Below are 121,896 nucleotides of genomic sequence, written 5' to 3'. Positions count from 1 at the left end.
TTCCTCTAGTAAAGTTAAGTATATTTGAAGTATGTAAGACACTGAGTATAAATAATCATCGTGACTAGATCATTAACTAATATTGATTTGCACGTTATGAAGTCTAGATGGATCCTTAGGTTAGATCCAGCCTTCAATAATGAAGAATAAAATCCCATAAACGGTTTTTTAATTTTTTTTTTTTTATATCTTTAATATTGACACTAAGAAAAGCATTGACCGTAACAAAAAAAAAAACTTAATATATTGAATGTTTAAACAGTTTTAGCATTTAATAAAACTATCATTGTTATAAAATAAAAAATTATAAGAAGCCACTTTAATTATCTTGCACCCTCCTTCGTCCTAAAAAACAAGGAGGAAACTAAAAAATTATGTTTTTTTTGTACAAACTAAAAAATCATGTTATTGAATCTTACTGCGTATTTTTTTTATTAGCTTAGTCACCAACAAATATTCAAATAAACACACACATAAGCGAGGTGAAATGTGGTGACCTAGATTTGAACTTATGATTCTTTTACACAAAATATTCTTGCATTCTTTTCCTTCTAAATTGCCCAAATGCTTGCAAACCATACTAAATGCATAAAAGAGCATCTGGAATTAGCAAAACCAGAAGAAATACAAAACTGAAGATAATGATCCGAGGTGGTTAATGGGTTTATTGAAGAAACACCTAACCAATGACGAACAAGTTGTCAAACCTGACCAAACACATCGCAATGCAAAAATAGGTGATCCGCCGATTCAAACATCCCACATCCAGAAGCACACAACTGAGCATATTCCTATATAATCCTCCTTTAAAATAAATTATCATTCGTAGACAATCTATTACGAAAAAGTCGTCAAGCAAATACCGATATCTTAAACGGGACATCTTTCCTCCAAATAAATTGGATACCTTAAGGAATTGATTTGTATGCACTATTAGTGTTGAAATTGTTTGTATGCACTATTTGTATGCAAATAAATTGGATACCTTAAGGAATTGATTTATAAAGAATGTATTATTATATTATTATTATTATTATTATATTGAGAGCACATTCATAGCCTATGTATCATCATCGTCATCATCATAAACTGTTTATAAAGTCAACAAATTGCCAAGCCTCACTTCCTCATCAATTTCTTCCCTCCCTTATGGCACAATCTCACAAAGTTCATCAAGTTTTTTCAATATCACCAAAAAATGAAACCTCCCCAACTACTTTTCCCTTCACTTTCTTTGACACACTTTGGGTAAGATTTCCACCGGTTGAACGTTTGTTCTTCTATGAACACACCAATTTATCTACCAATTTTTTCTTTGATTCCATTCTTCCAAATCTCAAACATTCCCTTGAGCTCACACTCAACCACTTCCTCCTTCTTGTTGGTAACATCACATGGCCACAAGATTCACCACACCCTATCATCAACTATGTCCCTAGTGATTCCATTCTATTGATTGTAGCTGAATCAAATGAAAATTTCAACCTTTTATGTTCAAATCTTTGTGAAGTTGAAAAAAAACAACACTTGATCCCAAGTTTGGAAATTTCACATGAAAAAGCATCAATTATTTCACTACAAGTCACTTTTTTTCCTAACCATGGATTTTGTATTGGTATAACCACACACCATGCAGCTGTTGATGGAAAATCTTCAACTTTGTTTATGAAAGCTTGGTCTTATTTTTGTTCCAACCTTGAAAAAAACACACCCTCTTTGTCATTACCTCAAGATCTAACACCTTTCTTTGATAGGTCCATTATAAGAGACCCTATAGGGATAAATGAGATTTATTCAAAAGGGTGGTTGAATTTTGGTGGAGAAACAAATAATCGAAGCTTGAAGGTTTGGGAAACAATTAATACAATAAAGGGTGAAGCAACCAAAGGTATTTTTCAATTGTCACCTTTGGATATTCAAAAGCTTAAGAAACATGCACAATCCAAGATTGAAAAAAATAACAAGGTTATTAAGCTTTCAACTTTTTCAGTTACTTGTGCTTATTTGTTGGCATGTACGATAAAAGTTGACCAACCAAAATCCAACAAGGTACCTTTTATTTTTAGTGTGGATTGTAGGCCACGTTTGGATCCACCAATTAATGCAAATTATTTTGGAAATTGTGTTGTGTCAAAATTAGTTTTGGGTGAAACCGAGGAATTTTTAAAAGATGATGGATTTATTAGTGCTCTTGAAGGGATAAGTGATGTGTTGAAGGGTTTGGAAAATGGTGTGTTGAAGGGTTTGGAGAATTGGATGTCAATAATGCAATCTACAATGAGTGAGACAGATAGGATGTTTTCTATTGCCGGGTCACCTAGGTTTGATGTTTATAGTTTTGATTTTGGATGGGGTAAACCTAAGAAAGTTGATGTTACTTCTATTGATAAAACAGGAGCTTTTTCTCTTTCGGAGAATAGGAATAATGATGGTGGAATTGAGATTGGTTTGGCTTTGAACAAACAACAAATGGAGGTTTTTGCTCAACTTTTTGTTCAAGGACTTGAATCATTGTAATTGTATCAAGAAAATGGATTGTCTATCATATATTACTTTGCCTTTTAAAAAAACACAATCGTACTGTTGTAGATTTTAATCTCTCGATTTAGATCAGACGATTCACATCTTGGATTTATATTTTGAATTGTTTTTATAAGTTTGGAAATTGAAATTGTTGAGGACCTTTTGCTTTAAACTCGCTCAATGTCTTCTAGCTCATCACCCCAAGTAGGACAAGATAAATTCTTAAAATACATTTTTTTTTTGTCAAATTAAAATACTTATGTTAATATGTACTCCCTCCGTCCCAAATTGTAAGTCATTTTAGAAAGAAAAAAAATTGTCGCAAATTATATGTCGCTTTACAATACTAATAAAATATTAATGTTACTTTTTCTATTATGTCTTTAACTATTTATTACTCTCTTTTCTTTCAATTCATTCATTTATCTTTCTCATATAATTTATTAAGGACAATTTTGTAAAACAACTCATAATATCTCTTTCTCACACAATATTAATTACATTTCTTAATATGTGTGAAATGTCCAAAACGTTATACAATTTGAAACGGAGAGAGTATTTTATTATGAATTTGGTCTCAGACATAAACAATTTGTTTAAAGATTTATTATATAATTAATGTTTTTGGTTTACAATATAAACTAAATACATCAGTTATTAAATAAATCTGGAGAAAAAACAAATTGTAAAAGAGAAAAAAGAAAAATATTCACAATTTTTTTTTAAGGATATTTGTTAGATTGAAATGAATTAATGAATGGTAAGCTTTGCCTCCTCAAATCTGGATGTTTTAGCTTCATATACTTGTTTTATCTCAAACTCAAGGCGCCTTCAATGTTTGTCTCCTTGAATCTCTCCACAGTGTAAACTTTCAAACATGTTGTAGTCATAGTTTTTTTGTCGTCTTATATATTTTCTTAGCATAATGTCAAGATGCCAGTAATATAGTATGTGATTTTTTTAAGGAATAATATAGTATGTGATTGTGATGTGATAAGCAAGTAATTGAAATAATGCATTATGCAGTCCACGTATTCTTTTCTATGAATATTTTTGTTTAGGATTGATTAAGAAACTCTTATGTAAACACAATCAAAAATGATAAATATTTGAACACATTTACATCAAATAGAAAAAATTAAAATAAAAATAAATAAACCACATCAATCAATGTTATTTAGTTTTATTTTTTATTAATTTTTGTATTTGATGTGAATGTAAATATTTATTATTTATGATTGTGTCGGTAGAATAATTTCACCAAATTAAGGTGGTGTACTGGTGTTTTACTTCTAGATGCAACAATGCATAGCCACGTCATTATTGTAACATTTATGTCGAGGTCAGTCAAGGTACATATTCATATTCATTTTTGTGTACCATTTTAGATCGATGGTGGCTCTTTAAGCATCATTAGTAAAAATATGTGTATTCAGATAGATCGCGTAATATTGTGGTAATTATATAAAAAATAATTACATTGTAAATATTGTAAAATGTATAAATGTATTAGATGAAAATTATCGGCATTAATGTAATGTTTATGTTAAATATGTTTTAAGAGGTTTATTAATTAAATATTTTTTTTTAGTATGCAAAAATCTGTTAAATATTTGCATCGCTTCCGTTGCAGATTTTATTTACTTATAGATATAGAAGTAAAAAAAATTGACAAATGTATAGAAGTAAACTTTTATGTACTATACGAGAAAGTCGATATGATAATATTTTGAAAACTCGTGACTATTTTCAAAATATCGACATTAATGTATTTTTTTATTAAATATTTTTTATTTTATATACAAAACACGTTAAATATTTGGCCCACGCTTGTTGTAGATTTTAAAAATTTAAAATTACATAAGTAAATTTTTAAATACAATATAAGAAAGTTGATATGGTAAAATTTTAAAAACTCGTTAGTATTTTATATATCAACGTTAAACACAAAGAGGTGTTCGTGAATTTAATTTAGTTGGTATAGACAATGCATTATATATGCAAGTTTCGAAGTTCAAACACAAATAAAAAAAAAAAGCACGGAGATCATCCAAAGAATGGTCACCCTTTATTTGCAAACTTGCCTTTTCGACACGTATGACTTGAAACCAATATGTTCAACATCTTTGCCGACATCCTACATCAAAAATTTCCTAAAGTAAAAAACAAAACAATAAGGTGAAAAGGAGCTTACATAGACAAATTCTACGGTACACCCAACATATTTGAGTGTATCGGTACACCAAACCTTTAATTTTATTGGTAAATGAGTTATTTTATGAAGAAAAATATTATTATTTTTTATTTATAATTATAATGATTAAATCTTATTCATCACAAGCGTAAACGAAATAAAATTGATTTTTTTGAATTTTTATCGCTTATAATAGAGAACTTTGATTATTTTATACGATAATATCTAAAAAAAATACTATGATTCTTATAAACAATGAATGACATATGAAATAGTATTTTCTAAAATATAAATACCGATAAATAACTATTTATTTCATAAAATTGATCATTAATTTATAAATTTATGAAATAAAAATACCAGTACACCTTAATTTACAGTGTACCGTAGAAGTTCCCCTTAGATAAATACTTCAAATCCTCACCAATTCGAACCATGTGACGTGTGATTCCTAGATATGTCCTTGTCATATATTGAAAGCATATTCATAGCCTATGTATCATCATCATCATCATCATAAAATGCTTATTAAGTCTACAAATTGCCAAGCCTCATTTCCTCATCAATTTCTCATGGCAATATCTCTCAAAGTTCATAAAAATTTTTCAATAGCACCTCAAAATGAAACCTCCCCAACTACTTTTCCCTTCACTTTCTTTGACTCACTATGGCTAAGACTCCCACCAGTTGAACGTCTCTTCTTTTATGAACACCCAAATTTATCAACCACTTCTTTTTTTGATTCCATTCTTCCAAATCTCAAACACTCTCTTCCTTCTTGTTGGTAACATCACATGGCCACAAGATTCATCACATCCCATCATCAACTATGTCCCTAGTGATTCCATTCCATTGATTGTAGCTGAATCAAATGAAAATTTCAACCTTTTATGTTCAAATTTTTGTGAAGTTGAAAAAAAACAACACTTAATCCCAAGTTTGGAGATTTCAAATGAAAAAGCATCAATTATTTCACTACAAGTCACTTTTTTTCCTAACCATGGATTTTGTATTGGTATAACCACACACCATGCAGCTGTTGATGGAAAATCTTCAACCTTGTTTATGAAAGCATGGTCTTACTTTTGTTCCAACCTTGAAAAAAACACACCCTCTTTGTCATTACCTCAACATCTAACACCTTTTTTTGATAGGTCCATTATAAGAGACCCTGTAGGGATAAATGAGATTTATTCAAAAGGGTGGTTGAATTTTGGTGGAGAAACAAATAATCGAAGCTTGAAGGTTTGGGAAATAATTAGTGCAACAAAAGGTGAAACAATCAAAGGTTTGTTTGAATTTTCACTTTTAGATATTCAAAAGCTTAAGAAATATGCACAATCCAAAGTTGAAAATAAAAAGGTTTCAACTTTTGCGGTTACTTGTGCTTATTTGTTGGCATTAGCGGTTAAAGTTGACAAACCAAAATCTAATAAGACAGCTTTTGTTTTTACTATCGATAGTAGGTCACGTTTGGATCCACCAATTAATGGAAATTATTTTGGGAATTGTCTTGTGTCACGGTTGGTTGTGAGTGAAACCGAGGCATTATATTGTTGAAAGATGATGGATTTATATGTGCTCTTGAAGGAATAATTGATGTGTTGAATGGTTTGGAAAATGGTGTGTTGAATGAGGCAGAGATTTGGATGTCAAAAATACAATCTATAATGAGTGAGACTCATGGGTTTTTTTCTATTGCAGGATCACCTAGATTTGAGGTTTATAGTTTTGATTTTGGATGGGGTAAACCTAAGAAAGTTGATGTTACTTCTATTGATAAAACAGGAGCTTTTTCTCTTTCGGAGAATAGAAATAATGATGGTGGAGTTTGAGATTGGTTTGACTTTGAACAAGCAACAGATGGAGGTTTTTGCTCAACTTTTTGTTCAAGGACTTGAATCCTTGTAACAGTATCAAGAAAGTCAAGAAAAGGGACAATAATTTTTGGATGAACACAAGAATTTGGATCCTCTATTTGATCACATATATAAAAAGGTACATGTTATAATCATTTAAAAATGAATGATTATTAATTGTTATTTGTTCTACTTTTTCCTTTTTATATGTCTGACCAAATAGAACGTGTAAATTCTTGTGCCCATCAAAGAGTTGCTCAAAAAGAGATCATCTATCATATATTACTTTTGCCTTTAAAAAAAAACACAATTGTGCGGTTGCTGATTTGAATCATTCCGAACTATATTAGACCATTCACATTTTGGATTCATGTGTTTGAATCACTTTTGTAAGCTTGAAATTGAAATCGTTTGGGACCTTTTGATTTGGTGTGTTTGGTAAAAAAAAAGCTATAAGCTAGCTTATAGCTGATAGCTTATAGCTGAAAAGTTAGCTGATTAAAATTAAAAGTGTTTGGTAAAATTAACTGTTGAAGTGACTATAAATATAAAATGACATAAAAGGACATGCTTGTTTATTTTTTTTTAATATCATATATATAATTTTTATTACTTAACACATTTATTTTTAAATATTTAAATATATTTCAAATTATTTTCATCTCCAAAATAATAAATGTATTTATGAATTCAATCGAATTTTTTTATTTAACAATTTTTATTTTATGTTTATGAATTTTATTTAACTAAACTTGCTTCACTATTATAAATTTTATATAAAATTATATATTATATGAATTATGAGCAAAGTAAAAAAAAAAAACAAGAAAGTGGACAAGAAAATTTAAAAAATCATACATGGTAAACATGGTTAGTTGAAGAAGATAGTGGGTAGTTTTTTTTTATTATAATAAAATAAAATAAAATTAAGAAAAGGTTAAAATGGGAAGAAAGTATAAAAAGCTACAAGCTAAAAAGCTACTTGGATTAGCTTCTTAAAAAACGCTATAAGCTAGTGAGAAAAGCTTTTTACCAAACACGTCTCATTTTATCAAAACAAGCTTATAAGCTAGTCCAACAGGCTATAAGCTAGTTTTTTTGTGTTACCAAACACAGCCTTAAACTCGTTCAATGTATTTGAGTTCATAAATCTTGGGTCAAAAATATTGATTGAAATATTTATTCTTATATGCATTTTATAATGAATCTAGTCTCGAATATAAGCAAATTTTATTTTTCAGATTCATCATATAATTAATTATTTGATTTACAATATTGACTAGATACATCAATTATTTAATAAACCTAAAAAAAATATTGTAAAAGAGAAAGAAGACAAATATTCACAATCTTTGTTCAAGTAATTTTTGTTAGATTGAATGAATTAATGAATGCCAATTTGCCTCGTCGAATATGAATGTTTTGGCTTCGTCTACCCCATCCATCCCAAATTATATGTCATTATAATTAAATTTGGTTGACCTAACTTATAAGTGATTTTACAATATCAATGAATCTTTAATGTTTATTTTTCTATTATACCTTTTTATGATTTATTACTTTATTTTTTCTAACTCTTTTAATTTATGTTTTACATACCGTTAATGAATGACATTTTTGAAATACATAACTCACAACAATTACTCGTTTCTATACAACATTAACTATTTCTTAATTTATGTAAAATTGTTAATGTGAGATACAATTTGAGACGGATGAAATACTTTTATACTTGTTTTATCTTGATGTGTGTCTACTCCCTGACGTGTTTGAAATACTCTCTACGACCAGAAATATATGGTTTTTGGTCGTATTATATACTCTATCCGATCACATTTATAAACAAATTTTAATTTTTTAAGTTCATTAAACAACTAATGTATCTGAAATATATTATAGTTTAAATAGATTATTTATTTAATAAATATGAAAAAGTGAAAATTATTTATAAATGTAATCGGAAGAAGTATTTATCTTAAAATAATGTCAAGATGACAATAATATATGGGATGTTCCCTAAAAAAAAATGCATCAATTACTTCTAGATGCAACAATGCAGTCCACATATTTCTGAATTCTGATTAGAATGGACTGCAAGTGGTGTACCGATGATGCAAGGTGTACTGATGCAGTAATGCACTTTTTACTCTCTGATATGTGATGTGATCATGTGATGCAATAATTGTCGGTGGTGTACTATTATTACTTATGGTTATAGGTAGATGCAATAATTGTCGGTGGTGTACTATTATTACTTATAGTTACTATAGTCGTAAATTTTATATCGAGGCCAGACAAGGTACTACACCTTGATGTTATGGGGTCAAATTTAGGTCAACGGTGGATCTATGTGTTACTCAAAATAAACAAAATAATCTATCAGAAGATAGTTTTTGATAGGCTGTTTTTAAAAAGAAGAAAAAATATAAAACACATTATTAGAAGATAGTTTCTGATAGAAATTAAGGGTTTCCTAGAACAACACTAAGGATTTGTAGAGCACTTATTTTTCATCTCTTGAGGATGTTTTCTTTGCTTCTTTTTGGCGTCATTATTTCATGGATAGGGTGGAAATAATGACAAAAAGCGGTAATGTATGGTCTGGTTTATTTATGAGCAAGTTATGAGCCAGTTAGGTTAGGTGATAGCTCGGACTATTTTACATGTAAATTGCTCTTCTTCCCAAAAAAAGCGCTCCCTTCCAACTAAACTGTCCAAAATACCTATGCGTAACTTAAGTCACGTTCGATCACATTCCGAACACTAACGTGAGTTAACTCACGCTGATATTTGGAACGTGGTCGACGTGACTTAAGCCACGTAGGTTGTATTCCAACGTGATTTAAATCACGCTGAGTTATACTCATGCGTGAGTTAACTAACACGGGAGATATTTTGGTCAGTTTGTATGGAAGTGAGCGTTTTTTGTTAAGAGAAGAGCAATTTTCATTTTACATAAATAAGGTGAATATTTTTTAAAATTCGATTTAGTTAAAGAGAGAGTACTCACTACTCGTTAAAGAGATGAGACTTCAAGCCAAAAAAAAGGTCTTTATGTTTATTATGTCGGTCTATATTATGTGTTTAAAATTAAATATTTGTTAAGTTAAACATATTAGTTGATTTCGGTGTGGGAGGAAGGGAGAGTTCGGTGTGGTGGTGGATGATTTCTAGGGTCCGTGGAGGTGTAGGGATGGGGGTAGGAAGATGGTTTGATGACAATGTCCGTAAGGTGGTAGGTGGAGGAAGAATTACTTTTTGTTGGTCGGACAATTGGGTGGGTGGTGTGCCATTGCGAGATAGATTCCCTATACTTTTTTCTTTAGCTGAAGATAGGTGGGTTACAGTGGCGGAGATGGAGGGTGGATGGTTGGAGGTGGTGGGTGTGAGTGGAGGCGGCGCCTCTTTGCATGGGAGGAAGAGAGTGTGGTGGAGTGTGCTGCTATTTTGCAGGATAACATTTATGACTGGTGGTGTTGGCTTCTTGATCCTATTCATGGCTATACAGTCAAAGGTATCTATCATTTTCTCACGACGATGGAGGCACCTGATGATAGGAGTTTGTAGGTCGATGTATGGCATAAACGAGCTCCATTAAAGGTTTCTCTATTCGTGTGGTGGCTATTCCGTAATAGACTTCCGACTAAAGATAACTTGGTGCGGCGACATGTTCTTGATATTGATGACTGTAACACCCCGTTTTCCCAACATAAAAATTTCGCATAAATAATCAGAGTTTTTCAACATAAACGGAATGTCACATTCTTTTCTTAAAATCATAAACTGAATAAATAACTATTTATCCTTGAAAATTCAAATACAAGATCTTTAATACTTCGCAGCGGAATTTATTCAATTACTAAAACAGTCTTTGGCACGAAGGCCTCTTCATAAATGTCTCATAAAAATCCAATCTAAAAACATAGTCATAAATCTTCTAAAACAATACGTAAGGAATAGAAAAGCAATAACAAAGTTCCCATCCCGTTACGTATCAGAGCATCTAGGACACACGAGAGAGAAAGCTCACACGACATCAACTATTCTTGGTTACCTGTAAGTTACTCATACGAAGAGCAACATTTCCAAGCAGAAGGGGTGAGATTTCACAAAACAATAATATCAAGCATATAATTCATTAATTATATTTAACAACATAAATAACTTCATCTATTAGTAATAATAATTCTTCATGTAATAATTCTTAATAGTTCAACCAACTTCTAATCATCATTTCATAATAACATAACAACACAACTTAATCATCAGTTAATAATAATAATCATATACAGCATGACATAATCATCACTTAATGATAATAATCATATAAACAAACAACATATTCATCTTAATCATAATCATGTAAACAAACAACATATTCATCATCTTATATTGATATAACAACAACATAAACAACAATGATTAATAAATATAAATACTTCACTTAGTTCTTTATTAACAACTCATTGACAAATGACAACTCAACGACAACGACAACGCAACTTCTACAACTTATCAACTCGACAACTTGGCAATCTTGACAACTCGACAACTTGACTATGCAACTTAATCTTCTAATCATGCATGTGGTACCAATCTTTGAGCGTAAATAGGCTCCCAGGGCATCAAGCCCTCAACTTTATTTGAGCGTAAAGAGGCTCCCAGGGCATCAAGCCCTCAACAATGAAATGCTAATGCATGGACTCGACCTCTTAATATCTTAAAAAATCGACAACCTCTTGTATAATCCAATAATTTGGAACTTCATCATCTTAATCAACTTAGACCGACTCATGCAGCTTAGTTAAATAACAACAGCAACACAATAGTATACAAAAACAACATGACATAATAATATCAAATGCAAGTCAACAACGTCTCAATTATTCACATATACATTCATATGCTAATTCATCAAATAATAATCAACATCTTAAAACATCATATATAACAACATCAAATAATAATCAACATCTTAAAACATCATATATACATATAACACTTTATCAATCATGGACAATATCGTATTCACAACATATACATTCATATACTAATTCATCAATCATATTCAATTATTCACTGTGACCTACGTGCAGTAATTTGACTATAACTCAAGTTCTATAAATTCTTTTGAAGTCAAACCAACGACATTAGAAAGCTAACATTTATACCTACAACTTTCATGTTTACACCTAAGACCAATTCTGTACCAATCAATATCAGTTTTCATTTCAAATTCGGACAAAGTTGTGCTGAAATTCATTAAAATTCACTAAGACCTCCTTGGAGTATTTTCATCATAACTCCTAAACCAAACATCATTTTTACGCCAAACCAAAGCCATTGGAAAGCTAACAAAATTATCTACAACTTTCATTTTTACACCAAAACCCAGTTCAAAACGGAAACGTGTGAAAAAGACGCAAGAACATGAAACAGAAGATGCTGTCATCGTGCAGCTCTCGGGAAAAACCAATTTTTCACCCAAAAATCCCAATTTTGACTTCCCAATGCCCAAATTTGATTCCAAAATTTGTCTAAACATTTATATAGATCAAAAGAGACTCAAAACCATATAAAACTTGACCAAAAACATTATTTTAGAAAATCATCAATTAACCACTTTTAACCCTAATTCCCAAATTCTCAAAAACGAAAACCTACAACATGTTAAATCCAATTTTTAGAATCAATGACTTAAGATTATTGAATGTTTGTCTCACCCTTACCTTATAACTCAAAATCGCCGCTTTCTAGGTCTTTCTCCCTTCTCTTGGCTTTTTATCCCTTTTCTCCAAAATTGATCGTACGTTATATTTTTTTCTAAACTAGGTTTCTCCTATTTATAACCATTTATTCTATTTTATCTTATTTCTCTTTCTCCCCAAAACTCTCTCAAATCTCATAACAACCCTTAAACTCAATATTATTTTATTTTCAAATTTTATTCTATTAAATAATATAATAAGCTACCTAATAAACCATATAATCATATAATATATTTTAAACTCTTCTTAATAAATTCTAGACTCAATTAAACAATTAAATAAAACAAATAATTCAAAGAGGGCGTTACAATGACAACGTGTGTGTAGGTGGTTGTGGGTCACAAGAGACCGCCAAACACTTACTCTTTCGGTTGTCGCACTTTTTGCAGCATCTGGTTCTTGGTTTTTCAGTGGCTTGGCATTTCTTTTGTTGCTCCATTCACAGCTCGAGATCATTTTTATCAGTTTGGGCACCTTGCGGGGTTACCGCGTTCTTTACATTCGTTTTTTTAACTAACTTGGTTAGCTTGTGTCTAGGCTATTTGGAAAGAGCGGAATAACAGAGTTTTTCAACAGAAGATTATGGACTCGCAGAGCATAGCAGACAAGGTCAAAAGGCTCTCTTTCCTTTGGTGACGGCATCATTTACCTTGTATGTGTGTTGTACTGTAATCTCCTTGTTATTATTTTGTTTTTTGTTTCATCGTGGTGTTGTTTTTACCACTGAAGACTTGACTTTGTAATTGTTTGGGCATTTCTCTTTTACAGGTCTTGTGCGAGATGAAACACTTTTGATATCTATAATATTCCATTTTGTCTTGTTAAAAAAAAGTTGACATGAATTTTTGGTGTATTCAAACATATTATTTAAAAATATAATGGAAATTAGATGTTGATGGATATTTCTCTTAAAAAAAAAAACCTGATGGATATTTTGGTGTTCTTTTTCCAGGGTGTTACACTCTTTGTGATGATATTTATGATTGCAACTGTCTTGGATTTCAAATTCTTGATCTATACAGCAGTTTTTAAATATGTATCAGTCACACAACAACCAAAAGATAGGAGTATTTTTATACGGAAGCAATTACTTATTGTTGGTTCCATTAAAACTTTATCAATTTAGCTTTCCTCCAAAACAACTATTACGTCTAATTAAATTGATCTAGTTAAAACTACCATAATCTAAAACCTTATTATTTCTAGTAATCCAGTATTCCTCGTATCAACACAAGTGAACCCTAACATTCATGTACTCCTTTCATTCACTACAAGAAACATTACCTTTTGTCAGGGGTAAAATCCCTGTCAAAAAGACACAATCCCTAGTAAACGCGACATTTGTGAGGAAAAATATCAGGGCAGAAGCAACCGCAAAAGCACTCATCGCAAACATTTTGCCAGGGGCTACACCCCTGAGAGAAAAACGAGGGGCTGAACCCCTGGTATATCGCCAGACTTTCTCCCTGGCATATTCCCTCACTTTCGTCTGCAACTTTCCTGCACCTCTGACTAGGACTGACTGCATCTCTGACTGACGGAAAGCAAGTCAGAATATCAAAAAATCAGGGACATGTGAGGGGTTTAACCCCTGGCAAAGGTCCATATATATATATTTTTTTAAATATTATATTTATCAAAACGAATTTTTTATTAATTAATAAAATATATTTAAATTAATTTAAAAATCGATTTTTTTTAAAAAATTGTTTTTGAAATACAATTAAATGGTTAAAAAATCAATTTAATTAAAAAAATATATTTAAAAAAAATAAAAATATTTTTTAAAACATAATTAAATGCATATAAATAAAGTTTAGTCACACAAACACTACTAAGTCTAATTAATAGGCATGAAATAGAAAGTGTACTTAATAATATTACAAACCGTGCAGGAAAATAAATATTGTGCCGGGAAATCTAATTTTTATTTTCCTACGCTTTGATTAGTTTTAATTTATAAAAATAATAATTATAACATAATTATAATTTAAATATAAAAACAGATTTTAATTTATTAAAACACAGCATTAGGTTTAAAAATCTGTTTTTATATTTAAATTATAATTATGCTATAATTTAAAAACTGGTTTTAATATGGCATTAACACTAAACTAAAATATATTTATAAAAACTAGTTATTAAAAAAAAATTAAATTTTTTTTTAATAACAGATTTAGTTTAACAAACAATTTTACTTTTAAAACAATATTCCCTAATTTTTTTTATTTTAAAACAGTACCGAAATGTAAACTTGCCTGAAATTAATTAAACTAGTCCTATTTTCTTTCCTATTTTTCTTTAAAACAATTAAAGTTTATTATTAAAAAAAAAAAACAGAATATAAGCAATTATTGTTTGACCATATTTTTTTTAACATTCTACTACAACATGCATATATTTCATTTTATCCCAAAAAAAAAAAAAAACAGCATGCAAATATTTCATTTCATCACAATAAATTAAAACAACATGCATATATATTTCATTTGATCACAAAAAAAAAAAACATGCATATAATTCATTTTATCACAACAAAAACATGCATTTCATTTTATCACAAAAAAAAAAATGGATATATTTTGCAAATTCGAATAAAAAATTACCAACAATATTCATGCATAATAATATGAAGAAAAAAAAATTATCATGATTATATTTAATTTATTTACATTTTAGAAGAAAAAAAATTACCCAATAATCAGCATATATTTTTATAACATATCATCAACATGAATATTATAGTGTTATGAGGGAAAAAAATCACTAACTTGTTGAAGCTTTACAATAAAAGATCTGCAATGCAATCCGAAAACAATAAGAGTTGGGGCAATAGTTGACCACAGGAGACAGGTAAATAACACAACTGCAAATAATATATAAAATAAATAACATTAGTAAGTAGTAAAAATTAATATCATGATAAAAACTGATAAGAAATGAAGAATTTTTTACCAAATAAATGAAGTTCGATGAAGGTTTTGTGTTTTAAGTGAAGAAAATTTTGTGAAGAAAATTTTAAGTGTTGCTGCCTCAAAACACCGGTGCATCTCTTATATAGGGAGGGAATAAAAGCCAGGGCTTCTACGAGGGGCATTTCCCTGGCACATCTGATCAAATCCTACTATAGGTTAGGCGCAGAATAGGCACAAAACGGCTTGCAAAAAGCCAGGGAATACTGCAATATGCGAGGGGTTTAGCCCCTGGTAGACCTGCAACGGACCAGCTTTCCCAGGCCCTTGTCAAGTCAACAGGAAAATGGCTGACAATCTTTGAATTTTGCACATCCGAGGGGCACATCCCTGGCATAAGCCGTCGGTTTTCTCTGACACAGCAGAGATTCCTTCAGCTTTTGAATTTTTAAACTGGCGCCTAAACTAAAACCAGGGCATTTTACAAAAAACGAGGGGCAAAATCCATGTCTTTTATGTCAGCGGTTCTCCTTGGCATTTTCCCTGGCAAATTTGCGAGGGGTTTCAAACCCTTGACAAAATCCCTGGCAAAAGGTCATTATTCTTGTAGTGATTGCAGCTACACTGCATAGTGATTTATTTTTGGATATCGTTAGAGTACTTCATATTTCTGAGGACGACCAAGTGCTGCTAAAATGTACGAAGTCGATAAAACTTGAGTTGGTTGTTTACAATCCCATAAATAGTACTATATATGAAGATTCAAGATATTGAAAACTACAATGATTTGAGGCACCCCGAAATCTACATTGAAAGTTAGATATCACCTTGTCCTTGATGTTAGTATGTATGTGCTATACCATTTTTATGCATTATATTCAACTGGCAGTTCATGTTATTTATTTTATGTTTTTTCTTTATCAATGGTATCTTAATAAATCATTGTTAATTACTGCAACATGAAAAACTGTTGTTTGTTTCATTTATCTGCTTGTTAGAGTTGTTGGTTACTTCATTGTGCATTACATTTTATACAACCCATAATAATCATACTTTGCATTAGGTGGTTAGTGGATTGGTTTTCTAAGATTGGAATAAGTATTCAGATGTATACCCAGTCAATAGTATGTTTGTTAGCATATCTGCTACCTGCTGCGCAAATCTTGTTGTGGTAGAAATAATAAGAAATTTAAACCTTCTTTGTCGGTAGAACTCAGTTGAAACCAACAAGGGTAACCTCACTTCATATGTTCAGAACACTGTAAACATATAAACCAACAAGGGTTAAAACTGAGCTACTGCCGCATAACTGTTGAAGAGTTCGTTTCATCAACATGGTTGCACAAATAAAAGACACAAATATGTACTATAATATGTTACTACAAAAGAGTGTAGTTTGGGTACTGGGCTGGTTCGGCAGTGTTGCTGCTGTCAGCAGTTGTTGCTGGTTGCCGCGGTTGCTGATTGTGTGTGTTCTGTTGTGCCAGTTTGGGTAGTGGATGTGTGTAGTTTGGGATTAGGATAGCTGCTGGAGCGCTAGGGCCTTCCTGTCATGCGTTTCTTATGCTTTTGCTGGTTGTTTTTTGGTTCAGTTTTATGCTCTTGTAATATTCCCATGCCCTTTTAGGTATTTCTTGTGTCGGGGTTTGTTATAAATATAAGCTGTTTTAAAAAAATATGTTACTACAAAATTGAAAGTTAATATAAATCATATGACACCCATCGAAGAGCATGCATTAGATAGCAGAAAACCATGACCTGAGCCAATGTAATGAAAGATGTAGTTCAAACTTGAGGAGTACTTGTTTCATTGGCTTTAGGAATTTTATGTACATTAGACAATTTAAGGAACTAAGCAAACTCGGACACTTTCTGTAGCTTAGGTCTTTTTAGAGTTTAAATAAGTTTTTTTACCAAAAATATCATTCATAAAATTGATGTCTTGAATAAGAAATACTCTTGATTTTTTTTCTTGAGTTACATATGAGTTTCTTTTAATTGCAGGTTGTGAAGGAGCCATTTGTTGCAACTTTTGGCAATACTGCAGATGATCATTGTGCCTATAGACATTGAGGAATGCTTCTTTATTTCCTTTCTTTCATTCGTTTATTTTACTTTGAACCTTGGAGGCTAGAACTTATTTCCAATTCTGCTTTATGTTATGTTTGAATATTGGATTAGTTGTGCTATTTTGAATCTTGGAGGCTAGAACTTGTTTCCTATTTTGCTTTATGCTATGTTTGAATATTAGATGTGTCATTTTGAGCCTTGGAGCCTAGAACTTGATTATATTATGTTGGAAATTTCATGATTAACAATGAATGTGTTTAATTTTGTGCATTCTTCTATGTTTTAGTTTTCATGTGTTGTGCTTGTGTTGTTTCCTTAGACTTCGATGTAGTGGACACACCCGCTACCCTCTACACCATTATAGTGTTTTGGGGTCGGCCACCACGCTACGCTATCTGCCAATCACTACATGAGTTTAATTTTTATATGTTGGGGGCTTAAATTGGAACAGTGTGACTGTCAATTACTCAAATTTTAAAAACAATTTTCCATTGTCTTTGTCATGCTTGAAGATGGTGGCGTATAAGAAACAAGAATTATGCACAACAATGTTAAAACTAAATGTTACTACAAAAAAAATTTGGTTTGATATTGTTTAGTGTAAATAAAATTTTGTGATCTATAATTTGCATCTCATGGGTACTAGGGCTCTAACACTGAAAGTTCATTTATAAGTCCTTTGAAGTTCTAGAGGATTCACCAACACTTTGGTATGCCTACACAATGACATTAGAATAAGATTCAATTCAGCAAGTGGAGCATGGTGCTGAATATATGTATGCATTTCAAATTCAACTTACAACGTTAGTCATAACTCATAAGTAAACCTTGATCAAATCCCTTCCACCAAAAAGTTATTCTAACTTCACCAAATTTGTGCCTATCTATCAATGAACTAATAACCTTAAACACAAGCTAAGTAGCTACTCACGCCACACGACTAAGAAGAAAATAGTTTTTTATTTTTTCTTTCTTTTTGAGCTGATTTTTTCTCCTTTTAAAATTACCCTCAACTTTCAATACAAATAGCACATATAACAAATAGATAAAACTAAACTTAAATATTAAAATAGAATGTAATAAATTGTATATGTTCAGTTTTTTCCTTATCATTTTAAAAAAGATAATGGATGTGAGTGAATTTAAATATTAAAAAATGTAACAAATACAACTTTTTTGAAGGAAAATACTTTTTGTTTACCACACAAAATATATCGGGTAACAAACACGATATGAGTATATGTTCAGTTTTTTTTATTTTATTTTTTATGTTTAAAAAAGTGTAACAGACTAAATCAAATATATGTCACTATAAATATAATCAATAAGAAAATGATTGTAATTTTATTTTTTATACAAGCAAACCAAAATATGTTGAGTTGATAAATAATTTTGTTATATACTTTGACAATAATTTGTAGATAAATCGATGCACGAATAATTTCCATTAATATTTAAAAAATTTAAAAATGTAATCAAAATTATACAAACAAACATAATAAAATATACACACGTTAGCTCTGTAAAAAGAGCATATAGATAGACATGGTAGTGTCTGTCTTTCCGCCATTATATAATATTGAAAATATTGTTCTTATTGTAGTGAGATATTTCCTATTTTAATGAGATTTATTTTTTTTAATTAAAATTTAAAATAATATTATTAAATGATGAAATAGCAAATAAAATAGTTTAAATGAAGGGTAAAATATGTAATGAAAAACCAGCCCAAACTCATGTATTTTAAGCATGTTTTCTTTATATGAAAAACCAGCTAAAACTCATGTATATATATAGGAGGGATCAAATTACACCGCTTAAAAGTTATACCAATGTTATACCGCTTAATATCGTTTGACTCGATGCATAATTTCAAATTTGACCGTTAGATTGTAAGTTTATATCATATAGACCGCTTAATATCGTATAATTTCAAATTTGACCGTTAGATTGTAAGTTTATATCATATAGATCATTCACGTGAATTTTTACGGAAATCTAAACCCATTGCATATTTTATTGAGATACATCAAGATTAACGGTTTATGCACTTTTATATAACACCGTTAAACTTGTTGTATCTCAATAACATATCAGATGATTTTTCAGTATAAAAGACTTTTTATTTCTTCTTTTTGTTATGGTAATAATTTTTATTTCAATCTTATTCTTGTCATTATCGAAAAGTAAATCAAATAAAAATGAAGTGTATAATCTCTTAAACAAAACTAAAATATGACTAGAATTCGAGGTCGATTTTGAAGTAAAATAATTATTGATTAAACTATCCCTATATCAAACTCCATATCAACTCATCTACATCATAATCGAACCGTTAACTCGAAAAAAAACTAAATATGGTTCATCAAACAAGAAAAAGAATAGTCAAATAAAAATTCAAAGGGATAATATTCATTTTAGTCTAGAGTGTGTAATTAGTAGCCACACTAGTCCTTCAATGTATTAAAATTTTAAAATAGTCAATAATTATGCACTTTATTAGTCAAAATAGTTTTTGATATTAAAATGCTTCATTAATATTATCATACCAGTCATGCAATATACCTACTAATGTCATTTCAGTCTCTATATAGAAAGAATTACTTTGAGTATTGAGGGATTATTTTAGCATCATAAACTATTTTGATTAAAAAAAAACAATATTTTACTTCTTAAAAAAAAAAAAACAATATTTTTCTTTAAAAAAAAAAAATACAATATTTTAAAATTTTAATACAAGGACTGTTGAACTATTGCGGATACTATAGACCAAATGACGATTATCCAAAATATTCATAATTATATTTTTTTTCTTCATTGGGGTACAAAATATTGATAAGTGCTTTATATACACACTCTTCAAAGTTCAAAAAAACTAAACCAACGATTAATTGCGGTGATTTCAAAATCGAGTGTTTGATATCTTTTCCGGAAAAACCCTAAATCGAGTGTTTGATTGATATCTTGAATTCATCTTTTCCGGCGAAACTCCGTTCAATCACCGGCCCAATGTTCACGCCGCAAAGAAAATCACGACCTATCGGTACACCAGCACCATTCACACCGCATCGAATCGGTGTCACACCTAAGTCTGCGCTCGCAAAGGGAAAAGCTGTTGTCTTCGCCGATGAACCTCTGCCACCGCCGCCGTTGGGTTCTTTGACTGATACCGGCGGTGATGTGGTGGTGGCTTCTAGTTATGCTGAAGATTGGAAGAAATTTAGAGAAGTTGGACTGCTCGATGAAGCGGTGATGAAAAGGAAAGACGATGAAGCGATGATGGAGAAGATTTCTAGGCTGGAGAAAGAGGTTTGTTAGTTTGGTTTTGATTTGTGCAAACTTTGATATTTGTTGTTTGTTTTGAATTGTTTTTCTAGGGTTTGTTTCAATCATTGTGTATACTTAATTTATGGTTTATAGATGGTTTTTCTAGGGATTGGTCCCCGATGAGTTGGTTCTTGGACCTGACACCGAGTTTTGTAGCATATTGATGTAGTAGATATTACTGTAACTTTGAGGAATGAACTCTTTTGATATATGTAGAATCTTTAGTTTAGAGGCTATAAACATGTCTAGTGTCCGATGTGTAGCAGAGTCGTATACGGACCCAACATGTCACAAAATATTAATTACATTTGAGATAAATTAGGTTTTTTGTGAATTAGATAATGGGTCGATTTATGTACGCAAGTTGCATTAAATTTCAACCATTTGTCAATAGTTTTGCGAGTAAACGTACACAGGAGCTATAAGTAGAGAGAGATGGTATGAAAAGAGTGAGCCAGGGAATTGGGGGGAGAGACCATACCTTTTGAGGACCTCGGTTATTTCCTTGAATTTTGTTTAAACCATGTAATTCAAATTCTGTTAGTAAAAGTCACTTGTTCACAAAATATTGTCATGATATTGCGATGAAATCTTACCAAGGATTACCACTGTAGAATAATGACAAGTTAAAAGAAATGCCAATATATGGTGGATAATCGAGAGAACTCTTTGGTTGCCTTTAAATTATAATCTGTAATAATTTCATGGTTGCATCTCAATGTTGTGTTTTTCAAATGTTATTGTAACATGTTATTTTGGGAACCACATGTTACTCTGTCGATGATTAACAATTGATTAACTTTTGGTTCTTTACATTTTTTCCGCAGCTTTATGATTATCAATACAACATGGGTCTTCTTCTTATTGAGAAGCAAGAGTGGAGTTCCAAGTTCAATCGGCTGAGGCAAGAACTAGCCGAAACTCAGGAGGTTTTAAAACGAGATCAATCATTGCATTTGATTGCATTGTCTGAAGTCCAAAAACGAGAGGAAAATTCGAGGAAAGCTTTGAGTTTAGAAAAGCAGTGTGGAGCTGATGTATGTTCGTTTTTATTTTATTTTATCAAGTCTATAATTGCGTTGAATTGGTTGTGCTTGCTTACATGCTCATTTTATTTTGACTTTGTTTGTTTTTCTTTTTACATTGGTTAGTATTGGATAAGTTGATCATAGGCTTTGAACTGGGCTATAATTTTTGCTTCTCTAGCTTACTTTGTTTTCCCCTTTTCCTTTAACTTCACTATGAACTATATATGCATAATTAGTTGACTTGTAGCTGTTTTATGCAACCGAGTACTACTCAGCTCCTTTGGGTTTTGTCTTATTATGTTACATTTATTACTTTTTAAATACAAGATAAAATTATCATGATGCAAAAGTTTATTTTCAGTTCATTAATAATATGTAAAAACATCGTATATGTTGGAAGTATGGAACTCATCCCTACATTTTTGTTCTTGACATCATCAGGATTGTTAATCTTGTATAAAAAATGTGGAAATGTAATGGCTTTGAATTTCAAATAATTTAGATTTTATTTCCAACAAAAACACATGTTTGGAGGATACCGTACAAAGGGCATTATACTTGGTTTACAAAAAATTTGAAACTTGTGCACCGGTTAGAATGCATAATTGAATTTTAAATATTGGATATCCAGTCATACTTGATACTTTAGTCAAATTACTTCCTAGGAAATTGCTATGATTAGATAGATATAAGTATGTATCTTTACTGTGCCTGTTATATACTGCAATGATACTTTAGTCAAACTACTTCCTAGGAAACTGCCATTAATTGGTTGTCTTTTCATTATGTTTGCTATTTTAGGTGTTCATCTTGAATGAATATAGCAAAATTATTTTCTTTCCTTTAGACTTTTATTACAGAGTTTGGAGGAATGACTTTCATTTGATTTTAAGGTTGTCGTACATTGTCTATTGCGCTATTTCACTTTATACTGTTTATGGTGAAATTGATAAATTGCAGCTTGAGAGAGCTTTGCATGCAATGCAAGAAGAGCTTGCCGAAGTCCAGTCTTCTTCCCATACAAAGCTAGATAAAGCAAATGAATTGGTGGATGGAATTGAAGAGAAGGCTTCAACAGTTAACAAGAAACTGCATGATGCAGAAGCCAGGCTTGCTGAGGTAAACCGGAAAAATACAGAGCTAGATATGAAGTTGCGAGAGCTGGAGGTTCGTGAAAGTTTGCTTCAAAAGGAGCGGTTGTCAGTTGCTACCGAGTATGGACCTTGTTTTAAATTTTATGAATATTTCTAGCCATCATATTTAGTCTTGCGCTTTGTGAATCATTTAATTAAAGTTGTTACTATAACCCTATTTCAGTCGAGAATCGTTTGAATCAGTATTCTACAAACAAAGGGAAGATTTGAAGGAGTGGGAGAGGAAGCTACGACAAAGAGAGGATATGCTAAGTGATGGTAGGCAAAATCTTGGTGAGAAAGAACAGAATGTGACTGAAACAGAAAAAAAGCTGAAGCAGAAAGAGAGAGATCTAGAAGTGTCGGAGAAGAATATTGACTCATCTAATTCTTTATTAAAAGAAAAGGAAGCTGAGATGAGTAGAAGAGTAGCAGATGTAGATGCAGAAGAGAAGGTGTGCTTTTAAATTTCTTATTGTGTCTTTCTCTTGCTTTTTGTAAACATGTAATTTGCTTTGGTTTTGGTATTTCCATCATTTATGGTGTGGTTATGATTGCAGAAAGTGGATTCTGCAAAGAAAATGCTGGAGATTAAAGAGAAAGAATTACAAGAGCTGGAACTAAAGCTTAGTGCCAGAGAAAGTGTGAGTACATGCACTTGGTAACTTTACAATATAAATCTTTTTTAATCTGATGATCCAATCCAAGTCCATTGTTATGGTTTGGAGTTGCTGATTTTTTTTAAGACAACCAAACAAATCAGTCCAAATAATATAATTTTATTCTATCCCAAACTCAAACCAAATCAACTCGTTAACACCCCTGCATAGTACCTTTGAGGTCAATATGGTGATTACTTTTTTGAAATTTACTTGGAGACCGATAGTTTAAAAGTAATAACTGATAACTTTTAAAAATAATCACCACTTATATGGAAAGAAATTGAATACTATAGATTACTATATCGACCCATATTCCTGTGATATAATGTGTATTCTAAAAGAATTTTCATAACTTGCATTTCTTGAGTAATTCACATGATTTTGTTGCATTCTGACTCTTGTACATATATTTCTGACAGGAAGGGATCCAGAAACTTCTTGATGAGCAAAAGAAGACTCTGGATTTAAAGTTGCAGCAGTTTGAGCTTGAAATGGAACAAAAGCGGAAATCCCTAGCTGAGGAGTTTAGCAGCAAGGAGGAAGCCTTGGAGTATAGGGAAATCGAAGTCAACCATAGGGAAACGAAGGTTGGAAAAGAAGAGCAAGCTTTGAGTACGAAGTCTGAGAGAATAAAGGAGCATGATAAGGAACTTTTAACAAAGATGAAATCATTGAAGGAGGAAGAAAAGACTATGAAAATAAAAGAGAGAGAGCTGGAGAAGGAAAAGGAGAAATTGCTTGCTGATCGGAGGAGTTTGGAGAATTTAAATGATGAACTTGAGAAGATTAAAGCTGAGATTTCTCAGCAGAAGCTGCAAATAAGCCAAGAGACTGAGAATTTGAAGCTTATTCAAGATGAGAGGTCAGAGCATTCTCGTTTGCAATTGGAACTAAAGCAGGAGATAGAGCATACGAGAATGCAGAAGGATTTAATTATGAAGGAAGCTGAAAACTTAAGGGAGGAGAGGCTTAGGTTTGAGAAAGAATGGGAAGAACTGGATAAGAAAAGAGCTGAAATTAATGGAGAACAACAGGAAGTTGAGAAGGAGAAGGAAAAGTTAAGAAAACTGAAGAACAGTGAAGAAGAAAGGTTGAAAAGAGAGAAGCAAGATATGGAAGATAATTTAAAGAAGGAGCTTGAAAAGCTTGAATTGGATAAGAAATCATTTAGTGATTCAATTAAACAAGAGGAATTTCTTTTATCTGAAAAGGTAAAAAATGAAAAGGCACAAATGGTTCAAGATTTTGAATGGAAAACAAGAAATCTTGAGAATGAAATTCAGAAAAGGAAAGAGGAGATGGAGAAAGACCTGCAGCAAAGAGAGAGAAAATTTCAGGAGGAGATGGAAAAAGAGCTTAATAATATTAATATCTTGAAAGATGCTGCTGAAAAGGAATGGGAAGAAGTCAAGTCTGAGGGGATCAGATTAGAGAATGAGAGAAAAGAACTCGAGACAAACAAGCAACAGCTGAAGTCTGACCAACGTGAGATGCATGAAGATTCTGAAATGCTTATGAATCTTAGCCAGAAAGTAAAGAAAGAACGTGAACGCCTTGTGGCTGAAAGAAACCATTTTCTCGCACTTGTTGAGAAGCTCAGGAATTGCAAGGACTGCGGGGAAGTTGTCAGGGACGTTGTTGTGTCTGATCTTCAGTTACCTGACAGTAAAGAGTGTGGGGTTCTTCCCTTGCCTACATCTCCTCTTGAGAACTCAAAGGACAATGTTATTGCTTCTGGCTCAAACCATTCTGGATCTAAATGGCCTGTGTCTGTGTTCCGCAAATGCACGTCCAAGATTTTCAGTTTATCCCCTAGTACAAACACAGATTCTATTGGTACTTCAAATATAGCTGGGACGTCCCCTGAGTCTGATGTAAATGTTAATATAGAAAAAGTTGGAGAGCCTGTGTCATCTCCTAATATAGAAGGACCGATAGTTGCTCTTCAAGAACGACAAATAGCAGATGGAGTGGCTTTTCACTCTTCTGATACAGCACACCTCCAATCCGATAACATTGCCAGAGAGGGGAATACTGAATATTCTTTATCCATAGATGAACACAGCTACATGGAAAGCTTGACTGGGGGAGGTCCAGATGATTCTCAACAGTCAGTCCCAAAGGTTGGTCGACAAAGACCTGGGAGGAAAAGCAAATCTGGAATTGCTAGAACACGCTCAGTGAAGGCTGTGGTTAAGGAGGCCAGGGAGTTCCTGGGAAAAACGAGTTCGCAAAATCTTGATACTGATTATATCAAAGAAAATAGTCATGAAGAGTCCAGTCACACTGAGAAAGCTACTGGTAACAGTACAAGGAAGCGACAACGTGCACAAACTTCTAAGATTGCTGAAGGTGAGCAGAATGCTGCTGATAGTGAAGGACATTCAGACAGTTCAACAGCTGGTGGGCGCAAGAAGAAAAGGTCAACAGTTGCTCCACCCACAACACAAGTTACAGGGGAGAAGCGTTACAACCTCAGGCGGCATAAGACGTAAGTTTAGTCTCAGGGGCCTTGTTTGGGGCAATAAAGCTTATGTTTCTTTTTATTGTATCAGTGTACACACTGGTTGTATTTATTTTTTGTGGATTGTTTTCTTGGATGTTTATATTGGCATTAATTCTAAAGGAGTGTTTTTTTTTTTTTTTTTGAAATTTAAGTAATGATGTGTTTTATATATAGATAGATTGGTTCTTGCTAATTTTCACACTAAAGGAATCGTCACTCTTTTCTTGTCCCGTTCCCCTCTTCCCAATAAGAAATAAAGAAAATTTGTGGTGTGCCAATCGTCTCATTGATTGCACCAATTGTCCCGTTGCCCCCTTCCAAGGTTGCTTCAAATTGAAATATTAGTTAGTGTTTGTATGTTTCAAGTTATCTAAATTGATTCTTGGGAATAACATTTCTATGAATATAATGATGAAAATCTGATTTCTGCTTTTTTTTTGTTGCGAAAGTTTGGTTAATAATTATTACATTCCCACGGGTCTTTTATAAAAGTGAGGTGTGGATGTAGTTCTAGGATTTAATTATTTGAACCTTGTAATAAACACAAGAAGACTCATTCCCTAACCATATTTTCTCCGCAGATCATAACTGTTCCTATGTTAATTGATTTATCCAACTGTTTATTGATTAGTCAATATGATTTCTACATTTCTGTAAACAGTATAGTGTATGTTTAGTTTGCTATTGAAAAACTGCAAGTCTTTGGACCCAAATTATCCCAAGATTTTATAAGAAAACTGTATGTTTACAACTGCAATCCAAACATACCCGCAATAGGTGTTGTCGTATTGTAGTTCTAGAACTTTGGCATTGTTCATTTAAGTGCTAGATTGATTATTTATATGGACAGAAATGCACTAATTATCAGATATTAATGAAAATTGAGATTGCAGTTTGATTGTTCTACTGACATGTAGATCTTAATTGCAGCCCCTCAATCTTGGTTATCTAGTTTGTATAGTTTTTTGATCGAGGGCATTTTAAATATTAATTTTGGATTTTTTTACTGGGTTATCTGAAGGAAGTGCATTTGACTTTACTGTGGTTGATATTTTTCCGATAATATATAATATCTTACTGTGTGTAATAGGAGGAATGTCAATTGCCCGATTGAGAAACTATTTAATGCAGGAGGATGTCAAGGGTGTTATTGTTTGTTCTTCATGTGGATTTGTGTAGCTTGTAATAATATATTTAGCACCATGCATCATTGTCGGTTGTGGTCTGGTCAGAGTTCTCTTGATTATTCTGACATCACATCATAGAGATTTGACAGTTTTATGTTGACTGCCTAAAACAGGAGTTATCCAACGATGCCGTTTGATAGAATGTTATGCTTTTCCTTGAGCTGACCCCACTTAGTGGGATAAGGCTTAGTTGTTGTTATTCTGACATCATGTCTTTCTTTGAGCAGTGCAGGCACAGTTTCATCAACACAGGAGTTATCCAACAAAACAAAGGCTCTTGAAAAAGAAGCTTCTGGTGGTAAACAGGAAGCAGGTGATAAAAACCCTGAAGTAGCAGTGGTAGCTGATGACAATATCCAAACCACGACTCTAGTGCAGATCTCAACCGTAAAGTCTGTGGAGATCAAAGATGATCGAGTTGTAAGGGTAAATCAGTCTTCCTTTATTGATGATTGATTTAATTGGAATTTTTAGATATATGCGCTGTTTTATTTAATATTCAAACACCTTTTACAGTTTGAAATACCAAGAGACAATGTTGATGACAATGGTGCTACAACCAACTCTGTGGACCGCATTGAAGAAAGTGGTACACTGGAGTATGGAGATGAAGATGGAAGCATAGTCAATGACGTTGAAAATGAGGACGAGGGGGAAGAGGAAGACGAAGACGAAGAGGAGGAGGATCCCGGTGAGGTGTCTATCGGAAAGAAGATCTTCAAATTTTTCACAACATGATTGAAGTAGTTTTATTTCTCTCTGACATCACATTATCAGATACATCCTCATTCCTTTTAAATAGGAGAGTAGCCATAATCTTTGGGTTAACTTCCATGTTTTCTTTTGAGATTTGATATTTATCAATGAAGGTAAAAATATTTTTTTGGCTCTCTTGTCCGTTATGACTGTCCTCTGGCAAATTAAATGTACTGCTTAGGCACGGAGGATTTTCCATTCTAATGCTAATGGATAATAAATAGTGATGAAGTGATATTAACATTCAATAACAGAATAAAAAAGAGTGTTCAATTTACATGTTGGGCCTCTCTTACCAGTAGCTTTGAAAACTGTGCTAATATCCCATGTTCTTTGCTCCTCAGCTTTTCCGTAAACACGGGAAGAGAAGAGGTCAGGTTGTTAACCTTTTGCATTTCCTCTACCATTTTCTATTTCATGTGCAGTTCCAACACATTTTCAGGATATTGTCCCTTTCTTGAACTAGAATCTCTTTTATTGTACATCTTTAAGATCGGTGATGTTGCAAGGGACCAAGTGTTGGGTGGTAAAGAACCAACACCTGAATAGAATAAGTGTAGCGGAGATTAGGATGTTGCTTTGGATGTGTGGTAAGACTAGACATGTTGGCATTAGAAGTGACAGTGTTAGAGAGTTGGAGTATCACCCATCGTAGAAAAGATGGTGGAAATTCGGCTTAGGTGGTTTGGGCCTGTATAGAGGACAGAGGAGACCTATAGATTATGTAGTAAGGAGAGTAGATCAGATGGAAGATAGTCAAACCACTAGAGGTAGAGGAAGACCTACAAAAACTAAAAGAAAAACTATTGAGAAAGATCTAGAGATGAGATAGAGATATAAGATATTATATATGATAGAACATTATGACCTCTTTTGATTGGCCCCACTTTGTGGGATAAGGCTCTATTGTTGTTGTTCAAACTGTCACTGATTTTGGTATTTGTCTACTTCATTGTCGAGTTATATTCCTTTTTTTTTTTTTTGACAGAAGTTCTATTCCTTCTTTGTATGCCCATATTTTTGTAATTTATTGTATTATTGTCTGGGTTTATTGAAGTGCACGCCAAGTTATGCAGTAGAGTTCAAGTCAAGCACATCCTGTTTTGTAACAGTCCATTTTTTTTACGTAAATTTTTTCTTCATTATTGTCTTGGTTCTGTTTGACTCAATAACCTCTGTAGAGGTTCAAGGCTTTTACTCAAAGCCAAAATTGCTCTGTTCATCAGTGTTATCAAGGACGGATGGCTGCTGGTAAAAAATAATCTGTCATATATGCTTGGCGTTGCGGCCTATGGCACAAATATGGTTAATATAATAAAGTTGGTTTGGCCTAAATTCTTGTCATTAAAAGCCATGGTGCCACCAAAGCTTAAATTTGACAACACAGCTTCATCACCATTCTGTGGTCAAGCTGCAGTGGACTAGTAGAATTTGTTTTGGGTTCAATGGAAAAAAGTAGAGAAGGATACTTTGTATTCCACCATCAAGGCTTTGATGGTGATCGATGGATGACTCAGATTTCAATCCAGATCCTTGTGGTTGGACACCTTTTCAGGTAATTTTTTACCATCTACACGACTGGTACTTTTTTACCATCTGCACGACTGGACATCTAACTTCCAAATTTTCATGAAATACCTTTACACTGCTATAGACAAGGTTGGACATGTCAAATTTTTTTGGTTAAAAGTTACATTGTTTCATGGTGCCATGTCAAATTGTATATGTTTCCTTCAAAGATTTTAGGGGAATCATGATTATGTATGCAAATGCAGCTCTGGAATTTTTAGAAATGCATTTTCAGACGAGCTTCATGTGTGGTGCAATTTTCTGCAACTGCAAGCCTAAGTAAAAGAATATCATTTGGCTTAAATATAATAACTCTGGCTAATCCAAAAACTGATCTGATTTGAATCTTGTTGTTTCTCCCTACTTCTCACAATATGAAACTCAGTTGTTTCTTATCACTTGTTCCCTTTCTCAAAGTTTTACTGGTCCTATAGTAAAAAGTTACATATGCCATGCCATGATTGCTATAATCACGGCCGTTTGGGACATGTAGTTGGTAAAATTAGGACTCTAAAAGTTTTACTGGACCCAAAAATGGAATCTCAATGCAAAACAATACCAACTCCTCCTCCTCCTCCTCCTCCTCCTCCTCCTGTTGATCATCATCAACTACCCTCCAATGAATTGCGAAAACCTGTCACCCCAGATCATCTCAAACTCCCCAAACCATTCAAATATCCTGAAAGGTATCTACCTTGTCTTTTATATTAGATTATCTGTAATCACGCAATTCCATAAAGATCTGACAGCTCATATTTCGAGTTGTATTTTAAAGTTGATTCAGTGATGGTTAAGACTGTGTGCTTGTTTGAATTGATTTTGACATGTTTTATGTTATCTGGTAGTTTAATTGATTGTTTCGGTATAATTAATTCTAATTTAAAACTAGAATTTGTAATTTTTGTTTCTGCAATTATTTTTCAATTTATCAAAAGTAAATCACTTTTATGTTGAAACCAATTTTAAAGAATTTATACATTCAAAATCAATTTTTGTGTCCTTAGTTGGGTTAGTGAATGAATATCTATCTATCATTATGTGTTGGCTAATTGTTCTTTTTTACTTCATTTTGTTAGGTATACAAGCCCAACTGATATGATGATGTCCCCAGTAACCAAAGGCCTTCTTGCAAGAAACAGAAAGGGTGGTGCACTATTACCACCTGGACCTGGTAAATATCAACCAAAGGTATCAATAACAGCTTCAGATTTCTTATATAACATATATAGCACGGACACTTCATATCGTATATCTGTTCGGTGTCTGACACACACGTGATTACATTTAATAATTCAATAACTTCATTTGCTCAAATTATTATTTGTGTCGGCGTGTGAGTGTCGTGTCTGATGTATTCATTGCTTACAATATATGTGGGATTGTTAATTTGGTGTGTAATTTTCAGTGTGGTTATTTTTAACAGTGCTAGTTTATGCCGATTACTGCAGGTTCCAAACATGTGCTTGCAGGATCCGAGTCCTCTTCAAAATAAGCTTCCAATGCTGATTGATGAGAAACTCAACTCAACTTGAGGAATTCAATGGAACTTTGTTCTACATGATAATCAAGGAATTCCAACTTGAAGATGATGAAGTATCTTAAAGAACTATATAATGCTCTTCTGATTTTTGTTCCTAAGTAGGATTTTCTAGCAACATACTCTGATGTTAAAAAGTTTTGTAATCTCCTAATCTATTGATCCTTGAAAAAACTTATGTAAGGATTTCAAATAAGATCAATTTATTTTACCCTTCTAGTAGAAATTGTTTATCCTTGTTTCTTTTCAACCTTTTTTCTCTGATTTGGTATACTTTGGCAGATAGATTACGATAAATGGGGATATGATTAGGGAAGTGGTACTTTTCTGTTGCAAGGAATTTGATATGGAAACAACTTATGACATGTCTTTAAGTTGTTCTCGGTTAATTTCCACAAGTGTTGCTGGATAGTTTATAAAAACAACTTATAGTTTTTATGAAAATAGTTTGTACATAAGCACTTTTATAATAAATGTTTATGTTGCAAGTGTTTAATTAAACTATTCATCCAAATTATAAATAACATGTTTGTGTCAGTTACAAGAGAATGGAATGTTCTAAATAACACAAATGGTTCCTCAACTATTACAATCACAAGTTGGCAAGACACAAATGAAATGGTTGATGGAATAATTTGATTCTATATATTCACTCCAAACGAACTTCATACCACTGAACTGATCCAACTTCTCCATCAATTTCAAGTTCACAAAAGGACTTTGCTAAGAAAGAAACAGCATCATCAATGGTTTCATATCTTGCAAGATCAGGAGGAAGAGTCTTGCCAGGCCAATTTGTGAGCCACTCTTTCAAAGTATCTTTCAACTCTTCCTCTGACACAAACCTCTCATCCTTCCCTGGTTCTAATAGTACATAAGTATCTGTTCTCTCATTTGCCCTTCTTCTCCTCATTGCAAAAACCTGTTACAAAGTTTATTGTTAGTACCAAACAAAAGAAAGAAAAAAAAAAGGGCATTTAGATGTTATGCACTTTAACATATATGAAATGACCCAGGCCACAACACTTGACATCTCTTCTTTTCTTCCTACAGATTACCTCCACGGAAGGTAATCATGTTCGAGGAACTGTCGAGCACTAAATGTGGATAGCTCTCCCAACTAGGATTCAAACTTTAGGTCTGGAAGACTAGCCACTTCGGCTAGACCTAACCTTGGTTCAAACTTGACAGTTGACTCCTATTCTTATCACATTTATCCTACCATATAGCAGTTCTTAGGAGCATTGATATGAGAAGATCAGTTTTGACAAACATATGTTTGGTTTGATGTTTCAGTCTTCAATTGTGAGTCTTGTACTTTTTTTGCCGCAATTTCATCAAAGCTCCAAATCCAAGCTTCCACGTCAACATGGTTTTTTATCGTGATTAACGTGAAAGCCTCACAGAACAAAACATACTAAATGACCCAATGAACAAATTTCTTTAAAATCAGGGTTGGTACTTGGTGTACTTGGTGTACCAAAGAACCCTATTAATTAATCACAAGAATACTAAGAGCCTGGTAGATTTTTTTTATTTATTTTGCATTTTTTTATATTAATTTCAAAATTGTCACTCTTCATGTTTTCCAAATTGTGTAATCAAAACATAACAATCAAAATTTGTTCTCACTGTTTCTATATGAAACTTTGTACAGAAACATTGAAAACAGAAGGAAAAAAAAAGTGCAAACATATTATAGGTTCTGAGATTTCAGGAGACCCTACCGGGAATATACCTTTGTTTTACTTCGGCAATCACATGCAACTTGAGACGGTCTCTGATGGATAGAAGAACTAAAACATTGAATTAGGCATGGTGATGTTATATGAATTGCTGCATTCTGCACATGGTAAATTTTTGTAGCTGCAAATGATAAATAGTTTAAGTAGTTAGTAAAACAGTTAAACAACATAGCATGAGAAGTTAAATTTCATTTGAAGTTGTTCAAGAAACATATACTTCATATGAAGATTATGGTCAATGGTTTAAATTACTATTAGAGTCTCCAAACCTTAATGTTATGGCTGCATTAGCTATGGATGAATCATATGAATGCAAATAATGTAATGTATATGTATGTGTATATACTACACTGTGAACAATTAATAAAGCTCAAAAGCTGAAAAGCTGAAAAGATAAGGCCATAAAATAGCTTACTGTGGAGAAAAACATTAAAAGTAAGAGGCTGCAAAACAACTACCATGATTATTAATTATTTTGTGCTAAGCTTCATTCATGTTTAGAGAGTTTTGTATAAAGAAATCAAAGTTATCATCCATATAGTAGCTGGTATGAATTACAACCACAAACTTCTAGGAGATAATTTCCTTTATTATGGTTCTCTTATTACCCTCCAATGTTCTCATATTTACAATATTGTCATTCTTCCCACGGGTCTTTTATAAAAGTGAGGTGTGGATGTAGTTCTAGGATTTAATTATTTGAACCTTGTAATAAACACAAGAAGACTCATTCCCTAACCATATTTTCTCCGCAGATCATAACTGTTCCTATGTTAATTGATTTATCCAACTGTTTATTGATTAGTCAATATGATTTCTACATTTCTGTAAACAGTATAGTGTATGTTTAGTTTGCTATTGAAAAACTGCAAGTCTTTGGACCCAAATTATCCCAAGATTTTATAAGAAAACTGTATGTTTACAACTGCAATCCAAACATACCCGCAATAGGTGTTGTCGTATTGTAGTTCTAGAACTTTGGCATTGTTCATTTAAGTGCTAGATTGATTATTTATATGGACAGAAATGCACTAATTATCAGATATTAATGAAAATTGAGATTGCAGTTTGATTGTTCTACTGACATGTAGATCTTAATTGCAGCCCCTCAATCTTGGTTATCTAGTTTGTATAGTTTTTTGATCGAGGGCATTTTAAATATTAATTTTGGATTTTTTTACTGGGTTATCTGAAGGAAGTGCATTTGACTTTACTGTGGTTGATATTTTTCCGATAATATATAATATCTTACTGTGTGTAATAGGAGGAATGTCAATTGCCCGATTGAGAAACTATTTAATGCAGGAGGATGTCAAGGGTGTTATTGTTTGTTCTTCATGTGGATTTGTGTAGCTTGTAATAATATATTTAGCACCATGCATCATTGTCGGTTGTGGTCTGGTCAGAGTTCTCTTGATTATTCTGACATCACATCATAGAGATTTGACAGTTTTATGTTGACTGCCTAAAACAGGAGTTATCCAACGATGCCGTTTGATAGAATGTTATGCTTAGTTGTTGTTATTCTGACATCATGTCTTTCTTTGAGCAGTGCAGGCACAGTTTCATCAACACAGGAGTTATCCAACAAAACAAAGGCTCTTGAAAAAGAAGCTTCTGGTGGTAAACAGGAGGCAGGTGATAAAAACCCTGAAGTAGCAGTGGTAGCTGATGACAATATCCAAACCACGACTCTAGTGCAGATCTCAACCGTAAAGTCTGTGGAGATCAAAGATGATCGAGTTGTAAGGGTAAATCAGTCTTCCTTTATTGATGATTGATTTAATTGGAATTTTTAGATATATGCGCTGTTTTATTTAATATTCAAACACCTTTTACAGTTTGAAATACCAAGAGACAATGTTGATGACAATGGTGCTACAACCAACTCTGTGGACCGCATTGAAGAAAGTGGTACACTGGAGTATGGAGATGAAGATGGAAGCATAGTCAATGACGTTGAAAATGAGGACGAGGGGGAAGAGGAAGACGAAGACGAAGAGGAGGAGGATCCCGGTGAGGTGTCTATCGGAAAGAAGATCTTCAAATTTTTCACAACATGATTGAAGTAGTTTTATTTCTCTCTGACATCACATTATCAGATACATCCTCATTCCTTTTAAATAGGAGAGTAGCCATAATCTTTGGGTTAACTTCCATGTTTTCTTTTGAGATTTGATATTTATCAATGAAGGTAAAAATATTTTTTTGGCTCTCTTGTCCGTTATGACTGTCCTCTGGCAAATTAAATGTACTGCTTAGGCACGGAGGATTTTCCATTCTAATGCTAATGGATAATAAATAGTGATGAAGTGATATTAACATTCAATAACAGAATAAAAAAGAGTGTTCAATTTACATGTTGGGCCTCTCTTACCAGTAGCTTTGAAAACTGTGCTAATATCCCATGTTCTTTGCTCCTCAGCTTTTCCATAAACACGGGAAGAGAAGAGGTCAGGTTGTTAACCTTTTGCATTTCCTCTACCATTTTCTATTTCATTTGCAGTTCCAACACATTTTCAGGATATTGTCCCTTTCTTGAACTAGAATCTCTTTTATTGTACATCTTTAAGATCGGTGATGTTGCAAGGGACCAAGTGTTGGGTGGTAAAGAACCAACACCTGAATAGAATAAGTGTAGCGGAGATTAGGATGTTGCTTTGGATGTGTGGTAAGACTAGACATGTTGGCATTAGAAGTGACAGTGTTAGAGAGTTGGAGTATCACCCATCGTAGAAAAGATGGTGGAAATTCGGCTTAGGTGGTTTGGGCCTGTATAGAGGACAGAGGAGACCTATAGATTATGTAGTAAGGAGAGTAGATCAGATGGAAGATAGTCAAACCACTAGAGGTAGAGGAAGACCTACAAAAACTAAAAGAAAAACTATTGAGAAAGATCTAGAGATGAGATAGAGATATAAGATATTATATATGATAGAACATTATGACCTCTTTTGATTGGCCCCACTTTGTGGGATAAGGCTCTATTGTTGTTGTTCAAACTGTCACTGATTTTGGTATTTGTCTACTTCATTGTCGAGTTATATTCCTTTTTTTTTTTTTTGACAGAAGTTCTATTCCTTCTTTGTATGCCCATATTTTTGTAATTTATTGTATTATTGTCTGGGTTTATTGAAGTGCACGCCAAGTTATGCAGTAGAGTTCAAGTCAAGCACATCCTGTTTTGTAACAGTCCATTTTTTTTACGTAAATTTTTTCTTCATTATTGTCTTGGTTCTGTTTGACTCAATAACCTCATGTAGAGGTTCAAGGCTTTTACTCAAAGCCAAAATTGCTCTGTTCATCAGTGTTATCAAGGACGGATGGCTGCTGGCAAAAAATAATCTGTCATATATGCTTGGCGTTGCGGCCTATGGCACAAATATGGTTAATATAATAAAGTTGGTTTGGCCTAAATTCTTGTCATTAAAAGCCATGGTGCCACCAAAGCTTAAATTTGACAACACAGCTTCATCACCATTCTGTGGTCAAGCTGCAGTGGACTAGTAGAATTTGTTTTGGGTTCAATGGAAAAAAGTAGAGAAGGATACTTTGTATTCCACCATCAAGGCTTTGATGGTGATCGATGGATGACTCAGATTTCAATCCAGATCCTTGTGGTTGGACACCTTTTCAGGTAATTTTTTACCATCTACACGGCTGGTACTTTTTTACCATCTGCACGACTGGACATCTAACTTCCAAATTTTCATGAAATACCTTTACACTGCTATAGACAAGGTTGGACATGTCAAATTTTTTTGGTTAAAAGTTACATTGTTTCATGGTGCCATGTCAAATTGTATATGTTTCCTTCAAAGATTTTAGGGGAATCATGATTATGTATGCAAATGCAGCTCTGGAATTTTTAGAAATGCATTTTCAGACGAGCTTCATGTGTGGTGCAATTTTCTGCAACTGCAAGCCTAAGTAAAAGAATATCATTTGGCTTAAATATAATAACTCTGGCTAATCCAAAAACTGATCTGATTTGAATCTTGTTGTTTCTCCCTACTTCTCACAATATGAAACTCAGTTGTTTCTTATCACTTGTTCCCTTTCTCAAAGTTTTACTGGTCCTATAGTAAAAAGTTACATATGCCATGCCATGATTGCTATAATCACGGCCGTTTGGGACATGTAGTTGGTAAAATTAGGACTCTAAAAGTTAAAATAGAAACATCATGATCTTCAATTATGGTTTACGAAGTTGTTTTATACTGCAGGAGGTCCCTTGTGATCTGTATAATGTGTGCTCAAGAACCTTTGATCATTAATTCCTTCCTTAATTTATCAATCTCTGAAATATTCACCTCATAGAGGCTGTGGCCCTGCAAGCAATTGCTGAATGGCACGGTGGATTATGTTGCCAACAATCATAGGCAATTTGTGAATGGAGGTCTGCCAAGCCAAAGCAGCACCATAGGCTGCAATGGATAGTTTATATGGAGGGATTTTTCTCCTTCTGCCATCATTCCCTACTTTCCGCCACTCCATCTTTTCATCGGTCTTTCGTCGACCTGATGTTACATGCAGATCTATTTTATAATTGTGACTCTCGATATCTAAGATCACTCTATCAATCTCACCCTCTTGAACGATGTATAAAAATTCTCTGTATTCTCATGAAGTTATTGGTAGACACTTTCTCTGTCTCTCAAAAGTGAAACTTAAAACTCTAACTCAAGATGTCTTCACCTAAATTGCACGTTCTTCACAAGTCCTTATTTCTATTATATTTATTATTTGCTCTTATTTTTGTTGAATCAACATCAACCATGGCATCATTGGTCATAATCAAAATTTTAAGCTGACCAATAACCCATGACATATGAAACTTTTTCACTCCAACAATTATCTCTATTTCCCGGTTGCTATTTTCAACATAAAAATTAAGTTGTACTATTCCATGACTATGGAGAAAAATAGAGCCAAACACATTTTAAGTGGAAGACAGGGAGGGGGTCCCAAGTGGAAAAAGGATAGAAGGTTCTTTCACAGTCAGAATATTGAGTTTTTGTCACGGCAATTTTCTCACTCCAACTGAGTCAAATATAGTGACGCAGCACACCAATGTTGAACTAGAAGCATATTCTGTTTTTGGTCAAATATTGAAGGATATATTGTTGTTAAAAAAATAAAAATTGATGAAGGAAATGGATAACAATGCAATTTAGGCATGTTTCAAAAGAGAAATATGTAATTATTATATTTTTATTGTTTTTTTTGTTACTTTTATTTTTATTTTGTTGCTATATGCAATTTTTTGTTTTCCTATTATAAAATGTTTAGAAGCATATATTTTAAACTGAGTATATCATGAATATTAACTATTGATTGATTTTGTATGTTTAAATTCAATTATTAAAATCAGTTGAGAGATAAGATAAAAGTTGCCAACTTGACATAGATTCTAAGGTTGAATCGTAGCCACAAGCTCCACTTTGCTACTTTTCAGCTGATTCAATAATGTGGTGGGCAACAACAAAGTAGAAGAACACGTGTTTCTTTTGAAATGAGAAATATTATAATCTTATTGTCAATCCAAACATGCACCAAAAATTGAGAAAAATAATCAAAATATAATCACTCAAATAGATTCAGCCAAACTGCACCAAAAATTTCAAGAAATCTACAATATGAAATGGAAATCAAATATCTGCATTCTTCAGCAGAGAATCTTCACCAAGCCCTCTAACCCAATCAACTAAAGAGTATGGAAAATTGGGGTGCTGCAACTATATTAAAACTTATTTACAAGGGGATGATTAAGTACAAATTGGGGAACTCAACCTAATACAAGTCCATAAAAAATGGCCCAAAATTCTAATAAATCACAAATACAACTTACATACAAATTACAAGTGGAACAAAACATCACCAACAATTAACAATGATTTCAAAGAGCATAGCCACACAATTCAATAGAACCGACACTGTTGATTGAATATGTTTCCGGTGTCTGACACGTATCGCATTCCGACACCGATACAACGCTGCCACATGTGATTACATTCAATTAATTCATTTTCTCAAACAATTACCGGCGACGGCATATCAGTGTCGTTGTATAGCCGGTGTCAGTATAATTGTGTTTTGAGTCTGTACCTGTGACCAGTGTTTCATAGCACATAAGGGGCTAGCATGATGGGGGTTGAAGTTGCTTTAACCTTTTCACAACCTGTTTCATTGTAGGTCTAGTTGAAAGTGAATCAACAGTACATACAACAGCTAAATGTAGAACCTCTACCAAATCATGTTCTGGTCCTACATCCCATAACCCTGTGGCGAAAAACTCCTTTGCCCTTCCTTGCCTTAGTAACATGCACGCAAATGCAACTATATTGAAACCATTCCCATAAGAAGAAAATGAAGGGTCCAACACTTTCTTATCAGATAGCAACTCGAGAAGCACTACACCGTAGCTATACACATCAGCTTTATCAGAAACACGACATGTCATCGCATATTCGGGAGCAACATAGCCGAACGTTCCTGCCACACCTGTAGTGGCATGTGTCTCTGAAGTTCCTAGAAGTCTGGCGAGTCCAAAGTCGGATAGATAAGCATTGCAATCGTCGTCCAACAAGATATTGCTAGGCTTGACATCACGGTGAAGTACACGTGGTACACATTGATCGTGCAGATAGGAAAGTGCACGCGCTATGTCCAGTGCAATCTTGTGAATAACTTTCCAATCCACAGCCCTTGTGGATCTCTCCTGGATGAACTTTTCAAGATTACCACCCGGAAGATAATTGTATATGAGAAACATCTCTGTCTCACAAGCATGGTAACCGATCAAAGTGACGAGGTTAGGATGATGAAGCCTTCCAAGGGTCTTAATCTCTGCATGGAATTGTTGAACACCTTGGAAACGTCCAACGGAAAGACGTTTCACTGCCACCAAGATTCCTTGTGATATTTCTGCCTTATAAGTTGCTCCAAATCCTCCACTCCCAATACAGTTGCTTGCATTAAAATTTCCTGTGGCTTGGACAACATTTTCAAATGTCAATGGGACGCCGATATCAGTGAACACTGTAACTTCTCTTTTGACTGAACCACCAACCCTGGACCTCGGCTTCCACTTGCGTGTGATGAAAAACAGAACAATAAGGGCTATAAGAACTGAAACAATGGCTGAAGCAGAAGTAATAGATGCTATCTCAATTGCATTGAAACCATTATTGCTATCTTTGCCAGTAGTTTGTGATGTCATAGAACTTTCATCAACCTGCCCTTGTTGATTTGCTGACGGTACAGTCAAAGAAAGTCCACGGCAGGAACTTAAAAATGGATTCCCAACAGCACTGCTGCATTTGATCAAGCTACTATTTGACGGCAAGTATCCAGATAAGTTATTGAATGACACGTTGAATGCAGAGAGTGTAGTGACATTTACCAAACCAGCAGGAATGTGTCCAGAAAGATTGTTGTTATTCAGCAAAACATTGGTCAGATTTCTCATGTTCTCGATAAACTTTGGAATCTCACCGGTAAGAGAGTTTGTAGACAGGTCCAAGACTTGTAAAGAGTACATCTGTCCCAGGCTGGTAGGAATTGAGCCACTCAAGTTATTACCAGCCAAAGATAAAAACTTCAGAACCTTCATCTGTCCAAGGCTGGTGGGAATCTGACCTTGTAACCCGTTTCTACTGAGGTTCAGGGAAACAAGAGAGACCAAATCCCCTAACGTGGAGGGAATTTGTCCAGAAAATTGGTTTTTGGATGCATCCAAAAATTTCAGGGATTTGCACATGCTACTAATATTAGAAGGAATCTCACCAGATAGCCGATTATAACTGACATTAAAAAGCAATGCATCTAATCCATCACATTTCTCAAACAAATATGTAGGAAATGGTCCCGTGAGCTTGTTCTCTCCAACGAGAAGTGTGTAACTACTCTTTTCCTCCATCCTGTCACGCACTACTGGCAAAGACTGAATGCCGCTGAAGTTATTTTGCCCAAAGTTGTGAAAAACCGAAAGACCATTTCCCCCTAATGACGCATAAATGGTTCTCTCATGAGCTTTCGATGAAAAATATGATGCATAAGGAGACATGACATCGTCAGCTTCAAATGGATTCCCATTCTGAGAAGGATAGGGAGCACAAACATTATCGGAGAAATCAGGAACTGAACCGGACAACATGTTTGCACTAACATCAAACACAGACATACATGGAACATGAAGTTCCTTAGAAAGCTCCCCAGTAAGATTGTTTGAGCTCAGATCAAGAAAATGTAGCTTCTTACATAAACCAAGCCGGTTTGGGAACTCTCCGGTGAAGAAATTCAGAGCCAAATTGACCATCTCCAAGTTACCACAAGCACCCCAACTCGTAGGAATACCACCCTCCAAATTCACCATGGGAGCCCACAAAATTCTAAGCTTAGGAAGTGACACAACTTCCTCAGGCATTCCACCTTCAAAATAATTCAACTCATCATTCAAAGTAACAAACTCACCATCCCCAACCGGATCGAAAAGGTTGGACAGCACTACAACAGAAAGCTCCGTACAATTCCCAAGCTCACGAGGAATATGACCACTAAGTGTATTCCTCGAAACATCCAACACCTCAAGACTCTTAAGCTTCCCAAATTCAGCAGGAATATCCTCTTCCAACAAATTCGAATACAACAAAAGCGTCTTCAACCCACCACAATTCCCCAAACTCTTCGGAATCTCTTGAACCAACAAATTACCAGACAAATCCAAATGCTCAAGCTTCCCACAATTCTCACCAATCTCCTCCGGAATAACACCACTGAACTGATTAAAAGACAAATACACCCCTCTAAACTTCCCAACAAAACCAGGAACAGAACCATTCAAACCATTTGCAGCCAAATTCAGAACCTCCAAACTATCAATATCACCTAAAACACTAGGCACCATTCCAACAATCTTATTAAACCCTAAATTCAAAACCCTCAATTTCCTCAAACCTTCAAAACCCAAAGGAATAGACCCGCTAATCAAATTACCTTCTAAATCAAGAACCTCAAGCTTCTCCATATTCCAAATCTCTTTAGGAATAAAACCCTCCAACACATTAAAGGGTAAACTCAAGACCCTAAGCTCAGTTAACTCACTGATCAAAGATGGAAACTTTCCAAACAAAGAACCCTTAAAACCAACACAACTTCTCCTAATTCCAAACCCATAAAGCGGAAACTTGTAAAAATCAGAGCAAGGATGAGAAATCAGTTTACCATCTTCGACGCCGCCGTTGCCGGTGATGTTAAGAGCAACAACACGGGAGTTGGAATCACAGAGAACTCCGTAGAAGGAACAGTGGTTGGCAGTAGAGCTCCAGGTGGAGAGAACGGCGGATGGGTCGGAAAGAGAGGCTTTGAAGCGGAGGAGAGTTGATTTATCGGAAAATGACGAAACGGCGTCGTTTGAAGAAGATAAGAAGAGAAGAAAGAAACTCCATTTGATGAAAATTGAAGATGAAAACATCTCATAGAAGATGAAATTTGAAGAAATTGAGTTTATTTTGAAGTGTTTGAAATTGGGGGTTTTTGAAAACCCTAATTTTGGAAATTTTGTGAAGGGAAAGAGAAGAAACAGAGAAAGAAGAAGACTATAAAACGCAAAGTGTGGTGTTTCTATTTTCGTCTAAACGCGTTTTCTTTGTGTCTTTTGTTTGTCAAATTATGTTGGCTTGACTTTGTTTGACTAATACAAATACTACATAGAACTTATTTCAAAAACAAAACAAAAAAAAGTACTACATAGAACTATTACATTTGATCATTGTATCTATAGTCATGTTTTGAAATGACTAATCTAGTTCTTAGTATATTAAGAAACAAATTTAATGCATTTCATACGTGAAAAGAATTGTGATATATGTTCGAATGTCGATAAAAGTATGAGACTAACATGATATAGAGCTATTATAGTCGAAAAGAATTGTGATATATGTTCGAATGTCGATAAAAGTATGAGATTAACATGATATAGAGCTATTATAGTCGTATTATGAACAACTTTATGAGTTGTCTTTGAATAAATTTCTTATCAGAGTTTTTAAGATTGGCTTGCTTGAAAACAAGCAAAACATAGAGTCATTTTCGTCGGACTATGAACATCTTTATGGTTTATATGTGAATAAATAAATTTAACATAAGAGTTCATAAGATCTGTGAGTAACAAACAAATGCAATTGTTGATAATTAGATTGAAATTAGAGACATTATTTCTCTTCCCATAAATGTTGTCCACCAGTGTTTTTGAGTCCACCTTAAAATCCATATTAAGTTGTTGGAGATCCTGCACTCATTGCAACGTTGATAGAAGACCTGGAGTTTCTTAGTTGATATTACTAAAATATTTGTATTTCAATAACTCTTATTTCTATAGAAGAAATTAGGGTAGACAACATTTTTGGTCCCCTGGATGTGTACTTCGATGTTATAATGGTCTCTGACTCGAAAAAAAAATAAAAAATTAACTCTTCAATTCGTTAACTACTTTGGTCTTCAACGTTAGGTTTGGTTGTTAACTAATAAAAAAAGTTGAGCTGACAAGATTAAGCAAAAACAAACATAAAACCACTTATCTGACTTGTCTTTCTCCTGATAAAAATGAATATGATTTCCTTTTGGAGTTCATAACCCCTTCAAACTGAAAATCTCAAAGTTGGAATCAAGAGATTCTTCATCAACCTCTTTCACAATCTCATCATCGTCACTCATAATCTCAGAGTTAGAATCAACAGGTTCTTCAAAACTTGGAAATATTTTAATTCATTACCATTGGTTCATTGCATACATACCATATATTTGAAATTGATTCATTAAGATCAATGGAAGATTGAAAAGAATAAGGAGGAGGAAGAATGAGTAAGATTAAGAATTTGGAATTGATTAAGGGATGGAATGAATTGCGAATCTAGGGATTTTAAGTGAACCCATATATATATGTATATATATATATATATATATATCCTGTTAATTTAGTCTCTAATGCCACGTCACACACTCCTTGTCAGCAAAAAAAAAATGTCAACTCAGTTTTTTGGGTCAGATAACAACCAAATCTAACATCGGAGACCATGATACTTAACATATATATATATATATGAGTCAGGATCCGTTGACACCATATCTCAACCGTCTATTTTTTAAAATCAAAGGCTTATAATTGTTTACTAAATCAACTCACATCTGTTTTCACTGCGCGATTATACTTGATTTTGATCACATATTCACTAAAAGCTTAATTTGAACGAATCTTCAGGCCATTAGTTCGTCGAACTTTGTAATTCTCAGCCACATCCACTCTTTAATATTCTTTCTATGCTAATTCTTCAATATTCTTGTTTGCGGTGCAATTGTATGATCTTCGATTAATTGAATTTATGAAATCAATAATAATTGGATGAAATTTTTCATATGTCAATTTCTTATATCAACCTTTTTTTTAATCTTTTCCCTTTGAAGGAAAGGTAGTGAATCAAACGTCAACAAAAAAGAAGAAGTGAATCATGGAAGATTTTGATTGGACCGTGAGAATTTGATTGTTGAAATTTATCAAATCATGTAAAATCAAACAATTTTCCAAAAACGCCTAATAGAATTTAGTTGAATCGCTTCCAATCCTCTATCATAAACAACTCAATTGGTTTAATTAGGATACCTGGATCCATTGATGGGGAAGCAACAGGAGAGAGCGATGATAAACACAGGTGTTATACCCTGTTTTTGGACCTAAAAATACTGGGCCCAATTTCATTTTCAAACTTTGTCAGTTAACAAATTTCAACTGCACAGTTCGGATTGTCTCTGCTTCGCGATATTTTCAATCACAATTTTACCTATGTTTTTCTTGCATAAAACCTTTTGAAATGTCTTTACTTGTCTTGTAAGTCATTCAAAAGTGCCTCTGAATCATTACATTGCTTTTTCTACAGTTTATTTCAAAATTTGCAAAAGGTCATACAGAAGGGTATTTTGGTCATTTCCTGCAGTGGGACCCATCTTCATCCTTGTGACTATCTCCGAGTCTTTTCAAATTCATTTTTGACATTTCGTCAGTAAACCCTGTTTAAATTCATTTCAAACTTGCATCTGAGTCAGTGTCAAGTCTGTTTGAGTCAGTTTAGGTCATTTTTTAGCCCTAGGGGCATTTTGGTCATTTCACATGAAATTTTGGCATGGGGAGGTTACTTTGAAGTACCTCATTTAGGCCATTGGTTCGTTTTAGTCCGTTTTGTCAATTTTATTTTTGTTTCACTTTACGTTTGGTCAAATTACGTTTTTTATTCAAATTTTATTTTGTATTGCATTTTGGTCCCTCAATTGAGGTCCCAAAATTGCATTTTTGTCCAAACTGTTTTTTTTATTATTTATTTCATTTCAAGTTTTTTTTAATTTTGCAGTCCAGTCCTTGTCATTTTCACAATTTGCAGATTGGTCCTTAAAATAGCAAGCAGCGCCCAAGTGAGCAAGTCCAGGGTACGTGTCACAATTTCATTGGCTCAAGTGTACACATGTCAACTATATAAACAGTGAGTCAGATTCAAAGCCATTAATCACACGCCAACTCAACAAACACAATCAGACTTTCTCTCTCCATTCAGTTAGATCAGAAACAGAAAAATCATCAAGTTCATCAAGAACACAAGAACCCTAGAAATTTCCAGAACCAAAATTCATACACAAATTCATTGATTTTTGCATCAAACTCTCAGAGATTCAATGGCGAATCTTCATCACTGAGTTGATCCCTCTGCAATTCAAGGTGAGAATTCTTCCCCAGTGGCGAAGAACTCCAACACCGATCACAGAGGCGTTGAAAAAGGAGAAGAAAAGGGAAAGAAGCAAGGTTTTAAGCCGGCGAAGAAGATGAAGAAACGGAATCAGTGAGGAAAGAAGAATCACCGATTTATTTTCGGTTCAAAGCCAGAAATCAACAAGCAAAAGCCAAATCCAAGTGTTTCCGAAGAAACCTAACAGAATCTCCATAAAAACTCAGGTAAAACTCAGAATCTCTCTTCAAAAATAATATCATAGTTTAAACCTGCAAAATCACGTGAATAAACACAAAAAAATTTCCAGAATCACAAAGAAAACCATAGCCGTAAACACAAAACCTAGATCCATAAGGATCTAAGTGTTGAAAGCGAAAATAAGCACTAGAGAGGCAATAAACGACGAAACGATGTAGATCCGTAAAGATCTAAACATTTTCTTTCAAAAAAAGATCAAAGTCAATTTCAAAACCGTACGAAGTTTTTTCCCGATCTACGTCGTTTCAAGATTCGTTTGTAAAAACCAGTGCCAAAATCATACTTAGGATAAGAAGACGAATCGTTTGATGTAGAAGTTTTGAAGTTCTGGAAATTTAGGTCACCGGAGGTGCTTAGGCGCGCCGGAGAAGATGAAGCTTCCGGCGGACCTTCAAGGTCTCCGCCGTGGCTTCATCCTCACCGGCGGTGAGGGTTTAGAGAGAGATGAGAGAAGAGAGAAGAGTTAGAGAGAGAAAGGTGTGTGACAAATGAAAAAACCGGCGCGTTAGGGTTTTATATAGGGCGCTAGACCGGACCGGTTCAAGACCGGTCCAATCCCCTGCGTTGTGAGCCCTTAGATCTAGGGTTTAGGACCTTGGATCAATCCAACGGTCCCTGTGTATCCCTGTGAGATCCGTTTCCTCTGGTTTTGGGCTGGGCCTTCTTTTGTACGTTTTTTTGCTTTTTTGTGCTATTTACACCGTTTTCTTGCTATCTGAACCTGTTGCTTGCTCACTTTTTTTTATAAAAATTCCTGAAAAATCCTAGTTGTTTCTTGGCATATTTTTGGCATTTTTATGGTGTTTTCTTGCATGTAAAAGATGTTAAGATGGCATGAACTAATTTCCATATGTTTTTACACTTTTGGTATATTTTTGCTATGTTTTTGTTCTTGATACTTTGATGTGTGTTATGAATAAATGATACCATATCTTGTGATAAATATGCCTCTGGACATGTGCTTCTTTTGCTGATTTGAATATGATTTTTATGGATTTCTTGTTTTACAAGCAACAAGTGTTTGTTTTAAAGAATAAAGTGTCAAATTTCTCTATGAATTTGGTGTGATACTTTGCTTGCATGTGTCTCCATTAATTTCATGTCATGGCTTGAAACAAAATTTCTCTCAAAATTGCCATGATGTGATGATTATGGGTTACAAGCACCTTTAGGTATCACATCAAAATTTTTAGGTTTATTGCCACTCTATTACCTTTTCTTTGCCATTTTTATGCATTTCCTTTTGAATATTTCCTATTATTTTGTGCTTTATGGTTACTAACCATTTCATCTCATGTTTCATGCATCTCATTTAGCATTCCCTCCACTTTTTAGCCTAGCATTTGTTTTTTTTGCAAGTTTTAATTCATTTGGTAATGTAATTTGTTATCATTGGTTTGTAGCTTGGCAAAGGGGCCATAGAATGTATTTAGGCAATTTTTGTAATATGGACTATGGACACTATGACGCACCGACACGCACACACTCACCTTAGATGTATGCATAGGATTGTATGGTTAGATAAGCGCTTAGGTTTGAACACTTAGGGAAAATCCATCTTTTTTTCAAAAAAAGCAATTGAACTTCACTTCAAAAATTTTCATAATAAGTATGAAGTCAACACTTCATTTTTTTTTCCTTTCTTTTTTTTCTTAAGAAAAATTCAACTCATCTTAATCATTTAGACTTTCTTTCTAATCACTAATCAAACCTCACTTTTTTTGCTAAATCTAATGCTCATGAAGCCTCCCAATCTCCTTCTTCAAAACCTTTTTTCAAAAATTAAAATCAAACAATTAAAACAAAAGAAAAACAAGTCTTTTTTTAGCAAGAACTACGCCGGTTTTGATCCCGTAAAACGGTACGTAGGCAATGAGTCAAAACTCATCCAAGCCGAAGTAAAATCAAAATTCTACTTCTTCTCTCCCCATTCTTAACTAAATAAACCTCCCATTTTCAAAAGTAAGTAAAAATAAGCGTGAATATAGACTTAGGAAAACGGCTCCTATAGAGGACTATAGTTACTCCGGGTGCCTAACACCTTCCCGTAGTAAAACCGACCCCCGAACTTAGAATCTAAGGGTTTTTTCTCAATTTTGCCCTTCCCAAGAAAAAATAGAGATATCAACGGTCGAAAGGTACAAGTCCAATTAATGGCTTGGCACCCAAAAACCATGATAACAGAAATGGCGACTTCACTGGGGATCATTTTTTAGCGGGTCGCGCCTAGTTTTCCTTAGTTTATATTTATGCTTTATTTTATTGCTTACACATGTGAATACTTGTTTACCTTCATTTGACGTGTGGGGTGAGAATATCAAAAGTCCTAACCCGGGCTGAGTGAACTTATGTTTAGGTAGAGATATAATCGACAATTCGATCCGGGGGTTGCCTCGTGTATTGGATTATGCGATCAATCTCACATAGCTGAGGCATTTTGAAGGTGATATTGTCGGCGTGTGTTGTCATGCTTAGGCACTTCATTTTCAATTGTTCGACGAAGCTATGAACCGTAGTTACCAAACCCATCCTAGCCTTTTTAGGACGTAGTGCGGTGGCTAAATTGAGTGTTGTCTCAAACTTTAGTCGTCACGCGATACTACACTCAAGCTAGACCTTCTCACAAATAAACATGGAACGGGTGTCGTCCTGTACTACCATGATATATGTGAGAGAGGTTGCAGTTTGGGAACTGTGTTAGAACCGTGGTTACTATTATCTAAAGCCTTAGTTCACCGGACGCCGTGTCCATCCGTGGCCTTGTCACTTTGAATCTCAACCCACTTTGTAACTAAACAACACAATCATGCATACATGCATTCATGCATAAACATTTTTCATGCATTCATCGAAGGGCCTAAACAAATGGAAATTTTTGTAAATAATCACAGGTATGAAGAAGACTAAGTGCTACAAGTTCAAGGAAGTGGATTTGGTCAGTTTAAGAGAGTTGGCACTCAAGGTCAAGAGTCAAACAGGGTTCCGACTCCGGTATGGGGGATTGCTTACTTTGCTCCGAACCGATGTGGACGAGAAGCTAGTGCACACTCTAGTGCAATTTTATGATCCAAGCTTCCGTTGCTTCACTTTTCCGGACTTCCAGTTGGTTCCTACTCTCGAGGCTTACTCCAATCTAGTGGGTTTACCTATAGCCGAGAAGACGCCTTTCACCGGTCCCGGGACTTCTCTTCCTCCTCTGGTTATTGCTAAGGATCTCTACCTCAAGACTTCCGACGTCTCCAACCATCTTATTACCAAGTCTCACATCCGGGGGTTTACTTCGAAGTATCTTCTTGATCAGGCTAATCTCGGTACTACTCGTCAGGATACACTCGAGGCTATTCTTGCTTTGCTTATCTACGGGCTCATTCTCTTCCCGAACCTCGACAATTTCGTGGACATGAATGCTATCGAGATCTTTCATTCCAAGAACCCGGTTCCTACTTTGCTAGCAGATACCTACCACGCCATTCATGACAGGACTCTCAAGGGCCGTGGGTATATTCTTTGCTGCGTATCTCTTTTGTATAGGTGGTTTATTTCGCACCTTCCGAGTTCCTTCCATGACAACTCGGAGAACTGGTCCTACTCGCAGCGGATTATGGCTCTCACTCCTAATGAGGTGGTCTGGATCACTCCCGCCGCTCAAGTGAAGGAAATCATTATGGGTTGTGGAGACTTTCTCAATGTACCTCTTCTTGGTACCCGTGGAGGAATCAACTACAACCCCGAGCTTGCTATGAGACAGTTTGGTTTTCCTATGAAGTCGAAGCCCATCAATCTTGCTACATCTCCAGAGTTCTTCTTCTATGCGAATGCTCCTACCGGACAAAGGAAAGCTTTCATGGATGCTTGGTCCAAGGTTCGAAGGAAGAGTGTGAAGCATCTAGGTGTGAGATCCGGTGTTGCTCATGAGGCCTATACTCAGTGGGTGATAGATCGAGTTGAGGAGATTGGTATGCCTTATCCAGCTATGAGATACGTGTCTTCGTCTACTCCATCTATGCCTCTACCCCTACTCCCCGCGACTCAGGATATGTATCAGGAGCATCTAGCTATGGAGAGTCGTGAGAAGCAAGTGTGGAAAGCTCGGTACAATCAAGCCGAGAATCTAATCATGACTTTGGATGGTAGAGATGAGCAGAAGACTCATGAGAATCTGATGTTGAAGAAAGAGCTAGCTAAAGCCCGAAGGGAATTGGAAGAGAAAGACGAACTGCTTATGAGGGATTCCAAGAGAGCCAGAGGACGACGAGACCTCTTTGCCAGATACTGTGATTCAGATTCCGAGTCCGATGATCTTCCGACTACTTCCTATGCTTGAGGGCTTCATATGTTCATTTCAAAGTCTTTCTGTTGAGAATACTATGTAGTTTTGTTTATTTGCAAGATTTCTAATTTGTTTAAAAATCCTTCGATGAGAAAATAAGTCTTTTGCATTTGCATTTGCACATCATGCATCATGTGCATCATGCATTGGTCACAAAGGCTTCCAAGTGCTTACCACCTCCTGGTTTCTCTGCCGCAGTGTGAAAAGTGGCTCGTGCTCAGAGAGTTTACGAACCTGATAGAACTGACCGAACCAGAGAATACAGAAGAAAGAAAAGGGCTATGGAAGAAGAGAACACACAGCTTCGTACCGAATTGGCATCTCTAAGGGAGGAATTGGCCAAAGCTCATGATGCTATGACTGCTCTGTTGGCTGCTCAGGAACAACCAGTTCCTGTAGTTTCTACAGCTGCAAATGTGACTCCTACCGTAACAACTGATCCCCGCTCTATCATGCCATCCGGGTATCCTTACGGGCTTCCGCTGTACTATACTGCTAATACAGGGGCAGGGACCTCTGGTACCACCAACAGTGGCCCAATCCCAGGGGCAAACTTAACTCCTGTTAGTACCGCCTTGACTCAAGCCGCAACGACTGTTACCGAGCCCATTGTGAATGCGGTGCCTCTATTTGTCCATGCTAATGCGCACCACGGGAGTATTACCACAACCGGAACTATGGAAGAGAGAATGGAAGAACTTGCCAAAGAGCTCCGACGGGAAATTAAGGCCAACAGGGGAAATGGAGACTCCATTAAAACCCAGGATCTCTGCTTGGTATCGAAGGTAGATGTTCCAAAAAAGTTCAAAGTCCCGGAGTTCGACAAGTATAACGGGCTGACTTGTCCTCAAAATCATATTGTCAAATACGTCCGGAAAATGGGCAACTACAAGGACAATGATTCCCTTATGATCCATTACTTCCAAGACAGTCTGATGGAAGATGCTGCGGAGTGGTATACTAGTCTGAGCAAAGATGATGTCCATACTTTTGATGAGCTGGCCACCGCTTTCAGGAGCCACTACGGGTTTAACACTCGTTTGAAGCCGAATAGGGAGTTCCTCAGGTCCCTATCTCAGAAAAAGGAGGAAAGTTTCCGTGAATATGCGCAAAGGTGGAGAGGGGCAGCTGCCCGTATCACTCCTGCTTTAGATGAAGAAGAAATGACCCAGACATTCTTAAAGACCTTGAAGAAAGATTATGTTGAGAGGATGATCATCGCTGCCCCGAACAACTTTTCGGAGATGGTCACTATGGGAACCCGTCTTGAGGAAGCAGTCAGGGATGGGATCATTGTGTTTGAGAAAGCTGAATCTTCTACGAGTGCATCGAAGAGGTATGGTAATGGACACCACAAGAAGAAAGAAACGGAAGTGGGAATGGTGTCAGCTGCAGCCGGTCAATCTATGGCTACCGTTGCTCCTATCAATGCAGCTCAAATGCCTCCGTCATACCCATATATGCCGTATTCTCAGCATCCGTTCTTCCCACCGTTTTATCATCAGTACCCTTTGCCACCGGGCCAGCCTCAAGTGCCCGTCAATGCAATTGCCCAACAGATGAAACAACAGTTGCCGGTTCAACAACAACAACAACAGCAGCAGCAGCAGTATACTAGGCCAACTTTTCCTCCTATACCAATGTTGTATGCTGAGTTGCTTCCAACTCTACTCCAGAGAGGGCATTGTACGACTAGACAAGGCAAGCCACCACCTGATCCGTTGCCTCCAAGGTTCAGGTCTGATCTCAAATGTGACTTTCATCAAGGTGCCTTAGGTCATGATGTCGAGGGGTGTTATGCTTTGAAGTATATTGTGAAGAAGCTCATTGATCAGGGAAAGCTGACTTTTGAGAATAATGTTCCACATGTCCTTGACAATCCTCTTCCAAATCATGCCGCTGTGAATATGATCGAAGTGTGTGAGGAAGCTCCTAGACTTGATGTCCGCAATGTTGTCACTCCTCTGGTGCCTCTACATATCAAGCTGTGCAAAGCTTCTCTGTTCAGCCATGATCATGCCAAGTGTCTAGGATGCCTCTGTGATCCTTTGGGCTGCTATACTGTTCAAGACGACATCCAAAGCCTGATGGATGATAATCTTCTGACTGTCAGTGATGTTTGCGTGGTCGTGCCAGTTTTTCACGATCCGCCTGTCAAGAGTGTACCTCTAAAGAAGAATGCTGAGCCTTTGGTGATAAGGTTGCCAGGACCAATTCCTTATGCTTCGGACAAGGCAGTGCCATATAAGTACAATGCTACTATAATAGAAAATGGAGTAGAGGTACCTCTAGCCTCCTTTGCCGCAGTAAGCAATATTACCGAAGGGACTTCTGCAGCACTAAGAAGCGGGAAGGTTCGTCCGCCATTATTTCAGAAGAAGGTAGCTACGCCAATCACTCCACCAGTTGAAGAAGCAACTCCAACCGTTGTTTCACCCATTGCTACAGATGTGAGTCAGCCAGGCAAGTCTATAGAAGATTCGAATTTAGATGAGATTCTGAGAATAATAAAGAGGAGCGACTACAAGATCGTTGATCAGTTGCTGCAAACTCCTTCGAAGATATCTGTCTTGTCACTACTCTTGAGCTCTGAGGCTCACAGGAATACCTTGTTGAAAGTGCTGGAGCAGGCATATGTTGACCACGAAGTTACGGTAGATCGTTTCGGTGGCATAGTGGGAAATATTACCGCTTGTAACAACCTCTGGTTTAGTGAAGAAGAATTGCCGGAAGTGGGAAAGGGTCACAATCTGGCTTTGCACATCTCGGTGAATTGTAAATCAGACATGATATCAAATGTGTTGGTGGATACCGGTTCCTCTCTCAACGTAATGCCCAGGACAACTCTAGATCAGTTGAGCTACCGTGGGACCCCTTTGAGAAGAAGTACTTTCTTGGTCAAAGCTTTTGATGGATCTCGAAAGAATGTGCTGGGGGAGATAGACTTGCCGATAACCATTGGCCCTGAGAATTTCTTGGTTACCTTCCAAGTGATGGACATTAATGCATCCTACAGTTGCCTGCTGGGGAGACCGTGGATACACGATGCAGGGTCTGCTGAAGGGACTGCTTTCCAAGGTTTGACCATCGAAGGTGCAGAGTCTAAGGAAGCTGGGGCTGCTATGGCTTCATTGAAGGATGTTCAGAGAGCCATCCAGGAAGGTCAGACTGCCGGCTGGGGCAAGATGGTACAGCTCTGTGAGAACAAGCGAAAGGAAGGTCTCGGGTTCTCCCCGTCATCAAGGGTTTCCTCGGGAGTCTTCCACAGTGCAGGGTTTGTTAATGCTATCTCTGAAGAAGCCACTGGATCTGGTCTCAGGCCTGTATTTGTTACACCAGGAGGCATTGCGACAAATTGGGATGCCATTGACATTCCTTCAATCATGCATGTTTCTGAGTAATGTGTCTTGTTGCTTTAGTGCTTTGTTTTCAAAAATAACAATCCTCTCGCTCTGCCCAAAGCGAGAGTGATATTTTCTGTAAGGGCATGTTTGTTTCGGCATTGCCGTTGATTAATAAAATTTTGTCGTTTCTTCCACGACTACTTTTTTTTAGTGCTTTTTTCCCTTGGAAACAATGGTAATGCCAGAAAAAACCAAAACGTCTGTATTTTCTTATTAATTTCAAAAATCTGCATGAAAAAAAAAACCATTTTCTAAAATCATTCAACCATTCTATGCAGTTTGAACCATAATAAACCCGTTGAACACAGTAATCCTACGGTTCCTCCAAGTTTTGATTTCCCTGTGTATGAAGCCGAAGATGAGGAAGGTGATGACATACCGTATGAGATCACTCGGTTACTTGAGCAAGAAAAGAAAGCCATTCAGCCTCACCAAGAAGAGATTGAGCTTATCAACATAGGTACCGAAGAAAACAAGCGAGAAATCAAGATTGGTGCTACTCTAGAGGAAGGGGTTAAACAGAAGATCATCCAACTCCTCCGGGAATATCCGGATATTTTTGCATGGTCCTATGAAGATATGCCAGGTCTAGACTCTATGATCGTGGAGCATCGGATCCCTACCAAGCCTGAATGTCCTCCCGTCAGACAGAAATTGAGAAGGACTCATCCTGACATGGCCCTCAAGATCAAGAATGAAGTTCAAAAGCAGATCGATGCGGGTTTCCTCATGACAGTTGAGTATCCCGAATGGGTTGCCAATATTGTGCCTGTGCCGAAGAAGGATGGTAAAGTTCGGATGTGTGTTGATTTCAGGGACTTGAACAAAGCCAGTCCAAAAGACAACTTTCCGTTACCCCATATTGACGTGCTTGTTGATAATACTGCTCAATCTAAGGTGTTCTCCTTCATGGACGGTTTTTCCGGTTATAATCAGATCAAAATGTCTCCTGAAGATAGAGAAAAGACATCTTTTATCACTCCATGGGGTACTTTCTGTTACAAAGTGATGCCGTTCGGCCTAATCAATGCCGGTGCTACCTACCAAAGGGGAATGACCATTCTGTTTCATGACATGATTCACAAAGAAGTTGAGGTATATGTGGATGACATGATTGTGAAGTCAGCAGATGAGGAGCAGCATGTTGAATATTTAACAAAGATGTTTGAAAGGTTGAGAAAATACAAGCTGCGATTGAATCCCAACAAATGTACATTCGGTGTCAGGTCCGGAAAGTTATTAGGCTTCATTGTCAGCCAAAAGGGCATTGAAGTCGATCCTGATAAAGTCCGGGCCATCCGAGAAATGCCAGCTCCACAGACAGAGAAGCAAGTCAGAGGTTTCTTGGGACGTTTGAATTACATCTCCCGATTCATATCTCATATGACTGCAACCTGTGGGCCGATCTTCAAGCTACTTAGAAAGAACCGGCCTGTTGTATGGAATGATGAATGCCAAGAAGCTTTTGATAGCATCAAGAATTACCTGCTGGAACCACCTATCCTTGTCCCTCCCGTGGAAGGAAGGCCTTTGATTATGTATTTGGCAGTATTTGATGAATCCATGGGATGCGTGCTTGGTCAACAAGATGAAACTGGAAAGAAAGAGCATGCTATCTACTATCTAAGCAAGAAGTTCACCGATTGTGAAACTCGATATACAATGCTTGAAAAGACTTGTTGTGCTCTAGCTTGGGCTGCCAAACGCCTGCGTCATTATTTGGTGAATCATACAACTTGGTTGATATCCAGAATGGATCCGATAAAGTACATCTTTGAGAAAGCGGCCGTTACAGGGAAGATCGCACGCTGGCAGATGCTTTTGTCTGAATATGATATTGTGTTCAAAACTCAAAAGGCAATCAAAGGCAGCATTCTTGCCGATCACCTTGCTTATCAACCTCTTGATGATTACCAACCAATTGAATTCGATTTCCCTGATGAAGAGATCATGTATTTGAAATCCAAAGACTGCGACGAACCGTTGATTAATGAAGGTCCAGATCCCAATAGCAAGTGGGGTTTAGTCTTTGATGGTGCTGTCAATGCTTATGGCAAAGGAATTGGGGCAGTCATTGTATCCCCGCAAGGGCATCACATTCCCTTTACCGCCCGAATTCTGTTCGAATGTACCAACAACATGGCTGAGTATGAAGCATGTATCTTCGGGATCGAGGAAGCAATTGACATGAGAATCAAACACCTCGACATCTATGGAGATTCTGCGCTCGTCATCAATCAGATAAAGGGTGAATGGGAGACCCACCATGCTAAGTTGATTCCTTATCGTGATTATGCGAGACGTCTTCTGACATATTTTACAAAGGTTGAGCTGCATCATATTCCTCGTGATGAGAACCAAATGGCTGATGCTCTTGCTACTCTATCTTCCATGTTCCGAGTAAACCATTGGAATGATGTGCCATTAATCAAAGTGCAACGCCTTGAAAGACCTTCACATGTGTTTGCTATTGGGGATGTGATCGATCAGGCTGGTGAAAATGTGGTTGACTATAGACCCTGGTACTATGACATCAAGCAGTTCTTGCTGAGCCGTGAGTATCCGCCAGGTGCTTCCAAACAAGACAAGAAGACCTTGAGAAGATTGGCCGGTAGATTCCTGTTAGATGGAGACATTCTGTACAAGAGGAACTATGACATGGTATTGTTAAGGTGTGTTGATGAACATGAAGCAGAGCAGTTAATGCATGATGTACATGACGGTACCTTCGGGACCCATGCTACAGGGCATACTATGTCAAGAAAGTTGCTACGGGCAGGTTACTACTGGATGGCCATGGAGCATGATTGCTACCAATACGCCAGAAAATGTCACAAATGTCAAATCTATGCTGATAAGATTCATGTGCCTCCGCACGCTCTCAATGTTATGTCATCCCCGTGGCCGTTCTCAATGTGGGGCATCGATATGATTGGAAGGATTGAACCGAAGGCTTCGAATGGTCATCGTTTCATCTTAGTGGCAATTGACTACTTCACCAAGTGGGTTGAAGCAGCATCTTATACCAATGTGACCAAGCAAGTGGTAGCTAAGTTCATCAAGAACAACATCATCTGTCGATATGGTGTTCCCAGCAAGATTATTACCGACAATGGTACCAACCTGAACAACAATGTGGTGCAAGCTCTTTGTGAAGGATTCAAAATTGAGCATCATAACTCTTCTCCTTATAGACCTCAGATGAATGGTGCAGTTGAGGCCGCCAATAAGAATATCAAGAGAATCATCCAGAAGATGGTAATCACTTACAAGGACTGGCATGAGATGTTACCCTATGCTCTGCATGGCTACCGTACTACAGTGCGCAGTTCAACCGGGGCAACCCCTTTCTCTCTTGTATATGGTATGGAAGCAGTTCTTCCTTTGGAAGTGGAGATCCCATCTCTCCGTGTGATCATGGAAGCAAAGTTATCTGAGGCTGAATGGTGCCGAAGCCGGTATGATCAGTTGAATTTGATTGAGGAAAAACGTATGGATGCCATGGCTCGTGGACAGTCATATCAAGCAAGAATGAAGACTGCCTTTGACAAGAAAGTCCATCCTCGAGAATTCAAGGTAGGGGAACTTGTATTGAAAAGGAGGATAAGCCAGCAACCCGACCCAAGGGGCAAGTGGACGCCTAACTATGAAGGTCCTTATGTTGTCAAGAAGGCCTTCTCCGGTGGTGCTTTAATCCTTACACACATGGATGGTGTAGAGCTTCCAAATCCAGTGAATGCCGATATAGTCAAGAAATACTTTGCCTAGAAATATGAAAAGAACAGCGTGGTAGGTCGAAAACCCGAAAGGGCGGCCTAGGCAAAAATGCGCTTCCCGGTGGATCGAAAACCCGAAAGGGCGGTCCAGGCAAAAATAAGGGACAAAAAAAAAACAAATATGAAAAGCTCGCTGAGATTGTACACAACTCAGGCAAGAATGAGCGTCTCGATGAGCCGAAAACCCGGAAGGGCGGTTCATGCAAAAATGAGATTGAAACAAAAGGCAAGTAACTATATCTGGCCAACCACCGTCCCCCTTGGGGCATCTGCAGCTGTTAATGCCTATCTTCATCAAAAGCTTCTGCACTTGTGGATTCAAAGTTTCTAAGAAATGTAGTGATTACTGTGTTCAATGTACCACCAACCAATAAAATTACCATTTTCCAAGCTTTGTGAATCCGTGGAGTCATGCCTTCGGCTGACCACCACTCTTATACATCAAATTGAGCTTGTGCTTTTGTTTGAAACTCTGCTTTCTTTTTACTTTCAAAGCTATATACAAAACATTTTCTTTCTATTTTGATAATGACAATGCTTGAAACAAACATTTTGAAAATTGAAAACTTTTTGTCTGTTTTGAAAAGCAAACCTGAGCAACAGGGTACATTCAAATGAAACATGCATGAGCGAGAGTATGTTGATGTCTATTTCAATATATGTTACAAGCAGGTTCTCCTCCAGGATAGTCTTTGGTCAATGGCAAGAATGAAAAAACAGAATGAAAATGCATGAAAATGAAAAGGCTCGCTAAGTTGAAAACCCGGAAGGGCGGCTTAGGCAAGAATGAGCACCCCGCTGGATTGAAAACCCGAAAGGGCAGTTCAGGCAAAAATGGGGCATTGAAAAGAATTTATTTCCCCGGTGGATCGAAAACCCGAAAGGGCGATCCAGGCAAAAATGGGATGCAAAAAATGAATGAATGAAATTGAGAAAATAACATGCAAAAAGCATTGACCATAGATGCGACGTCCACGATACATCCGGCATTATTCCCAGTAGAGTCTTCTGAGATTCTATCCCCAGCGAGTTGCATACCTACCTGCCCTCAGCCATGGTTCCGATACGTCTCCCAACGACGTCATCTCCAAAGAGGATTTCCAAGAATGTGTAATATAGCACGAGCCACTACGTGCCCAATACTCTGATGTCTTGTCTTCCCCGTGAAGTCGTGCCTACAAAATGCCAACAGTCATGCATTACAAGCATTCATACATGCATATTACGTGCCCATGCATTTAATGAAACTGTTATATCATCCGTGCATATTGCATTTTCAATGTCAACATCAGTCTCAATTCGATACTCATGTCAGGTTCTCTGTCAAAGCCTTGTGATCCAATAATATCAGTCAATTTCCATCTTTCAATTCAAGTCGACGTCAAGTCAATCTCAATCTATATTTTGTCAGAACAAAACCAATCCCCAGTGAATATGTTTCTGTTCGGTCAAGTGGCTAGTTCAAGCCCAAGAGCAGCTTGTACCTATCAATTCGCTTATGTTATCGGTCGAGTGCCCAGCTCAATCCAAGAGCAGCTTGTACCTGTCAATATGTTTCCGTTTGGTCAAGTGGCTAGCTCAATCCAAGAGCAGCTTGTACCTGTCTATCTGTTTCTGTCCGGTGGAGTAACCAGTTCGCATCCAAGAACAAGCTCACACCTGTTTATTTGCCTTTGCTTTCGGTCGAGTGACCAGTTCGAATCCATAAGAACAACTCGTACTTGTCAATTTCCCCAGTCGGGTCACCAGTTCGAATCCATAAGAACAACTCGCACTTTCCAATATCCCCAAGTGAGTTACCAGTTCGAATCCATAAGAACAACTCATGTTTGTCCAGTAACCTCTATCCCCTGTGGAGTGACCAGTTCGAATCCATAAGAACAACTCGCAGTTGTCTGTTTGTTTCATCCCCGGTCAAGTGGCTAGTTTGAATCCAAGAACAGCTTGTACCTGTCCAACTTGTTTCCAGTTTCCCGTTACTCTGCTATTCACTATCTTTGTCAATGTCTACCAATCCCGCAATGGATACGACATATTTTGTTAATTCCAATCCCCATGAGGTCTTGCATTCATAATCCAAATGATGCATGGCATGCATATTATTTGAAAATGGGTAGGCGTATTTTTACGTCCAAACACAGTGCAAATGCTAATATTTAAGTGTCTTCGTCCTGTCAAGCCAAAGACTCCGTCTCTTGACTCTCCAGACAAAGAAACTTAAATAGGGGCAGCTGTTATACCCTGTTTTTGGACCTAAAAATACTGGGCCCAATTTCATTTTCAAACTTTGTCAGTTAACAAATTTCAACTGCACAGTTCGGATTGTCTCTGCTTCGCGATATTTTCAATCACAATTTTACCTATGTTTTTCTTGCATAAAACCTTTTGAAATGTCTTTACTTGTCTTGTAAGTCATTCAAAAGTGCCTCTGAATCATTACATTGCTTTTTCTACAGTTTATTTCAAAATTTGCAAAAGGTCATACAGAAGGGTATTTTGGTCATTTCCTGCAGTGGGACCCATCTTCATCCTTGTGACTATCTCCGAGTCTTTTCAAATTCATTTTTGACATTTCGTCAGTAAACCCTGTTTAAATTCATTTCAAACTTGCATCTGAGTCAGTGTCAAGTCTGTTTGAGTCAGTTTAGGTCATTTTTTAGCCCTAGGGGCATTTTGGTCATTTCACATGAAATTTTGGCATGGGGAGGTTACTTTGAAGTACCTCATTTAGGCCATTGGTTCGTTTTAGTCCGTTTTGTCAATTTTATTTTTGTTTCACTTTACGTTTGGTCAAATTACGTTTTTTATTCAAATTTTATTTTGTATTGCATTTTGGTCCCTCAATTGAGGTCCCAAAATTGCATTTTTGTCCAAACTGTTTTTTTTATTATTTATTTCATTTCAAGTTTTTTTTAATTTTGCAGTCCAGTCCTTGTCATTTTCACAATTTGCAGATTGGTCCTTAAAATAGCAAGCAGCGCCCAAGTGAGCAAGTCCAGGGTACGTGTCACAATTTCATTGGCTCAAGTGTACACATGTCAACTATATAAACAGTGAGTCAGATTCAAAGCCATTAATCACACGCCAACTCAACAAACACAATCAGACTTTCTCTCTCCATTCAGTTAGATCAGAAACAGAAAAATCATCAAGTTCATCAAGAACACAAGAACCCTAGAAATTTCCAGAACCAAAATTCATACACAAATTCATTGATTTTTGCATCAAACTCTCAGAGATTCAATGGCGAATCTTCATCACTGAGTTGATCCCTCTGCAATTCAAGGTGAGAATTCTTCCCCAGTGGCGAAGAACTCCAACACCGATCACAGAGGCGTTGAAAAAGGAGAAGAAAAGGGAAAGAAGCAAGGTTTTAAGCCGGCGAAGAAGATGAAGAAACGGAATCAGTGAGGAAAGAAGAATCACCGATTTATTTTCGGTTCAAAGCCAGAAATCAACAAGCAAAAGCCAAATCCAAGTGTTTCCGAAGAAACCTAACAGAATCTCCATAAAAACTCAGGTAAAACTCAGAATCTCTCTTCAAAAATAATATCATAGTTTAAACCTGCAAAATCACGTGAATAAACACAAAAAAATTTCCAGAATCACAAAGAAAACCATAGCCGTAAACACAAAACCTAGATCCATAAGGATCTAAGTGTTGAAAGCGAAAATAAGCACTAGAGAGGCAATAAACGACGAAACGATGTAGATCCGTAAAGATCTAAACATTTTCTTTCAAAAAAAGATCAAAGTCAATTTCAAAACCGTACGAAGTTTTTTCCCGATCTACGTCGTTTCAAGATTCGTTTGTAAAAACCAGTGCCAAAATCATACTTAGGATAAGAAGACGAATCGTTTGATGTAGAAGTTTTGAAGTTCTGGAAATTTAGGTCACCGGAGGTGCTTAGGCGCGCCGGAGAAGATGAAGCTTCCGGCGGACCTTCAAGGTCTCCGCCGTGGCTTCATCCTCACCGGCGGTGAGGGTTTAGAGAGAGATGAGAGAAGAGAGAAGAGTTAGAGAGAGAAAGGTGTGTGACAAATGAAAAAACCGGCGCGTTAGGGTTTTATATAGGGCGCTAGACCGGACCGGTTCAAGACCGGTCCAATCCCCTGCGTTGTGAGCCCTTAGATCTAGGGTTTAGGACCTTGGATCAATCCAACGGTCCCTGTGTATCCCTGTGAGATCCGTTTCCTCTGGTTTTGGGCTGGGCCTTCTTTTGTACGTTTTTTTGCTTTTTTGTGCTATTTACACCGTTTTCTTGCTATCTGAACCTGTTGCTTGCTCACTTTTTTTTATAAAAATTCCTGAAAAATCCTAGTTGTTTCTTGGCATATTTTTGGCATTTTTATGGTGTTTTCTTGCATGTAAAAGATGTTAAGATGGCATGAACTAATTTCCATATGTTTTTACACTTTTGGTATATTTTTGCTATGTTTTTGTTCTTGATACTTTGATGTGTGTTATGAATAAATGATACCATATCTTGTGATAAATATGCCTCTGGACATGTGCTTCTTTTGCTGATTTGAATATGATTTTTATGGATTTCTTGTTTTACAAGCAACAAGTGTTTGTTTTAAAGAATAAAGTGTCAAATTTCTCTATGAATTTGGTGTGATACTTTGCTTGCATGTGTCTCCATTAATTTCATGTCATGGCTTGAAACAAAATTTCTCTCAAAATTGCCATGATGTGATGATTATGGGTTACAAGCACCTTTAGGTATCACATCAAAATTTTTAGGTTTATTGCCACTCTATTACCTTTTCTTTGCCATTTTTATGCATTTCCTTTTGAATATTTCCTATTATTTTGTGCTTTATGGTTACTAACCATTTCATCTCATGTTTCATGCATCTCATTTAGCATTCCCTCCACTTTTTAGCCTAGCATTTGTTTTTTTTGCAAGTTTTAATTCATTTGGTAATGTAATTTGTTATCATTGGTTTGTAGCTTGGCAAAGGGGCCATAGAATGTATTTAGGCAATTTTTGTAATATGGACTATGGACACTATGACGCACCGACACGCACACACTCACCTTAGATGTATGCATAGGATTGTATGGTTAGATAAGCGCTTAGGTTTGAACACTTAGGGAAAATCCATCTTTTTTTCAAAAAAAGCAATTGAACTTCACTTCAAAAATTTTCATAATAAGTATGAAGTCAACACTTCATTTTTTTTTCCTTTCTTTTTTTTCTTAAGAAAAATTCAACTCATCTTAATCATTTAGACTTTCTTTCTAATCACTAATCAAACCTCACTTTTTTTGCTAAATCTAATGCTCATGAAGCCTCCCAATCTCCTTCTTCAAAACCTTTTTTCAAAAATTAAAATCAAACAATTAAAACAAAAGAAAAACAAGTCTTTTTTTAGCAAGAACTACGCCGGTTTTGATCCCGTAAAACGGTACGTAGGCAATGAGTCAAAACTCATCCAAGCCGAAGTAAAATCAAAATTCTACTTCTTCTCTCCCCATTCTTAACTAAATAAACCTCCCATTTTCAAAAGTAAGTAAAAATAAGCGTGAATATAGACTTAGGAAAACGGCTCCTATAGAGGACTATAGTTACTCCGGGTGCCTAACACCTTCCCGTAGTAAAACCGACCCCCGAACTTAGAATCTAAGGGTTTTTTCTCAATTTTGCCCTTCCCAAGAAAAAATAGAGATATCAACGGTCGAAAGGTACAAGTCCAATTAATGGCTTGGCACCCAAAAACCATGATAACAACAGGCAATTGAAGGTTTCGGAAAAAAGAAGTACTAAGGTGCGAAAATTAAAGTTGGTGTCACCATGCACTTTCAAATGAGTAATTAACAGCCTTTTGATTAACGGATCCTGACTCTCTCTCTCTCTCTCTCTCTCTCTCTCTCTCTCTCTCTCTCTCTCTCTCTCTCTCTCTCTCTCTCTCTCTCTCTCTCTCTCTCTCTCTCTCTCTCTCTCTCTCTCTCTCTCTCTCTCTATATATATATATATATATATATATATATATATATATATATTCTGTTAATTTAGTCTCTAATGCCACGTCACACACTCCTTGTCAGCAAAAAATAATGTCAACTCAGTTTTTTGGGTCAGATAACAACCAAATCTAACATCGGAGACCATAACACTTAACATATTGTAGAGTCGGGGTTTTTTTTTGTGTTTTTTCTTGATTGAATGACCGTTATGACACTGAGGTGCAATCCAGGGACCAAAATTGATGTTTACACAACACGTTATCACCCATGAGACGATTACGAATACTTTATTGAAGTCAGATATTTCAATTGATTTAAGTTAGCAAATAAAGAGTTGTATGTCTCGAGTTCAAACTCAGATGAAAGAGTAAATATTGAACTAACATCTACAAATTACTAACCGTCGTCATTAAAAAATACTTTATTTTCATGCCATAAAAATAAAAATAACTACATTTTTATTTTTACTAAAAAATTTAAGTGAGCATGGCTCTGTTTGCTTTCTAAGATTATGACATACCTCAAACCTCAAATGACGTTTAAGAGGTATATCATCCATCAAAACAACTATCGCATTAACCTTACATATAAGCTAATTCCTTATCAATTAAGTCGACATTCGTTAGCAAAATATATCATTATATTTTTAATGTTTGAAAAATGAATGTTTTGTTGGTGGGCCATTTTGTTTATGCATATCCACCATTCCAAGTCCCAACGGACAAACAGCAGCATAATAGAACCCAATTTTCTTCATTTCTAGCATCTTCACTAAATTCGACCGTTGCCATTCAATTTCCTAAAAACACCCACCCACTCACCTTATATAACCAAGTGCAGCAGTATCACATAACTAATTGTGATGGAAAATATGTCGCAAACCCCTCCAAAAATGGAATCTCAATGCAAAACAATACCAACTCCTCCTCTTCCTCTTCCTCCTCCTCCTCCGGTTGATCATCATCAACTACCCTCCAATGAATTGCGAAAACCTGTCACCCCATATCATCTCAAACTCCCCAAACCATTCAAATATCTTGAAAGGTATCTACCTTGTCTTTTATATTAGATTCTCTGTAATGACGCAATTCCATAAAGATCCGACGGCTCATATTTCGAGTTGTATTTTAAAGTTGATTCAGTGATGGTTAAGACTGCGTGCTTATTTGAATTGATTTTGACATGTTTTATGTTATCTGGTAGTTTAATTGATTGTTTCGGTATAATTAATTCTAATTTAAAACTAGAATTTGTAATTTTTGTTTCTGCAATTATTTTTTAATTTATCAAAAGTAAATCACTTTTATGTTGAAACCAATTTTAAAGAATTTATACATTCAAAATCAATTTTTGTGTCCTTAGTTGGGTTAGTGAATGAATATCTATCTATCATTATGTGTTGGCTAATTGTTTTTTTTTACTTCATTTTGTTAGGTATACAAGCCCAACTGATATGATGATGTCCCCAGTAACCAAAGGCCTTCTTGCCATAAACAAAAAGGGTGGTGCACTATTACCACCTGGACCTGGTAAATATCAACCAAAGGTATCAATAACAGCTTCAGATTTCTTATATAACATATATAGCACGGACACTTCATATCGTATATGTGTTCGGTGTCTGACACACACGTGATTACATTTAATAATTCAATAAATTCATTTGCTCAAATTATTATTTGTGTCGGCGTGTGAGTGTCGTGTCTGATGTATTCATGCTTACAATATGTGGGATTGTTAATTTGGTGTGTAATTTTCAGTGTGGTTATTTTTAACAATGCTAGTTTATGCCGATTACTGCAGGTTCCAGACATGTGCTTGCAGGATCTGAGTCCTCTTCAAAACAAGCTTCCAATGCTGATTGATGAGAAACTCAACTCAACTTGAGGAATTCAATGGAACTTTGTTCTACATGATAATCAAGGAATTCAACTTGAAGATAATGAAGTATCTTAAAGAACTATATAATGCTCTACTGATTTTTGTTCCTAAGTAGGATTTTCTAGCAACATACTCTGATGTTAAAAAGTTTTGTACTCTCCTAACATATTGATCCTTGAAGAAACTTATGTAAGGATTTCAAATAAGATCAATTTATTTTACCCTTCTAGTAGAAATTGTTTATCCTTCTTTCTTTTCAACCTTTTTTCTCTGATTTGGTATACTTTGGCAGATAGTTTACGATAAATGGGGATATGATTAGGGAAGTGGTACTTTTCTGTTGTAAGGATCTTGATATGGAAACAACTTATGACATGTCTTTAAGTTGTTCTCGGTTAATTTCCACAAGTGTTGCTGGATAGTTTATAAAAACAACTTATAGTTTTTATGAAAATAGTTTGTACATAAGCACTTTTATAATAAATGTTTATGTTGCAAGTGTTTAATTAAACTATTCATCCAAATTATAAATAACATGTTTGTGTCAGTTACAAGAGAATGGAATGTTCTAAATAACACAAATGGTTCCTCAACTATTACAATCACAAGTTGGCAAGACACAAATGAAATGGTTGATGGAATAATCTGATTCTATATATTCACTCCAAACGAAGTTCATACCACTGAACTGATCCAACTTCTCTATCAATTTCAAGTTTGCAAAAGGACTTTGCTAAGAAAGAAACAACATCATCAATGGTTTCATATCTTGCAAGATCAGGAGGCAGAGTCTTGCCAGGCCAATTTGTGAGCCACTCTTTCAAAGTATCTTTCAACTCTTCCTCTGACACAAACCTCTCATCCTTCCCTGGTTCTAATAGTACATAAGTATATGTTCTCTCATTTTCCCTTCTTCTCCTCATTGCAAAAACCTGTTACAAAGTTTATTGTTAGTACTAAACAAAAGAAAAAAAAAGGGCATTTAGATGTTATGCAGTTTAACATATATGAAATGACCCAGGCCACAACACTTGACATCTCTTCTTTTCTTCCTACAGATTACCTCCACTGGAGGTAATCATGTTCGAGGAACTGTCGAGCACTAAATGTGGATAGCTCTCCCAACTAGGATTCAAACTTTAGGTCTGGAAGACTAGCCATTTCGGCTAGACCTAACCTTGGTTCAAACTTGACAGTTGACACCTGTTCTTATCACATTTATCCTACCATATAGCAGTTCTTAGGAGCATTGATCTAAGAAAATCAATTTTGACAAATATATGTTTGGTTTGATGTTTCAGTCTTCAATTGTGAGTCTTGTACTTTTTTTGCCGCAATTTCATCAAAGCTCCAAATCCAAGCTTCCACGTCAACATGGTTTTTTATCGTGATTGACGTGAAAGCCTCACAAAACCAAACATACTAAATGACCCAATGAACAAATTTCTCTGAAATCAGGGTTGGTACTTGGTGTACCAAAGAATCCTATTAATTAATCACAAGAATACTAAGAGCCTGGTAGAATTTTTTATTTATTTTGCATTTTTTTATTTTAATTTCAAAATTGTCACTCTTCATGTTTTCCAAATTGTGTAATCAAAACATAACAATCAAAATTTGTTCTCACTGTTTCTATATGAAACTTTGTACAGAAACATTGAAAACAGAAGGATAAAAAAAAGTGCAAACATATTATAGGTCCTGAGATTTCAGAAGACCCTGCAGGGAATATACCTTTGTTTTACTTCGGCAATCACGTGCAACTTGAGACGGTCTCTGATGGATAGAAGAACTAAAACATTGAATTAGGCATGGTGATGTTATATGAATTGTTGGATTCTGCGCATGGTAAATTTTTGTAGCTGCAAATGATAAATAGTTTAAGTAGTTAGTAAAACAGTTAAACAGCATAACATGAGAAGTTAAATTTCATTTGAAGTTGTTCAAAAAACATATACTTCATATCAAGATTATGGTCAATGGTTTAAATTACTATCACAGTCTCCAAAAACCTTAATGTTATGGCTGCATTAGCTATGGATGAATCATATGAATGCAAATAATGTAATGTATATGTATGTGTATATACTACATTGTGAACAATTAATAAAGCTCAAAAGCTGAAAAGATAAGGCCATAAAATAGCTTACTGTGGAGAAAAACATTGAAAGCATGAGGCTGCAAAACAACTACCATGATTATTAATTATTTTGTGCTAAGCTTCATTCATGTTTAGAGAGTTTTGTATAAAGAAATCAAAGTTATCATCCATATAGTAGCTGATATGAATTACAATCACAAACTTCTAGGGGATAATTTCCTTTATTATGGTTCTCTAATTACCCTCCAATGTTCTCATATTTACAATATTGTCATTCTTCCCATTGTTTTGTTTTGTGCTGGATTTTGTCTATTTTTGACTTTTTAGTTATGATTTTTCAAATCTTGAAACAAAATTACAGATAATATGTGTTTGACTGTAGAAAAGAATAATAATAGGTCTTTGATCAATCATAATTTGTTAACAAGGACCAAGGATGGTAATTGGTATCCAAAAATTGAGTTTAAAGGCATATACTATATTTTGACGCATAAAAGTCTTTTGCCGTATATAATACATTATAACTAGTGTTTTTTTATCTGAGTTGGGATAAAACGATGATAAAGAAAAAAAATAGTAATTTTACCTAATTCTTCTTCTTAAGCAATAAGGTGTCATTCAAACTGAGCCACATATAGTTTTAATATTTGAATGTTTTATTTTATTTTTACCTAAAAATTGATTCAAACTACATTGCTGACACCTATCATTGTCATTTCTATCGTTCATGATAAGATATACTACCAAGATTTTTTTAATTGAATAAACAATATTTAGTTTGAATATAGATTTATGTGAAATATATAAGGATATAAAACTATTGATAAGATAACAAAACAAAAACATTGTCATTGACTCATTGGTCTCTAGCAATATAAAGAGTAACGGCTAATAGAGTTGGATTAGTTCTAATATGTCATAATTAATCACTCTGTTAAATAAAACAGATTGATTCCCGAGATTTTCTCTTTGCCTTCCTTTATCATTTTCAATGTCAACAATTTCTATGTTCTCCATAAACAATTCCATATACCCTAAAACCCAGTTTTCATCCCTTTAATTAATTCCTCTTTTCCTCAAATTCTTCATCTTAATTTTATGTGTTACATTTCATCTCCTTATATGTGTAACAAACATTTAATCTCACATTAACCTTCATCTTTTGCCAATTTATTGATTGAAGGATTGTTATAAATTGAAGCTAAAGGATTTCCAGAATCAATTCTAATAATTTGAGTAAGTTTTATATTTTTTTTCCTTATAAATTATTTGTGGATTGTAAAATAAGAAAATTCTATATTTTTCAATCATTTTTTTTTTGTTGTTTTTGTTGAATATGTATGTTGATGATGCTAATTATCTCTTCTTGTAAAATGATTGATGTAATATTTGTAGCTTTTGTTATGTACATGACAATTGACATTATCATATAATAAAATATTAAAATAAATTCTTTTTGTGCCAAAAATATAATCCATACAAAACCTTGTTAATTCTTTTTTTTAATCAAAAACCTTGTTAATTCTATTATCAAAATTATATGCTAGATTACAAAAATCTATTGACAATTTTGTCATGATTGTGAGATCTTAATGTACTTTTTATCTTGCTTTTGTAGAGCTCCAAAATTAATGGCTTCATATAATTATGAGAATAGAAAAGGAAGTGGTAAAAAATTGAAAGTACATTTTGATCTTCCTAAGGATGGAGAAAATCCAATTGATCATCACAAAAAGCATTCAAGTGCTTCAATTTCATCACAAACTTCACTAGATTCAGATGATAACATAGAAAATTTGGAAGAATCTAGTAATGTTGGTGGTAGTTCACCTGCTTGGAGTTTTCATAGTGGAACATTTATGCAATCTCCTACACCTCAGTCAATGAGTCCTAACCCTAACCCTAATTTTGAATATGATCCAAGTAGAATACCATCTTCTGTTTTTGCTTCTAAACCTACAAGTCCCATGGAATGGAGTGTTCAATCAAATGAATCATTGTTTAGTCTTCATTTGGGAAACTACAGTTTCTCAAAGGATCAATTTTTTGCATTCAGTAGTAAATCAGGTGAATTTCCAAAGAATAGTGATTTTATCGGCACATCGACGACATTGCCACCAGTTCAAGAGGTGAATCATAATAATGACAAAAATGAAGTGGGTAAGGAGAGACATTCTATGTCGCCGGACTCGTCTTATGGCTCAATAGATGCATTAGATGAAACGACAAATTTGCCTTTGGGGAAGGACAATATTAAAACATCAAAAGAAAAAATAGATTTAGTTTTGAAGGACGATGACCATGATAAAACCAAAACATCGACAAATGTCAATACAAATACATTGGACAAAATTCATGAAGATCATAATAAAGCGGTGGTGGTTCCTAGTGAAGAACCTAAGAATTATGCGACCAATGTCTCGTACCGTTCAGTCGAAAGCGATATGAGCAACCATTCATTTCAATTTCCTATGTGAGTCTCTCATCATATCTTCTTGCTTATATGTGTATGTCATTATGCTCTATAATTTATATTAGAGGTGTAATTATAATCATTTTAGTTTCATATATTTTCATTTTAGATTTTGTTCTTCAAAGCAATACAATGTATAATGAATTTGATTATTTTTAAACGGGTTTATATATAGGGTATGCTATTAACCATTATTATTTTTCTTGATTTTTTTTTCTTCCTAGATTAACAGCTGATGGAGTAAGAACTAGTTCAGAAACAATAGAATCAGAAAAGCAAGAAAAAATTGAAAAGAAACATCATCAACAACAACAAGAACAACCTCAAGAACAAGTGATAGAGAAGCCAATGGAACCTCCTAATCCAAAATCTGAAAAACCACCAAAGAATTGGTTTAGACGTTGGTGTTGTTGTTCCTGCTTGTCAGGTTCACCTTGTTACTAATAAAAGGTCTTGAAATGGTGTTGAAAAAGAAATTATCAAGTGACAATGCGTCTCAATTATAATGTCTGCCTAATCAAATATTTGGATTCGGCACCCCGACAGCCAGGGATTCTTAGCATTCACGCGATTGAAATGTTGGTGGTTGTTCCATCAAGATCAAACGATCCAGATTCAAGTTTGGTATTTTCAATCATAATCGAACAGCTACTGATACCCTGCTTGGTTGAATGCAGAATCCTTGCATGAGAAGTCTGAATTCCAAGTATTTGGAGACACACTGGCTTCCTCACTTAAGGACATCTCATATCGCATGCGGGTTCAAGTAAGCATTCACCGTAATCAATCCATTAAGGATATCTCACTTTAGGATATCTCTTAAGGGAATCAGACGATTCATACGACTTTGATTGAAGGACTCAAGTGATTATGGTTCATGAGAACTATATGGTCTTATATCCAACGATACTGATCGATTGAATCAAGAAATCGGGGCGGTATTTGTGAGTGGAAATTCATTTCCCTCGATTACATGGGAATCATTTTGATATTTTGAAGAGTAATTCTTGCATGAGATCGTAGTTTTCGATCATAACTACTCAAAAATTCATGATACATTAAAATGATTAAAAGGTGTCCGTGTGCACAACTGTGGAGGCTTCGGCATGGGCGTATGGTGTAAATGATTGATAAGTAAATGATTGTAATGTTGAAAGGGTGAAAGGTGAAATATGTGATGTATATTCCATATCCTTCAGATGATATAGATAGATTTGCATTGAAGTGTGAATACGATCATTTTTTTTTCTTATTTTATATTCCCTCAAACTATCATATGCATTTTTTGTCCAAAAAGAGGACAATGTAGAGATTTAGATAGTCCATGTGATTTGCATCTTCGAATTTTTATTTTAAACTTGATAAAATATGAAAAGTATGATCTTCATCAAACGATTATTTTTTAAAATGCAGCGACAACAAAGTTGCACATAATTTGAGTCCACAAAGTAACAGGAAGTGATTCATTGCAGTGATATTAAACCAAGCTTAGCGTATGATTCGTATTACGGTGAGTATGTCAGAGTGACAGCGATCTACAGTGACTTTTCAAAAACTACACTTTGTAGTTTCCGTAAAATCACGGTGGATCATCCCTTCACAAATCACCGTGATTCTAACATACTTGCAGGAATACCAAATATACACTAAGAATTTACACACATGTGAGATGTGGCACATCCCTTCACAAATTAGTTTATGTTTTATGATATCTTTGTTATAAATATAAGGTTTTAATGCATTTTTGGTCCCCTAATTCAACATAATAAAAAAAATTATCCCCATTTTAAAACAATTTTTTATTCCTCTAACTTCACTTTTATATGAATTTTCATCTTTAGATCGTTTTGGAGTCATTTTTACCGATGTGGGAACTCTTAATAGGCTTTTTATGTCATGGATATCCGGTGTAACGGTATAAACTATGTCACATCATTAATGAATATATCACATCAGCAAAAATTACCACATAATGGGCCAAGGGTAGAAAACTCAAAAGAAGAAGAAGAAAAAAAGGTGAAATTAAGGAACAAAAACTAGTTTTTAAAAAGGGAGGACAAAAAACACATTTAACCTTCGATCTTAATTTTCTTAGTTATTTGATCTAAACTTTTTTGAGCAACAATCCAGAACAGTCACATGGACTGAGACGAATAAAAAAAACGGTATCAGAGTGGTGGTAGACCTGATGCCTTGAGACTTACAGATCATAACATACTTGGAACATCATAAAATCATAGGGCTACCAACTCAACCGGTTTCATATAGACGTGTCTAAACCCAGATCGAGAAATGAGTTCAACATGTTAGCAAGCAAGCAGCCCTTTCGGGTTAATAGAACCATACCCTTTCGGGTTAATAGGCCACATCAAGTATCACCTAATCTCTAATTAGAAACACAGAAACATAAAAATAAATAAAACATACCCAATCTCTAATTAGAAATACACAAACATAAAACAAATAAAATAGTATAAACAAAGAACAATACGAACACACTAACAGAAAATACAAAACTCAAACAAAACAGGTGCATACCACCACCCAAACCCGAAGCTTGAAGAACAACGACAGTGTCTCCACCTACGATCACAACCTCAATCTTCCGACATGGAGGGGGCAAAACCTGAAACCTACAACAACACCAAATCTCGGCACACCTACAACCAATCGGTAAAAGTTGTCAACCCAAACCATAATCAAATCCTTGCGTCAGATCTCAAAGGACGAACAAGGGACTGCCGAAAAAGAAAAGGGGATCACAGGTGGTGCGAAGGTTGAAACTCATCACACTTAACCTACCTTTTAAGTCTAAGTTAATCTTCATCAATTCATGTAATATTTATCATTTTATACTTCATTAGAAGTCATAAAACATGAAAGTATGTACATAGTACAAATCAATATTTCCAGAAATTTTCTACAACATACATCATAAATTTAGACATTTTTGTAGAATTTACCATCAATTTATAATTCACATTCAAAGACAGTAAAGTTGGTCCGATATCAAAAATCAAAATAATCAATTTAGAAAAAACAATGCACTAAAACTAATATGCATTACAATTTCTTTCTGCAGTCCATATACAATTGTGAATGATCGGTCATACTAAATCTTCAAATTTTGAATATTTTTATCGAAGATAGTCATATTACACATGAACTTGATGCAACTGGTCTCATTTAACAATTCTAAACCAATAAATTATGGAAGAAAAAAAATCACACACCAAACCTTTTTTTTTTTTTTTAGGGATACACACTAAACCTATTTTGTATAGTAAATTTTCAAAAATTCTGGTTTATGGTTAAAAATTTATTTTTCACACGCAACAACACTTCTCTCTCTAACTTATCGTGATACCACCACCATCATTTCTATGGTTTCCTAGGTGTGAGGAGGCGGTTACGCCAGCTTGCTCTGGCTTTCCCAGCCTGTAATGGGTCTCTCCCCTAGGTAATCTTAGTCCTTTGTCTCCACTATGTTTGTCTTCGTGTTTCGATTCAGTGTCTTTTCCTCCTTATTCTGTGTTTTCTGTAACTATGGAGATTTGGGGCAAAATGGATCTTACGAAGGAAGAAACTGAAGAGGGCCACGTCGCTGTCGAAATAGAGGGTTGTGGGGAAGAGATCTTCACAGGTGAACATCATCCCCTTGCGATCTCCTCCACCTCAACGAAACGGCCACCACCGGAGCCACCTCCTCGAGTTGTTATGATTATACGGAAGAGGCGGTTGAAGCTTCAACACCTCTCTATCTTGCAGAAAACTGAATTTGGCCTCTTACCTCTGGATCTCAGCCTCGAAAGGCCTCCACGGAAGCCTCCAGATGAAGTCTGGATAACCCTCCTTCCTCATATTTCATCTTTGAGTCGTCCACATCCGAAACCTCCATGGGTGATTCTCGACTGGGTTTCTTTAACGTTGTTCTATTTCTGCTCTATCTTTTGTGTGTTTGTTGTTCTTTTTGTGTGTTTTTTATGTTCTGTGTGTTTTTTATGTTGTTCTAAGGTTTGCGTCCTATCTTTAAGTTTAGTTGGATTTAAGCATTGGCCTCAACTGAGATTTGATTGCAACTATCACACAAGTTTTGTTGCCTTTTATGAGGATGAATCCAGGTTCAACCCCTTTGCCTTTTATCGGCTGATTTCTGTCTAGAGTCTCAAAGTGAAAAAATCTGAGACCAAATATAGTCGAAATGTGCGTGATGAAGCCAAAAAAAATGATTCGTAACTAGATAGGAAAAAAGACTTTGGATTCTCACATCTCCTTTGTCACCTTTAGAGAATGGAAGATGTTGATGAATGGATTGTTAGGTTGTGAATTACGGTCGAATTTCTCATATTTGTCTACAAAGTTGATGTGTTGATGTGTATTGTAAATCATGAATTAGTAGGCTATTTCTCTTGTATTGACTCTTCAAGTTTGTTGGGGAATGTACCTTCAATGTCAATACTATCTAGATGTAATATTCTATGTTTTATGAAATGTTAAGCTCTTGTTTACTGTTAAAAAAAAAAAAAAAAAACTATAAACATTTCGTACTATCACTCACGTATAATCAATTTAGTAAAATTGCACAATCTAACCAATGCAACAACTTTAACTCTTAAAATCTAACATGCACGATAAACTCTTTATTTTTCATCAACCAGCATAGAATTTTATATGATATCGTATTAATGTTTCCAAGTTTAATAGATTAACATTGAAAAACTGAGGAGTATCCCATAACTCATGGGTCATTCAATATTTGAGCAAGAGTTGTATCACGTCAAATGTCTAAGGTTTATGAATTGTTTTTGACTTTAATATTGGTGTATGTTGAAATCACAGTGAGTATATTAAAATCACGCTGACTCACCATGATTTTGTAAAAGCCGTAGATTATTACTTTTAAAAAACGGTAGATCGTTGTAATCCTGATATATTCACCGTGATATCAAACATATCTCGTTATCCATCATCTATAAAGAAGAAAAAAAGTCTCAATATCCTAGTAATTTAGTCCAACATAGTCAATGAAACATAGTAAATTAACAACAAAAAAACATGTACGAAAAACGCGTTTTGTTTAGGAAAAAACAGAGCTTATGTTTGAGTCGTGTTTGTCTCCTTGTTCTTTCTATTTCTGCATCTTCACAATTTCAAAATTAGGGTTTTCAGAAAACCCCAATTTTCACTTACTTCACCAAAACACTTCCAAAAAAACTCAATTTCTTCACATTCCATCTTCTATGAGATGTTTTCATCTTCAATTCTCATCAAATGGAGTTTCTTTCTTCTCTTCTTATCTTCTTCAAACGACGCCGTTTCATCATTTTCCGATAAATCAACTCTCCTCCGCTTCAAAGCCTCTCTTTCCGACCCATCCGCCGTTCTCTCCACCTGGAGCTCTACTGCCAACCACTGTTCCTTCTATGGAGTTCTCTGTGATTCCAACTCCCGTGTTGTTACTCTTAATATCACCGGCAACGGTGGCGTCCAAGATGGTAAACTGATTTCACATCCTTGCTCTGATTTTTATAAGTTTCCGCTTTATGGGTTTGGAATTAGGAAAAGTTGTGTTGGTTTTAAGGGTTCTTTGTTTGGAAAGTTTCCATCTTTGATCAGTGAGTTTACTGAACTTAGGGTTTTGAGTTTACCCTTTAATGGGTTAGAGGGTTTTATTCCTAAAGAGATTTGGAATATGGAGAAACTTGAGGTTCTTGATTTAGAAGGTAATTTGATTGGTGGGTCTATTCCTTTGAGTTTTCAAGGTTTGAGAAAATTGAGGGTTTTGAATTTAGGGTTTAATAAGATTGTTGGAATTTTGCCTAGTGTTTTAGGTGGTATTGATAGTTTGGAGGTTCTGAATTTGGCTGCAAATGGTTTGAATGGTTCTGTTCCTGGTTTTGTTGGGAAGCTTAGAGGGGTGTATTTGTCTTTTAATCAGTTTAGTGGTGTTATTCCGGTGGAGATTGGTAAGAATTGTGGGAAGCTTGAGCATTTGGATTTGTCTGGTAATTTGTTGGTTCAAGAGATTCCGATTAGTTTGGGGAATTGTGGTGGGTTGAAGACGCTTTTGTTGTATTCGAATTTGTTGGAAGAGGATATTCCTGCTGAATTTGGGAAGCTTAAGAGTCTTGAGGTGTTGGATGTTTCGAGGAATACGCTTAGTGGTCATATTCCTCGCGAGCTTGGGAACTGTACGGAGCTTTCTGTTGTTGTGCTTTCCAACCTTTTCAACCCGGTTGGGGATGTTGAGTTTGTTGCTTTGAATGATGAGTTGAATTACTTTGAAGGTTCGATGCCTGAAGAAGTCGTGACACTTCCAAAGCTTAGGATTTTGTGGGCTCCCATGGTGAATTTGGAGGGAGGTTTTCCTATGAGTTGGGGTGCTTGTAGTAACTTGGAGATGGTTAATTTGGCTCAGAATTTCTTCACTGGAGAATTCCCGAACCAGCTCGGTTTATGTAAGAAGCTGCATTTTCTTGATCTGAGCTCAAACAATCTTACTGGGGAGCTTTCTAAGGAACTACAAGTTCCATGTATGACTGTGTTTGATGTTAGTGTGAATATGTTGTCTGGTTCAGTTCCTGTTTTTTCCAACAACGGCTGCTCTCCATTTCCTTTATGGAATGGGAATCCATTTGAATCTGTCGACGTTACGTCTCCTTATGCATCATATTTTTCATCGAAAGTTCGTGAGAGATTACTTTTCACATCATTAGGGGGAGTTGGCATTTCAGTCTTTCACAACTTCGGGCAAAACAACTTCACCGGCATTCAGTCGTTGCCAATAGCACGAGACAGGATGCAAGAAAAGAGTGGTTACACACTTCTTGTCGGAGAGAACAAACTCACTGGACTATTTCCTACATATTTACTTGAGAAATGTGATGGATTAGATGCATTGCTTTTGAATGTGAGTTATAATAGGTTTTCTGGTGAGTTTCCTTCTAATATTAGTAAAATGTGCAGATCACTGAATTTTTTGGATGCATCTGGAAATCAAATTTCAGGACCCATTCCACCTGCTTTAGGGGATTCGGTCTCTCTAGTTTCCCTGAACCTCAGTAGAAACCTATTACTAGGTCAAATTCCCTCTAGCCTCGGACAGATGAAGGATCTGAAGCTTCTATCTTTGGCTGGTAATAACTTGAGTGGCTCAATTCCTTCCAATCTGGGTCAGTTGTATTCCTTACAAGTCTTGGACCTTTCAACAAACTCTCTTACCGGTGAGATTCCTAAGTTTATTGAGAACATGAGAAATCTGACCATTGTTTTGCTGAATAACAACAACCTTTCTGGACACATTCCAGCTGGTTTAGCTAATGTAACTACACTCTCTGTATTCAACGTGTCTTTCAATAACTTATCTGGATTCTTGCCATCAAATAGTAGCTTGATCAAATGCAGCAGTGCTGTTGGGAATCCATTTCTAAGTTCCTGCCGTGGCGTTTCTCTGACTGTACCATCGGCAAATCAACAAGGACAATTTGATGACAATTCTTCCATGACTGCAGCAGATATTGAAAAAAGTAGCGATAATGGTTTTAGCGCTATTGAGATAGCATCTATAGCTTCTGCTTCAGCCATTGTCTCTGTTCTTATAGCCCTCATTGTTCTGTTCTTTTTCACGCGAAGGTGGAAGCCGAATTCCAGGGTTGGCGGTTCTACCAAAAGAGAAGTTACAGTGTTTACTGATATCGGTGTCCCTTTGACATTTGAAAATGTTGTCCAAGCCACGGGAAATTTCAATGCAAGCAACTGTATTGGGAGTGGAGGATTTGGAGCAACTTATAAGGCAGAGATATCTCAAGGAATCTTGGTGGCAGTGAAACGTCTTTCAGTTGGACGTTTTCAAGGTGTTCAACAGTTCCATGCGGAGATTAAGACCCTTGGAAGGCTTCATCATCCAAACCTTGTAACTCTGATTGGTTACCATGCTTGTGAGACAGAGATGTTTCTCATATATAATTATCTTCCAGGTGGTAATCTTGAAAAGTTCATCCAGGAGAGATCCACAAGGGCCGTGGATTGGAAAGTTCTTCACAAGATTGCGTTGGACATAGCGCGTGCACTTTCCTATCTGCACGATCAATGTGTACCCCGTGTTCTTCATCGCGATGTCAAGCCTAGCAATATCTTGTTGGATGACGATTTGAATGCTTATCTATCCGACTTTGGACTGGCCAGACTTCTAGGAACTTCGGAGACACATGCTACAACCGGTGTCGCAGGAACATTTGGTTATGTTGCTCCCGAATACGCAATGACATGTCGTGTTTCCGATAAAGCTGATGTGTATAGCTACGGTGTGGTGCTTCTTGAGTTGCTCTCAGATAAGAAGGCATTGGACCCTTCGTTTTCTTCTTACGGAAATGGTTTCAATATAGTAGCATGGGGATGCATGCTGCTGAGGGAAGGAAGGGCAAAGGAGTTCTTCGCCGCAGGGTTATGGGATGTAGGACCGGAACATGATTTGGTAGAGGTTCTTCACTTGGCTGTTGTATGTACTGTTGACTCACTATCAACAAGACCTACAATGAAACAGGTTGTGAAAAGACTAAAGCAACTTCAACCTCCACCATGCTAGCCCCTTGTGTGGCTGTGCTCTTTTGAAATCATTGTTAATTGGTAGCAATATTTTTCTTCCACTTTTTAATTTGTAACTTTGTAATTTGTGATTTATTAGATTTTGGTCCTTTTTTATGGACTTGTATTAGGTAGAGTGCCCCAATTTGTACGTAATCATCCCCTTGTAAATTTTAATATAGTTGTATCCCCAATTTTCGACGCAATTTTCTTGATTAGTTTAGGGGACTTGGTGATGGTTCTGCAGAAGAATGTAGATGTTTGATTTCCACGCCACAGGCATCTTTTTCATCTCTATGTTGTTCAATAAAATTATAGAATAAATTCAGTTTCTTGAAATTTTTATGTGGTTGGGGTATGGTATTATACTATGAGTACATCGTTTATACATTTTTATCACTCAAGATGTATTTTTAAATATTACTATATTTGTTCTTAAAGTACAAGACATTTAAGAAAGGGAAAACCCCTAATGGCTAATAAGGTCCCAATCTTAATATGGTCCCTAATGTTTGAAATTGTGCATCACTTTTTTCTTGTTTCTTTTTCAGTAGGTGTGACTTGAAAAGGTTGGGATGTCAGAGGTGGCGTTATAAAGGCGGGGTGTGTTGGTGGGCGAATTCATCGCCTCATTAGGCTATGTGCTTTCTGAGGTTGACTGCACCAGCATCATCGACGGTGGAGGTCACGGAATTGATACACAATTATTCAGATAGCCATGGAGACATCTATTTCATGAGAATATTTGTTGTTGGAGGGGATTTGGGCTTTGTCTTCGTTCATGATTTGATAGTGTTTTTTTGTGTCATTTGAATTGATGTTGTAGAATAATCACTTGATTGCTTAGGTTATGTACCACTGTTCCTGACACATGCTTGAATGTTAGATAAAATGGGGGACAATTTTGTAGCTGATGGTAAATTCTATATCATATACCACTCTAATAAATTCCTATGGTAAGTCAAAAAATAACTGGTTATATTGATGCTTGCAATTTTTCTGTGAATAGTGTTGTTGAGCAATTGTTTCAGAACCGTTTTAATTAAGCCGCAAATTTATTCAGATTCATAAAATTGTGATCATATTGTGACTATTTTGTAAACGGTAGTGATATATGTACATCCATTATTCATTTGATGACAACTTTTATGATAATTTTGTTTTTCTCTCTTCTTATTGGTTAAAAATAATTGAGAGAGAAAAAGAAAAAAAGAGGAAAAGAGCAGCATGTGAGTATGAGAGAGAAAATTGTACAAAAATTATTATAAAATGTTGTTATAAGAACAAATATAATCAATGTAGGTGTTTAAATGTTGTTATATGCAATTCGGGCTTGTGCTGTCTAAATATCTTATTGTCACCACATGTTATGATTTTATTGTCATGTCTGGTGAACAATTCTAAATATCTTACTTACATCTCCGAGGCCTCAATATGGAGAAATGATATTTTGAAAACATTTTTTGTGACAATTTTTATGACAACTTTATCTTTCATATTCATATTATTTTTTTACTTTCTCTCTTTATTATTTTAGTTTTTATATCAGTACCTACTTTCCTTTGTAAATTAGTTGTTGTCACTCAAATGATTGTTCAAATAACATCTCATAATAATAATAGAATATAATTAAGTGGCATTTTAAACTTCTTTAATTTTCACACAACTCTTAGCTAGACATTAGAGTATGAAATAATCATATTTTTTTTTTTAAAATTTCCTTTCATGTATTTTTAAGTGTAACTAAAGTGTTCATGTTCTTTGTCCTCATGAACTTAACTTAGTTGGTAGGGATAATGTATAATATATGCAACGTATGAGGTTTAAATCCCGACCACCATAAAAAAAAAGTGTTCATGTTCCCGATTCATGTTTTGCAAATTTGAGAGTTCATTCTAATTCTAACAAGGTGAGTACCAATTATATTGGTTTAGTTATGTGGTAGAAGTTTCGGTGTTAATTTGGGAGTTCAAATGAAGTTGGAAGTTGTGAACTCAAGTAGCTAATAAGACGAATTGTTTAGATTAATCAATTTTTTGTCAAACAAATACAATAAAAATTAATTATGTATAAAAGATATTTATTTAGTGGTGTAATTGCAGAAACGAATATGTTAACATGTAATGGGCATTTTCAGATTTCTCTTTCTCTCTCTTCTCTCCTTCTCAAACCCTAGCTGCAACGCTTTTCTCCTTCTTCTTCTTCTTCTCGTTAAAGGGGTGATTTAGGGTCAATTTTGACCCAAAAATACCCCTCCCAGTAGTTTTTTTCCTTCTATCTTAATTGAATAAGTGATTTCACATATTTTCAGTTTTATTTCGTTTGTTTTTGTGATTTTGTCGTCTCTGCACGACTCTATTTGTTTTGATTTCCCGTCTTTGTGCGATGTGTTTTTGATTTCCCGTCTTACTGCGGTGTTTATTTGATCCAGGTTGAAAGATTAGCTTTGAGCAAGTGCAGATCCGATCAATGACTTTGTTGTCGTCAACGTTGCAGATCCAGAGGTATGAGTATTCCGGTGACTTGAATATAGTCATAGACATATGTATTTTGTCGTTTTATGCTATTAACATGAATGTTATGAGTTTGTTCACAGATTCATCATTTTTATTTTTAGCGAGTTTGTATGGTATCGATGTACTCTATCAATTTAAATGAATGAATATCGTTTATTTAAAATAAAATAAAAAAAAAATAAAAAAATAAAAACATGTAATGGCCGTTAAACGTTGGAACTTGGAAGCATATTTGGAATTAACGGAGCTTCTCTTTTGGTCTTCATTAGCAACTATGTTTCCCTTAGTATACAATATTCATACGCTTATTGAATGAATAATTGAAGATAGTATAATTGATTCTGATGGTAAGAAATTTCATCGGTTCCTTTTCAAATGATCTAATTTTTTAGATTTTGTTAGATTTTTTTTTTCATTTATCATTATCTAAATTCAAATCAATATTAACTATTGTTTTGTTATATAGATAGAAATAGGTGTAATTAAATAATAAATAGCTTTTAAGTATTATAGAGAAAAAGATAAATAATTTTATAAAAAGTAACAAAATTTATCAATTTTTTTGATATATATATAGAAATAACGGCAAAATGATGGTCAGAAAGCAACGAAAGTTATATTTTCACTAACCACGTTTGTTTAATTGTGTTTACTTTCTAAAACTCTATTTAACTGAGTAAGCATTAAATTTTTTATCGAAATTTTACATTAAATTACGAATGATATTCTATATGATTTTTTTTATATACATTGAAATTATAAATGTAGATATTTGTGACTTTCAAATGTAATAAACTCAACAAACCAACAAACCATTTTTATATTTTTCAATGACAACAATAGTATAACAAATATTAAAAAAAAGAATTAAATATAACAAATATTCTTATCTTTTTTAATAACACCAACAATATAACATTATTCTTTCAAAAAAAAACAATATAACATTATAATAGAAAAATTTGTAAAAGGGTATAACTTTGTTTTTATCCACCAATGACATATTTATCTGAATAAAATTGGTGAGAATCACAACACAAACTTATTTATCATTGATAGTCTGATAATTAGACTATCTTTGATAACAAAGTAGGTCAATTTAATAATCATACATATCGTGTTGTAGAATAAGTAAAAAAAATACTAAATGGGAAAAAGGTAAATAAAAAACCTTTGTTTTAAGGTCAATCAGTGGTATTTTAAATAGTCATTGTATCATGCTCAATGCCTTGTTGGATGGATTTAGGGTTCAATTTGATTGACCACCTTAAAATCAATTGAGCATGCGATCTACATTTGCAGATTTTAATTTAACATGTCGAATACATCTTAGTTAATTAAGGAATGATGTAGCAACCATCACATCTTGCTTGACATCATGAACTTTGTTTTCTTCTCTTCATGCTTAAGAATCTAGAAGGAGCACATCAATTTCTCGTCCACACTCATCATTGCACCAACATTGTCAAATTCACTTGTTTGAATCGTAACAAGTTGTATGTTTGCAAAGAATTCATACCATTCTCTACAACCTGATGAGCATGACAAATAAGGTCCAAGTCATGCCTCGTCAAAAATTCAACCATGCGCCAAAAGTGCAGGACACTCCTCCATCATTCATGCCCCAACCCTTCACATCTTTACCAGGATCAGACCAAAGCAAATCATAGAGCAAACCCGTTTCGGGAGAACTGGACGAACCAGATTCTGGATTTGGTCCAAATTTATAAGGTCACGGGAAAGACCACCATGCATGCACAATATTTTCTCATCTATAAGAGCTTGCCACTGCCACTGGAAGGCAGATAAAAGATTTTGTAAAGGCTTTCCAAAGCCTCACGTTAAACTACATTCGTCATAAAAGCCATATATCCTATTAATGGAAGCACACTTGTCATTTCCCCTTAAAAGGAAATTTTTTTTCAGGATATTTGATTTTATAAGCAAGCAAAAGACATATGGTTTCTAAGCTTTGCTTCCCACGATCGACATAGTGGTTTTTAAGCAAAAGACATATGGTTTCTAAGCTTTGCTTTTCAGGATATTTTATTTTATTTTTTTTCAGGATATTTATTTCAAATTATGTTGGTTTTTAAAGTAAAATATTCATAAGGGTATCTAGTGGTGGCCTTAAACATAATAGGGATAGGCGGTCGTTCAGGGCTCCATTCATTAATGACATCAATATTTGTTTAATAATGCATACATGTAGTATAAATATTTAAAGTTGCACTAATTAATTTTAATATTATATGTCAAATAATTAGTAAGTTATAACTTTTTTCTACTAGTTTGTTTGTAAAAGTGTTTTTTTTTTGTACGTATTTGCGGAATAGAAGAAAAAATATATAAAAAATAGATGAAAAAAAATGAGAAAACAAATACATAATTATCTTTCTTGATATTTCTCGTCTAATTTCAAAGTGATAAATGATGCAATTTATATTTTTCTATAAAATAATAGAATGTTACTAAATATTCTGTGATTATTTCTAGAAAGGTCAGTTATTTGACAAAAAATAGAAGCACAATACATAAATGTAATAAGGGTTAAAGTTGAGAATCTCTTTGTATTTCTAAATCAATAATATTTATTCTCACATGACATGATTCAAAAAACTTATTTACTACATACAAAATGAGGAAAATATGCATTCTTTAAAAGATATATTGATAATTCATGCCTATAGTAGGTGTTGTTGTTTCTAATTGAAATACATGATTTCAAAAGTCATATTTAATACATGAGGAATGAGATAGATATGTATTATATGTAAGATATATGAGTGGTTTGTGCATATAGTAGTTTGTGATTGAAATACATTACTCCAAAGTCAGATTTAGTTCATGAACATGAGAGGGAAAATCAATTATGTGTGATTAATTTAAAATTATTTTTTTTTAAAAAAAAAGTCAAGTTAATTATATATTATTTTATTTTAATTAATTAAAAAATCATGCATTCACCAAGGTTCGATAATTTTATAAAATAATTCGATTTGCAAGCTTATTCAAGCAAGTTGCACTCACAACATTAATTAAAAAATTGTCCAGCAACGTTAAATGTTGCAATAGTTTTTTCTTAATAGGATATAAATTGTTTTATTTTTAGATCATTCTATATCAACAAAAGGAATAAATTAGTAGCTTATATGGAATAAGCTTTGTCAATTTTGGGTTTAAAAAAAAAGACTTTGTCAATTTTGAGAATTTTTTAGAGGAGTTTTGAGATTAATAGTTGGGTTTTGAGATTTTTTTTTGAGAATTTTTTAGATGACAACACTAAATATTTTAATTTTTAGTATTGATCATTGTTGTTATGGTTGTTCTGAACGTTTGTAAATTGAACCGTAGTATTTAAACAATGATTTGTTTGTTGTAAACCCTAAACGTTACAATATAGAAAACTACAACAGTCTATCTATTGTCAGAGATATATGCACAATTGGCCGAACTCTGTGATCAATTGTTGTGTTCTTGTGTGTTTTTTTATTTGCTTTCTTTTGAGCCACATTTGCTATTATAACCAATAACAATCATTCATTTCATAGCTTAATGGAAATGTCAAATCCTGTCTTCATAGTATACTAAATAAAACATGTCATAACACATGAAGACGGGTGGAAAACAATAGGATCAAATGTTCCTCACTCCACAGAATCTTGAGATTAACTTTAGTATGAAAAAAGTTGAGCTAATTCATCAATCAATCAAGGTCCTAAATGCATTTGACATTTCCTCATTTTTCAACACTTCCATATTTACAAAGGCTGCTAGTTGGAATTCAAACTGGTTAGTCCGACAACTGGGAATGGCCAGTCTTTACAAATGTGATACTTCAGTTGAAATGGATCTATACAACTCCAAACCATCAACTGCTCATCCTATTGATACTACTCTTGCACCAGTTTCTCCAGAAACAAACAGGCCGATAAAGTCTAAAAAGTGCTCAACAGATGAATGTAAAACAAGCAAAAGGGAAAGCAGAACTGAGAAACTCCTCATCTTCATGCTCAATCTGCAGATTCTTGGATTCCATTAGAAAATCAATTTCTTCATTCTTAAATTTCAGAAAGAAACCCGTTGTGATTAGATCAGTGAGTGCAGGAACATGATCGTGATTCTCACGCAAAACACCCTCAGATATTGCTTCAGAAAAATATGTAGCATATTTCAATATTTCATCAGGAGCTCCATCCATCTTTTGGATTATAAACTTGCAGCTTTGACTCTCCCAACGCACCCTTTTGTTGGCTTTCTTGGTAATGATTTTCCCTGATGATAATGATAAACTATAGCTTACATTGATTGGCTCCTTTGTCTCATGAAAACTTAAGTTGAGAAAATTTTGAACAGCTTCATGTCTCTTTTTTGGTTCCATTTCAAGGCTAGAACATGCAAGAAAACCAAGAATAAGCTTAGCTAACCCCTGTAAGTTGAAAATGTTATTAGGGTCAACATTCTTTAGTTTAACATCATGCTGTAAGGATGTTGCTTCTTTGCATAGTAACTAGGAGATATTTCTAGCACCAATTTTTCTGTAAATATCAGATAGTTTAGACTTGGACAATGGTGCCATGTTATGCTGAGGATACCACACAAACAAAATTTCCCTCTCAAAAAGCTTCATCATATGTAGGTTATCAGGAATGAAAGCATCTTCCTTGTCAAGCAGAAATATGTTATCATTTCTTGATGTTGCAGGTAGTTTAATAAAACTCTCTGCAAGTTTGGTCTCGTGTTTTGAGCTCAAAAGTTTCGAGATAGACTTCCAGAACCTGCAGCACTCATCATGTGACAATTGTTTCACTGAACTCCCCCAATCATTCCAAAGGTCAACATAATCATCTAGTGACGGCTTGTTCTTGACTTTCAATATTGCATTGAAAAATTCAAGAATATTACTATCATAGATATCTTCAAGAAAATAAAATTTTGAACCAGCAAAAAGTTTAGCAGGGTCATGTATGATACATTCTTCAGAATCAACCCACTTACCACCATTTATTCCATCCAGAACCCAAATCTTTTTTGCAGATTTCTCCTTAGGTTTCCAGTTCTGTTCAAATAAGTACATATATATTTTCACAATATTATCATGATCAGAGAGAGAATCAAGGTGACTGGCAAGCAAGGAGCACCCCTTCTCAACTTCACCAATGACCCCTATTGCATTGAGTTCTTTCTGGAAAGATGCAATTTTAGGTCCATACCAATTCTCATCAATAAAAGGTCCATCAGTTGGATTCAGAAGCAAGTTTGTGATCTTGCATTAGAACTCGGATGCATCCCAGAAAAGAAAACACACTTTTAGGCTTAATAGTGGAGGGTTTTGAAGGAAATTTTAGACATTCGGACACAAACTTCACTCCATCTTTCAATTGAGTAACAACGCCAAAGCTCTTCAGCTCTGCCTTGTACTCATGCATTCTCATACCACGTTTCGTACCGTAATCAATGAAAGGGAGACAAGTTATAGAAGATATTGATTCCCACTCCGGACCATATAAAATGCATTCTCTTGGGCACACTGAATACTTCCAAAATGCAGCCCCACACTGGATCATACAAGAAACATTCACTTGGCGTTTTGAAACCGATGTTTGTCTTCAAGAAACTTGTTCCCCTTAGCAAATTTAAGACTTCAATAGGGACATTTGAATGTTTGATGCATTCCATTATCAAAAGAATAGCCTCAGCCGTCAAAGAAGCCAAATTTGAGGGCAGTTTTAAATGCTCTATGACAACTTGGTAATTTCCATTGAAGTCAACTATCACTCCTAACAACTTGAGCTCCACTTTGTAATTATATATTTCCTCACCGAAATAATCATGATCAATGAAAGGTATATCACTAATCTGTGATGCAACTTGCCATTCTGAACCATTCAATACAGATCCAACTGGAGACCTAACACCACAAGATGTCTTTAGCCAACTTCCCTCTTTGATGTTGTCCACAAATTTGTCGAAAGGAAGAAGACTTTTCCTGAGATATTGGATGGAGTTAAGCATCAAAAGAACATGACTCTTTCTTAAAGAGAGAGAAGCCGCACGACACATTAGCTCTTTCCCAATGAACTCACATGCTTCCTCATAATCGAACATCACTCCAACTGTTTTCAACTCCTCTTTGTACTTATTTATTCTATCCCCATAGAAGCTCTCATCAATCAGGGGAATGTCAACAAGAACTGAACCACTTTGCAGAAGTTTTTCCAACCATGAACCAATTAAGAATGACTTCGAAGGAGGTCTGTATCCACATGTAACTTTAAGCCATCTGCCTTCTTTTAGGCCTTTCAAGAACATCTCTGGTAGGTTCACTCCCCTATACTTCAGTTTCTGAATCCAATCCAAAAGCAAAAGGGCATTTTCTTTGGTAAGTGGTGTATCTGCGGCTGAAAACCCAGCATTTGGAGGAGATATATAAGGTATGTCGGAAGCTCCAACATGGGTTTTGAGGAAACCAATAAGCTTCCCATAATCTGTATATTGGCCTGCATAAGAAGATGCATTTAGGTACGCCTTTCCTAGCTCGATGTAATTTTCATAAGTCCATGGATTAGAAGAAACAATCAAGCCTGCCCATTTGCTCACATTTGCAGGCACAAGAACCTCTTGTCTGCTTTTAGTTATACTTCCATAGTTGTCCACAAGTGGCATAGATTTACATAGATCATCAACCTCGCGAGTTGACAAAAAACCGTTTGACAAAGAGTGGTATAAGAAATGAGCATAAGCAATGACAAGCTTACTATTATCAATAGAACTGCAGAGGACATCTGCAAAACTGTACACATTCAGAGTGAGAACATTAACATCATTTGCTAACCATTCCAACAAACGTTGGTTCGTGTGCAATTGGGGGATAGCTTGTTGTGTGCTTTCTGGCATGAACCATTGGTTCGTTGCACATGCAAATACATTGTTCCAAGTGATCATCCAAGAACAAGTCCGACCTGAGTCTGCTAGTACTGCTCTCTTGGCATTGTGGTGTCTGCATTCATGAAGACTAAAAAAAGACCGAATCCCATCAGAAGCCACATATTTAATCAATGGAATATTAACTATTTTGGATTTATAAAACCTTTGCCAGTTTTTAGCAACAAAATATAAAAGCTCCAGATAGATATCTTCTGATACTCCATCTGCAAGATTAGAACTCTGGATCAGTATGTACCTGTGTCACCCCTAAAAAGTTCAGTACATCATCATACTCTTTTTTATCAAACAAAGAACTCAAGATTTTCATTCTATCATGAGAAGATAGGTCAAGCAAGTACACTCCTTCCTGCCGGGCCTTTGTCAAAATATTCCGAAACTTACGCAGTAGCCTACAAACTTCACGGGGCTTATAGAAGTGCTTCTGGTTCGAAAATGTCTCAATAGGAATAATTTTTTCTTCAGCCAGTTTTGCTTTAATTTCCTCCCTCACATGATTGAAGTTCCCATGACGAGAACTATGAATTGGAATGAACTTGAACAAATAAATCAAGCTGCTTACTGGAGCTTCATATGATCCTGCAACAAGTGTTCTGAATGCTTCCATAAAAGCTGATGGAACGCATTCAAGTATCCCTTGATTCCACTTATTATCCAAGAGAATTGTCTCCCTTGATGAGGCAAGGACAAAATCAGCTTGAATTATGAAAGGAAAATTAGTGACCATGCATAAACCCCTGGTAAGCTCTTATTCTTGTGAAGCCTCTCTTGATGTGGGAAGACCAACGTCACAACACAGTCTTCCACGCCCATTCTCCTTTCCACCACATTTTCCAACTTGACAGGAAACTTTTGCTTTCACATGTAGTAGCTGCATACTTTTTCATCATTACCATTTTCCCCCGCAGATAAATGGATAGTGTAAGACTCAGCATTCAAGTTTTTTTTTGCCGCAGAGTTAATCTCGCTTGAAATAGATACAGTAGTTACAGATTCCATTTTGGGGTCCTCATTATCTTCTCTGACAGAAAAGTCTCTGATCTTTGAAAGGAACGATAAAATTTCTGGGTGAATGCTTGAGAGCTGCTGTTTCACAGAATTTATCTTGTCCGCCTTCAGAGGTAAGACAAGTGTTGTAGTTGGAAGGGAATCTTTACCATATATCTGCTTTATGTCAAGAAGGCGGGTTGGCTTCTCCTCAACCCATTCAGGAACTATATACCCAAGACTGCATTGTGGACAAGGATTCTCATTGAAGCTTATCTGATATCCATTGCTAAAAATATAAGGCTGAGCAGTAACCAGAAACACACTCTTGAAACCAATTCCTGAAATTCAACCATTGGAGAGGCTGTCAAAGATTTGCATCATTTTCTACAATTTGGCTACTCTAATGGATATCCATAAACAAGAATAATCTTATGGCCCCTGATTCAGAAGGTTTTTTAATTGATTCAAGCAACTTAAATGCTCTTACTTACAAGTTACAATTCATTCAGATGCTAAAATATCATTTAACTTATATTCAATGAAAGCAACCACATTAACACAAGTTTATCACAAGTTAAGAGTACAAAATTAACTAACAGGCATTTAAATGTGAAAATATAACCTTTTTCGCCTATGTAACCGCTACTCCGATTGCCTTTTTTTGTTGACTGTCCAACACTGCAGATTGACTCGATGTTTTGGCGAGAGAAACCCTTTTCATTGTTAAAAATGAGTAACGTGGCTGCAGCGCCAGTAGCCGCTATGTCAGTTGAAGTTATGATGAACTCCAATGTAGGATTCACTCTTACAAGATATTGGTTATCTTCAGCATTCTGTACAAGTAAAGCAATGGTGGAATAGAAATAAGGAAACCAATCAGTATGCTTAAAAGTCTTAACAATATTCCTGATCCTGATATTCAAGATGAAAATTTTATCTTATTTGTAACTTCAACATAACCGTAGAGATCGATGTTTGTTTTAATCCTTTTATTACTGATAGTATGGTTGAAAAAAACAATACTAATACTATAATGCATAAACTTTTATGGAATTCCTTAATCAATCAAATGTTGTGCACAACACAACAAACATGCATTATTGCAAAATATCATAGTGTGCGTGTAAGAAAAGAAGTGAACTAGAAAATTGATGAAAAGATGACTGAGGTACTGTTTGGTTGAAAATAGTGGATAGTTGATCAACTATCTTATAGCGGAAAGCAAATAAGCTAGCTTTGATTGAATTTGTAGTTTTTGGTAAAATTAGTGGTTGAACTACATGATAAATAAATGACATTAAAAAGATATGTTTACTTAATATATTTTTCTTCGATTAAGTTGACAGGGGAAAAATTGATAAGATATAAGCTACTTGAAGTAGTTTATCAAAAAATGCTATAAGCTAGTAAAAAAATGGATATAAGCTTGGGAGAAAAATCCTTACCAGACAAGTCTAGTTTGGTCATATGAGCTTATAGGCTCAAAATTTTGTCTTGCAGAATAGATTCTAAGGGTCCGTTTGCCAAGCACAATAATTTAGCTTATAGCTTATAAGTTCATATGAATAGAAAGGACTTATTTGGTAACCATCTATCAGCTAGTTGTTATAAGCTAACTTATCAGTTATCTCAGTATCACCGACACTTCTAATCGAAGGCATGTCAGGTGTTAGACACTAATTCGTGTGATTACATTCGGTCGTCATTTTTTTAAAATTACAACCGGTGTCTATTTGTTAATGTCAGTGTAGGTCCGGCGCCGGTGTCTAAAGGCGTATTTAGTATCTGACGTGTGTCGGTGTCCGACACTAACAGACGTGATTACATTCAGTTATCTCTTTATTTATTTTTATTATTACAACCGGTGTCAACGTATAAGTGTTTGCGTCGGTGCTTCTGACTGAAGTAGTATTCGGTAACTGACATATGTGATTAAATTCAGTTATGTCATTTTTTTTAATCACTAACGGTGTCGAGGTTGTACGTTCAGTGTTTGTGTCAGTGCTTCATAGCCTGATCGTAAGTTATTTTTTTACCAAACAGATCTAGGTAGTATACAAGATAGTGCCTGAATGAGCTCCATGAGGAAATGAGCATATCAGTGGTATAAAGTTCAGCAGAGAGATTCTTAACAGCTTGATGAAGATCTTCAATCAAAGGGTTTGGTTTCCCGCCAATAGAGAATTTTCTCCTTCGTATCTCTTCAATATGCTTCTTCTGTGTACCAATTTTTCACACACACTGTGAAATTTGTAACAGAAAAAATATATGAAATTAATCAAAGAAAAAATCGTAATAATCATAAATTTGAACAAGGCTACTTCTTGAGCAAGTAATGTAAATAAAAACAGTTGAAAACGTAAATTTGAGGATGAATCGCACATGAACCTTCTTCTTCTTCCTAACCTGTGTGAAGCAATGGAAAACGCTAGAAACTGAACAAGACTCGGCGTAGAAATGGGTTTCTTCTTTCGGTATGAAGAGAGTTTTCATTACTGCTTTTGTTGCTACTATCTTGGGCTCAAGTGTCAGTGGGCTTCATGAAATGAAATGATGGTTGCTTACTTGCTTTCAGAGAATTCGAGTTTAATTTATAAATGAAAAGATTTTGATCAGGTTTTATTTATCTCGTGATCAAGCTTTAGATTAAGATTAAGATTATCTTATAAAACGACGCTTAGCGTGTGTTTGGTTATATGGTTGAGAAAATTGATTTTGATAGAATTGATTCTCTAGAATTAATTTTGGTTAAAAGTAATTCTGACTAAAAGTGATTTATGTTTGGATACATTTATGTAAAAGTGAGTCGAACTATAAATTTGTATGTGAAAATCAATTCTAGAATCAAAAGCTACAAATCATAGCTTCAAGTAGAATCAATTTTTGAGGCAGAATCAATTCTAATTGACGACAACCAAACATGTCAGAATCAATTCTACACATTCAGAATCAATTATAGTCTCTCTAAAAGTGGAACCAAACATACACTAACAAAGTTCCTTCAATCGGGAATCGAAATGTTAACACACCAAAAAAAAAAATATGTTTCTCTGAAAACAAGAAGAAAAAAAAGATTTTATGAAAATAACTTGAATCTTATTTATGAATAAATTATGTTTTAATCGAATTTTCTTTAAGAGTTACTTATGTAGTAAATAATCTCTATAAATATTAAGAATTTCATTTAGTTCCTACAACAACAAAAAAAATCAAAACTTTTTAGTCCTCCTAACATTTTTCTTTAGCATTTTTAAGGACCAAAAATATTAACCGAAAATTTTACATTGAGTAATCACGTTGACGGAAAACTTTACAAAGACTAAAAAATGCTATTTTTTTTAGGGACAAACGAAATTTTGGATATTTATATCATCTATTTAATTTAACTCTTTCTTTAACTAAAAATATGAGTGGTTAACACGTGAGCATTAACCTTTTAACCACATGAAATTCTTAGCCTTTTATTCATATTTTTGAAATTTTTAATAATTATTTTATTGATTAAATATCCTAATTTTAATAAATTAATTATCAAATTCCTTTTTTGTTAATTTTTCTAATTATATTTGATTAGATTTCAATTTTGTGTATTTCAAGGAGCAAGGGATAATTCTCTCCAAAAAAAAAAAAGGAGCGAGGGATAATTGCTACTATGTGAATAAGGATAACTCTTAGGCTTTGTTTGGAAGTTTGGAGGGGAGGGTTTTGAAAGATGGAAGGAGCAAGTGGAAGAAACAGAAGACATTGGGAGGGGAGAGCTTTGGAGGTTAATTTTTTACTCATAATAAAAAATCTCTCTCATTTGGAGGAACTTAAAAATTGTATTGGGGGAGGGTTTTGGGGGGTTGTGGAGGGTTTATATCAATTTTTCAAATTCAATCTATGTTGTTATAATATTTTTAAAATTAAAAGTATATTAATTATAACTTGTTCAAAAAAAAAAAAGTATATTAATTATAAGCATTAGTTTATCATTCTCTAAAAAATTGTTCTTTCAAAAAATGTGAATTTTTTTGTTCATTTTTCTATATATTTCTAAACCCCCAAAGCCCTCGCCTCCCTTCCCCTCCAAACTCCCAAACAAAGCCTTAAGATAGTTATGTCCAATTGTAGGGTTTATGGTTCTGGGTTTAAAGTTTAAGTCTGGGTTCATATTGATTCTTTGTACTTGCAACATACTATAGACCATCATTTTCATTTTTTTTTCCTTTTATTTTTTTAAAATTCAACATTGATCACTCTTCAGATTTGCCTAAAGCATTGAAGATTAGTTTTTGAATATATAAAATTGACATAAACTGAGTTCAATTTTAAGAGTCGCTTATTTAAAAGGTAGCTCAACTATGTGCGAAAAATTATGGATACTTTATTGTTGACTCGAAGACCAATCTCATGATAAGTCCAAAAAATTCATCTAACAACTTATTTAACCTAGCATGTGATAAGTGAAAAATATATTTCTATTTGAAAAAGGAAGAAGTTATATTCCCTATATGTTTGTTTCTTTTTTAAGGAATATATTCACTATATGTTAGTAATTCCTAGACACTCATTAGAACAATTTTAAGTTCAATGTCTCATTTAATTTTTTGTTTTGGCATTAAGCCTAATTACTAGATACATTTATATAGTTTTTTTGTCTTAATGTATCTTCTTTTATTAATACCACTAAATTCAGACACATATAAATACAATACCTACTTTTCTTAACATACATACAAATTACTACAAAAGAGGTTTATAAAAAAGATACAAGTATAGTGCTAATGTATGGCTTAATGTGGGAAACTAAACATCTCAGAAGTATTTTTTTTTTTCAACTCATGATGTAAACTATAAAGTTTATGCATATAGCTAAATGGCTTCTTTGCAATTCATCTCATGAACTCGAGCCTTCTGCATTTTCACTAGCTCCAAAAATCATACCAATAGGACCATTTTTCTTGCAATAATCAACTTGATTACTCCAAAGGAAACTTATGGCCACATGCTCAAACTTGTTTGAAATGTCAAGATCAACAATCACCGTGTTCAGTAATATACAATTTCAAGAACTATGATGTGATTCTAAGTTGTTCACCACAAAAGAAAATTTTGAGCATTCTTTACAAGTCACTGTGATTGGAGGAACTCAACACTAGAGAGTGTTGGAAATGAGATACCAATGTTGTGTTGGCCTTATTTTGCTGATAAATTTTCAAATAGGAGCTATATATGTGATGTTTGGGAGGTGGGAATGGAGCTTGAAAAGGATGGAAGTGGTGTGAAAAATAGAACATGTTTTGAATGAAGAGTTGAAAGCAAGGGCTAAAGAACTCAAAGGAGAAGGTTCAAATTAGTATTGGATAAGATGGTGTGTCAAATAATAATCTAGATAGTTTCATAAGTGATCAAAAATATAAAGCTGAGTTACAATTTGTTGTTAATTATGTAAGACCAACATTTTAGATTGAATGTGTGTCTAATGTTTGACAAGAGTTGGTAGACTACACATATGATAACTTTTAATTTCTATTTTCTTAAGGTATTATCAATATTTGTGTCTCTATGATTGATTGTACGTATCTAGTACTTGTGTTTGTATGCAAGTGGATTAAGCATATTTCACATTATATTACTTACAATCACTATCTTTTCAAGATGCAAATACAACTATATACTCGTTATCATGATTTTGATATAATTGATTTTGGTTAAAAGTGATTCTTCCTAAAAGTGATTTGTGTTTGGATAAAATCATGTAAAAGTAAGTGAATTATAAATTTGTTTGTGAAGGTAAATTATAGAATCAAAAACTACAAATCATAGCTTCAAATAAAATCAATTCTACACCTTCAAAATCAATTTTAGACTCTTTAGAAATGGGACCAAACATATACTTAATTTGCTTGATTTCACTTTGAAGTTTGAACCTCTTCCAATTGTAACATGTGAATGGTCAAAAAAAACAAACCTCTACACAAGTAAAAGTATGACAAAAATGTGATATTTTTCAAGGATTACCAAAAGTATAAATAAGAATAGAAAAATGTTACTTTGACACAACTTGAAATCAAACATAGACATATGATGTACAATACTATTTTTTTGGTTAACTTCTTTTTACTTTAAAAAGATATAAAAAAAAAAAAATAGAAGAGACAAATATATACTTATTCAAGTCTCATTGGCCTTCCTTTGAATTTCCTCCTTTATTAACATTTATCCTAGTAAAAAGAAAAACAAGGAAGTAAAGTAAATATATTCACTATGATGAATAAAATAAAAAACAGGACAAATATTTTTAAATAGTTTCACAACAAGAAAACAGTATGTCAGTGAACAAAACAACAGTAAAAACAAAAATAAAAGTATGTAGACATAAATAGGGAAGAGACAAAGGTACATAGTGAAAATAGATAACCCACATGATGTTTCCAAACCCTTTATGGATTTTAATTGAAATTATGCAAGTGGGGGCTAAAATTATACATACATAGACACATGGTGATATCTATAAATAAATATATACAGAGAAATAACCCTAAAAATTTGGCTTTTGCACATGGGTTCATTGAAACCTTGAGTGAACATGTCAAGATCATGACAACCACACAGCATGCTTATCATAGTCCAGGAATGAGGACCTTGCTGTCCATGTCACTCAGATATTATCTGAAATATCAGCATGAACGCATGCCCCTTCCCATATTCTTTGCAGGCACTGTGTCTTCCTGTGCCATACTATATTACTTACATTGTCTAATTTCTATTTACTTGCAAATATTATATATAAAAATTGTAACTTGTAATAAAGAATCCCCACAAAATCGACTTATGATGTGAGGATTGTCCCACCAACACTATTGGGTTGCGAAAACCTGATAGCAAATGGTTCAATGGATCTTGAATAGACTCTTAAAAATTATGATTGTGTCTAACACAATCCCATAAAACTGGCTTGTGAGATGAGGATTGCCCTCACTTATAAACACATTGTCCGACAATCTCTTATCCGATGTGGAACTCTTAACATTACAATCAATAACGCTACGGAAATTAACTATTTGCTAGATAGAGTGATAGGATTTTTTAACCTGATCACTAAATCAATCTTTAAATCTATCGTTAAATGAGTTTGTGAATGATTTAGAGGTTAGTCTTTGAAATGTCGTGAAATCCTAGTTGTTAATGTTACCAACCGATGAAGTGACTTATTTGACATTTTCGAGCTTTAATTCGATCTCTAAATCCGTCATTATACATCAATTTTTATACGTAGTGTCATATGTGTAACTTTAAAATTAATAAGTGTAATTAAAGTTAAACATTTTTAACGGTCTAACATTCTTTATTTTTGTATTAATTCTTCGATTCTTAGAGAAAATCTGATAATTCGAAGTTCAATCGATAGATAAGTAAAGTTTGTCAAAAACTTATTCTATTTAAAAATCAAACTAATATGATGTTTCGTGAAGTTTATTAATCATTTGAGCTAAATTGTTTGCTAAATTGTTTGGCTTGGTAAAACAGTTTGAAAGTGTAAAAAGAAATTTTATTGAGGGTTATATATAAATGAAATACTACTATTATATATAACTTTTTAATGAGAGAGACTCTTACTGTGGCATTCACTATAGCCATGTTCATAAATGGAATGAACATCACAAAATGTTTAGGCATATGAAAATGAATGAAACTGTCTCATTCATTCATGACAATTGCTTAGTACCTGACGACAAGCATGCATGTTAGTATTTAATATATTTTTTAAGTTTAAATTGTTTACCTCATGGTCAAAAGCTGAAAAAATCTTCAGCTTTTATTTTGATAAATATTTTTAAATTGTTAAAAGTGTTTAAGTAACAAATAATTCACTAGAAATGAAGTCTTTTTTGTCAAAAAAAATAATAATACATTGTGTCATTGTACTGTTTATGTGCATATATTCATTTTTGTGAGGGGTGAAAATAATTTTGGCAACAAAAAATTGATTTAGATTTTTGTCAACAAAATTACAAAATCATGGTTAAATGACTACCAAGTAAACATGCACTTAACTTGGAAACTATATAAAATAAAATAAAGAAAGAGAAAGAAGCTTGAAATTCCCCTTCCAATATTTGCTTTCCTTGTTCTCTTCCATTAACTTGACACAAAAATTCAGTTTTGTTAACTTCTAATTTTTTTTTTTACTTTGCTTTTGGGATTGGAATTTAAAGGATGAACATTGAAAAGCAACTATTCAATGCCAATTATAATATTTTCACTAACACAAAAAATAAAATAAAAATATCACATGCATTGGATTTCCTTTGCAAATTCCCAATCTTTACTTCTTCATTAATTTCTTCCATCCCAGTTTCTCTCTTCCACCAAAGAGAATAAAATTAAGCCCTAGCCAAATCTAATGAAAATTTAAAAAAAAAAAAAAAAACTACTAGAACAAAGATCTTGTCTCATTTTTCTTCATTAATAAAAAGGCAATTAAATAAAACATTTAAATAAAAGAAAAAGAAAGAAAAAAAGAACCATGAAGGAGAGTGAAGCTAGCTATAACAATACATCATGTTCATTATTCTCAGTGTTGTTTCCATAAATCTCAACAAGCTTCTGAAGAATCAACACCCTTGTTCTTAGAAAAACTATGTAATCAGCAGTTTCCTTAAACAACTCATCAGTTTTCACTTCATCTCCATTGTTAGAAGGAATTAAATTTTTAAGAGCTTTTAGCTTTTGTGAAAGCTTCTTCTTGGACTTGCATTTTTCTTCCATTTTTCTTCTTCTTGTTCTTCTTGTGGCTTTTTTCACAGAGAGTTTGTAACTATGTTGTGTGTTTGTGCTCATTGTTGTTGAAACAAAAACAGAGGAAAACAGGGGAAACAGAGGAAACAGAGAGAGGAAGGAAATGAGTTTTGTGTTCTGAATTTTTGAGTTAAGGTGTCATTGGGTTTAAGTAATGAGATGTAATGAAATTGCCACTTGATTATGCATGTTACTACCAAAATGCCACTGCTTTAAAACCAATATTTTTTTTAATAATTTTTTTTTTCTTTCAAATTTGTTCAGGTAATATGTTGGTCGTAGGGGTCCCGTGTGTATAACTCAATTGATAGTTATTAGGAACATTATTATGTATATGGGTCGGAGTTTTAACTCAAAATTCTTCACTTCTACATATTTAATTTGTGTGAATCTAGTCACTAAACTATTTGATCAATATATATATATATATATATATATATTGGTAGTAGGAATTAAAAGTTAAAGAAATTTCCTTAAAAAAAAAAAGTTAAAGAAATTGAAAATCTTAATTTCAAACACGGATGAAGAAGAAAAATATCAATCTGACAAATAATTACTAACCTTGGTAGTTTCAAAAAATAATATGTGATCCAAATAAATTTGTGAAGGTTAGAAATAAAAAAATTCATATTACTCAATCATAAATAAATTATTGACTTTAACTATAAATAAAAATTATTGACTAACTATAAAAATAATATAATGTGTTGACAGTGTAGTTTTTTAAAATTGACAATGCATGAAAATTAAACTCATTATTTGAGTGGATCTCGTTATTTCTGAAAGCAAGTTCTATTAAATTATGTTAGTTACACGTATATTTAGTAAAACTCGTGTAATTTTGACATAAAAAATGTGAGTTTTAGTCTTAAAAGTGATAATTTATCTTGATATTTAATATTGGGATAAAAAAATCACCACTTTTAGGCTAAACGGTCACCATTTTTTAAGCAATAAATATGGATTAAGATGAATTCTAGTCACTCGGCTACCTGACAAAAAAAAAAAATATATGGATTAAGATCAAAGTTACAACAAATATGAAAATTAAGGACCAAAATGTTCAATTTTAAAAAATGGGAACTATTTTGATAAATATAATAAAATAGGTCCTAAAATCATTGAAGTGCATGACTAAGCCACCAAAATAAAATTATTCTATTCTTATTATTGTTTTTTTAGGGGATTTATTCTTATTGTTATAGACCTCAAAAAAACAATAAATTTTTAAATACTATACAATAAATAAGGTCGTATGTAGGTCCTAAAATCATTATGTTTGTTAGGCAAATAGGAAACTACTACCAAGATGTTATATATTTTTTTTAAACATACCAAGATATTATAATATAGCCCTAAAAATATATATATTATAATATAGATAAGAAAATAAATATCAAGACCAAGTAGCTCTAACACACAAGAGGTTTATTTATTAAAAAAAATTGTTTTGGTTGTGAGGTTTAGAGAAAATGTAAAACTCTATGATGTATGAAATTTAATATATAAAAATATTATTTAAGTATCAATTTAAAATGCCCCATCAATAAAGTTTTTATGATAAAATGTTGTAAAGACATTTAACATACTTAAACCCGGATTTAAACTCGCAATTTTCTCTCCATTTTTTTTTTGTTACTTTAAAGAGGTGCAACACGGTGATTTTTTAAGAGGTCATCCATTTTAATACTATTTTCGTCCAAACACGTTTAACTGTGAAGCTTTAATGGAATCTGGTACATTAATGTTGATATACACACCTATTTTCTCTTCATATTTAATGTGTAAAATTTTGATATTATACTCATAAAAAAAAAAAAAAACACCAATTTGAAATTTGGCCCTACAAGAAACAAAAAGCATAACTAGTTCCATTTTTAATAAAACATTCGATGCAATTAGTTAATAACCTCATATATATGATGCATTTGATGAAACAAGAATTTTAAGTATTTGAAAATGGTGGGACCATAGAATATGAAGAAATTTGATATAATAAGGTTATGGTTGTAATTTGGTGATGTAATAAGGTTATGGTACGTACGTGATGACCCCAATTGAAAAAAGAGAAAGCGGGAAGAGAAGCAAACACAACACAAATTGGGAGCCAGTGAGGCAGAAACTAAAGCCTGCCCTTCTGTTACGGCACATGTGAAAGGTCCCTAAAACTTCACTCACTTCAATTACCATATTGCCCTCGTATAGTTTCGATATCGGTGGATAAAGTGATAGACATCATCTGAAAATTCACATACAAAAAGAGATTAAGTGTTACGGTAAATTTAAAAAATTATCATTTTTTAAAGAAGTCAAATTTACCATCGACATTGACATCAAAGATAATCGAATTTGAGAGGTTAAGATAAGCACATTTTAAGGTCAAAAACCAACACCATCAAACCAAATCAAATAGGTTCATAATGATAAAGAGGATATTTGTTATAGTACTATTCTTTGATGTCACGGTAATTAGTAATTTGAAGATGTAAGTGCGAAAGAATTGAGTGTCACTTTTTATACTTCTCGCCTTTAATGTTTCTTGCACATTTATTTTTCGAAAGCATAATGATTATAAATTTACAGCCGCAGAGATTAATTCATCGAATCAGATAGAACTATAATAAATATCAAAACTCTCCGTTAAAATATCTAACAATACTAATATCTGATTAAAGTATAAGAGATGACATCTGATTAAAGTATAAGAGATTTATTATCATTTCATACGATACAAAAAATCTTAGATATACATTTTCATATTTACTTATTTAGGTTTATGTTGCCTCTTTGCATTATAAATTGAGCATCAAAGATCGCTCTAAAACATTAAATTATTATTCAAAGTGGCCCTTTTCCTTCTTAAGAAAATCTATATTATGTACCACATGTTTAAATGCTTTTTACATGTATGAAAGTATCACTTTTAGTACTTTACTTCTTTTTAGTAAATGGAGCAAGTAATTTGGATATACTTCTGTGTTTTTTTAGGTGAAACAATGATTTCACTAGCCAATATTTGTGAGTAATTTTAAGAGTGCTCATTTGACTATGAAATTGTTAAGTGTGCTTACATTGATTCGTTGAATCATATACATAATTAAGCACAAATATGATTTATTCCATTTCCAATTCATTGCAACCAATTTATGAAGGTTCCTTTTTATTCTCTCTAAAGAATTTTCTGTTTTCCTCCCATAATAAAGAAACACGTTTTAGGAAATACATACATATAATATAATGTATAAAAGTGTCCTTATTCATTTTATCCATTCATTCATTAGATACTCTAACATTTAAAAAAATAAAATCAACATGTACAAATTAAGTGTATTATGGAAAAGCATTGTGCATTTGTCGTGAATTGAGATATTTGCACATGTATGTAAGGATTTTGATTATAATATGTCCCTATCTATTCTATGATTCTATCCTAGAGTACTATGAATTCTATCCTAAAGTATAATATATAGATGAGATTTGTAAAAGTTTTAAAGCAAAACAGGTGTTGAATTAAGCCGACCTAAATCGACACTATTAAGGACAATAAAATATTCCATGAATTGTACCTAGTATGTCACCTTCGATAAGGACAAATTCTTGAACCAAAGGTGAAAAGGATCAAACAAATAATAAATAATAATAATAACAAGACAAATTTTATGGTACATCTAACAATTTGAGTGTATTGGTACATTAAATCCTTAAATTAATAGTTAAATGAATTATTTTTGTAGGAAAAAATATTTTCTATGACCTATAATTATAATAACTAAATCTTATTTACCAAAAATGTCAACGCAACAAAATAGACACTAAATATAAAGTAGTCTGTTTTATTTTTTTTTGGAAGAGAAGAAGTTTCCTTTATCTTTCACCACTTTTTGAATGATCTCATTATCATCTTATTACTAGCAATATCTCAATGTCTGTTTAATCACAATAACAGTATTATGTTTTCTATTTAGTTTTAATTATTTGACAACATTAAAAATAACATTCTTTCATTTATTTTCAGTTATAACTCATTTAGGATTAGTCTAGTATTTGGCTCAGAACTTTTAAGTATGATTCTCTCAAAGGTCTCAAGCTCGATTCTTCATGTGCCAATTTCAATGAGCTAAATATATACATATCTATGCTCTGACTTTAAATAGAGACACCACAAGTGGATGGTAAAATTGGACCTTACAGATTAGTTGACTCTTAGGCCGAAGACTGAGTTTAAAAAAAAAAAAAAAACATTCTTTCGTTATACATCAACCTTAATTTTACTTTTCTTTAAACCCAATTATGTTCAAGTTCATGCTCAAAAAGAATTGTTCGATCTTTTGGTTTTGCATAGGTTCTTTGCACAAACGATAATCTTATCTGAGACGTGTCGATGGATGTTTCTCTTAGTTTGAATTCAAACTTTGATTTGTTATGTTGTAGGAGTCTAATCTCTTTTGCTTTTTCCATCTTAAAAAACTAAAATATTCAACTTCCATAACTTAAAGAGATCAAAATAAAACGAGAAAAAAATGCAAAGAAGTACATTGTATAACGTAACTAAAAAACCAAAATAAAATTAAACGAATTTAAGGGACCAAAAACATAATCTACCTTTATTTTATTAATATAATGAGATAAGATATCTTTCAAAAAAAATATCAATATGCATATTGTGTATTATGAAAAGATGTGTGTTATTTGAACAATTATTTTAAGATAATTTATGTAACAACTAAAAAATATGGTGTAATATAGGTATTGACATATATACTAAACTACTAGAGAGAGTAAGAACACAATGAAAATATGAGAGTCGTTTCAAAAATTGTCCTCAAATAGTGGTAGAAAATAGAAATATCATTTCTCTTATGAAATAGAATGTGAGGGCCTTTAAGTAATTTCAAGTAGTTGTAATGGGGTGTGGCTTCCCCTAAAGGGTGCATGTGAAGGTGATATGGTCCAGCAAAGCTCCGTTACAGAAAGAGAGAGCACATGGTGAGCACATGATTTGGAATGCATGGCCTATGAAGACATGTGACAAACAAAGGAGGGGACAGTGAGGCAGCACGAAATGTACAGCATGTTCTGCACATTCCCTGCATGGAACTGATCAAGTTGCAGCCTCTAATATCTTCTCTCTCTTTCCCCTAATCTTTACCTTTCAATTAATTATATGATTATTGGATGATTAATGGATTTGCTTCACATGATCATGTCATATATACTATGTATTTCAAATGATATACCTCATGAACTAGGTTTTTGGATGAGACTCAAGCACCGTTTATATGGTATCAAAGCTGGGTTAAAGACTGCAATGTAAGAATTGGACAGAGACCTACGCTAGACGTAATGGTGGATTTTGAAGTTGTTTGTAATTTGTTATTTGTAATTGTCTCATATTACTCAAGTTTTCGGACGGTTGAATGTATAAATATGTTTGAATACCTTCATCTTTTGAGATGAGATCCAAACTTATTTAACAAAAAATAGTAGCTGTTATTTTGTTAGTGCATGAAAGAGTTGAATTCACCATCTCCTCATCACTTCTATGTTTCTCTTCTAGATCACCAAATCATCTTATATCTTACTTAATTTGAATATCAAAAGGTTTGAAGAGGATCAATCTTAATTCTTATGTATGAGGTGTACCATGTAGATTTTATTTGAAAAATTGAGTATAAGTTACCTATAATAAAATGTTCATGGAGTAGACATGTCTGATTTTACCAAATTGTTTGCTTACCACCATCATATTTAGGCATATCATATTTCATATAACAATAATTCAACACTTCATCTTCTTTCAATCAAAGTTTATGCACTTGGGTGTCCACTAGCAATTTCCATTTACTTATTTATTCTTTTTTTTTTATTTGGGAGGTTATGTATCATTACATTGTTAGACTCAAATGATCGATATAACTTTTTAAGAGAACTCAAGTTGAAACTCTCACATAAATAATTATTTGTTGGATTTTACTATTCTCTGATCTAATTCTGAATAACTAAGATTTCCCAATTAACATTAGGATTAAGTAAAAAAATATAATAGTCCATTTGAAAATAATATAGTTCAAAATATTGTGTATAGAGTACTATTGTATTATAGCTTTATAATGACACATGTATGTTGTTGGTTTTCAAGCCATTTCGGCCGGATTTCTTCTAAGGTCATTTCCCTAGTAACATGAAGATTAAGACCTTCTTTCATCAAAAATAAAGAACATTAAGATTAAAATATAATATAATAAATAATCAATATAAGAAACAGCTAAAAATATTGTGTACATATATATATATATATATATATATATATATATATATATATAAGATTTACTAGAACACATCCACTAATTTTTATGTATGAGTGTTTTAGCAAGCTACACCTTAAGGTGTATTTAATTACTTTTTAGTTATAACTTGCTAAAACACACCTTCTAAAAAATAAGTGGGTGTATCCTAGCAAATGCCTATAGGAGTTGCTAACATACACCCACTTATTTTTTAAAAGGTGTGTTTTAGCAACATTCACCTTAAAGTGTATTTAACAACTTTTTAGTTATATCTTTGCTAAAACACACCTTACAAACCACACACACACACACACATATATATATATATATATATATATATATATATATATATATATTTGTTAGAACACACCCACTACTTTTTATGTGGGAGTATTTTAGCAAGCTACACCATGAGGTGTATTTAACAATTTTTTAGTTATAACTTGCTAAAACACACCTTAATAAAAAATAAGTGAGTGTATTCTAGCAAATGCCTATAGGAGTTGCTAACATACACCAACTTATTTTTTAGAATGTGTGTTTTAGCAACATTCATCTTAAGATGTATTGGACAACTTTTTAGTTATATCTATCCTAAAACACACCTTAATAAAAACTAGTGGGTGTATCCTAACAAACCTATATATATATATATATATATATATATATATATATATATATATATATATAGACACACTAGGGTACTAGCATGTATTGATAGCTTTATAAGGGCACATGTATGCACTTGGTTTTCAAGCCATTTCTATTCGGCATGTGTGACATGTGTGGGTTCTGTAGATAGCATGTGAATTGAATTTTTTGGATTTGGGAGGAAGCTGCTTGAAGCCACTTTCTCATAAAAAAAATGATATTTAAAGTATATATTTTCCCTTTAACAATATTCGAATTGATTTCATCATAAGTTCTCTTATCATTGTTCTAAGATGTATTAAAATTCTCACACTAAAAGTTCTACAACATGACCATGTCATGAAAATTAAATAATGAAGTTAAAAACTATAGAGAAAGACAACGAAAGAGGGAATAAAAAATATCTTAGATAATCATGTATATATTATAATACGATCAAAATCTTTATTGTATTGCATACGTCTATCTATCTATATACTTATATATACTTATATTAAAAGAAATGTCCCTTGAATTTACCATTTTGCCCCTATAAGGGGCAATTTGGTAATCTATTTATTGGTTAAGTTTTTTTTTTTTTAACCATGACCTATAAATTTTCATTTTTGCCCCTAACCAATTTTTTTTAATTACTTTCTAATTTTTATATTTTTAATAACTTTTAATTATTTTCCAATTTTTATATTTTTAACTATTTTTCAATTTTTTCTCCCAAATTCAGTTGCTTCTACATTCTTTCGAAGAATTTTTTTTTATGCCGTGATTATCTAAGGTTATTATTTTACCTTAGATAAACATTAAATGTAAAAGTGTGGAGGAAAAAATTAGGTTAAAATTAGAGCTGACATTTTGCATAAATTAAATCTAGAGTTACTATTGTAAAGTCACGCGAAAAAATAAGTTAAATCTAGGGTTAATATTGCGCCACGGGTTAACATTTAGAAATAAGAGATGACATTTTGCTTAAATTAAATCTAGGGTTAATATAGTAAAGTCACACGAAAAAATAAGGTTAAATATAGGGTTAATATTGCATCACAGGTTAACATTTAGAAATAAGAGATGTCATTTGGCATAAATTAAATCTAGGGTTAATAAAATTTGTTTAGTAAAATTAAAGTGAAAAATTAGGAGCGATTTGTTTATTTTGATTTCCCTAACAATTAACGTTAACATTTTGATTAAATTAAACAGGGTTAATTAAATAGGGTTAATATAGTAAAATTAAGCAAAGAAGTTAGGTTACATCTAGGGCAAAATTTTGCGTTCAGGTTAACTTTAAGAAATAAAATAGGTTAAGTATTGCAAGACGGGTTAACATTTATAAGTAAGATATTAAGTTAACTATAGCGAGACGGGTTAACGGTTATTCCTTTCAAAAAAACAGCATATAATTGGGAACATACTTTTATTTTACTTTAGATAAACATTAAATGCAAAAGCATGGAGGGAAAAATTAGGTTAAAATTAGAGATGACTTTTTGCATAAATTAAATCTAGGGTTAATATAGTAAAGTCACACGAAAAAATTAGGTTAAATCTAGGGTTAATATTGCGTCACGGGTTAACGTTTATAAATGAGCTGACATTTTACATAAATTAAATCTAGGGTTAATATAATTTGTTTAATAAAATTAAGGAGAAAAATTAGGAGCGATCTGTTATTTTGATTTCCCTAACAATTAACGTTAACATTTTGATTAAATTAAATAGGGGTAATACAGTAAAATTAAGTAAAGAAGTTAGGTTAAATCTAAGGTAAAATTTTGTGTTCGGGTTAACTTTAAGGAATAAGAGATTGCAATAATTGTTATGTTATTTTTTATGTGGTGCTTTAGACTCTGTGTTGCAAATTTTTGGTTTACGCAACTTTGATTTTCACATTTATAAAGGGTAACAATTTTCCGTAATTTATAAGATTTCTCCTTCAGAACTAAATTTTAAAAAAATACGTTATTCAACTCGTGCAAAGCACGTGTTTGTAACTAGTTTTATGTAAATTGTGTATCTTTCAGACACACCACCGCAAGACTAATCATTTGAGTATAGATGGCAAACTCGTCATAAAAGTTTAAATATTATTGCACATCTAAAATTGAATTTGAACTCAAGATTTTAATTAAGTTAGAAGAGATATGTGTCGTCTCATCTAAACTTTCTTGGATCTCATGCAGAAAAGCGTATTAGTTTGCTAATTATTAAAATTCAAATTTGTGGGGTAAACAATAAGGGTCTTTCACCCTTAAAATAAATAAATAAACAAGAGTCTTTTATTTTACATTGGATCTTCTCATTTCATCATTCTCTCCTTCTCCCATCGTGTCTACCTCCCTCTTGATTTTCTCTTTCTCTTGATCCAATTTTTTATTTTTGTCTCTCTATTGATGTTCTCTCTAAAATTCAAATAAATAAATACAACTTGGTGAATAAGGAAGAAGAAGAGAATGGGCGGAATGAGAGGATCCAAATCTCTTTCTTTTATAGTCTAGCCTCATTATTTGAAACAAACAAATTTTAATGTATACTCAGATTTATGATAAATTACACAGAATTGTGGTATATCACTATAATTTTTATATAAACGATATTTTGAAACTTTCACAATTATATTATTTGTAATTTTGTTAAACTCACATTGATTCTAAACATGCACCGGTGTATATTTAGATTCACTTTGGATAGAACCAAATGTCATTTTAGAAACTAAAAATTTATTTTGGCATCCTCAAAGAAATTTTCATTAAAATTGATTTTAGCTTTAGAATTTACTCTAACATGAAGCTAAAACTTGCAACAACAAAAAAATTAAGGAAAAACTCTTAGCTTTTATCTTCCAAAACATGATATTTTTACACTTAAAATATATTATTCATCTCACTATCAAAATAGAACCATTTATCTATGTGGAGGAGTTTAGGATGGTGAAACAAATGTTTTTGACCATGGTGGTATGGCCATTGGATCTTGCACCTCTATTAGGTCACACAATGGACCACCTACACCTACACCAAATATGTTTCCTTTCTACTTCTTTCCCCTTCCTTCCCTACTCCATCATCCTACTCTCCACAGTTTATGTTTAAATTATTTATATAAAAATCATTTTTATTTTAACTCGTAACAAACACTGAAAGCTCAAAAAATCCATATTTCTTATAGTTATAGAAAACATGCATTCGTGTGGACAATAACTTGAAATAGATGACCTAATTAGTCCAAAAGACTCGTATTTTAAACTCGATAAATCATAGACGTCTGTCATCCAATAATTCAAACAACACATCTAATTGTGTGAATGTGTGTTTTGTTCATTTGGTACAACCAAACACCTATGAATTTTTTGATGGGCCAATACCTTAAGTCATTGTCTATACAGAACAAACAGAATGGGTTATGAGAAACAAGATGATGAAGAGGAATGGGATTGCCCTGAAATGCAAAGAGATGTGATGTAACATCTTTTTTTTTTTGTTCAATTGATCAATACCCTTTAACTCTACCCTTACATCATGTCATGTGCAGGCATGTTTCTTACACTTTATTCGTTTTGTTTTTGTGGTAAAAACATTATTAGCTGTGAAATATGATATATGGTATATCCATATGAAGGGCATGAGCTATAACACTTACATTGGTCAGTACCTTCCCTTGTTTTTGATTGGAGACCCATGACCCACAACATGCCAACATGTTTTGTCTAACGTGATACAATTTCGCTTTTGTTACTTTTGCCTTTACTATCTGTTATGACATTGTAATTATTTAGCCTTACCAAGGTAGTTGGCATGCTCATAGTAGTTTAGTTTTAGTAATGTTTGGTTTTGCGGTAAAAAAAGAAAACTAAAATCATTCGTATGAGAACTAAAGAGTTAACGCAAAAAGAAAACTAAAAATTAGTTGAAGGTAAAATAATTTATGTTTGAATATATTTATGTAAAAATGAATTGAACATAAAATTGTTTAAAAATCAATTTAAATTCAGAAGCTACAGATTTTAGCTTCAAATCAAATCAATTCTTAAGACATAGTCAATTCTACTTAAAAAAACAAACATTGTCAAAATTTCTAGAATTTTTATGCGAGTTAAAGTGGTCATTTTAGAATTATGAACAGGTATTTTAGTGTTACTAATAAATTGACTAACATTTGATATTTTTAAGAATTAAATTGATATTTTATACTTTACCAAAAAGAAATTATATTTTATATTTTTTAAAAAGTAAATTTGCAGCCTGACAATCCCAACATTGTCCGTCGAGTTACAAGTTACAACTTGTGCATGTGTATGAAAATAACATTTTATAGCCTTTTATCGAGTATATGTACTACAAAATTTATCATTAGTTTTTTTTTTTCTGTCTAATTTCTCTTTTTTATAAGGATTGTTTTTGTCAAATTTTGGTTTATTGGTTTATGGTAGATTTTGGGTTGTTTTCGACTAGTACCTTTTGAATTTTGAGGGGCGTAGTCCCGTAATAAGATTCTTCTACGGGTCTTTATCCTTGATTTTTTTCTTTGAATTTTTGAGAAAATTCGGAGCAATCTGATCAAGTAGTTCGAAAACCGATTTTTTTTTTTTTACTAAGAACAACTAACAATGACTTAAAACATAAGGATGAGAATTAGGAAGATTAATATGATTTTTTTTCTTCCATGTTATTCATGATATTGTTTTCCCCCTGAAAAAAAGGGTGTTTTTGGGGTGTTCGGATTCTATAATCCGAAAAAAACAAGGAACACATCCTATTTTTTAAGGTTTTGGAATTATAAAATCCGAATTAAAGAAAAACTCATTTTTTTCATCCCATAACAAAGGAAAAAATCAGTTCAAATTTTAAAATCCGAAAATCACATGGACATATTCGTAAAAAATAAATAAATAAATAGGATGCGCGAGCAATAAGTAGGGTGAGAAAAGTACTGGCTTTTTTTTATGGGCCAAACATATGTCTAATAAGTGAAGTAAAATAATATCACAAGAAAGGGGGGGTTTGAATTGTGATCTAATAAAAATTACCAAATAAAAAATCTCAAGTAAATACTTGGAATTTGGTTAGTGCGTTAGATGATGAAATAATAATATTGTGAAGTGTCTGATATTGTTTAAAGTAAAAGAGATAGAGAGAGAAAAAAAAATCACACACAAGAAGTTATCATGATTCCCCCAATGTGAGTTAGTCCAGCCCTCACAATACTGTGAGATTATCCACTAGGTAGTTGAGTTAAAACTTAACCTCAACTCCTCCTTTTCTTTTTGGATCACTTACTTGATTTATACAAAATCTTTCTTTTCACCCCTTGGGCTTTGCACTAGTTTCACTCACTAGATTTTTACAAATAACAATCACTAAACACTTTTAGTGACCCTTTTCAAATATCTTTGCTTTTGTTGTATAATGTTTGAAGCCTTTGTAAAGAACTCAAGTAAAAGAGTTGCAGCTGGATTTTTGCTATTCCTTGTGATGAAAGAGCCTATGAAATATTCTTGATGCTTTGAGAATCAAGTATGATTATATTTGCTTTATGACTCAATGTCTCTCCTCTTTGCAAGCCCTTGTATTTATAGATGAAAGGAGTCCCTTGCTGTAGTAAATAAAACACACTCCTGAGAGCATAAGAGGAAGAGTAAAGAAAGCTTGCCAACTCATCAATATGAAAAATTCTTGTGAAAAATGCTTGGCAGCTTGTTCTCGAAATTCTGAGAACGTTCTCAAAAATCTGCTTTGGACAGCTTGTATTAAAGTGTGATATCATGAATAGTACCATGCAGAATTCTTGCTTGCTAGTTGGCAACCAAGATTGCTTTTGTTGGGCTGTCTAATTCTCACGCATTGGAGACAAAGAAAGCAAGTACAAGAGATTTGGTTTTTATCTATTCCTTTACCTTGATGTGTTGTCCATTTCTTATTGGCTTTGGAACTTCATTCTTGATGTGTTGTCTAATTCTTATGGGAATCAAGTATGATTATATTTGCTTTATGACTCAATGTCTCTCCTCTTTGCAAGCCCTTATATTTATAGATGAAAGGAGTCCCTTGCTGTAGTAAATAAAACACGCTCCTGAGGGCATAAGAGGAAGAGTAAAGAAAGCTTGCCAACTCATCAATATGAAAAATTCTTGTGAAAAATGCTTGGCAGCTTGTTCTCGAAATTCTGAGAACGTTCTCAAAAATCTGCTTTGGACAGCTTGTATTAAAGTGTGATATCATGAATAGTACCATGCAGAATTCTTGCTTGCTAGTTGGCAACCAAGATTGCTTTTGTTGGGCTGTCAAATTCTCACGCATTGGAGACAAAGAAAGCAAGTACAAGAGATTTGATTTTTATCTATTCCTTTACCTTGATGTGTTGTCCATTTCTTATTGGCTTTGGAACTTCATTCTTGATGTGTTGTCTAATTCTTATGGGTTCTTTTTTTTCTCTGATCTATATTTATTTATTTCTCTTCATTTCTTTGAAGGTATATCATAATAAATTTGTTCCTTTTGTAGCATAGAACCTTTGATCCTTTTGTTCCATATTTCCACAAAGATCCTTAAACAAAACTTCTTCTTAAAAGCCAAGATCTTTTATTTTGTCTTTGCTTGAGCTGACTTTAGCGTGGCATACCAAGATTATTGTGATGAGCTTTGTTCCGAGAATGTTCTTAAAAAAATATTTGTTTGCTTTAAACCTATCTTTAATAACACTAAAAAACACATGTTAAATAACAAATAATTTCAGAATTCTTTTAATATAATTTAAATGTTTTGTTATCATTAAAACAATTTTAAAAGATATTCTTGGATTTTTATCTCAACAATAAGTACCTAGATATCACTTGTAATTTAAAATTTAAGAAAATTGTTCTTTAGGCACCATAGTTTTCTCTTCGGCACTCCTAAATAATGAACATATCTCTAATACTCCTTCATTTTTTATCTTTTGATATTTTAGGACTTCAACTTTATTTTAAAATATTATATATTTTAGGATGTTAAATATTTTTTATCCAAGTTTACCCTTGTTAAAAACGCATCATTAGATAAATAAAGGAGTTGTGACTTTTGGGTTAGCACGTGTGAATTTATACACAATACAACTGTCCTCGTGGCTTAGATCAGTTGGTAGGGACAATGTATAATATAAGAAGAAAAAAATACAATACAACTGTCGAGGTAAGGTTCACTACAACTACCCAGGAAATATTTAAAACTATTCATATATATGCATGCAACTATAAAAAAACAACCTGCGTATAACTACTCCATTTTTTCCCACTTTTTTTTTGGTAGATAGATAAAATGGCAAAGCCATTATAAACTCACACACATAAGTGGAGGTATCGAGATTCAAACCCCGGTCATGACATCTGGCCTAACAATTTCGGCATTTTTCCAGTTGAGCTAAGACTTCTGGATCATTCTTTCCCACTTTAAATCCAACATGGAAGCAACTCATAAAGACACATGAAACAAAAAGAGGAAAATTGTTGGAGATGATAGTTGAGGATTTACTGGAAGGGGAAGTTGATTATGAGTTTGATATTGTAGACACAACAGGATCCAAATTACACCTGCAAGTATAAGCTGGTAAATACTAAGGGTCTGTTTGGTGTGCAGGATAGAAAGACAGGATATGATTAATATATCATATCCTATTTCAATCTTCTGTTTGGTGCAATAATAAGATGACATAAATTATTCCTTCTACTTATCATATCCTATCACGATCTTTTGTATTTTCTATCGGCATTTAGGCTGGGTTAAAATTAAGGAGAAAATTTAGGTACAATTCCTTAGGTGCTTTTCGTATGGTTCTTAACTAAAAACGCATATTTTTTTGGATATAACAAACTTTGAGAAAATTATGAATTTGAGGAAATCATGGTAAATTTAGTTAAGAACCATACGAAAAACACCTAAGAAATTGTACCTAAGTTTTCTCCTAAAATTAACCAACCCAATTTTCAAAATGAATCCTTATTTTACCCCAATCTTCTCATGTCTCTCTTATCATTTCCAAGTGAATATCATTTATCCATTCCTATCATATTCTTCTTTCTCTTTTTTCTAATTTCTCTATTTTAATTATCGATTTCAATTTGTTTTTTGAATCCATTATTTTTTTCATCTTCTTGTTGTGGACTTCTATTTTTTTATCAGTTTTTTTTTTTTTTTCGATTTCAAAATGATCCAATTCTTTTCATTATCATTATCATATTGAGAATCATTACTCCCTCCGTCATGCAATAGATGATCCATTTAAAAATGTGCAATTTTGACCTAATTTACTTTGACCATATTTTTCTACTAATATACAAAGATAAATAATATCATATAAGATGTCGTTAGATTCGTCCCGATTAGTAATTTAAAAATATCAAATTTTCATAATTTTTTCGAGTATATTATTCAAGATATTTAAGCTCAAAATTATGCATTGACATGCGTAATAAGATCAACCGTGTCAAGTATTATGGGACAGAGTATGTTCCTATTCTTTTTTTTTTGTTTCTTTATCATTTGATAATCATTCCATTTCTTTATCAATTACGTAAACCATTCTTTCGATATATTTTTTTTGTTTACCGTGATAATTTATATTCCTTCCATATTCCAGAATGTTATCGATAATCATTTTGGAACATTTTGAAAGTTCAATTTCTTAAATTCATCTTTTTTATGGATTTTTCTTTCTAAATTCAATTTTTTTTATAGATTTGAACTTTCCTCCTCTTTTTTTTTTTCTTTAGATTTCTATTCTTTATTTTTTTTTTTCATTTCAGAATCCTTTTGATTTTGTTTATTTAATGGGCATCCATGAATTCCAAAAATTTCCTTTAATCTACGATGTTGTTGCAATATGTATAGTACGTAAATTTATAAAATATGTTAAAAATGTTATTACTTATAAGGGTAATTTTGTAATTAAATATGATAGGATAAGTGTTATCATGTTCATGTCATATCATGTCTCTATCCTATCATGCGCATCAAACGGATCCTAAATGTAATGGTAGGAAAAAAAAGTGGAACGAGATAGTGGGAAATAATTTGTGTGGATTAAGTTTGATTGGAAGTTTCGATAATTGTATACGGTAGGCAAAAAACATAAATATGGGCATTTTAGTCCAAAACCAACAACTACTATACTTTAAATGATTTCTTAATACTCGTGTAAACAACAAATACATCAAGATTAAAAACGAATGGAGTAATAGTTAACTATTAGTTGGGAGACTTTTTAAATCGGTTAAGCCAATTTAAAAAGTAGTTGAACCGATCTAAAAAATGTCGAATGACACTTGACTATCGTTTTATGACGAATGACACTTAACCGTCGCTCATCCTAACGATGGTTGAATTTTTTTAGCAATCATAATTTTTTAACAACCTTCAAAATTTACTTTAACTAATTTAGTAAAAATTCTTTACAGAGTTCGAGGATATTAGAATGAAATATAATTAATATTGAAGGATAAGAATAAAATAATTTTGTCACTAATTTTTTTTATCTCCCTTTAAATAAAAACTAATTTTGATTTCAAATTTGATATTAAGTTGTTGAACAAAATGTTGTCAACATTTTTAAATACGTGTCGACCCCTCGCCACTATCAAACTAGACTGTAATTGACAAACTCAAAGAGACACTACAAATGATTATGAAGATGATAACATGTGTCAATTTAGTATAGAGAAATAATGAATCCTGGCTAGCTCATTATTACTAATATACCATACGATACGAAGACGACAAGTCCAATTTAGTGGAGTCGTCTCCCATACTATTTAGCAATGCTTCTTTATGGAGAATGCTCTATGTTACGAACAACGTGTATACGAAAGGTAAGATTTGCACTACTTTAGACTTATAATTATTAATATACCCATCACTTGTTTACAATATTACTAAATCCCCTTTTGTTTTATATTGTCGTCCAATTTTGTGCAACTGTCTCTCGTACTATTCGGCAATGCTCTATCTTTATTAGAAAGTCAGCTAATATAGTCGCTCACAGTTAACTTATTAACTTTATTAGAATGTTGGTTAATATAGTCGCTCACAATTAGCTCGTATGTCTATAAAAACCTAACTCCATACAACGTTTGTCATAATCATTAGATCTTGTTAGTTATTATTAATGAAATGCAATTATTTTATTTCGTCATAACATACATTTAGTTTACGGCGACTATTACCATTTCTACGATAGATTTTCACGTTTTCGTAAAAGGTAGGTATACTAATTTTTCATTTTATAGTAAAAAAACACACGCTTTCACGGAAATTTAATGAAGATAACGAGTTTCAAACACACATCTCCAATAGGACACTCACGTCCATGTGTTAGTAAGTGTAGCGTAGCTTTAGTCAACCATACATTGATTACTTTCCAAATACACCCTCCATGGAGGATGGATCTACAGTGTTGACTATAAGCTTACACAACAAGCTTCTCACAAACCGCAAGGGTGTTTCCGTCATCTCATAGTCAAACACCGTTCTAACACCGAATCTACTTAACCCATTTCTTTCTCCAATCCAAAATCACTTTCTCACATAATCACTTTTTTCCCCGCCATTCACTTCCATTTTTATCCCTCTAGGGTTCAACATTTCTTCAACAACTTTCAAAATCAAAACCCTCTTTAATCTCAAAATTCGTATCCACTTTCTCTATTTTCACTCTTTCAAATTTCAACAACTCACATGCTCTTCACGTGACTAATCGATGATTCCTCCAATAACTTCCGACGCCGTTACGGCGGCGGAGGCACTCACCGACCACCGCGGAATCAGCATGGCGAACACAGTTCATTCCGAAGTCGCTTCGTGCTTGCCGTTACCTTCGCTTCCGGTTTTCTGCGGTGCTTCCGATCATAACCTACGTCTCTTCGATTCACCGTTGCCGTTGAACCGCGTTGAGATTCTCTCGCAATCTAGCAAAATCGCCGAAATGCTCCGTAACACTGATGTTTCGTACTTGTAAGCATTTCGTTCGTTTTTTTGTTGCAAATTTTTCATTCGCATTGTGATTACTGATTTTGCTAGTTTAGTCAATAGAAGGTTGAATTCGTAGGAAATTAACAAATTAGGTTTGAATTATTGTTAATGTTTTTGTATAATTGAAATCCGCGGTTGTAAACTGAAATTAAGTTAGAAGAATTCAAATTTTCGTGTGATTTTCTGTAGAAATGACTTTTGGAGCTTGTATGAATTTTGCGATATACGTAGTTGATTGCATAGTGCTTGGAGCTTGTATGAATTTGAATTTTTGTTAGAAGAATTCAAATTTTCATTTGAATTTTGAGGCTTGTATGAGTTTCACGATTTTTGTGAATTATTGTTAATGTTTTTGTATAATTGAAAAATTCACGATTGTAAACGGAAATTAAGTTAGAAGAATTCAAATATCGACTAGATTTACGGTAGATTTGACTTTTGGAGCTTGTATGAATTCCGTGATATATGTAGTTGACTGGTGAATTAGTTATAGTTTTCAGATTTTAATTAGTTAATTAATTATTTACAATTTAGGTTATAAATAATTAGAAATTTGCGAAATTAGAAGAATTCGAGTTTTCATGTGATTTACTTTAGATTTGACTTTTGAAGCTTGTATGAATTTAGCGATTTATGTAGTTGACTGACTGCGTAGTGATTGATTTGCTTATTTAGTTATAGTTTTCAGTTTTAAATTAGGTAATTAATTATTGATAATTTAGGTCATTTGTTCATGGTGATGTTTTTAGGTTTAGTTTATAGGAAGATTAGTGTTGGAGTTGCATATGTTGAATGCTGGTATAATATTCATAGGTGATTAGTAGTTACATGTTTAGTTATAGTTTTCAGTTTTTAGTTAATTAGTGAAAAGGGAAATCATATCTTAAATTTAGTTGTAGGTTTAGTTTACAGGCAGATTAGTGTTTCTGTTATAAGTAACTGATACTTTTATTATTGGCAAAGAGGGTTTGTTACTATAGTTTGTGATTGTGAGATTATTGACCTTTTTTCACTTTTACCTTCTAATTTTTATTCATCATCGGATTCGTTTTCATTGTAAAGAATAGGTAAATGTAGTGTTGTCAGTTACGGACCGCGGAAAATAGCTGTTTGTTCAAATTCTGCTACGCAACAGTGTTATACCGCCGTTATTTTACAATGTTTTGCACTAAATAGCATATCGCGGAACAATAGAGATTTGTTCAAATTCCACTATGCAATAGCGCTATAACCACTATTTAACATGTCTGAGGTCATGGTAAGTATGAGCAAAGTTTATGCCGACTGCATGAATTTTTATTTGCTGTGTTCTTTTTTTAATATGAAAAAAGTGACATTCATTCCAACCGTTTCTATGTATCCAATTTTTTTGTCGGTTTGTTGAAATGTGTCGTTTTATGAATACATGTTGTTGTTGTTATCATCATCAATCCTGCTTATGTCATCAGTATCATTACTTAGTGTTGAATTTAATACGATTTTATTTACGTTGTCATATATAGGAATTTAAGAGACGATGCCAAAACTGTTCCGTATAACTACGCCGAGCCTTTAGAACTCCACGATGAGGTTCTCAGGTGCAATCCTGAAGCATTTGAATGCAGTCATGAAGGTAAACAATGCACTCACTGGTTCCTGTCCTAATAATTTCAGATCTCACTGTTTCCTGTCCTATTCATTATGGAGTAATTGACCAGAATGAGATATATACCAGATGCAAAGTGTCATATAATCCAATAAATTTTTGGTTTCATGTTGACAAATTAGTGCCATTTCAAAATTTATAAAACTATAAAAGGTTTGTGATTTCAAAATTTATAGGTTTGGAGATTATGATTTAGAGAGAGGAACTGAAAAGAGTGATTTGTGAGCGTATTCTCAATCTAAGATTACAATGAGCATACCTCACATGTATAGGTGTCCAAGGTCTGAAAATAACTTTCAAAACATGTAACTGTCACCATCTGAGTCGGCTGCAGTTAGTTACAGCATATAGGGTTTCTAGAAACTCCTAGACTAATTAGCAACATCTAGACTAATGAAACAAATAAGACATATGTGCAATTGTGCATAATACAGTACATAATGTACCATAAGTTGCAACGCATACTAAATGTCGTTATATAGTCCAATAATAGGTATAGTGTGTGTTGAATAAGAGAGAAAAGAGAGACATATGATGAAATACCGTGTGTCTGAATAGCACAACGGAAGATTTATTATATTGAAGTAAGTAGCTTGGGGCCTAAGCTATGATATATTTACAGAATGAATATTCATCATAATATTATATCCTAAGTAACTTAGAGAGTAAGCTAAAATATATTTAGAGCATAAATATAATTATTTACTATATATTTATATATCAACAGTGTGTTTGCCCTTTCGTTAATTTTTTTTTCATTTTCCTTTGGTCTCGTTGCTTTCCATTAAACATTTTAATAGTGCTCTGCTTATTGTTTATTATATTGGTCAAGTTTCTCAGGTCCCGTCAAGGAGAAGATCTCTGGTAGTGCATTACCTGAAACAAAGCTCTCTGAAGCAAGTTTTTCTGTCCCAAGTCAGACTCAAAAAGACTATAGTGCAACTCCTAGCCGACAGCTTGATAATGTTTATACAAATGTATGATTGCATTTGGTGATAGCAGTTGATATATAATTTTTCTTTTCCTAATTTTTATATGATTTGACAGGACATTTCTACACTGTCTTCTAAGAAATCAAAACTTAAGAAGAAAGGTGGCAATGGAATATCTATTGAACCTGACCCTGCCGCTCTTCAAGGTAGGCATGACAAGTTCCTACAATCCTAATTTTCAACAATTTTGTTTGTTTGCCCTGTGTGTGCCTGGATGCACATACATCACAGACATATCCATGTTTAAATCTGTAATAAACTGGTATTTGTTGTCTGTTTAGATGCCAGCATCAGAAGGTTTTGTGAGTTTTTGGAGGACTTATGTAGGAAGTCTGAATTGAACAGTGATGATCGAGATGAAGCAGCAGAGTGGTTGCCATTGCCTCTTTCAGATCTTAGATTGCTTGTTAATGAAATAATGTCTACACGTGAGAAAAAACTTCTGCATTTGGTCCCTGTAGAATTACTTGTTAGACTGCTAAAGGTTTTAGATCATCAGATACATATATCTGAAGGCCTGTCAATTGAGGATTGTGACAATGTAAGTTCACTTTCAATTCTTTTGTACTAGTCTATGCTGAATTTTTTTGGCTTGTTTAGATTTAGTTGGATTTGACTCTGACCTCTATTTTTTCTGTTATAATTGTAATTTGATAAAATCTAAATAGCATTCGGTAGTAAACAGAAATGTTATATTTAAAATAGCTTTGGTACATCGATAAAATTTGGCAAGGTAATGAATAATGAGTTTCATAGATTAGTTCCTATCTACACAAATTAAAAATGGCTCAGGTTTTGTAGTTAATTGTTGTTGTAACTGTTATTGTTCCATGTTTCAGTCCAATTCAGAACTAGTTTCGTCTCTTTTAGTTGCGTTGGAATCCATTCATGCCGCACTGGCGGTGATGGCTCACACTGACATGCCAAAGCAACTTTATAAAGAAGAGGTGAGTTATTTATGCGCTTCAAGTAAATATTATTATCATTATGAACAAGTCAATTGTTATTTTAGAAATCGTCTTCGGAAAAGAAAATTTAATAAGAAAAGCTCTCTTTGCAGGAGAAAAGTATTGTTTGAAAGTAGTTTGCGTTGCCATGATGTGCTCAAATTGTTACTCTATTAATAATTGTAATCTGTAAGGCCTTAAAGTAATTTGTCTTTGTTAGGTCATTGAGAGAATTCTGGAGTTTTCCAGGCATCAGATTATGGATGTGATGTGTGCGTGTGATCCATCATACCGTGCGTTATACAGACCTAGTGAAAACACTGCCCATGAAGGTTAGCCTTTTCAGTTTTTGTGCCAAACAAATCATTTTAGTGCTGTTTTATAATTTATCTGAGGGTCACTATGGGAGAAAGAAAGTGGAAAGAATTTTATCCTATATGTGGCTTCAAACTGCTAATCTTTACGTGCTTTACAGTTGATGATGAGGAAAATGATGCTGAATTTGGTCCAGCAAGCAAAAAACGACGAACTACCAGCAAGACCGTGAAGTTGAAGAAATCGGCATCAAGCAGGTTCGGTTATTTTTACATCAAAAACTATTTGGTGGTTAGGATAAGATAGACAAGATATAATAAACTATCATAGATTGTCTTAATCCATTATTTGGCGAGTCATCAGGATAAAATAATTTAATCTATCACCTATTGTCTAGTTTATTTGGTGAGTCAGTAGGATAAAATAAGTTAAATCTATTTCCCATTGTCTATTTAAAGTTATATCCTGTGGCAAGGGTTGGGCTAGAAACTAGCCAAGTAGGATTAAAACTTTCCCCTCATTCACCCTTTGTCCTCTTATAAAAGTTTAATAAATATGTAAAAGTTAAAAATAATAATAATTTAAAATCTAATCAAATTTAAAACATAATATAAAAGTTAATCTAAATTAACAAAAAAAATAAATTAAATTGTAACATTTTATTCACATTCTATAACTATCATTTGAACCATCTCAATTATGAAGGTGAGATGATATGATATTATTTGGTTTGTTGTTCTGTGTACCTTAAACACAATGTTTGTATCCTATCTCACTCTTGTTCAACACTGTTACACTATTCATCTGTATCCGATAATGTACCAAACGGCCTCTAGACACCCCTGGCTTTTCTATGTGTCTATAGTTAGATTTGTTTACGATCTTTTCTTCTTCCTCCATGCTTTATTAGGTTCTCTAGTGCTGTGAATGTTATTCTTCAGAAGTTGTGTACTGTTCTTGGACTACTCAAGGATTTGTTGTTAATAGAGAGGTTGTCAGATAGTTGTATTTTACAACTGGTAAAAACAAGCATTACAACATTCTTGGTTGATAACATCCAGCTCTTGCAATTGAAGGCAATTGGTTTACTCAGTGCGGTACTAATACCTCCTTCTCTCATAAAACTTTCTGAGTATTGGCTTTCATGTTCATTTAGATAGCTGACATGTAATTGTTGTTTTTACTTACGCTGGTACAGATATTCTATTTATACACACAACATCGCACTTATGTGTTAGATGAAATGCTTCATCTTCTTTGGAAATTACCGCATTCAAAGCGAGCTTTAAGGAATTATCACATACGCGAGGAAGAGCAAAGACAGATCCAAATGATTACTGCTTTGCTAATCCAATTAATTCACTGTAGTGCTAACCTTCCTGATAATTTAAGACAAGCATCAAGTGGTAACTCTGTTTTAGAAGTCTCATTCGATGCAAGTTATCCAACTAAATGCCGTGACGCAGTAACAGAGGCCTGCTGTCTATTTTGGAGAAGTGTACTTGAGCGACTTGCAAGTGTAAAGACTCAGGATGCTTCTGAATTGAAATCCATAATGGAGAACCTTGTTATGGATTTACTGAACACTCTAAACTTACCCGAATATCCTGCTTCAGCTTCTATTTTAGAGGTAACTTTTGTGTCTGTGCTTGAAGTGTCTGCGCAGGGTTCTGCATGTATTTATGTCAAATTATTGTTTTGGTAAAGGTATCAGGTTAGTTTACTGCTGAAAGTTCTTTCAGGTTCTATGTGCTATACTACTTCAGAATGCTGGGTCAAACTCCAAGGATTTCGCTTCACGTTCCATGGCAATTGACATTCTCGGCACTATTGCTGCAAGGTTGAAGCGTGATGCTGTGATCTGTAGCCAGGAAAAGTTCTGGGTACTTCAGGATTTACTTAGTGAGGATGCTGCTCCTCAGCATTATCCAAAAGATACATGCTGTGTCTGTTTGGGAGGAAGGGTTGAAAATTTGTTCAAATGTTCGGGCTGTGATAGGCTTTTTCATGCTGATTGCCTGGATGTTAAAGAAAATGAAGTTCCCAACCGGAACTGGTACTGTCTTATGTGCATCTGCTCAAAGCAACTGCTTGTATTACAATCATATTGCAATTCCCAGCGCAAGGATGATGCAAAAAAGAATCGTAAAGTGTCAAAGGATGATTCTACATTTTCTAACCATGAGATTGTTCAACAACTGCTTTTGAATTACTTTCAAGATGTCACCTCTGCTGATGACCTACATCATTTCATTTGCTGGTTAGTAGTTGTTATGGATTTTCTAATTGACATTCTAGTTGTAGTTACGCAAAGGTGATGCTTGTATGTGTTGTGCAGGTTTTATCTCTGCTCATGGTATAAAAATGATCCAAAATGTCAGCAGAAGCCCATTTACTATTTTGCTAGGATGAAATCGAGAACCATAGTACGGGATTCTGGTTCTGTTTCTTCTATGCTGACGCGAGATTCAATCAAGAAGATAACTCTAGCTTTAGGCCAAAACAGT

The 121,896-nt window shown here is 33.9% G+C and overlaps 12 protein-coding genes and 2 pseudogenes across 21 annotated transcripts in view; 8 read left to right on the top strand and 6 right to left on the bottom strand.

Annotated features, from left to right (window-relative positions):
- The first annotated feature begins 1,095 nt into the window (after positions 1-1,095).
- LOC25495350 (phenolic glucoside malonyltransferase 1) lies at positions 1,096-2,695 on the top strand. Its single transcript, XM_013595566.3, has one exon. The coding sequence runs from the start codon at positions 1,150-1,152 to the stop codon at positions 2,515-2,517; it is 1,368 nt and encodes a 455-aa protein (XP_013451020.2). The 5' UTR covers positions 1,096-1,149; the 3' UTR covers positions 2,518-2,695.
- Positions 2,696-5,109: 2,414 nt separating this feature from the next.
- LOC25495349 (malonyl-CoA:anthocyanidin 5-O-glucoside-6''-O-malonyltransferase-like) lies at positions 5,110-7,001 on the top strand (annotated as a pseudogene).
- Positions 7,002-20,156: 13,155 nt separating this feature from the next.
- Positions 20,157-35,136, top strand: LOC25495346 (protein CROWDED NUCLEI 3). Of its 5 annotated transcripts, none has more exons than XR_005646709.1 (9): positions 20,157-20,635; positions 21,481-21,690; positions 22,642-22,895; positions 22,999-23,269; positions 23,375-23,458; positions 23,896-25,967; positions 34,329-34,527; positions 34,618-34,899; positions 35,026-35,136. XR_005646709.1 is itself a non-coding variant. In XM_039835222.1 (8 exons), the coding sequence occupies exons 1-8, from the start codon at positions 20,336-20,338 to the stop codon at positions 34,837-34,839; spliced, it is 3,612 nt and encodes a 1,203-aa protein (XP_039691156.1). In that variant the 5' UTR covers positions 20,157-20,335; the 3' UTR covers positions 34,840-35,134. The 5 variants fall into 5 exon arrangements, 2 of the variants coding, with proteins under 2 accessions (XP_039691156.1, XP_039691155.1); XR_005646708.1 differs by lacking the exons at positions 34,329-34,527; positions 34,618-34,899; positions 35,026-35,136 and adding exons at positions 27,397-27,595; positions 27,686-27,967; positions 28,094-28,204 and having other exon boundaries at positions 20,159-20,635; XR_005646710.1 differs by lacking the exons at positions 20,157-20,635; positions 34,329-34,527; positions 34,618-34,899; positions 35,026-35,136 and adding exons at positions 20,753-20,865; positions 27,397-27,595; positions 27,686-27,967; positions 28,094-28,204.
- On the top strand, positions 28,379-31,405 carry LOC25495345 (magnesium-chelatase 67 kDa subunit). 2 transcript variants are annotated; one of them, XM_024786112.2, is made up of 3 exons: positions 28,379-29,480; positions 30,571-30,682; positions 30,943-31,250. In XM_024786112.2, exons 1-3 carry the CDS (start codon positions 29,371-29,373, stop codon positions 31,024-31,026), a joined length of 306 nt encoding a protein of 101 aa, XP_024641880.2. In that variant the 5' UTR covers positions 28,379-29,370; the 3' UTR covers positions 31,027-31,250. The 2 variants fall into 2 exon arrangements, with proteins under 2 accessions (XP_024641880.2, XP_013451014.3); XM_013595560.3 differs by lacking the exon at positions 28,379-29,480 and adding an exon at positions 29,487-30,180 and having other exon boundaries at positions 30,943-31,405.
- Positions 31,508-67,487, bottom strand: LOC25495344 (protein CHLORORESPIRATORY REDUCTION 7, chloroplastic). Of its 4 annotated transcripts, none has more exons than XM_039835223.1 (3): positions 67,323-67,472; positions 32,770-32,897; positions 31,508-31,953 (listed from the first exon to the last, which is right to left on the bottom strand). In XM_039835223.1, the coding sequence occupies exons 1-3, from the start codon at positions 67,366-67,368 to the stop codon at positions 31,681-31,683; spliced, it is 447 nt and encodes a 148-aa protein (XP_039691157.1). In that variant the 5' UTR covers positions 67,369-67,472; the 3' UTR covers positions 31,508-31,680. The 4 variants fall into 4 exon arrangements, with proteins under 4 accessions (XP_039691157.1, XP_013451013.2, XP_039691158.1 ...); XM_013595559.3 differs by lacking the exon at positions 67,323-67,472 and adding an exon at positions 33,192-33,342; XM_039835224.1 differs by lacking the exon at positions 67,323-67,472 and adding an exon at positions 38,885-39,014 and having other exon boundaries at positions 31,510-31,953.
- On the top strand, positions 35,311-65,408 carry LOC11422532 (uncharacterized). Of its 2 annotated transcripts, none has more exons than XM_039835225.1 (3): positions 35,311-36,413; positions 64,726-64,837; positions 65,095-65,378. In XM_039835225.1, exons 1-3 carry the CDS (start codon positions 36,304-36,306, stop codon positions 65,176-65,178), a joined length of 306 nt encoding a protein of 101 aa, XP_039691159.1. In that variant the 5' UTR covers positions 35,311-36,303; the 3' UTR covers positions 65,179-65,378. The 2 variants fall into 2 exon arrangements, with proteins under 2 accessions (XP_039691159.1, XP_003618730.4); XM_003618682.4 differs by lacking the exon at positions 35,311-36,413 and adding an exon at positions 64,132-64,335 and having other exon boundaries at positions 65,095-65,408.
- On the bottom strand, positions 38,891-42,336 carry LOC25495342 (LRR receptor-like serine/threonine-protein kinase RPK2). The gene has a single exon (XM_013595557.3). It carries the CDS (start codon positions 42,249-42,251, stop codon positions 38,916-38,918), a length of 3,336 nt encoding a protein of 1,111 aa, XP_013451011.1. The 5' UTR covers positions 42,252-42,336; the 3' UTR covers positions 38,891-38,915.
- Positions 67,488-68,904: 1,417 nt separating the features above from the next.
- On the top strand, positions 68,905-69,750 carry LOC11414932 (uncharacterized). The gene has a single exon (XM_024786033.1). The coding sequence runs from the start codon at positions 68,905-68,907 to the stop codon at positions 69,748-69,750; it is 846 nt and encodes a 281-aa protein (XP_024641801.1).
- A 5,034-nt stretch (positions 69,751-74,784) lies between these two features.
- Positions 74,785-78,668, top strand: LOC11417156 (LRR receptor-like serine/threonine-protein kinase RPK2). The gene has a single exon (XM_003618678.4). It carries the CDS (start codon positions 74,992-74,994, stop codon positions 78,328-78,330), a length of 3,339 nt encoding a protein of 1,112 aa, XP_003618726.1. The 5' UTR covers positions 74,785-74,991; the 3' UTR covers positions 78,331-78,668.
- Positions 78,669-82,204: 3,536 nt separating this feature from the next.
- LOC112422682 (serine/threonine-protein phosphatase PP1 isozyme 4-like) lies at positions 82,205-85,046 on the bottom strand (annotated as a pseudogene).
- Positions 85,047-85,355: 309 nt separating this feature from the next.
- LOC25495338 (uncharacterized) lies at positions 85,356-88,517 on the bottom strand. Its single transcript, XM_024786032.2, has 4 exons — positions 88,132-88,517; positions 87,936-88,028; positions 86,384-87,845; positions 85,356-86,111 (listed from the first exon to the last, which is right to left on the bottom strand). The coding sequence occupies exons 1-4, from the start codon at positions 88,515-88,517 to the stop codon at positions 85,356-85,358; spliced, it is 2,697 nt and encodes an 898-aa protein (XP_024641800.2).
- Positions 88,518-88,599: 82 nt separating this feature from the next.
- Positions 88,600-91,273, bottom strand: LOC120575857 (uncharacterized). Its single transcript, XM_039826586.1, has 4 exons — positions 91,169-91,273; positions 90,817-90,997; positions 89,403-89,717; positions 88,600-89,118 (listed from the first exon to the last, which is right to left on the bottom strand). The coding sequence occupies exons 1-4, from the start codon at positions 91,271-91,273 to the stop codon at positions 88,649-88,651; spliced, it is 1,071 nt and encodes a 356-aa protein (XP_039682520.1). The 3' UTR covers positions 88,600-88,648.
- Positions 91,274-97,041: 5,768 nt separating this feature from the next.
- On the bottom strand, positions 97,042-97,678 carry LOC11414931 (transcription factor UPBEAT1). The gene has a single exon (XM_003618674.4). The coding sequence runs from the start codon at positions 97,604-97,606 to the stop codon at positions 97,313-97,315; it is 294 nt and encodes a 97-aa protein (XP_003618722.3). The 5' UTR covers positions 97,607-97,678; the 3' UTR covers positions 97,042-97,312.
- A 17,348-nt stretch (positions 97,679-115,026) lies between these two features.
- The window catches only part of LOC11413944 (sister chromatid cohesion protein SCC2), a 17,176-nt gene continuing 10,306 nt past the window's right edge, over positions 115,027-121,896 (top strand). The window contains exons 1-12 of the mRNA XM_003618671.4: positions 115,027-115,472; positions 116,993-117,102; positions 117,976-118,112; positions 118,183-118,273; positions 118,409-118,668; positions 118,967-119,074; positions 119,295-119,406; positions 119,550-119,646; positions 120,300-120,486; positions 120,588-121,019; positions 121,132-121,649; positions 121,728-121,896. The exon at positions 121,728-121,896 is cut by the window's right edge and continues 42 nt beyond it. Coding sequence (XP_003618719.2) covers positions 115,219-115,472; positions 116,993-117,102; positions 117,976-118,112; positions 118,183-118,273; positions 118,409-118,668; positions 118,967-119,074; positions 119,295-119,406; positions 119,550-119,646; positions 120,300-120,486; positions 120,588-121,019; positions 121,132-121,649; positions 121,728-121,896 — 2,475 coding nt within the window. The 5' untranslated portion in view covers positions 115,027-115,218. The remainder of the gene's footprint in view (positions 115,473-116,992; positions 117,103-117,975; positions 118,113-118,182; positions 118,274-118,408; positions 118,669-118,966; positions 119,075-119,294; positions 119,407-119,549; positions 119,647-120,299; positions 120,487-120,587; positions 121,020-121,131; positions 121,650-121,727) is intronic.

Source organism: Medicago truncatula, chromosome 6 (assembly GCF_003473485.1).
Source record: "Medicago truncatula cultivar Jemalong A17 chromosome 6, MtrunA17r5.0-ANR, whole genome shotgun sequence".
Classification (NCBI taxonomy): domain Eukaryota; kingdom Viridiplantae; phylum Streptophyta; class Magnoliopsida; order Fabales; family Fabaceae; genus Medicago; species Medicago truncatula.
The sequence above is the reverse complement of the archived record's forward strand: the minus strand, read 5'-3'. Positions and strand labels throughout refer to the sequence as shown.

What these genes read in the sequence shown, in the direction of transcription:
- LOC25495350 (XM_013595566.3), top strand. Translation starts at nt 1,150, where the DNA reads ATGGCACAATCTCACAAAGTTCATCAAGTTTTTTCAATATCACCAAAA.
- LOC25495346 (XM_039835222.1), top strand. Translation starts at nt 20,336, where the DNA reads ATGTTCACGCCGCAAAGAAAATCACGACCTATCGGTACACCAGCACCA. An exon ending in TTTCTAGGCTGGAGAAAGAG is followed by an intron (nt 20,636 to 21,480) that starts GTTTGTTAGTTT and finishes TTTTTTCCGCAG; the next exon opens with CTTTATGATTATCAATACAA. An exon ending in ATGTAGATGCAGAAGAGAAG is followed by an intron (nt 23,270 to 23,374) that starts GTGTGCTTTTAA and finishes TTATGATTGCAG; the next exon opens with AAAGTGGATTCTGCAAAGAA.
- LOC25495345 (XM_013595560.3), top strand. Translation starts at nt 29,942, where the DNA reads ATGCCATGCCATGATTGCTATAATCACGGCCGTTTGGGACATGTAGTT. An exon ending in CCATTCAAATATCCTGAAAG is followed by an intron (nt 30,181 to 30,570) that starts GTATCTACCTTG and finishes TCATTTTGTTAG; the next exon opens with GTATACAAGCCCAACTGATA. An exon ending in CTGGTAAATATCAACCAAAG is followed by an intron (nt 30,683 to 30,942) that starts GTATCAATAACA and finishes CGATTACTGCAG; the next exon opens with GTTCCAAACATGTGCTTGCA.
- LOC25495342 (XM_013595557.3), bottom strand. Translation starts at nt 42,251, where the DNA reads ATGTTTTCATCTTCAATTTTCATCAAATGGAGTTTCTTTCTTCTCTTC.
- LOC11422532 (XM_003618682.4), top strand. Translation starts at nt 64,154, where the DNA reads ATGGAAAATATGTCGCAAACCCCTCCAAAAATGGAATCTCAATGCAAA. An exon ending in CCATTCAAATATCTTGAAAG is followed by an intron (nt 64,336 to 64,725) that starts GTATCTACCTTG and finishes TCATTTTGTTAG; the next exon opens with GTATACAAGCCCAACTGATA. An exon ending in CTGGTAAATATCAACCAAAG is followed by an intron (nt 64,838 to 65,094) that starts GTATCAATAACA and finishes CGATTACTGCAG; the next exon opens with GTTCCAGACATGTGCTTGCA.
- LOC25495344 (XM_013595556.3), bottom strand. Translation starts at nt 67,368, where the DNA reads ATGGTAGTTGTTTTGCAGCCTCATGCTTTCAATGTTTTTCTCCACA. An exon ending in TTTCAATGTTTTTCTCCACA is followed by an intron (nt 67,035 to 67,322) that starts GTAAGCTATTTT and finishes TATCATTTGCAG; the next exon opens with CTACAAAAATTTACCATGCG. An exon ending in ATTGCCGAAGTAAAACAAAG is followed by an intron (nt 66,105 to 66,906) that starts GTATATTCCCTG and finishes ACTTTGTAACAG; the next exon opens with GTTTTTGCAATGAGGAGAAG.
- LOC11414932 (XM_024786033.1), top strand. Translation starts at nt 68,905, where the DNA reads ATGGCTTCATATAATTATGAGAATAGAAAAGGAAGTGGTAAAAAATTG.
- LOC11417156 (XM_003618678.4), top strand. Translation starts at nt 74,992, where the DNA reads ATGTTTTCATCTTCAATTCTCATCAAATGGAGTTTCTTTCTTCTCTTC.
- LOC25495338 (XM_024786032.2), bottom strand. Translation starts at nt 88,517, where the DNA reads ATGGTCACTAATTTTCCTTTCATAATTCAAGCTGATTTTGTCCTTGCC. An exon ending in AAGGCCCGGCAGGAAGGAGT is followed by an intron (nt 88,029 to 88,131) that starts GTACTTGCTTGA and finishes GGGGTGACACAG; the next exon opens with GTACATACTGATCCAGAGTT. An exon ending in TGTGGGGCTGCATTTTGGAA is followed by an intron (nt 86,112 to 86,383) that starts GTATTCAGTGTG and finishes TTCTAATGCAAG; the next exon opens with ATCACAAACTTGCTTCTGAA.
- LOC120575857 (XM_039826586.1), bottom strand. Translation starts at nt 91,273, where the DNA reads ATGAAAACTCTCTTCATACCGAAAGAAGAAACCCATTTCTACGCCGAG. An exon ending in ATACTACCTAGATCTGTTTG is followed by an intron (nt 89,718 to 90,816) that starts GTAAAAAAATAA and finishes GTTACAAATAAG; the next exon opens with ATAAAATTTTCATCTTGAAT. An exon ending in CGGTTACATAGGCGAAAAAG is followed by an intron (nt 89,119 to 89,402) that starts GTTATATTTTCA and finishes GTTGAATTTCAG; the next exon opens with GAATTGGTTTCAAGAGTGTG.
- LOC11414931 (XM_003618674.4), bottom strand. Translation starts at nt 97,606, where the DNA reads ATGAGCACAAACACACAACATAGTTACAAACTCTCTGTGAAAAAAGCC.